At 43.4% G+C, this 109735-nt stretch overlaps 31 non-coding genes and 4 pseudogenes across 31 annotated transcripts; 31 read left to right on the top strand and 4 right to left on the bottom strand.

Moving 5' to 3' along the window:
• Positions 1–15348: 15348 nt before the first annotated feature.
• LOC135021558 (U1 spliceosomal RNA) lies at positions 15349–15511 on the top strand. Its single transcript, XR_010218789.1, has one exon. It is a non-coding gene; the product is annotated as a U1 spliceosomal RNA (small nuclear RNA).
• A 152-nt stretch (positions 15512–15663) lies between these two features.
• Positions 15664–15815, top strand: LOC135021519 (U1 spliceosomal RNA; annotated as a pseudogene).
• A 683-nt stretch (positions 15816–16498) lies between these two features.
• LOC135021403 (U1 spliceosomal RNA) lies at positions 16499–16662 on the top strand. Its single transcript, XR_010218655.1, has one exon. It is a non-coding gene; the product is annotated as a U1 spliceosomal RNA (small nuclear RNA).
• Positions 16663–16813: 151 nt separating this feature from the next.
• LOC135021543 (U1 spliceosomal RNA) lies at positions 16814–16976 on the top strand. Its single transcript, XR_010218776.1, has one exon. It is a non-coding gene; the product is annotated as a U1 spliceosomal RNA (small nuclear RNA).
• A 674-nt stretch (positions 16977–17650) lies between these two features.
• Positions 17651–17814, top strand: LOC135021399 (U1 spliceosomal RNA). The gene has a single exon (XR_010218651.1). It is a non-coding gene; the product is annotated as a U1 spliceosomal RNA (small nuclear RNA).
• Positions 17815–17967: 153 nt separating this feature from the next.
• On the top strand, positions 17968–18109 carry LOC135021532 (U1 spliceosomal RNA; annotated as a pseudogene).
• Positions 18110–18785: 676 nt separating this feature from the next.
• Positions 18786–18948, top strand: LOC135021437 (U1 spliceosomal RNA). Its single transcript, XR_010218688.1, has one exon. It is a non-coding gene; the product is annotated as a U1 spliceosomal RNA (small nuclear RNA).
• A 6078-nt stretch (positions 18949–25026) lies between these two features.
• Positions 25027–25142, bottom strand: LOC135021618 (U5 spliceosomal RNA). The gene has a single exon (XR_010218842.1). It is a non-coding gene; the product is annotated as a U5 spliceosomal RNA (small nuclear RNA).
• A 274-nt stretch (positions 25143–25416) lies between these two features.
• LOC135021607 (U5 spliceosomal RNA) lies at positions 25417–25532 on the bottom strand. Its single transcript, XR_010218831.1, has one exon. It is a non-coding gene; the product is annotated as a U5 spliceosomal RNA (small nuclear RNA).
• A 286-nt stretch (positions 25533–25818) lies between these two features.
• On the bottom strand, positions 25819–25934 carry LOC135021601 (U5 spliceosomal RNA). Its single transcript, XR_010218825.1, has one exon. It is a non-coding gene; the product is annotated as a U5 spliceosomal RNA (small nuclear RNA).
• A 270-nt stretch (positions 25935–26204) lies between these two features.
• Positions 26205–26320, bottom strand: LOC135021606 (U5 spliceosomal RNA). Its single transcript, XR_010218830.1, has one exon. It is a non-coding gene; the product is annotated as a U5 spliceosomal RNA (small nuclear RNA).
• A 144-nt stretch (positions 26321–26464) lies between these two features.
• Positions 26465–26627, top strand: LOC135021563 (U1 spliceosomal RNA). Its single transcript, XR_010218794.1, has one exon. It is a non-coding gene; the product is annotated as a U1 spliceosomal RNA (small nuclear RNA).
• A 671-nt stretch (positions 26628–27298) lies between these two features.
• LOC135021392 (U1 spliceosomal RNA) lies at positions 27299–27462 on the top strand. The gene has a single exon (XR_010218644.1). It is a non-coding gene; the product is annotated as a U1 spliceosomal RNA (small nuclear RNA).
• A 152-nt stretch (positions 27463–27614) lies between these two features.
• Positions 27615–27777, top strand: LOC135021562 (U1 spliceosomal RNA). The gene has a single exon (XR_010218793.1). It is a non-coding gene; the product is annotated as a U1 spliceosomal RNA (small nuclear RNA).
• Positions 27778–28448: 671 nt separating this feature from the next.
• LOC135021659 (U1 spliceosomal RNA) lies at positions 28449–28612 on the top strand. The gene has a single exon (XR_010218881.1). It is a non-coding gene; the product is annotated as a U1 spliceosomal RNA (small nuclear RNA).
• Positions 28613–28764: 152 nt separating this feature from the next.
• LOC135021551 (U1 spliceosomal RNA) lies at positions 28765–28927 on the top strand. The gene has a single exon (XR_010218784.1). It is a non-coding gene; the product is annotated as a U1 spliceosomal RNA (small nuclear RNA).
• An 8566-nt stretch (positions 28928–37493) lies between these two features.
• On the top strand, positions 37494–37657 carry LOC135021468 (U1 spliceosomal RNA). The gene has a single exon (XR_010218718.1). It is a non-coding gene; the product is annotated as a U1 spliceosomal RNA (small nuclear RNA).
• Positions 37658–37809: 152 nt separating this feature from the next.
• On the top strand, positions 37810–37951 carry LOC135021465 (U1 spliceosomal RNA; annotated as a pseudogene).
• Positions 37952–38643: 692 nt separating this feature from the next.
• On the top strand, positions 38644–38807 carry LOC135021391 (U1 spliceosomal RNA). Its single transcript, XR_010218643.1, has one exon. It is a non-coding gene; the product is annotated as a U1 spliceosomal RNA (small nuclear RNA).
• Positions 38808–38959: 152 nt separating this feature from the next.
• Positions 38960–39122, top strand: LOC135021573 (U1 spliceosomal RNA). The gene has a single exon (XR_010218802.1). It is a non-coding gene; the product is annotated as a U1 spliceosomal RNA (small nuclear RNA).
• Positions 39123–39796: 674 nt separating this feature from the next.
• LOC135021666 (U1 spliceosomal RNA) lies at positions 39797–39960 on the top strand. The gene has a single exon (XR_010218888.1). It is a non-coding gene; the product is annotated as a U1 spliceosomal RNA (small nuclear RNA).
• Positions 39961–40932: 972 nt separating this feature from the next.
• On the top strand, positions 40933–41098 carry LOC135021473 (U1 spliceosomal RNA). Its single transcript, XR_010218723.1, has one exon. It is a non-coding gene; the product is annotated as a U1 spliceosomal RNA (small nuclear RNA).
• Positions 41099–41250: 152 nt separating this feature from the next.
• On the top strand, positions 41251–41392 carry LOC135021500 (U1 spliceosomal RNA; annotated as a pseudogene).
• Positions 41393–42084: 692 nt separating this feature from the next.
• Positions 42085–42248, top strand: LOC135021408 (U1 spliceosomal RNA). Its single transcript, XR_010218660.1, has one exon. It is a non-coding gene; the product is annotated as a U1 spliceosomal RNA (small nuclear RNA).
• A 152-nt stretch (positions 42249–42400) lies between these two features.
• Positions 42401–42563, top strand: LOC135021529 (U1 spliceosomal RNA). Its single transcript, XR_010218766.1, has one exon. It is a non-coding gene; the product is annotated as a U1 spliceosomal RNA (small nuclear RNA).
• Positions 42564–43234: 671 nt separating this feature from the next.
• Positions 43235–43399, top strand: LOC135021490 (U1 spliceosomal RNA). The gene has a single exon (XR_010218739.1). It is a non-coding gene; the product is annotated as a U1 spliceosomal RNA (small nuclear RNA).
• A 152-nt stretch (positions 43400–43551) lies between these two features.
• On the top strand, positions 43552–43714 carry LOC135021482 (U1 spliceosomal RNA). The gene has a single exon (XR_010218732.1). It is a non-coding gene; the product is annotated as a U1 spliceosomal RNA (small nuclear RNA).
• A 674-nt stretch (positions 43715–44388) lies between these two features.
• On the top strand, positions 44389–44552 carry LOC135021424 (U1 spliceosomal RNA). Its single transcript, XR_010218675.1, has one exon. It is a non-coding gene; the product is annotated as a U1 spliceosomal RNA (small nuclear RNA).
• A 152-nt stretch (positions 44553–44704) lies between these two features.
• LOC135021478 (U1 spliceosomal RNA) lies at positions 44705–44867 on the top strand. Its single transcript, XR_010218728.1, has one exon. It is a non-coding gene; the product is annotated as a U1 spliceosomal RNA (small nuclear RNA).
• Positions 44868–45540: 673 nt separating this feature from the next.
• LOC135021443 (U1 spliceosomal RNA) lies at positions 45541–45704 on the top strand. Its single transcript, XR_010218694.1, has one exon. It is a non-coding gene; the product is annotated as a U1 spliceosomal RNA (small nuclear RNA).
• A 152-nt stretch (positions 45705–45856) lies between these two features.
• LOC135021512 (U1 spliceosomal RNA) lies at positions 45857–46019 on the top strand. Its single transcript, XR_010218751.1, has one exon. It is a non-coding gene; the product is annotated as a U1 spliceosomal RNA (small nuclear RNA).
• Positions 46020–46693: 674 nt separating this feature from the next.
• On the top strand, positions 46694–46857 carry LOC135021442 (U1 spliceosomal RNA). Its single transcript, XR_010218693.1, has one exon. It is a non-coding gene; the product is annotated as a U1 spliceosomal RNA (small nuclear RNA).
• A 152-nt stretch (positions 46858–47009) lies between these two features.
• On the top strand, positions 47010–47172 carry LOC135021497 (U1 spliceosomal RNA). Its single transcript, XR_010218746.1, has one exon. It is a non-coding gene; the product is annotated as a U1 spliceosomal RNA (small nuclear RNA).
• Positions 47173–47846: 674 nt separating this feature from the next.
• On the top strand, positions 47847–48010 carry LOC135021441 (U1 spliceosomal RNA). The gene has a single exon (XR_010218692.1). It is a non-coding gene; the product is annotated as a U1 spliceosomal RNA (small nuclear RNA).
• A 152-nt stretch (positions 48011–48162) lies between these two features.
• LOC135021511 (U1 spliceosomal RNA) lies at positions 48163–48325 on the top strand. The gene has a single exon (XR_010218750.1). It is a non-coding gene; the product is annotated as a U1 spliceosomal RNA (small nuclear RNA).
• The last annotated feature ends 61410 nt before the right edge of the window (positions 48326–109735 follow it).

Raw genomic sequence — 109735 nt, 5'->3', positions numbered from 1 at the left:
CGTGTAGATGAAGCACTAACAGGAGGCTTAAAAATTTTCATTCTAGTGTCCTTCGTTTGGGAGAAAAATGCAAAGGTACAATACAGCTTTTCCTTGCCAATATCTCTCTTTTGCAAAGAGATAGGCATTGGAAAATTCAGGGCTATAACGTGTAGATGAAGCACTAACAGGAGGCTTTAAAATTTTCATTCTAGTGTCTTTCGTTTGGGAGAAAAATGCAAAGGTACAATACAGCTTTTCCTTGCCGATATCTCTCTTTTGCAAAGAGATAGGCATTGGAAAATTCAGGGCTATAACGTGTAGATGAAGCACTAACAGGAGGCTTAAAAAATTTCATTCTAGTGTCCTTCGTTTGGGAGAAAAATGCAAAGGTACAATACAGCTTTTCCTTGCCGATATCTCTCTTTTGCAAAGAGATAGGCATTGGAAAATTCAGGGCTATAACGTGTAGATGAAGCACTAACAGGAGGCTTTAAAATTTTCATTCTAGTGTCCTTCGTTTGGGAGAAAACTGCAAAGGTACAATACAGCTTTTCCTTGCCGATATCTCTCTTTTGCAAAGAGATAGGCATTGGTAAATTCAGGGCTATAACGTGTAGATGAAGCACTAATAGGAGGCTTTAAAATTTTCATTCTAGTGTCCTTCGTTTGGGAGAAAAATGCAAAGGTACAATACAGCTTTTCCTTGCCGATATCTCTCTTTTGCAAAGAGATAGGCATTGGAAAATTCAGGGCTATAACGTGTAGATGAAGCACTAACAGGAGGCTTTAAAATTTTCATTCTAGTGTATTTCGTTTGGGAGAAAAATGCAAAGGTACAATACCGCTTTTCCTTGCCGATATCTCTCTTTTGCAAAGAGCTAGGCATTGGAAAATTCAGGGCTATAACGTGTAGATGAAGCACTAATAGGAGGCTTTAAAATGTTCAATCTAGTGTCCTTCGTTTGGGAGAAAAATGCAAAGGTACAATACAGCTTTTCCTTGCCAATATCTCTCTTTTGCAAAGAGCTAGGCATTGGAAAATTCAGGGCTATAACGTGTAGATGAAGCACTAACAGGAGGCTTTAAAATTTTCATTCTAGTGTCTTTCGTTTGGGAGAAAAATGCAAAAGTACAATGCTGCTTTTCCTTGCCAATATCTCTCTTTTGCAAAGAGATAAGCATTGGAAAATTCAGGGCTATAACGTGTAGATGAAGCACTAACAGGAGGCTTTAAAATTTTCATTCTAGTGTCCTTCGTTTGGGAGAAAAATGCAAAGGTACAATACAGCTTTTCCTTGCCAATATCTCTCTTTTGCAAAGAGATAGGCATTGGAAAATTCAGGGCTATAACGTGTAGATGAAGCACTAACAGGAGGCTTTAAAATTTTCATTCTAGTGTCTTTCGTTTGGGAGAAAAATGCAAAGGTACAATACAGCTTTTCCTTGCCGATATCTCTCTTTTGCAAAGAGATAGGCATTGGAAAATTCAGGGCTATAACGTGTAGATGAAGCACTAACAGGAGGCTTAAAAATTTTCATTCTAGTGTCCTTCGTTTGGGAGAAAAATGCAAAGGTACAATACAGCTTTTCCTTGCCGATATCTCTCTTTTGCAAAGAGATAGGCATTGGAAAATTCAGGGCTATAACGTGTAGATGAAGCACTAACAGGAGGCTTTAAAATTTTCATTCTAGTGTCCTTCGTTTGGGAGAAAACTGCAAAGGTACAATACAGCTTTTCCTTGCCGATATCTCTCTTTTGCAAAGAGATAGGCATTGGTAAATTCAGGGCTATAACGTGTAGATGAAGCACTAATAGGAGGCTTTAAAATTTTCATTCTAGTGTCCTTCGTTTGGGAGAAAAATGCAAAGGTACAATACAGCTTTTCCTTGCCGATATCTCTCTTTTGCAAAGAGATAGGCATTGGAAAATTCAGGGCTATAACGTGTAGATGAAGCACTAACAGGAGGCTTTAAAATTTTCATTCTAGTGTCCTTCGTTTGGGAGAAAACTGCAAAGGTACAATACAGCTTTTCCTTGCCGATATCTCTCTTTTGCAAAGAGATAGGCATTGGTAAATTCAGGGCTATAACGTGTAGATGAAGCACTAATAGGAGGCTTTAAAATTTTCATTCTAGTGTCCTTCGTTTGGGAGAAAAATGCAAAGGTACAATACAGCTTTTCCTTGCCGATATCTCTCTTTTGCAAAGAGATAGGCATTGGAAAATTCAGGGCTATAACGTGTAGATGAAGCACTAACAGGAGGCTTTAAAATTTTCATTCTAGTGTATTTCGTTTGGGAGAAAAATGCAAAGGTACAATACCGCTTTTCCTTGCCGATATCTCTCTTTTGCAAAGAGCTAGGCATTGGAAAATTCAGGGCTATAACGTGTAGATGAAGCACTAATAGGAGGCTTTAAAATGTTCAATCTAGTGTCCTTCGTTTGGGAGAAAAATGCAAAGGTACAATACAGCTTTTCCTTGCCAATATCTCTCTTTTGCAAAGAGCTAGGCATTGGAAAATTCAGGGCTATAACGTGTAGATGAAGCACTAACAGGAGGCTTAAAAATTTTCATTCTAGTGTCCTTCGTTTGGGAGAAAAATGCAAAGGTACAATACAGCTTTTCCTTGCCGATATCTCTCTTTTGCAAAGAGATAGGCATTGGAAAATTCAGGGCTATAACGTGTAGATGAAGCACTAACAGGAGGCTTTAAAATTTTCATTCTAGTGTCCTTCGTTTGGGAGAAAACTGCAAAGGTACAATACAGCTTTTCCTTGCCGATATCTCTCTTTTGCAAAGAGATAGGCATTGGTAAATTCAGGGCTATAACGTGTAGATGAAGCACTAATAGGAGGCTTTAAAATTTTCATTCTAGTGTCCTTCGTTTGGGAGAAAAATGCAAAGGTACAATACAGCTTTTCCTTGCCGATATCTCTCTTTTGCAAAGAGCTAGGCATTGGAAAATTCAGGGCTATAACGTGTAGATGAAGCACTAACAGGAGGCTTTAAAATTTTCATTCTAGTGTCTTTCGTTTGGGAGAAAAATGCAAAAGTACAATGCTGCTTTTCCTTGCCAATATCTCTCTTTTGCAAAGAGATAAGCATTGGAAAATTCAGGGCTATAACGTGTAGATGAAGCACTAACAGGAGGCTTTAAAATTTTCATTCTAGTGTCTTTCGTTTGGGAGAAAAATGCAAAGGTACAATACAGCTTTTCCTTGCCAATATCTCTCTTTTGCAAAGAGCTAGGCATTGGAAAATGCAGGGCTATAACGTGTAGATGAAGCACTAATAGGAGGCTTTAAAATTTTCATTCTAGTGTCTTTCGTTTGGGAGAAAAATGCAAAGGTACAATACAGCTTTTCCTTGCCGATATCTCTCTTTTGCAAAGAGATAGGCATTGGAAAATTCAGGGCTATAACGTGTAGATGAAGCACTAACAGGAGGCTTTAAAATTTTCATTCTAGTGTCTTTCGTTTGGGAGAAAAATGCAAAGGTACAATACAGCTTTTCCTTGCCGATATCTCTCTTTTGCAAAGAGATAGGCATTGGAAAATTCAGGGCTATAACGTGTAGATGAAGCACTAACAGGGGGCTTTAAAATTTTCATTCTAGTGTCCTTCGTTTGGGAGAAAACTGCAAAGGTACAATACAGCTTTTCCTTGCCGATAGCTCTCTTTTGCAAAGAGATAGGCATTGGAAAATTCAGGGCTATAACGTGTAGATGAAGCACTAATAGGAGGCTTTAAAATTTTCATTCTAGTGTCCTTCGTTTGGGAGAAAAATGCAAAGGTACAATACAGCTTTTCCTTGCCGATATCTCTCTTTTGCAAAGAGATAGGCATTGGAAAATTCAGGGCTATAACGTGTAGATGAAGCACTAACAGGAGGCTTTAAAATTTTCATTCTATTGTATTTCGTTTGGGAGAAAAATGCAAAGGTACAATACCGCTTTTCCGTGCCGATATCTCTCTTTTGCAAAGAGCTAGGCATTGGAAAATTCAGGGCTATAACGTGTAGATGAAGCACTAATAGGAGGCTTAAAAATTTTCAATCTAGTGTCCTTCGTTTGGGAGAAAAATGCAAAGGTACAATACAGCTTTTCCTTGCCAATATCTCTCTTTTGCAAAGAGCTAGGCATTGGAAAATTCAGGGCTATAACGTGTAGATGAAGCACTAACAGGAGGCTTTAAAATTTTCATTCTAGTGTCCTTCGTTTGGGAGAAAAATGCAAAAGTACAATACAGCTTTTCCTTGCCAATATCTCTCTTTTGCAAAGAGCTAGGCATTGGAAAATTCAGGGCTATACCGTGTAGATGAAGCACTAACAGGAGGCTTTTAAATTTTCATTCTAGTGTCCTTCGTTTGGTAGAAAAATGAAAAGGTACAATACAGCTTTTCCTTGCCGATATCTCTCTTTTGCAAAGAGATAGGCATTGGAAAATTCAGGGCTATAACGTGTAGATGAAGCACTAACAGGAGGCTTTAAAATTTTCATTCTAGTGTCTTTCGTTTGGGAGAAAAATGCAAAGGTACAATACAGCTTTTCCTTGCCGATATCTCTCTTTTGCAAAGAGATAGGCATTGGAAAATTCTGGGCTATAACGTGTAGATGAAGCACTAACAGGAGGCTTTAAAATTTTCATTCTAGTGTCCTTCGTTTGGGAGAAAAATGCAAAGGTACAATACAGCTTTTCCTTGCCGATATCTCTCTTTTGCAAAGAAATAGGCATTGGAAAATTCAGGGCTATAACGTGTAGATGAAGCACTAATAGGAGGCTTTAAAATTTTCATTCTAGTGTCCTTCGTTTGGGAGAAAAATGCAAAGGTACAATAAAGCTTTTCCTTGCCGATATCTCTCTTTTGCAAAGAAATAGGCATTGGAAAATTCAGGGCTATAACGTGTAGATGAAGCACTAACAGGAGGCTTTAAAATTTTCATTCTAGTGTCTTTCGTTTGGGAGAAAAATGCAAAGGTACAATACAGCTTTTCCTTGCCGATATCTCTCTTTTGCAAAGAGCTAGGCATTGGAAAATTCAGGGCTATAACGTGTAGATGAAGCACTAACAGTAGGCTTTAAAATTTTCATTCTAGTGTCTTTAGTTTGGGAGAAAAATGCAAAGGTACAATACAGCTTTTCCTTGCCAATATCTCTCTTTTGCAAAGAGCTAGGCATTGGAAAATTCAGGGCTATAACGTGTAGATGAAGCACTAACAGGAGGCTTTAAAATTTTCATTCTAGTGTCTTTCGTTTGGGAGAAAAATGCAAAGGTACAATACAGTTTTTCCTTGCCGATATCTCTCTTTTGCAAAGAGATAGGCATTGGAAAATTCAGGGCTATAACGTGTAGATGAAGCACTAACAGGAGGCTTTAAAATTTTCATTCTAGTGTCCTTCGTTTGGGAGAAAAATGCAAAGGTACAATACAGCTTTTCCTTGCCAATATCTCTCTTTTGCAAAGAGCTAGGCATTGGAAAATTCAGGGCTATACCGTGTAGATGAAGCACTAAACAGGAGGCTTTTAAATTTTCATTCTAGTGTCCTTCGTTTGGGAGAAAAATGCAAAGGTACAATACAGCTTTTCCTTGCCGATATCTCTCTTTTGCAAAGAGATAGGCATTGGAAAATTCAGGGCTATAACGTGTAGATGAAGCACTAACAGGAGGCTTTAAAATTTTCATTCTAGTGTCTTTTGTTTGGGAGAAAAATGCAAAGGTACAATACAGTTTTTCCTTGCCGATATCTCTCTTTTGCAAAGAGATAGGCATTGGAAAATTCAGGGCTATAACGTGTAGATGAAGCACTAACAGGAGGCTTTAAAATTTTCATTCTAGTGTCTTTCGTTTGGGAGAAAACTGCAAAGGTACAATACAGCTTTTCCTTGCCGATATCTCTCTTTTGCAAAGAGCTAGGCATTGGAAAATTCAGGGCTATAACGTGTAGATGAAGCACTAATAGGAGGCTTTAAAATTTTCAATCTAGTGTCCTTCGTTTGGGAGAAAAATGCAAAGGTACAATACAGCTTTTCCTTGCCAATATCTTTCTTTTGCAAAGAGCTAGGCATTGGAAAATTCAGGGCTATAACGTGTAGATGAAGCACTAACAGGAGGCTTTAAAATTTTCATTCTAGTGTCTTTCGTTTGGGAGAAAAATGCAAAAGTACAATGCTGCTTTTCCTTGCCGATATCTCTCTTTTGCAAAGAGATAAGCATTGGAAAATTCAGGGCTATAACGTGTAGATGAAGCACTAACAGGAGGCTTTAAAATGTTCATTCTAGTGTCTTTCGTTTGGGAGAAAAATGCAAAGGTACAATACAGTTTTTCCTTGCCGATATCTCTCTTTTGCAAAGAGATAGGCATTGGAAAATTCAGGGCTATAACGTGTAGATGAAGCACTAACAGGAGGCTTTAAAATTTTCATTCTAGTGTCTTTCGTTTGGGAGAAAACTGCAAAGGTACAATACAGCTTTTCCTTGCCGATATCTCTCTTTTGCAAAGAGATAGGCATTGGAAAATTCAGGGCTATAACGTGTAGATGAAGCACTAATAGGAGGCTTTAAAATTTTCATTCTAGTGTCCTTCGTTTGGGAGAAAAATGCAAAGGTACAATACAGCTTTTCCTTGCCGATATCTCTCTTTTGCAAAGAAATAGGCATTGGAAAATTCAGGGCTATAACGTGTAGATGAAGCACTAATAGGAGGCTTTAAAATTTTTATTCTAGTGTCCTTCGTTTGGGAGAAAAATGCAAAGGTACAATACAGCTTTTCCTTGCCAATATCTCTCTTTTGCAAAGAGCTAGGCATTGGAAAATTCAGGGCTATAACGTGTAGATGAAGCACTAACAGGAGGCTTTAAAATTTTCATTCTAGTGTCTTTCGTTTGGGAAAAAAATGCAAAAGTACAATGCTGCTTTTCCTTGCCGATATCTCTCTTTTGCAAAGAGATAAGCATTGGAAAATTCAGGGCTATAACGTGTAGATGAAGCACTAACAGGAGGCTTTAAAATTTTCATTCTAGTGTCTTTCGTTTGGGAGAAAAATGCAAAGGTACAATACCGCTTTTCCTTGCCGATATCTCTCTTTTGCAAAGAGCTAGGCATTGGAAAATTCAGGGCTATAACGTGTAGATGAAGCACTAATAGGAGGCTTAAAAATTTTCAATCTAGTGTCCTTCGTTTGGGAGAAAAATGCAAAGGTACAATACAGCTTTTCCTTGCCAATATCTCTCTTTTGCAAAGAGCTAGGCATTGGAAAATTCAGGGCTATAACGTGTAGATGAAGCACTAACAGGAGGCTTTAAAATTTTCATTCTAGTGTCTTTCGTTTGGGAAAAAAATGCAAAAGTACAATGCTGCTTTTCCTTGCCGATATCTCTCTTTTGCAAAGAGATAAGCATTGGAAAATTCAGGGCTATAACGTGTAGATGAAGCACTAACAGGAGGCTTTAAAATTTTCATTCTAGTGTCTTTCGTTTGGGAGAAAAATGCAAAGGTACAATACAGCTTTTCCTTGCCAATATCTCTCTTTTGCAAAGAGCTAGGTATTGGAAAATGCAGGGCTATAACGTGTAGATGAAGCACTAACAGGAGGCTTTACAATTTTCATTCTAGTGTCTTTCGTTTGGGAGAAAAATGCAAAGGTACAATGCTGCTTTTCCTTGCCGATATCTCTCTTTTGCAAAGAGATAGGCATTGGAAAATGCAGGGCTATAACGCGTAGATGAAGCACTAACAGGAGGCTTTAAAATTTTCATTCTAGTGTCCTTCGTTTGGGAGAAAAATGCAAAAGTACAATACAGCTTTTCCTTGCCAATATCTCTCTTTTGCAAAGAGCTAGGCATTGGAAAATTCAGGGCTATACCGTGTAGATGAAGCACTAACAGGAGGCTTTTAAATTTTCATTCTAGTGTCCTTCGTTTGGTAGAAAAATGCAAAGGTACAATACAGCTTTTCCTTGCCGATATCTCTCTTTTGCAAAGAGATAGGCATTGGAAAATTCAGGGCTATAACGTGTAGATGAAGCACTAACAGGAGGCTTTAAAATTTTCATTCTAGTGTCCTTCGTTTGGGAGAAAAATGCAAAGGTACAATAAAGCTTTTCCTTGCCGATATCTCTCTTTTGCAAAGAAATAGGCATTGGAAAATTCAGGGCTATAACGTGTAGATGAAGCACTAACAGGAGGCTTTAAAATTTTCATTCTAGTGTCTTTCGTTTGGGAGAAAAATGCAAAGGTACAATACAGCTTTTCCTTGCCGATATCTCTCTTTTGCAAAGAGCTAGGCATTGGAAAATTCAGGGCTATAACGTGTAGATGAAGCACTAACAGTAGGCTTTAAAATTTTCATTCTAGTGTCTTTAGTTTGGGAGAAAAATGCAAAGGTACAATACAGCTTTTCCTTGCCAATATCTCTCTTTTGCAAAGAGCTAGGCATTGGAAAATTCAGGGCTATAACGTGTAGATGAAGCACTAACAGGAGGCTTTAAAATTTTCATTCTAGTGTCTTTCGTTTGGGAGAAAAATGCAAAGGTACAATACAGTTTTTCCTTGCCGATATCTCTCTTTTGCAAAGAGATAGGCATTGGAAAATTCAGGGCTATAACGTGTAGATGAAGCACTAACAGGAGGCTTTAAAATTTTCATTCTAGTGTCCTTCGTTTGGGAGAAAAATGCAAAGGTACAATACAGCTTTTCCTTGCCAATATCTCTCTTTTGCAAAGAGCTAGGCATTGGAAAATTCAGGGCTATACCGTGTAGATGAAGCACTAAACAGGAGGCTTTTAAATTTTCATTCTAGTGTCCTTCGTTTGGGAGAAAAATGCAAAGGTACAATACAGCTTTTCCTTGCCGATATCTCTCTTTTGCAAAGAGATAGGCATTGGAAAATTCAGGGCTATAACGTGTAGATGAAGCACTAACAGGAGGCTTTAAAATTTTCATTCTAGTGTCTTTTGTTTGGGAGAAAAATGCAAAGGTACAATACAGTTTTTCCTTGCCGATATCTCTCTTTTGCAAAGAGATAGGCATTGGAAAATTCAGGGCTATAACGTGTAGATGAAGCACTAACAGGAGGCTTTAAAATTTTCATTCTAGTGTCTTTCGTTTGGGAGAAAACTGCAAAGGTACAATACAGCTTTTCCTTGCCGATATCTCTCTTTTGCAAAGAGCTAGGCATTGGAAAATTCAGGGCTATAACGTGTAGATGAAGCACTAATAGGAGGCTTTAAAATTTTCAATCTAGTGTCCTTCGTTTGGGAGAAAAATGCAAAGGTACAATACAGCTTTTCCTTGCCAATATCTTTCTTTTGCAAAGAGCTAGGCATTGGAAAATTCAGGGCTATAACGTGTAGATGAAGCACTAACAGGAGGCTTTAAAATTTTCATTCTAGTGTCTTTCGTTTGGGAGAAAAATGCAAAAGTACAATGCTGCTTTTCCTTGCCGATATCTCTCTTTTGCAAAGAGATAAGCATTGGAAAATTCAGGGCTATAACGTGTAGATGAAGCACTAACAGGAGGCTTTAAAATTTTCATTCTAGTGTCTTTCGTTTGGGAGAAAAATGCAAAGGTACAATACAGTTTTTCCTTGCCGATATCTCTCTTTTGCAAAGAGATAGGCATTGGAAAATTCAGGGCTATAACGTGTAGATGAAGCACTAACAGGAGGCTTTAAAATTTTCATTCTAGTGTCTTTCGTTTGGGAGAAAACTGCAAAGGTACAATACAGCTTTTCCTTGCCGATATCTCTCTTTTGCAAAGAGATAGGCATTGGAAAATTCAGGGCTATAACGTGTAGATGAAGCACTAATAGGAGGCTTTAAAATTTTCATTCTAGTGTCCTTCGTTTGGGAGAAAAATGCAAAGGTACAATACAGCTTTTCCTTGCCGATATCTCTCTTTTGCAAAGAAATAGGCATTGGAAAATTCAGGGCTATAACGTGTAGATGAAGCACTAATAGGAGGCTTTAAAATTTTCATTCTAGTGTCCTTCGTTTGGGAGAAAAATGCAAAGGTACAATACAGCTTTTCCTTGCCAATATCTCTCTTTTGCAAAGAGATAGGCATTGGAAAATTCAGGGCTATAACGTGTAGATGAAGCACTAACAGGAGGCTTTAAAATTTTCATTCTAGTGTCTTTCGTTTGGGAAAAAAATGCAAAAGTACAATGCTGCTTTTCCTTGCCGATATCTCTCTTTTGCAAAGAGATAAGCATTGGAAAATTCAGGGCTATAACGTGTAGATGAAGCACTAACAGGAGGCTTTAAAATTTTTATTCTAGTGTCTTTCGTTTGGGAGAAAAATGCAAAGGTACAATACAGCTTTTCCTTGCCAATATCTCTCTTTTGCAAAGAGCTAGGCATTGGAAAATGCAGGGCTATAACGTGTAGATGAAGCACTAACAGGAGGCTTACAATTTTCATTCTAGTGTCTTTCGTTTGGGAGAAAAATGCAAAGGTACTATGCTGCTTTTCCTTGCCGATATCTCTCTTTTGCAAAGAGATAGGCATTGGAAAATGCAGGGCTATAACGTGTAGATGAAGCACTAACAGGAGGCTTTAAAATTTTCATTCTAGTGTCCTTCGTTTGGGAGAAAAATGCAAAAGTACAATACAGCTTTTCCTTGCCAATATCTCTCTTTTGCAAAGAGCTAGGCATTGGAAAATTCAGGGCTATACCGTGTAGATGAAGCACTAACAGGAGGCTTTTAAATTTTCATTCTAGTGTCCTTCGTTTGGTAGAAAAATGCAAAGGTACAATACAGCTTTTCCTTGCCGATATCTCTCTTTTGCAAAGAGATAGGCATTGGAAAATTCAGGGCTATAACGTGTAGATGAAGCACTAACAGGAGGCTTTAAAATTTTCATTCTAGTGTCTTTCGTTTGGGAGAAAAATGCAAAGGTACAATACAGCTTTTCCTTGCCGATATCTCTCTTTTGCAAAGAGATAGGCATTGGAAAATTCTGGGCTATAACGTGTAGATGAAGCACTAACAGGAGGCTTTAAAATTTTCATTCTAGTGTCCTTCGTTTGGGAGAAAAATGCAAAGGTACAATACAGCTTTTCCTTGCCGATATCTCTCTTTTGCAAAGAAATAGGCATTGGAAAATTCAGGGCTATAACGTGTAGATGAAGCACTAATAGGAGGCTTTAAAATTTTCATTCTAGTGTCCTTCGTTTGGGAGAAAAATGCAAAGGTACAATAAAGCTTTTCCTTGCCGATATCTCTCTTTTGCAAAGAAATAGGCATTGGAAAATTCAGGGCTATAACGTGTAGATGAAGCACTAACAGGAGGCTTTAAAATTTTCATTCTAGTGTCTTTCGTTTGGGAGAAAAATGCAAAGGTACAATACAGCTTTTCCTTGCCGATATCTCTCTTTTGCAAAGAGCTAGGCATTGGAAAATTCAGGGCTATAACGTGTAGATGAAGCACTAACAGTAGGCTTTAAAATTTTCATTCTAGTGTCTTTAGTTTGGGAGAAAAATGCAAAGGTACAATACAGCTTTTCCTTGCCAATATCTCTCTTTTGCAAAGAGCTAGGCATTGGAAAATTCAGGGCTATAACGTGTAGATGAAGCACTAACAGGAGGCTTTAAAATTTTCATTCTAGTGTCTTTCGTTTGGGAGAAAAATGCAAAGGTACAATACAGTTTTTCCTTGCCGATATCTCTCTTTTGCAAAGAGATAGGCATTGGAAAATTCAGGGCTATAACGTGTAGATGAAGCACTAACAGGAGGCTTTAAAATTTTCATTCTAGTGTCCTTCGTTTGGGAGAAAAATGCAAAGGTACAATACAGCTTTTCCTTGCCGATATCTCTCTTTTGCAAAGAGCTAGGCATTGGAAAATTCAGGGCTATACCGTGTAGATGAAGCACTAAACAGGAGGCTTTTAAATTTTCATTCTAGTGTCCTTCGTTTGGGAGAAAAATGCAAAGGTACAATACAGCTTTTCCTTGCCGATATCTCTCTTATGCAAAGAGATAGGCATTGGAAAATTCAGGGCTATAACGTGTAGATGAAGCACTAACAGGAGGCTTTAAAATTTTCATTCTAGTGTCTTTTGTTTGGGAGAAAAATGCAAAGGTACAATACAGTTTTTCCTTGCCGATATCTCTCTTTTGCAAAGAGATAGGCATTGGAAAATTCAGGGCTATAACGTGTAGATGAAGCACTAACAGGAGGCTTTAAAATTTTCATTCTAGTGTCTTTCGTTTGGGAGAAAACTGCAAAGGTACAATACAGCTTTTCCTTGCCGATATCTCTCTTTTGCAAAGAGCTAGGCATTGGAAAATTCAGGGCTATAACGTGTAGATGAAGCACTAATAGGAGGCTTTGAAATTTTCAATCTAGTGTCCTTCGTTTGGGAGAAAAATGCAAAGGTACAATACAGCTTTTCCTTGCCAATATCTTTCTTTTGCAAAGAGCTAGGCATTGGAAAATTCAGGGCTATAACGTGTAGATGAAGCACTAACAGGAGGCTTTAAAATTTTCATTCTAGTGTCTTTCGTTTGGGAGAAAAATGCAAAAGTACAATGCTGCTTTTCCTTGCCGATATCTCTCTTTTGCAAAGAGATAAGCATTGGAAAATTCAGGGCTATAACGTGTAGATGAAGCACTAACAGGAGGCTTTAAAATTTTCATTCTAGTGTCTTTCGTTTGGGAGAAAAATGCAAAGGTACAATACAGTTTTTCCTTGCCGATATCTCTCTTTTGCAAAGAGATAGGCATTGGAAAATTCAGGGCTATAACGTGTAGATGAAGCACTAACAGGAGGCTTTAAAATTTTCATTCTAGTGTCTTTCGTTTGGGAGAAAACTGCAAAGGTACAATACAGCTTTTCCTTGCCGATATCTCTCTTTTGCAAAGAGATAGGCATTGGAAAATTCAGGGCTATAACGTGTAGATGAAGCACTAATAGGAGGCTTTAAAATTTTCATTCTAGTGTCCTTCGTTTGGGAGAAAAATGCAAAGGTACAATACAGCTTTTCCTTGCCAATATCTCTCTTTTGCAAAGAGCTAGGCATTGGAAAATTCAGGGCTATAACGTGTAGATGAAGCACTAACAGGAGGCTTTAAAATTTTCATTCTAGTGTCTTTGGTTTGGGAGAAAAATGCAAAAGTACAATGCTGCTTTTCCTTGCCGATATCTCTCTTTTGCAAAGAGATAAGCATTGGAAAATTCAGGGCTATAACGTGTAGATGAAGCACTAACAGGAGGCTTTAAAATTTTCATTCTAGTGTCTTTCGTTTGGGAGAAAAATGCAAAGGTACAATACAGCTTTTCCTTGCCAATATCTCTCTTTTGCAAAGAGCTAGGCATTGGAAAATGCAGGGCTATAACGTGTAGATGAAGCACTAACAGGAGGCTTTACAATTTTCATTCTAGTGTCTTTCGTTTGGGAGAAAAATGCAAAGGTACAATGCTGCTTTTCCTTGCCGATATCTCTCTTTTGCAAAGAGATAGGCATTGGAAAATGCAGGGCTATAACGTGTAGATGAAGCACTAACAGGAGGCTTTAAAATTTTCATTCTAGTGTCCTTCGTTTGGGAGAAAAATGCAAAGGTACAATACAGCTTTTCCTTGCCAATATCTCTCTTTTGCAAAGAGCTAGGCATTGGAAAATTCAGGGCTATACCGTGTAGATGAAGCACTAACAGGAGGCTTTTAAATTTTCATTCTAGTGTCCTTCGTTTGGTAGAAAAATGCAAAGGTACAATACAGCTTTTCCTTGCCGATATCTCTCTTTTGCAAAGAGATAGGCATTGGAAAATTCAGGGCTATAACGTGTAGATGAAGCACTAACAGGAGGCTTTAAAATTTTCATTCTAGTGTCTTTCGTTTGGGAGAAAAATGCAAAGGTACAATACAGCTTTTCCTTGCCGATATCTCTCTTTTGCAAAGAGATAGGCATTGGAAAATTCTGGGCTATAACGTGTAGATGAAGCACTAACAGGAGGCTTTAAAATTTTCATTCTAGTGTCCTTCGTTTGGGAGAAAAATGCAAAGGTACAATACAGCTTTTCCTTGCCGATATCTCTCTTTTGCAAAGAAATAGGCATTGGAAAATTCAGGGCTATAACGTGTAGATGAAGCACTAATAGGAGGCTTTAAAATTTTCATTCTAGTGTCCTTCGTTTGGGAGAAAAATGCAAAGGTACAATAAAGCTTTTCCTTGCCGATATCTCTCTTTTGCAAAGAAATAGGCATTGGAAAATTCAGGGCTATAACGTGTAGATGAAGCACTAACAGGAGGCTTTAAAATTTTCATTCTAGTGTCTTTCGTTTGGGAGAAAAATGCAAAGGTACAATACAGCTTTTCCTTGCCGATATCTCTCTTTTGCAAAGAGCTAGGCATTGGAAAATTCAGGGCTATAACGTGTAGATGAAGCACTAACAGTAGGCTTTAAAATTTTCATTCTAGTGTCTTTAGTTTGGGAGAAAAATGCAAAGGTACAATACAGCTTTTCCTTGCCAATATCTCTCTTTTGCAAAGAGCTAGGCATTGGAAAATTCAGGGCTATAACGTGTAGATGAAGCACTAACAGGAGGCTTTAAAATTTTCATTCTAGTGTCTTTCGTTTGGGAGAAAAATGCAAAGGTACAATACAGTTTTTCCTTGCCGATATCTCTCTTTTGCAAAGAGATAGGCATTGGAAAATTCAGGGCTATAACGTGTAGATGAAGCACTAACAGGAGGCTTTAAAATTTTCATTCTAGTGTCCTTCGTTTGGGAGAAAAATGCAAAGGTACAATACAGCTTTTCCTTGCCAATATCTCTCTTTTGCAAAGAGCTAGGCATTGGAAAATTCAGGGCTATACCGTGTAGATGAAGCACTAAACAGGAGGCTTTTAAATTTTCATTCTAGTGTCCTTCGTTTGGGAGAAAAATGCAAAGGTACAATACAGCTTTTCCTTGCCGATATCTCTCTTTTGCAAAGAGATAGGCATTGGAAAATTCAGGGCTATAACGTGTAGATGAAGCACTAACAGGAGGCTTTAAAATTTTCATTCTAGTGTCTTTTGTTTGGGAGAAAAATGCAAAGGTACAATACAGTTTTTCCTTGCCGATATCTCTCTTTTGCAAAGAGATAGGCATTGGAAAATTCAGGGCTATAACGTGTAGATGAAGCACTAACAGGAGGCTTTAAAATTTTGTTGCTTGCACTAGTTGTTACATTTGGTTTGTTGTTTGGGGGTGCTTCAGTATTAGGCAGCCTTCTGCCCTCCCATGTTCATCTGAAAATATGTGTTCTCCCTGCAGTTGTTGTCCCCAGATGAGAGTTCCCTTGTGCTGCCTCAGTTGAATCTCCTTTACTTGACAGAGATGTGCCTGAGCAGCGGCCCTCCCCAGCCCTATCCCAAATCATACTTATTTTGCATAGGAGATACCATGGTCATGAAGATTGTTCTCCCAGGGTGAGGTTCATTCATTGCATTCTGGGTATGCTGACCCCTGTGATTTCCCCAAATTGGGAAACTCGACTGCATTATTTGTGGTAGTGGGGGACTGTGTTTGTGCTTTCCTCTGGTCAGCTCTGGTAAAATACAGATTTCTTTGTCTCAGATCTTCCTCTAGCCTTGTTCTTTTTTCGAGAGTTTCCTTGTGCTGCCTCTGTTGGATCTCCTTCACTTGACAGGGGGGTGCCCGAGCAGCGACCCTCCCCAGCTCTAGCCCAACTCCTACTTACCTGCCAGGTGAGATACTATGATCAGGAAGGTGCTTCTCCCAGGGCAAGGCTCACCCATTGCACTCTGGGTGTGCTGCTCCTACGATTTCCCCAAATGTGGGACACTTGACTGCATAATTTGTGTTTCCTCTAGTTGGCTACTCGTATAATTCAGATCTCTTTGTCTCAGGTCTCTCTCCAGCCTAGTTTGCTGTCTGTTTCCACTTCTCTTTTCTTGAGCCCCTGCCTTCTATGCCCTTGTGCACTCTCCTGACTTCTCCTGTCTGCTTACTTTGTGCCTTCCAACGCACAATGCGAACTACAGGTAGTGCTGCAGGGCCCACACCCTTTTACTTGCCTTACAGAGCAGCTCTGGAGCTGTTACAGTGCCCAGCTGCTGCAAGAAATCAGCTTGAATACTTCAGGGGCTGGGGCATAGCCAACATGAGCCCCACACCGAAGGAGAATGGAGGTGTTTAATGCGAACTAGGGGTCATCCAAGCACCGCAAAAGGCCGCCATGCCCTGCATAACCCTTTTCTCTTTTCATATGCAGATGAGGGTTCCAGCCAACTTTGGCCCACTGCTTGGATGACATCACCGTATGCAAATCCGTCTTCTGCAGACCTTCTCCCAGGAATGCTTTTACTAGTTGTTGCATTTGGTTTGTTGTTTGGGGGTGCTTCAGTATTAGGCAGCCTTCTGCCCTCCCATGTTCATCTGAAAATATGTGTTCTCCCTGCAGTTGTTGTCCCCAGATGAGAGTTCCCTTGTGCTGCCTCAGTTGAATCTCCTTTACTTGACAGAGATGTGCCTGAGCAGCGGCCCTCCCCAGCCCTATCCCAAATCATACTTATTTTGCATAGGAGATACCATGGTCATGAAGATTGTTCTCCCAGGGTGAGGTTCATTCATTGCATTCTGGGTATGCTGACCCCTGTGATTTCCCCAAATGTGGGAAACTCGACTGCATTATTTGTTGTAGTGGGGGACTGTGTTTGTGTTTTCCTCTGGTCAGCTCTGGTAAAAGTCAGATTTCTTTGTCTCAGATCTTCCTCTAGCCTTGTTCTTCTTTCGAGAGTTCCCTTGTGCTGCCTCAGTTGGATCTCCTTCACTTGACAGGGGGTGCCCGAGCAGCGACCCTCCCCAGCTCTAGCCCAACTCCTACTTACCTGCCAGGTGAGATACTATGATCATGAAGGTGCTTCTCCCAGGGCAAGGCTCACCCATTGTACTCTGGGTGTGCTGCCCCTGCGATTTCCCCAAATGTGGGAAACTTGACTGCAGAATTTGTGTTTCCCCTGGTCAGCTCTCGTATAATTCAGATCTCTTTGTCTCAGGTCTCTCTCCAGCCTAGTTTGCTGTCTGTTTCCACTTCTTTTTTCTTGAGCCCCTCCCTTTTATACCCTTGTGCACTATCCTGACTTCTCCTCCTGTCTGCTTACTTTGTGCCTTCCAATGCACAATGCAAACTACAGGTAGTGCTGCAGGGCCCACACCCTTTTACTTGCCTTACAGAGCAGCTCTGGAGCTGTTTCAGTGCCAAGCTGCTGTAAGAAATAAGCTTGAATGCTTCAGAGGCTGGGGCATTGTCAACATGAGCCCCACACCAAAGGAGGGTGGAGGTGTTTAATGCGAACTAGGGGTCATCCAAGCGCCGCAAAAGGCCGCCATGCCCTGCACGCCCCTTTTCTCTTTTCATATGCAGATGAGGATTGAAGCCAACTTTGACCCACTGCTTGGATGACATCACCATATGCAAATCCATCTGCTGCAGGCCTTCCCCCCGGAATGCTTGCACTAGTTGTTGCATTTGGTTTGTTGTTTGGGGGTGCTTCAGTATTAGGCAGCCTTCTGCCCTCCCATGTTCATCTGAAAATATGTGTTCTCCCTGCAGTTGTTGTCCCCAGATGAGAGTTCCCTTGTGCTGCCTCAGTTGAATCTCCTTTACTTGACAGAGATGTGCCTGAGCAGCGGCCCTCCCCAGCCCTATCCCAAATCATACTTATTTTGCATAGGAGATACCATGGTCATGAAGATTGTTCTCCCAGGGTGAGGTTCATTCATTGCATTTTGGGTATGCTGACCCCTGTGATTTCCCCAAATGTGGGTAACTCGACTGCATTATTTGTGGTAGTGGGGGACTGTGTTTGTGTTTTCCTCTGGTCAGCTCTGGTAAAAGTCAGATTTCTTTTTGTTTCAGATCTTCCTCTAGCCTTGTTCTTCTTTCGAGAGTTCCCTTGTGCTGTTCAGTTGGATCTCCTTCAGTTGACAGGGCGGTGCCCGAGCAGCGACCCTCCCCAGCTCAAGCCCAACTCCTACTTACCTGCCAGGTGAGATACTATGATCATGAAGGTGCTTCTTCCAGGGCAAGGCTCACCCATTGCACTCTGGGTGTGCTGCCCCTGCGATTTCCCCAAATGTGGGAAACTTGACTGCATAATTTGTGTTTCCCCTGGTCGGCTCTCATATAATTCACATCTCTTTGTCTCAGGTCTCTCTCCAGCCTAGTTTGCTGTCTGTTTCCACTTCTTTTTTCTTGAGCCCCTCCCTTTTATACCCTTGTGCACTATCCTGACTTCTCCTCCTGTCTGCTTACTTTGTGCCTTCCAATGCACAATGCAAACTACACACCCTTTTACTTGCCTTACAGAGCAGCTCTGGAGCTGTTACAGTGCCAAGCTGCTGTAAGAAATCAGCTTGAATGCTTCAGGGGCTGGGGCATTGTCAACATGAGCCCCACACCGAAGGAGGGTGGGGGTGTTTAATGCGAACTAAGGGTCATCCAAGCGCCGCAAAAGGCCGCCATGCCCTGCATGCCCCTTTTCTCTTTTCATATGCAGATGAGGGTTCCAGCCAACTTTGGCCCACTGCTTGGATGACATCACCGTATGCAAATCCGTCTTCTGCAGAACTTCCCCCAGGAATGCTTGTACTAGTTGTTGCATTTGGTTTGTTGTTTGGGGGTGCTTCAGTATTAGGCAGCCTTCTGCCCTCCCATGTTCATCTGAAAATATGTGTTCTCCCTGCAGTTGTTGTCCCCAGATGAGAGTTCCCTTGTGCTGCCTCAGTTGAATCTCCTATACTTGACAGAGATGTGCTTGAGCAGCGGCCCTCCCCAGCCCTATCCCAAATCATACTTATTTTGCATAGGCGATACCATGGTCATGAAGATTGTTCTCCCAGGGTGAGGTTCATTCATTGCATTCTGGGTATGCTGACCCCTGTGATTTCCAAAATGTGGGAAACTCGACTGCATTATTTGTGGTAGTGGGGGACTGTGTTTGTGCTTTCCTCTGGTCAGCTCTGGTAAAAGTCAGATTTCTTTGTCTCAGATCTTCCTCTAGCCTTGTTCTTCTTTCGAGAGTTCCCTTGTGCTGCCTCAGTTGGATCTCCTTCACTTCACAGGGGGTGCCCGAGCAGCAATCCTCCACAGCTCTGGCCCAACTCCTACTTACCTGCCAGGTTAGATACTATGATCTTCACTGTTAGGGCAATCAGGATGTGGAATTCCCTGCCAGGGAAGGTGGTAATGGCGGACTCTGTAATTGGATTTAAAAAAGGAATGGATACATTTCTGAATGAAAAAGCTATCCAAGTTTATAATACTTAAAATATCAACATGGTTAATCCGGGGGTAACATGAGTTGTAGTAGCTAACTAGTCATAATACATTATTAAGCAAGTATGTAGAATCATCACAACTTAAAACAGGTTGAACACGATGGGCAATTTGCCTCTATTCAACCTCAAAAACTATGTTACTATATGTTACTATATTACTATGTTACTGTAGTATACAGAACACCACAATGCAATGAGCAGTGATAGTGAGCACTGATGAGGATACTAGAACTGACACTGAGCAGCAAGATGCAGCACTGGACTATTAGTAATGTACTGTAGTATGCTGAGCACAACAATGCAGCACAAGACAATGAGCAGTGATACTGAGCACTGATGAGGATACTACTGAGAACTGACACTGAGCAGGAGAGACACACTACTAGTATTACTGAGCAGCAATAAGTATCCACTGATACTGAGCACTGATATTGAGATTTCCACTGAGAGAACATAGCCACGTCCTCTCCGCTCTCTCTTCAATGCACGAGTAAAAATGGCGGCAACGCGCAGCTCTTTATATGGAATCCGAATCTCGCGAGAATCCGACAGCGGGATGATGACATTTTCCCTTGTTCATAGAATTTGGGAGTCATTTTGATCCCAAAGTATTATTAACCTCAATAACCATAATTTCCACTCATTTTCAGTCTATTCTTAACACCTTACACCTCACAATATTATTTTTAGTCCTAAAATTTGCACCGAGGTCGCTGGATGACTAAGCTCAGCGACCCAAGTGGCCGACACAAACACCTGGCCCATCTAGGAGTGGCACTGCAGTGTCACGCAGGATAGCACTTCCAAAAAACACTCCCCAAACAGCACATGACGCAAAGAAAAAAAGAGGCGCAATGAGGTAGCTGTGTGACTAAGCTCAGCGACCCAAGTGGCCGACACAAACACCTGGCCCATCTAGGAGTGGCACTGCAGTGTCACGCAGGATGGCCCTTCCAAAAAACACTCCCCAAACAGCACATGACGCAAAGAAAAAAAGAGGCGCAATGAGGTAGCTGTGTGACTAAGCTCAGCGACCCAAGTGGCCGACACAAACACCTGGCCCATCTAGGAGTGGCACTGCAGTGTCACGCAGGATGGCCCTTCCAAAAACACTCCCCAAAGAGCACATGACGCAAAGAAAAAAAGAGGCGCAATGAGGTAGCTGTGTGACTAAGCTCAGCGACCCAAGTGGCCGACACAAACACCTGGCCCATCTAGGAGTGACACTGCAGTGTCACGCAGGATGGCCCTTCCAAAAAACACTCCCCAAACAGCACATGACGCAAAGAAAAAAAGAGGCGCAATGAGGTAGCTGTGTGACTAAGCTCAGCGACCCAAGTGGCCGACACAAACACCTGGCCCATCTAGGAGTGTCACTGCAGTGTCACGCAGGATGGCCCTTCCAAAAAACACTCCCCAAACAGCACATGACGCAAAGAAAAAAAGAGGCGCAATTAGGTAGCTGTGTGACTAAGCTCAGCGACCCAAGTGGCCGACACAAACACCTGGCCCATCTAGGAGTGGCACTGCAGTGTCACGCAGGATGGCCCTTCCAAAAAACACTCCCCAAACAGCACATGACGCAAAGAAAAATGAAAGAAAAAAGAGGTGCAAGATGGAATTGTCCTTGGGCACTCCCACCCACCCTTATGTTGTATAAACAGGACATGCACACTTTAACCAACCCATAATTTCAGTGACAGGGTCTGCCACACAACTGTGACTGAAATGACGGGTTGGTTTGGACCCCCACCAAAAAAGAAGCAATTAATCTCTCCTTGCACAAACTGGCTCTACAGAGGCAAGATGTCCACCTCATCATCATCCTCCGATTCATCACCGTGTACATCCCCCTCCTCACAGATTATCAATTCGTCCCCACTGGAATCTACCATCTCAGCTCCCTGTGTACTTTGTGGAGGCAATTGCTGCTGGTCATTGTCTCCACGGAGCAATTGATTATAATTCATTTTAATGAACATCATCTTCTCCACATTTTCTGGAAGTAACCTCGTACGCCGATTGCTGACAAGGTGAGCGGCGGCACTAAACACTCTTTCGGAGTACTACTTGTGGGAGGGCAACTTAGGTAGAATAAAGCCAGTTTGTGCAAGGGCCTCCAAATTGCCTCTTTTTCCTGCCAGTATACGTACGGACTGTCTGACGTGCCTACTTGGATGCGGTCACTCATATAATCCTCCACCATTCTTTCAATGGTGAGAGAATCATATGCAGTGACAGTAGACGTCATGTCGTAATCGTTGGCAGGTCCTTCAGTCCGGACCAGATGTCAGCATCAGCAGTCGCTCCAGACTGCCCTGCATCACCGCCAGCGGGTGGGCTCGGAATTCTGAGCCTTTTCCTCGCACCCCCAATTGCGGGAGAATGTGAAGGAGGAGCTGTTGACCGATCAAGTTCCACTTGACTTGATAATTTTCTCACCAGCAGGTCTTTGAACCCCTGCAGACGTGTGTCTGCCGGAAAGAGAGATACAACGTAGGTTTTAAATCTAGGATCGAGCACGGTGGCCAAAATGTAGTGCTCTGATTTCAACAGATTGACCACCCGTGAATCCTGGTTAAGCGAATGAAGGGCTCCATCCACAAGTCCCACATGCCTAGCGGAATCGCTCTGTCTTAGCTCCTCCTTCAATGTCTCCAGCTTCTTCTGCAAAAGCCTGATGACGGGAATGACCTGACTCAGGCTGGCAGTGTCTGAACTGACTTCACGTGTGGCAAGTGGATCTTGATCTTTCCCTAATTTTGGAACCTCAACATTTTTGTTCTCCATATTTTAATAGGCACAACTAAAAGGCACCTCAGGTAAACAATGGAGATGGATGGATTGGATACTAGTATACAATTATGGACGGGCTGCCGAGTGCCGACACAGAGGTAGCCACAGCCGTGAACTACCGCACTGTACTGTGTCTGCTGCTAATATATAGACTGGTTGATAAAGAGATAGTATACTCGTAACTAGTATGTATGTATAAAGAAAGAAAAAAAAACCACGGTTAGGTGGTATATACAATTATGGACGGGCTGCCGAGTGCCGACACAGAGGTAGCCACAGCCGTGAACTACCGCACTGTACTGTGTCTGCTGCTAATATATAGACTGGTTGATAAAGAGATAGTATACTCGTAACTAGTATGTATGTATAAAGAAAGAAAAAAAAACCACGGTTAGGTGGTATATACAATTATGGACGGGCTGCCGAGTGCCGACACAGAGGTAGCCACAGCCGTGAACTACCGCACTGTACTGTGTCTGCTGCTAATATAGACTGGTTGATAAAGAGATAGTATACTCGTAACTAGTATGTATGTATAAAGAAAGAAAAAAAAACCACGGTTAGGTGGTATATACAATTATGGACGGGCTGCCGAGTGCCGACACAGAGGTAGCCACAGCCGTGAACTACCGCACTGTACTGTGTCTGCTGCTAATATATAGACTGGTTGATAAAGAGATAGTATACTCGTAACTAGTATGTATGTATAAAGAAAGAAAAAAAAACCACGGTTAGGTGGTATATACAATTATGGACGGGCTGCCGAGTGCCGACACAGAGGTAGCCACAGCCGTGAACTACCGCACTGTACTGTGTCTGCTGCTAATATATAGACTGGTTGATAAAGATATAGTATACTTGTAACTAGTATGTATGTATAAAGAAAGAAAAAAAAACCACGGTTAGGTGGTATATACAATTATGGACGGGCTGCCGAGTGCCGACACAGAGGTAGCCACAGCCGTGAACTACCGCACTGTACTGTGTCTGCTGCTAATATAGACTGGTTGATAAAGAGATAGTATACTCGTAACTAGTATGTATGTATAAAGAAAGAAAAAAAAACCACGGTTAGGTGGTATATACAATTATGGACGGGCTGCCGAGTGCCGACACAGAGGTAGCCACAGCCGTGAACTGCCGCACTGTACTGTGTCTGCTGCTAATATAGACTGGTTGATAAAGAGATAGTATACTCGTAACTAGTATGACTATAAAGAAAGAAAAAAAAACCACGGTTAGGTGGTATATACAATTATGGACGGGCTGCCGAGTGCCGACACAGAGGTAGCCACAGCCGTGAACTGCCGCACTGTACTGTGTCTGCTGCTAATATAGACTGGTTGATAAAGAGATAGTATACTCGTAACTAGTATGACTATAAAGAAAGAAAAAAAAACCACGGTTAGGTGGTATATACAATTATGGACGGGCTGCCGAGTGCCGACACAGAGGTAGCCACAGCCGTGAACTACCGCACTGTACTGTGTCTGCTGCTAATATAGATTGGTTGATAAAGAGATAGTATACTACTAATATTATATATACTGGTGGTCAGGTCACTGGTCACTAGTCACACTGGCAGTGGCACTCCTGCAGCAAAAGTGTGCACTGTTTAATTTTAATATAATATTATGTACTCCTGGCTCCTGCTATAACCTATAACTGGCACTGCAGTGCTCCCCAGTCTCCCCCACAATTATAAGCTGTGTGAGCTGAGCACAGTCAGATATATATATATATACATTGATGCAGCACACTGGGCTGAGCAGTGCACACAGATATGGTATGTGACTGAGTCACTGTGTGTATCGTTTTTTTCAGGCAGAGAACGGATATATTAAATAAAACAAACAACTGCACTGTCTGGTGGTCACTGTGGTCGTCAGTCACTAAACTCTGCACTCTCTTCTACAGTATCACAGCCTCGGGTCAATCTCTCTCTCTCTCTCTCAACCCTAATCTAAATGGAGAGGACGCCAGCCACGTCCTCTCCCTATCAATCTCAATGCACGTGTGAAAATGGCGGCGACGCGCGGCTCCTTATATAGAATCCGAGTCTCGCGAGAATCCGACAGCGTCATGATGACGTTCGGGCGCGCTCGGGTTAACCGAGCAAGGCGGGAGGATCCGAGTCTGCTCGGACCCGTGAAAAAAACATGAAGTTCGTGCGGGTTCGGATTCAGAGAAACCGAACCCGCTCATCTCTAGTCCTTTCTACACTTTACCACTCTCCACCGGTATTATTATTTCTCCGCTCTCAAGTTCTACATTTCAGTTCATATTTCATCGCTCCCAAGTTCATTTATTATTTAACTGGTTCCAGCCAGTATCCACTACGTGCTAACAACAGTCAGGTTCCAGCCAGTATCCACAGCAGCTGTTTTATCTTCAGCAACCCAGCTTTTCCTGGAACACCAGCTGGCACAATCCTGGGTTATCTCCATTGCTACAGTCGGGCCTGGTAAGGACTTTCCATCTAGAAGATCATAAGAACTATCTCACACTACCAGTGCCCTGTGGCTCCTGCCATCCTGTAGTACCCAGGAACTGTATTTATTCTTTGCTGACTTTTACGTTTTCTTTTACTGCTGCTGTGTTGCGGAGTTGTCATAATAAACATCATTGACTTTTATCCAAGTTGTCGTGGTCACGCCTTCGGGCATTTATTATTTATGTTACTTACATGTCCAGGGGTCTGACACAACCTCCCAGGTTCCGGTACATCTCAGCCCCTACAACTGAGGCTGCCTCCCGTCAGCTCAGGCCCTCAGTTGTGACAGCTTCCCCTTGCTATAAACATGGTTTGTACTCTTTTCCATGTGTTCCCAGATCTTTCAAACAATTAGTGTGGTCAAGAAAGTTCTGTTTGAAAAGAAACAAACATTTACTGTCATTTCTATGCAAATGAGCTTACATTAAAGCACACTCGTTCTATCTTTAAACCGATAAAATAAAACCCCAATAAGATGGGGCATGCAAAAATTGAGATAAAACTCAGTTTTGCTCCTCTCCACGGAAATCTTTAGTAAAAGGCGAAAGATTTGTTCGTTCTGAAGAGAAACCACAGCATGACCAAGATTCTACCTGTCGCCTGAGTGCCATGCCAGCAGTCCTCATTCAGCTCAAAGTGAGCACCAACTTTGAAAGAAAGAAAGCAGATTTCTCACCAGGCTTCCCCTTGCTATAAACATGGTTTGTACTCTTTTCCATGTGCTCCCAGATCTTTCAAGCAATTAGTATAGTCAAGAAAGTTCTGTTTGAAAAGAAACAAACATTTACTGTCATTTCTATGCAAATGAGCTTACATTAAAGCACACTCGTTCTATCTTTAAACTGATAAAAGAAACCCCAATAAGACGGGGCATGCAAAAATTGAGATAAAACTCAGTTTTGCTCCTCTCCACGGAAATCTTTAGTAAAAGGCGAAAGATTTGTTCGTTCTGAAGAGAAACCAGAGCATGACCAAGATTCCACCTGTCGCCTGAGTGCCATGCCAGCAGTCCTCATTCAGCTCAAAGTGAGCACCCAATTTGAAAGAAAGAAAGCAGATTTCTCACCAGGCTTCCCCTTGCTATAAGCATGGTTTGTACTCTTTTCCATGTGCTCCCAGATCTTTCAAGCAATTAGTATGGTCAAGAAAGTTCTGCTTGAAAAGAAACAGGCATTTATTGTCATTGTTATGCAAATAAACTTACATTAAAGCTAACAAGAAAGCACACTCGTTCTGTCTTTAATCCGATAAAAGAAACCCCAATAATATGGGGCATGCAAAAATTGAGATAAAACTCAGTTTTGCTCCTCTCCACGGAAATCTTTAGTAAAAGGCGAAAGATTTGTTCGTTCTGAAGAGAAACCAGAGCATGACCAAGATTCCACCTGTCGCCTGAGTGCCGTGCCAGCAGTCCTCATTCAGATCAAAGTGAGCGCCCAATTTGAAAGAAAGCAGATTTCTCACCTGTCTTCTCCTTGCTATAAGCATGGTTTGTACTGTATTCCATGTGCTCCCAGATCTTTCAAGCAAGTAGCATGGTCAAGAAAGTTCTGTTTGAAAAGAAACAAACATTTACTGTCATTTCTATGCAAATGAGCTTACATTAAAGCACACTCATTCTATCTTTAAACCGATAAAAGAAACCCCAAAAAGATGGGGCATGCAAAAATTGAGATAAAACTCGGTTTTGCTCCTCTCCACGGAAATCTTTAGTAAAAGGCGAAAGATTTGTTCGTTCTGAAGAGAAACCAGAGCATGACCAAGATTTTTATCTGAAAATATGTGTTCTCCCTGCAGTTGTTGTCCCCAGATGAGAGTTCCCTTGTGCTGCCTCAGTTGAATCTCCTTTACTTGACAGGGGGATGCTCGAGCAGCGACCCTCCCCAGCTCTAGCCCAACTCCTACTTACCTGCCAGGTGAGATACTATGATCATGAAGGTGCTTCTCCCAGGGCAAGGCTCACCCATTGCACTCTGGGTGTGCTGCTTCTGCGTTTTCCCCAAATGTGGGAAACTTGACTGCATAATTTGTGTTTCCCCTGGTCGGCTCTCGTATAATTCAGATCTCTTTGTCTCAGGTCTCTCTCCAGCCTAGTTTGCTGTCTGTTTCCACTTCTCTTTTCTTGAGCCGCTCCCTTCTATGCCCTTGCGCACTATCCTGACTTCTCCCGTCTGCTTACTTCGTGCCTTCCAACGCACAATGCAAACTACAGGTAGTGCTGCAGGGCCCACACCCTTTTACTTGCCTTACAGAGCGTCTCTGGAGCAGTTACAGTGCCCAGCTGCTGCAAGAAATCAGCTTGAATGCTTCAGGGGCTGGGGCATAGCCAACATGAGCCCCACACCGAAGGAGGGTGGAGGTGTGTAATGCGAACTAGGGGTCATCCAAGCGCCGCAAAAGGCCGCCATGCCCTGCACGCCCCTTGTCTCTTTTCATATGCAGACGAGGGTTGAAGCCAACTTTGACCCACTGTTTGGATGACATCACCATATGCAAATCCATCTGCTGCAGGCCTTCCCCCAGGAATGCTTGCACTAGTTGTTGCATTTGGTTTGTTGTTTGGGGGTGCTTCAGTATTAGGCAGCCTTCTGCCCTCCCATGTTCATCTGAAAATATGTGTTCTCCCTGCAGTTGTTGTCCCCAGATGAGAGTTCCCTTGTGCTGCCTCAGTTGAATCTCCTTTACTTGACAGAGATGTGCCTGAGCAGCGGCCCTCCCCAGCCCTATCCCAAATCATACTTATTTTGCATAGGCGATACCATGGTCATGAAGATTGTTCTCCCAGGGTGAGGTTCATTCATTGCATTCTGGGTATGCTGACCCCTGTGATTTCCCCAAATGTGGGAAACTCGACTGCATTATTTGTGGTAGTGGGGGACTGTGTTTGTGCTTTCCTCTGGTCAGCTCTGGTAAAAATCAGATTTCTTTATATCAGATCTTCCTCTAGCCTTGTTCTTCTTTCGAGAGTTCCCTTGTGCTGCCTCAGTTGGATCTCTTTCACTTGAGAGGGGGGTGCCCGAGCAGCGACCCTCCCCAGCTCTAGCCCAACTCCTACTTACCTGCCAGGTGAGATACTATGATCATGAAGGTGCTTCTCCCAGGGCAAGGCTCACCCATTGCATTCTGGTTGTGCTGCCCCTGCGATTTCCCCAAATGTGGGAAACTTGACTGCATAATTTGTGTTTCCCTTGGTCATCTCTCGTATAATTCAGATCTCTTTGTCTCAGGTCTCTCTCCAGCCTAGTTTGCTGTCTGTTTCCACTTCTCTTTTCTTGAGCCGCTCCCTTCTATGCCCTTGCGCACTATCCTGACTTCTCCCGTCTGCTTACTTCGTGCCTTCCAATGCACAATGCAAACTACAGGTAGTGCTGCAGGGCCCACACCCTTTTACTTGCCTTACAGAGCAGCTCTGGAGCAGTTACAGTGCCCAGCTGCTGCAAGAAATCAGCTTGAATGCTTCAGGGGCTGGGGCATAGCCAACATGAGCCCCACACCGAAGGAGGGTGGAGGTGTGTAATGCGAACTAGGGGTCATCCAAGCGCCGCAATAGGGCGCCATGCCCTGCACGCCCCTTTTCTCTTTTCATATGCAGACGAGGGTTGAAGCCAACTTTGACCCACTGCTTGGATGGCATCACCATATGCAAATCCATCTGCTGCAGGCCTTCCCCCAGGAATGCTTGCACTAGTTGTTGCATTTGGTTTGTTGTTTGGGGGTGCTTCAGTATTAGGCAGCCTTCTCCCCTCCCATGTTCATCTGAAAATATGTGTTCTCCCTGCAGTTGTTGTCCCCAGATGAGAGTTCCCTTGTGCTGCCTCAGTTGAATCTCCTTTACTTGAAAGAGATGTGCCTGAGCAGCGGCCCTCCCCAGCCCTATCCCAAATCATACTTATTTTGCATAGGAGAGACCATGGTCTTGAAGATTGTTCTCCCAGGGTGAGGTTCATTCATTGCATTCTGGGTATGCTGACCCCTGTGATTTCCCCAAATGTGGGAAACTCAACTGCATTATTTGTGGTAGTGGGGGACTGTGTTTGTGCTTTCCTCTGGTCAGCTCTGGTAAAAGTCAGATTTCTTTGTTTCAGATCTTCCTCTAGCCTTGTTCTTCTTTCGAGAGTTCCCTTGTGCTGCCTCAGTTGGATCTCCTTCACTTGACAGGGGGGTGCCCGTGCAGCGACTCTCCCCAGCTCTAGCCCAACTTCTACTTACCTGCCAGGTGAGATACTATAATCATGAAGGTGCTTCTCCCAGGGCAAGGCTCACCCATTGCACTCTGGATGTGCTGCCCCTGCGATTTCCCCAAATGTGGGAAACTTGACTGCATAATTTGTGTTTCCCCTGGTCGGCTCTCGTATAATTCAGATCTCTTTGTCTCAGGTCTCTCTCCAGCCTAGTTTGCTGTCTGTTTCCACTTCTCTTTTCTTAAGTGCCTTCCAATGCACAATGCAAACTACAGGTAGTGCTGCAGGGCCCACACCCTTTTACTTGCCGTACAGAGCAGCTCTGGAGCTGTTACAGTGCCCAGCTGCTGCAAGAAATCAGCTTGAATGCTTCAGGGGCTGGGGCATAGCAAACATGAGCCCCACACCGAAGGAGGGTGGGGGTGTTTAATGCGAACTAAGGGTCATCCAAGCGCCGCAAAAGGCCGCCATGCCCTGCATACCCCTTTTCTTTTTTCATATGCAGATGAGGGTTCCAGCCAACTTTGGCCCACTGCTTGGATGACATCACCGTATGCAAATCCGTCTTCTGCAGAACTTCCCCCAGGAATGCTTGTACTAGTTGTTGCATTTGGTTTGTTGTTTGGGGGTGCTTCAGTATTAGGCAGCCTTCTGCCCTCCCATGTTCATCTGAAAATAGAGATATCGGCAAGGAAAAGCTGTATTGTACCTTTGCATTTTTCTCCCAAACGAAGGACACTAGAATGAAAATTTTAAAGCCTCCTATTAGTGCTTCATCTACACGTTATAGCCCTTAATTTTCCAATGCCTATCTCTTTGCAAAAGAGAGATATCGGCAAGGAAAAGCTGTATTGTACCTTTGCAGTTTTCTCCCAAACGAAGGACACTAGAATGAAAATTTTAAAGCCTCCTGTTAGTGCTTCATCTACACGTTATAGCCCTGAATTTTCCAATGCCTATCTCTTTGCAAAAGAGAGATATCGGCAAGGAAAAGCTGTATTGTACCTTTGCATTTTTCTCCCAAACGAAAGACACTAGAATGAAAATTTTAAAGCCTCCTGTTAGTGCTTCATCTACACGTTATAGCCCTGAATTTTCCAATGCCTATCTCTTTGCAAAAGAGAGATATCGGCATGGAAAAGCTGTATTGTACCTTTGCATTTTTCTCCCAAACGAAGGACACTAGAATGAAAATTTAAAAGCCTCCTGTTAGTGCTTCATCTACACGGTATAGCCCTGAATTTTCCAATGCCTAGCTCTTTGCAAAAGAGAGATATTGGCAAGGAAAAGCTGTATTGTACCTTTGCTTTTTTCTCCCAAACGAAGGACACTAGAATGAAAATTGTAAAGCCTCCTCTTAGTGCTTCATCTACACGTTATAGCCCTGAATTTTCCAATGCCTATCTCTTTGCAAAAGAGAGATATCGGCAAGGAAAAGCTGTATTGTACCTTTGCATTTTTCTCCCAAACGAAGGACACTAGAATGAAAATTTTAAAGCCTCCTGTTAGTGCTTCATCTACACGTTATAGCCCTGAATTTTCCAATGCCTATCTCTTTGCAAAAGAGAGATATCGGCAAGGAAAAGCTGTATTGTACCTTTGCATTTTTCTCCCAAACGAAAGACACTAGAATGAAAATTTTAAAGCCTCCTGTTAGTGCTTCATCTACACGTTATAGCCCTGAATTTTCCAATGCCTATCTCTTTGCAAAAGAGAGATATCGGCAAGGAAATGCTGTATTGTACCTTTGCATTTTTCTCCCAAACGAAAGACACTAGAATGAAAATTTTAAAGCCTCCTGTTAGTGCTTCATCTACACGTTATAGCCCTGCATTTTCCAATGCCTATCTCTTTGCAAAAGAGAGATATCGGCAAGGAAAAGCTGCATTGTACTTTTGCATTTTTCTCCCAAACGAAGGACACTAGAATGAAAATTTTAAAGCCTCCTTTTAGTGCTTCATCTACACGTAATAGCCCTGAATTTTCCAATGCCTATCTCTTTGCAAAAGAGAGATATCGGCAAGGAAATGCTGTATTGTACCTTTGCATTTTTCTCCCAAACGAAAGACACTAGAATGAAAATTTTAAAGCCTCCTGTTAGTGCTTCATCTACACGTTATAGCCCTGCAATAGAAACACCTTGGCTGGCGAAAATACATCACATATAGCCCCCAGGGCTATATGGATGAATTTTAACCCCTGGCAGATTCCACAGAAAAACGGGAGAAAAGGCCGCCGAGAAGGGGGCGGAGCCTATCTCCTCAGCACACTGGCGCCATTTTCTCTCACAGCTCCGTTGGAGGGAAACTCCCTGGCTCTCCCCTGCAGTTACTACACTACAGAAAGGGGTTAAAAAAGAGAGGGGGGCACTAATTAGGTGTAGTATAACAATACAGCAGCTATAAGGGGAAAAACACTTATATAAGGTTATCCCTGTATATATATATATATATATAGCGCTCTGGTGTGTGCTGGCATACTCTCCCTCTGTCTCCCCAAAGGGCTAGTGGGGTCCTGTCCTCTATCAGAGCATTCCCTGTGTGTGTGTGTGTGTCGGTACGATTGTGTCGACATGTATGAGGAGGAAAATGGTGTGGAGGCGGAGCAATTGCCTGTAATGGAGTTGTCACCCCCTAGGGAGTCGACACCTGAGTGGCTGAGCTTATGGAAGGAATTACGTGACAGTGTCAGCTCTTTACAAAAGATTGATGACATGAGACAGCCGGCTACTCAGCCTGTGCCTGTCCAGGTGTCTCAAAAGCCATCAGGGGCTCTAAAACGCCCGTTACCGCAGATGGCAGATACAGACGCCGACACGGATACTGATTCCAGTGTCGACGATTAAGAGACGAATGTGACTTCCAGTAGGGCCACACGTTACATGATTGAGGCTATGGAAAATGTTTTTACACATTTCTGATAATACCAGTACCACTAAAAAGGGTATTATGTTGGGTGAGAAAAAACTGCCTGTAGTTTTTCCTGCATCTGAGGAATTAAATGAAGTGTGTGATGATGCGTGGGTTTCCCCCGATAAAAACTGTTAATTCCTAAAAAGTTATTAGCATCATACCCCTTCCCGCCAGAGGATAGGGCACATTGGGAAACACCCCCTAGGGTGAATAAAGCCCTCACACGCTTGTCTAAACAGGTGGCACTACCGTCCCCGGATACGGCCGCCCTTAAGGAACCTGCTGACAGAAAGCAGTAAAATATCCTAAAATGTATATACACTCACACGGGTGTGATACTGCGACCAGCAATCGCCTCAGCCTGGATGTGCAGTGCTGGGGTGGCTTGGTCGGATTCCCTGACTGACAATATTGATACCCTAGATAGGGACAGTATATTACTGACTATAGAGCATTTAAAAGATGCTTTCTATATATGCGTGATGCACAGAGGGATATTTGCCGACTGGCATCAAGAGTAAGTGCGCTGTCCATTTCTGCCAGAAGAGGGTTATGGACAAGACAGTGGTCATGTGATGCTGATTCCAAAAGGCATATGGAAGTATCGCCTTATAAAAGGGAGGAGTTATTTGGGGTAGGTCTAACAGACCTGGTGGCCACGGCAACGGCTGGGAAATCCACATTTTTACCCCAGGTAGCCTCTCAACATAAGAAGACGCCGTATTATCAGGCGCAGTCCTTTGGGCCCCATAAGGGCAAGCGGGCAAAAGGCTCCTCATTTCTGCCCCGTGGCAGAGGGAGAGGAAAAAGGCTGCAGCAAACAGCCAGTTCCCAGGAACAGAAACGGTGGGGGCCCGTCTCATAAATTTCAGCGTGCAGTGGGCTCACTCACAGGTGGACCCCTGGATCCTTCAGGTGGTATCTCAGGGGTACAAATTGGAATTCGAGACGTCTCCCCTTCGCCGTTTTCCTAAAGTCTGCTTTACCGACGTCTCCCTCCGACAGGGAGGCGGTATGGGAAGCCATTCACAAGCTGTATTCCCAGCAGGTGATAATCAAGGTACCCCTCCTACAACAGGGAAAGGGGTATTATTCCACGCTGTTTGTGGTACCGAAGCCGGACGGCTCGGTGAGACCTAATTTAAATCTGAAATCCTTGAACACTTACATACAAAGGTTCAAATTCAAGATGGAGTCACTCAGAGCGGTGATGGCAAACCGGGAAGAAGGGGATTATATGGTGTCTCTGGACATCAAGGATGCTTATCTCCATGTCCCAAATTACCCTTCTCACCAAGGGTACCTCAGGTTTGTGGTACAGAACTGTCACTATCAGTTTCAGACGCTGCCGTTTGGTTTGTCCACGGCACCCCGGGTCTTTACCAAAGTAATGGCCGAAATGATGATACTCCTTCGAAGGAAGGGAGTTTTAATTATCCCTTACTTGGACGATCTCCGGATAAGGGCAAGATCCAGGGAACAGTTGGTAGTCGGGGTAGCACTATCTCAAGTAGTGTTGCGGCAGCACGGTTGGATTCTTAATATTCCAAAATCGCAGCTGATTCCGACGACACGTCTTCTATTCCTAAGGATGATCCTGGACACAGTCCAGAAAATAAGAATTTACTTACCGATAATTCTATTTCTCATAGTCCGTAGTGGATGCTGGGGACTCCGAAAGGACCATGGGGAATAGCGGCTCCGCAGGAGACTGGGCACAAAGTAAAAGCTTTAGGACTAGCTGGTGTGCACTGGCTCCTCCCCCTATGACCCTCCTCCAAGCCTCAGTTAGGATACTGTGCCCGGACGAGCGTACACAATAAGGAAGGATTTTGAATCCCGGGTAAGACTCATACCAGCCACACCAATCACACCGTACAACTTGTGATCTGAACCCAGTTAACAGCATGATAACAGAAGGAGCCTCTGAAAAGATGGCTCACAACAACAATAACCCGATTTTTGTAACAATAACTATGTACAAGTAATGCAGACAATCCGCACTTGGGATGGGCGCCCAGCATCCACTATGGACTATGAGAAATAGAATTATCGGTAAGTAAATTCTTATTTTCTCTAACGTCCTAGTGGATGCTGGGGACTCCGAAAGGACCATGGGGATTATACCAAAGCTCCCAACCGGGTGGGAGAGTGCGGATGACTCTGCAGCACCGAATGAGAGAACTCCAGGTCCTCCTCAGCCAGGGTATCAAATTTGTAGAATTTAGCAAACATGTTTTCCCCTGACCAAGTAGCTGCTCGGCAAAGTTGTAAAGCCGAGACCCCTCGGGCAGCCGCCCAAGATGAGCCCACTTTCCGTGTGGAATGGGCTTTTACAGATTTTGGCTGTGGCAGGCCTGCCACAGAATGTGCAAGCTGAATTGTACTACAAATCCAACGAGCAATCGTCTGCTTAGAAGCAGGAGCACCCAGCTTGCTGGGTGCATACAGGATAAACAGCGAATCAGATTTTCTGACTCCAGCCGTCCTGGAAACATATATTTTCAGGGCCCTGACTACGTCCAGCAACTTGGAATCCTCCAAGTCCCTAGTAGCCGCAGGCACCACATATGAAAAATTAGGTAAGGGCTTTTATAGGATAAAGCCGCCAATTCTGAGACACGATGTACAGAGAGCCAACGTAAAAAATAACAATGTTTATTAATAAAACATATAAAAAGATTAATTGTCAAATAACCGGTGAAAAATATATATAAATATATATAAGAACATTCTACCTTTGAGAAAGTCACGTGAACGTGACGAAACGCGTCAGGACCCGCCCCTATCCACACTCAGCTCAGGTGAAATCTTCCAGGTGTTCCTTGGTCCCCGCTGCACCCTCCTTCTACAGCATCCGACATCAGCGGCTTCAGCGCACACGCCGCCACGACCGGGTTGTGAGAGAGACGGTCCATTCCTTTCCGCTGCACAGCGTATATGGGCATTGCAGGACATTGAAGCCGAGGACGCTCGGCTCTTACCAGCCCATTTTGGAAAGGTATTGAATATCAATTTCAACTGAGGGACTTTTTTATTCATTAGGATCCTACCAACACACCTGGTATTTATCAACTATCTAACAAGTGAATCACTGAACTTTTCACCCCAATAAGCTGAGTCATTACAATATACCACTAGTTCACGTCTAGTGACTGTTCTTATATATATTTGTATATATTTTTCACCGGTTATTTGACAATTAATCTTTTTATATGTTTTATTAATAAACATTGTTATTTTTTACGTTGGCTCTCTGTACATCATGTTTCGTTCCTGATATTCAGCGCAGCCGTTTGTTCTTTTTCTATGCTATCACCACAATACTACACATAGTATTCCGGCAAGCGCAGACTATCAGGAACATAAAATTGTGATTATTTAATTCTATGAAACACGTATTGGTTTTCACTTTTTATTTTGATGATTAGGCGCTCGTTTGTTGCAGTTTTTTGTTTTGGTCAATTCTGAGACACGCCTGGCTGAAGCCAGGGCTAACAGCATTACCACTTTCCATGTGAGATATTTTAAGTCCACAGTGGTGAGTGGTTCAAACCAATGTGATTTTAGGAATCCCAAAACTACATTGAGATCCCAAGGTGCCACTGGAGGCACAAAAGGAGGCTGTATATGCAGTACTCCCTTGACAAACGTCTGAACTTCAGGAACAGAAGCCAGTTCTTTTTGGAAGAATATTGACAGGGCCGAAATTTGAACCTTAATGGACCCTAATTTGAGGCCCATAGACAGTCCTGTTTGCAGGAAATGCAGGAAACGACCCAGTTGAAATTCCTCTGTAGGGGCCTTCCTGGCCTCGCACCACGCAACATATTTACGCCAAATACGGTGATAATGTTGTATGGTTACATCCTTCCTGGCTTTGATCAGGGTAGGGATGACTTCATCCGGAATGCCTTTTTCCTTCAGGATCCGGCGTTCAACCGCCATGCCGTCAAACGCAGCCGCGGTAAGTCTTGGAACAGACATGGTCCCTGCTGGAGCAGGTCCTTTCTTAGAGGTAGAGGCCACGGGTCTTCCGTGAGCATCTCTTGAATTTCCGGGTACCAAGTCCTTCTTGGCCAATCCGGAGCCACGAGTATAGTCTTTACTCCTCTCCTTCTTATGATTCTCAGTACTTTTGGTATGAGAGGAAGAGGAGGGAACACATACACTGACTGGTACACCCACGGTGTTACCAGAGAGTCCACAGCTATTGCCTGAGGGTCCCTTGACCTGGCGCAATATCTGTCCAGCTTTTTGTTGAGGCGGGACGCCATCATGTCCACCCTTTGGTTTTTCCCAACGGTTCACAATCATGTGGAAGACTTCTGGGTGAAGTCCCCACTCCCCCGGGTGAAGATCGTGTCTGCTGAGGAAGTCTGCTTCCCAGTTGTCCACTCCCGGAATGAACACTGCTGACAGTGCTATCACATGATTCTCCGCCCAGCGAAGAATCCTTGCCACTTCCATCATTGCCCTCCTGCTTCTTGTGCCGCCCTGTCTGTTTACGTGGGCGACTGCCGTGATGTTGTCCGACTGGATCAACACCGGCTGACCCTGAAGCAGAGGTCTTGCCTGACTTAGGGCATTGTAAATGGCCCTTAGTTCCAGGATATTTATGTGAAGTGACGTTTCCATGCTTGACCACAAGCCCAGGAAATTTCTTCCCTGTGTGACTGCTCCCCAGCCTCTCAGGCTGGCATCCGTGGTCACCAGGACCCAATCCTGAATGCCGAATCTGCGGCCCTCTAGGAGATGAGCACTCTGTAACCACCACAGGAGAGACATCCTTGTCCTTGGAGACAGGGTTATCCGCTGATGCATTTGAAGATGCGATCCGGACCATTTGTCCAGCAGATCCCACTGAAAAGTTCTTGCATGGAATCTGCCGAATGGAATCGCTTCGTAAGAAGCCACCATCTTTCCCAGGACCATTGTGCATTGTACTGACACTTGGCCTGGTCTTAGGAGGTTCCTGACTATGTCGGATAACTCCTTGGCTTTCTCCTCCGGGAGAAACACCTTTTTCTGTACTGTGTCCAGAATCATCCCTAGGAACAGCAGACGTGTCGTCGGAATCAGCTGCGATTTTGGAATATTTAGAATCCATCCGTGCTGTCGTAGTACTACTTGAGATAGTGCTACTCCGACCTCTAACTGTTCTCTGGACCTTGCCTGCTTACTTTGTGCCTTCCAATGCACAATGCAAACTACAGGTAGTGCTGCAGGGCCCACACCCTTTTACTTGCCGTACAGAGTAGCTCTGGAGCTGTTACAGTGCCCAGCTGCTGCAAGAAATCAGCTTGAATGCTTCAGGGGCTGGGGCATAGCCAACATGAGCCCCACACCGAAGGAGGGTGGAGGTGTTTAATGCGAACTAGGGGTCATCCAAGCGCCGCAAAAGGCCGCCATGCCCTGCACGCCCCTTTTCTCTTTTCATATGCAGACGAGGGTTGAAGCCAACTTTGACCCACTGCTTGGATGACATCACCGTATGCAAATCCATCTGCTGCAGGCCTTCCCCCAGGAATGCTTGCACTAGTTGTTGCATTTGGTTTGTTGTTTGACCCACTGCTTGGATGACATCACCGTATGCAAATCCATCTGCTGCAGGCCTTCCCCCAGGAATGCTTGCACTAGTTGTTGCATTTGGTTTGTTGTTTGGGGGTGCTTCATTATTAGGCAGCCTTCTGCCCTCCCATGTTCATCTGAAAATTTGTGTTCTCCCTGCAGTTGTTGTCCCCAGATGAGAGTTCCCTTGTGCTGCCTCAGTTGAATCTCCTTTACTTGACAGAGATGTGCCTGAGCAGCGGCCCTCCCCAGCCCTATCCCAAATCATACTTATTTTGCATAGGAGATACCATGGTCATGAAGATTGTTCTCCCAGGGTGAGGTTCATTCATTGCATTCTGGGTATGCTGACCCCTGTGATTTCCCCAAATGTGGGAAACTCGACTGCATTATTTGTGGTAGTGGGGGACTGTGTTTGTGCTTTCCTCTGGTCAGCTCTGGTAAAAGTCAGATTTATTTGTCTCAGATCTTCCTCTAGCCTTGTTCTTCTTTCGAGAGTTCCCTTGTGCTGCCTCAGTTGGATCTCCTTCACTTGACAGGGGGGTACCCGAGCAGCGACCCTCCCCAGCTCTAGCCCAACTTCTACTTACCTGGCAGGTGAGATACTATGATCATGTAGGTGCTTCTCCCAGGGCAAGGCTCACCCATTGCACTCTGGGTGTGCTGCTCCTGCGATTTCCCCAAATGTGGGAAACTTGACTGCATAATTTGTGTTTCCCCTGGTCGGCTCTCATATAATTCAGATCTCTTTGTCTCAGGTCTCTCTCCAGCCTAGTTTGCTGTCTGTTTCAACTTCTCTTTTCTTGAGCCGCTCCCTTCTATGCCCTTGCGCACTATCCTGACTTCTCCCGTCTGCTTACTTTGTGCCTTCCAATGCACAATGCAAACTACAGGTAGTGCTGCAGGGCCCACACCCTTTTACTTGCCGTTCAGAGCAGCTCTGGAGCTGTTACAGTGCCCAGCTGCTGCAAGAAATCAGCTTGAATGCTTCAGGGGCTGGGGCATAGCCAACATGAGCCCCACACCGAAGGAGGGTGGAGGTGTTTAATGCGAACTAGGGGTCATCCAAGCGCCGCAAAAGGCCGCCATGCCCTGCACGCCCCTTTTCTCTTTTCATATGCAGACGAGGGTTGAAGCTAACTTTGACCCACTGCTTGGATGACATCACCGTATGCAAATCCATCTGCTGCAGGCCTTCCCCCAGGAATGCTTGTACTAGTTGTTGCATTTGGTTTGTTGTTTGGGGGTGCTTCAGTATTAGGCAGCCTTCTGCCCTCCCATGTTTATCTGGAAATATGTGTTCTCCCTGCAGTTGTTGTCCCCAGATGAGAGTTCCCTTGTGCTGCCTCAGTTGAATCTCCTTTACTTGACAGAGATGTGCCTGAGCAGCGGCCCTCCCCAGCCCTATCCAAAATCATACTTATTTTGCATAGGCGATACCATGGTCATGAAGATTGTTCTCCCAGGGTGAGGTTCATTCATTGCATTCTGGGTATGCTGACCCCTGTGATTTCCCCAAATGTGGGAAACTCGACTGCATTATTTGTGGTAGTGGGGGACTGTGTTTGTGCTTTCCTCTGGACAGCTCTGGTAAAAGTCAGATTTATTTGTCTCAGATCTTCCTCTAGCCTTGTTCTTCTTTCGAGAGTTCCCTTGTGCTGCCTCAGTTGGATCTCTTTCACTTGACAGGGGGGTGCCAGAGCAGCGACCCTCCTCAGCTCTAGCCCAACTCCTACTTACCTGCCAGGTGAGATACTTTGATCATGAAGGTGCTTCTCCCAGGGCAAGGCTCACCCATTGCACTCTGGGTGTGGTGCCCCTGCGATTTCCCCAAATGTGGGAAGCTTGACTGCATAATTTGTGTTTCCCCTGGTCAGCTCTCGTATAATTCAGATCTCTTTGTCTCAGGTCTCTCTCCAGCCTAGTTTGCTGTCTGTTTCCACTTCTTTTTTCATGAGCCCCTCCCTTTTATACCCTTGTGCACTATCCTGACTTCTCCTCCTGTCTGCTTACTTTGTGCCTTCCAATGCACAATGCAAACTACAGGTAGTGCTGCAGGGCCCACACCCTTTTACTTGCCGTACAGAGCAGCTCTGGAGCTGTTACAGTGCCCAGCTGCTGCAAGAAATCAGCTTGAATGCTTCAGGGGCTGGGGCATAGCCAACATGAGCCCCACACCGAAGGAGGGTGGAGGTGTTTAATGTGAACTAGGGGTCATCCAAGCGCCGCAAAAGGCCGCCATGCCCTGCACGCCCCTTTTCTCTTTTCATATGCAGACGAGGGTTGAAGCCAACTTTGACCCACTGCTTGGATGACATCACCGTATGCAAATCCATCTGCTGCAGGCCTTCCCCCAGGAATGCTTGCACTAGTTGTTGCATTTGGTTTGTTGTTTGGGGGTGCTTCAGTATTAAGCAGCCTTCTGCCCTCCCATGTTCATCTGAAAATATGTGTTCTCCCTGCAGTTGTTGTCCCCAGATGAGAGTTCCCTTGTGCTGCCTCAGTTGAATCTCCTTTACTTGACAGAGATGTGCCTGAGCAGCGGCCCTCCCCAGCCCTATCCCAAATCATACTTATTTTGCATAGGAGATACCATGGTCATGAAGATTGTTCTCCCAGGGTGAGGTTCATTCATTGTATTCTGGGTATGCTGACCCCTGTGATTTCCCCAAATGTGGGAAACTCGACTGCATTATTTGTGGTAGTGGGGGACTGTGTTTGTGCTTTCCTCTGGTCAGCTCTGGTAAAAGTCAGATTTATTTGTCTCAGATCTTCCTCTAGCCTTGTTCTTCTTTCGAGAGTTCCCTTGTGCTGCCTCAGTTGGATCTCTTTCACTTGACAGGGGGGTGCCCGAGCAGCGACCCTCCCCAGCTCTAGCCCAACTCCTACTTACCTGCCAGGTGAGATACTATGATCATGAAGGTGCTTCTCCCAGGGCAAGGCTCACCCATTGCACTCTGATTTCCCCAAATGTGGGAAGCTTGACTGCATAATTTGTGTTTCCCCTGGTCGGCTCTCGTATAATTCAGATCTCTTTGTCTCAGGTCTCTCTCCAGCCTAATTTGCTGTCTGTTTCCACTTCTTTTTTCATGAGCCCCTCCCTTTTATACCCTTGTGCAATATCCTGACTTCTCCTCCTGTCTGCTTTCTTTGTGCCTTCCAATGCACAATGCAAACTACAGGTAGTGCTGCAGGGCCCACACCCTTTTACTTGCCTTACAGAGCAGCTCTGGAGCTGTTACAGTGCCCAGCTGCTGCAAGAAATCAGCTTGAATGCTTCAGGGGCTGGGGCATAGCCAACATGAGCCCCACACCGAAGGAGGGTGGAGGTGTTTAATGCGAACTAGGGGTCATCCAAGCGTCGCAAAAGGCCGCCATGCCCTGCACGCCCCTTTTCTCTTTTCATATGCAGACGAGGGTTGAAGCCAACTTTGACCCACTGCTTGGATGACATCACCGTATGCAAATCCATCTGCTGCAGGCCTTCCCCCAGGAATGCTTGCACTAGTTGTTGCATTTGGTTTGTTGTTTGGGGGTGCTTCAGTATTAGGCAGCCTTCTGCCCTCCCATGTTCATCTGAAAATATGTGTTCTCCCTGCAGTTGTTGTCCCCAGATGAGAGTTCCCTTGTGCTGCCTCAGTTGAATCTCCTTTACTTGACAGAGATGTGCATGAGCAGCGGCCCTCCCCAGCCCTATCCCAAATCATACTTATTTTGCATAGGAGATACCATGGTCATGAAGATTACTCTCCCAGGGTGAGGTTCATTCATTGCATTCTGGGTATGCTGACCCCTGTGATTTCCCCAAATGTGGGAAACGCGACTGCTTTATTTGTTGGTAGTGGGGGGACTGTGTTTGTGCTTTCTTCTGGTCAGCTCTGGTAAAAGTCAGATTTCTTTGTCTCAGATCTTCCTCTAGCCTTGTTCTTCTTTCGAGAGTTCCCTTGTGCTGCCTCAGTTGGATCTCCTTCACTTAACAGGGGGGTGCCCGAGCAGCGACCCTCCCCAGCTCTAGCCCAACTCCTACTTACCTGCCAGGTGAGATACTATGATCATGAAGGTGCTTCTCCCAGGGCAAGGCTCACCCATTGCACTCTGGGTGTGCTGCCCCTGCGATTTCCCCAAATGTGGGAAACTTGACTGCATAATTTGTGTTTCCCCTGGTCGGCTCTCGTATAATTCACATCTCTTTGTCTCAGGTCTCTCTCCAGCCTAGTTTGCTGTCTGTTTCCACTTCTCTTTTCTTGAGCCGCTCCCTTCTATGCCCTTGCGCACTATCCTGACTTCTCCCGTCTGCTTACTTTGTGCCTTCCTACGCACAATGCGAACTACAGGTAGTGCTGCAGGGCCCACACCCTTTTAGTTGCCTTACAGAGCAGCTCTGGAGCTGTTACAGTGCCCAGCTGCTGCAAGAAATTAGCTTGAATGCTTCAGGGGCTGGGGCATAGCCAACATGAGCCCCACACCGAAGGAGGGTGGAGGTGTTTAATGCGAACTAGGGGTCATCCAAGCGCCGCAAAAGGCCGCCATGCCCTGCATAACCCTTTTCTCTTTTCATATGCAGATGAGGGTTCCAGCCAACTTTGGCCCACTGCTTGGATGACATCACCGTATGCAAATCCGTCTTCTGCAGACCTTCACCCAGGAATGCTTTTACTAGTTGTTGCATTTGGTTTGTTGTTTGGGGGTGCTTCAGTATTAGGCAGCCTTCTGTCCTCCCATGTTCATCTGAAAATATGTGTTCTCCCTGCAGTTGTTGTCCCCAGATGAGAGTTCCCTTGTGCTGCCTCAGTTGAATCTCCTTTACTTGACAGAGATGTGCCTGAGCAGCGGCCCTCCCCAGCCCTATCCCAAATCATACTTATTTTGCATAGGAGATACCATGGTCATGAAGATTGTTCTCCCAGGGTGAGGTTCATTCATTGCATTCTGGGTATGCTGACCCCTGTGAATTTCCCAAATTTGGGAAACTCGACTGCATTATTTGTGGTAGTGGGGGACTGTGTTTGTGCTTTCCTCTGGTCAGCTCTGGTAAAAGTCAGATTTCTTTGTCTCAGATCTTCCTCTAGCCTTGTTCTTCTTTCGAGAGTTTCCTTGTGCTGCCTCAGTTGGATCTCCTTCACTTGACAGGGGGGTGCCCGAGCAGCGACCCTCCCAAGCTCTAGCCCAACTCCTACTTACCTGCCAGGTGAGATACTATAATCAGGAAGGTGCTTCTCCCAGGGCAAGGCTCACCCATTGCACTCTGGGTGTGCTGCTCCTGCGATTTCCCCAAATGTGGGAAACTTGACTGCATAATTTGTGTTTCCCCTGGTCGGCTCTCGTATAATTCAGATCTCTTTGTCTCAGGTCTCTCTCCAGCCTAGTTTGCTGTCTGTTTCAACTTCTCTTTTCTTGAGCTGCTCCCTTCTATGCCCTTGCGCACTATCCTGACTTCTCCCGTCTGCTTACTTTGTGCCTTCCAATGCACAATGCAAACTACAGGTAGTGCTGCAGGGCCCACACCCTTTTACTTGCCGTTCAGAGCAGCTCTGGAGCTGTTACAGTGCCCAGCTGCTGCAATAAATCAGCTTGAATGCTTCAGGGGATGGGGCATGGCCAACATGAGCCCCACACCAAAGGAGGGTGGGGGTGTTTAATGCGAACTAGGGGTCATCCAAGCACCGCAAAAGGCCGCCATGCCCTGCACGCCCCTTTTCTCTTTTCATATGCAGATGAGGGTTGAAGCCAACTTTGACCCACTGCTTGGATGACATCACCGTATGCAAATCCGTCTTCTGCAGAACTTACCCCAGGAATGCTTGCACTAGTTGTTGCATTTGGTTTGTTGTTTGGGGGTGCTTCAGTATTAGGCAGCCTTCTGCCCTCCCATGTTCATCTGAAAATATGTGTTCTCCCTGCAGTTGTTGTCCCCAGATGAGAGTTCCCTTGTGCTGCCTCAGTTGAATCTCCTTTACTTGACAGAGATGTGCATGAGCAGCGGCCCTCCCCAGCCCTATCCCAAATCATACTTATTTTGCATAGGAGATACCATGGTCATGAAGATTACTCTCCCAGGGTGAGGTTCATTCATTGCATTCTGGGTATGCTGACCCCTGTGATTTCCCCAAATGTGGGAAACGCGACTGCTTTATTTGTTGGTAGTGGGGGACTGTGTTTGTGTTTTCCTCTGGTCAGCTCTGGTAAAAGTCAAATTTCTTTGTCTCAGATCTTCCTCTAGCCTTGTTCTTCTTTCGAGAGTTTCCTTGTGCTGCCTCAGTTGGATCTCCTTCACTTGACAGGGGGGTGCCCGAGCAGCGACCCTCCCCAGCTCTAGCCCAACTCCTACTTACCTGCCAGGTGAGATACTATGATCATGAAGGTGCTTCTCCCAGGGCAAGGCTCACCCATTGCACTCTGGGTGTGCTGCCCCTGCGATTTCCCCAAATGTGGGAAACTTGACTGCATAATTTGTGTTTCCCCTGGTCAGGTCTCGTATAATTCAGATCTCTTTGTCTCAGGTCTCTCTCCAGCCTAGTTTGCTGTCTTTTTCAACTTCTCTTTTCTTGAGCTGCTCCCTTTTATACCCTTGTGCACTATCCTGACTTCTCCTCCTGTCTGCTTACTTTGTGCCTTCCAATGCGCAATGCAAACTACAGGTAGTGCTGCAGGGCCCACACCCTTTTACTTGCCTAACAGAACAGCTCTGGAGCTGTTACAGTGCCAAGCTGCTGCAAGAAATCAGCTTGAATGCTTCAGGGGATGGGGCATGGCCAACATGAGCCCCACACCGAAGGAGGGTGGGGGTGTTTAATGCGAACTAAGGGTCATCCAAGCGCCGCAAAAGGCCGCCATGCCCTGCATACCCCTTTTCTCTTTTCATATGCAGATGAGGGTTCCAGCCAACTTTGGCCCACTGCTTGGATGACATCACCGTATGCAATTCCGTCTTCTGCAGAACTTCCCCCAGGAATGCTTGTACTAGTTGTTGCATTTGGTTTGTTGTTTGGGGGTGCTTCAGTATTAGGCAGCCTTCTGCCCTCCCATGTTCATCTGAAAATATGTGTTCTCCCTGCAGTTGTTGTCCCCAGATGAGAGTTTCCTTGTGCTGCCTCAGTTGAATCTCCTTTACTTGACAGAGATGTGCATGAGCAGCGGCCCTCCCCAGCCCTATCCCAAATCATACTTATTTTGCATAGGAGATACCATGGTCATGAAGATTGTTCTCCCAGGGTGAGGTTCATTCATTGCATTTTGGGTATGCTGACCCCTGTGATTTCCCCAAATGTGGGAAACTCGACTGCATTATTTGTGGTAGTGGGGGACTGTGTTTGTGCTTTCCTCTGGTCAGCTCTGGAAAAAGTCAGATTTCTTTGTCTCAGATCTTCCTCTAGCCTTGTTCTTCTTTCGAGAGTTCCCTTGTGCTGCCTCAGTTGGATCTCTTTCACTTGACAGGGGGGTGCCCGAACAGCGACTTTCCCCAGCTCTAGCCCAACTCCTACTTACCTGCCAGGTGAGATACTATGATCATGAAGGTGCTTCTCCCAGGGCAAGGCTCACCCATTGCACTCTGGGTGTGCTGCCCCTGCGATTTCCCCAAATGTGGGAAACTTGACTGCATAATTTGTGTTTCCCCTGGTCGGCTCTCGTATAATTCAGATCTCTTTGTCTCAGGTCTCTCTCCAGCCTAGTTTGCTGTCTGTTTCCACTTCTCTTTTCTTCAGCCGCTCCCTTCTATACCCTTGTGCACTATCCTGACTTCTCCTCCCATCTGCTTACTTTGTGCCTTCCAATGCACAATGCAAACTACAGGTAGTGCTGCAGGGCCCACACCCTTTTACTTGCCTTACAGAGCAGCTCTGGAGCTGTTACAGTGCCCAGCTGCTGCAAGAAATCAGCTTGAATGCTTCAGGGGATGGGCATGGCCAACATGAGCCCCACACCAAAGGAGGGTGGAGGTGTTTAATGCGAACTAGGGGTCATCCAAGCACCGCAAAAGGCCGCCATGCCCTGCACGCCCCTTTTCTCTTTTCATATGCAGATGAGGGTTGAAGCCAACTTTGACCCACTGCTTGGATGACATCACCGTATGCAAATCCGTCTTCTGCAGAACTTCCCCCAGGAATGCTTGGACTAGTTGTTGCATTTGGTTTGTTGTTTGGGGGTGCTTCAGTATTAGGCAGCCTTCTGCCCTCCCATGTTCATCTGAAAATATGTGTTCTCCCTGCAGTTGTTGTCCCCAGATGAAAGTTCCCTTGTGCTGCCTCAGTTGAATCTCCTTTACTTGACAGAGATGTGCATGAGCAGCGGCCCTCCCCAGCCCTATTCCAAATCATACTTATTTTGCATAGGAGATACCATGGTCATGAAGATTTTTCTCCCAGGGTGAGGTTCATTCATTGCATTTTGGGTATGCTGACCCCTGTGATTTCCCCAAATGTGGGAAACTTGACTGCATTATTTGTGGTAGTGGGAGACTGTGTTTGTGCTTTCCTCTGGTCAGCTCTGGTAAAAGTCAGATTTCTTTGTCTCAGATTTTCCTTTAGCCTTGTTCTTCTTTCGAGAGTTCCCTTGTGCTGCCTCAGTTGGATCTCCTTCACTTTACAGGGGGGTACCCGAGCAGCGACCCTCCCCAGCTCTAGCCCAACTCCTACTTACCTGCCAGGTGAGATACTATGATCATGAAGGTGCTTCTCCCAGGGCAAGGCTCACCCATTGTACTCTGGGTGTGCTGCTCCTGCGATTTCCCCAAATGTGGGAAACTTGACTGCATAATTTGTGTTTCCCCTGGTCGGCTCTCGTATAATTCAGATCTCTTTGTCACAGGTCTCTCTCCAGCCTAGTTTGCTGTCTGTTTCCACTTCTCTTTTCTTCAGCCGCTCCCTTCTATACCCTTGTGCACTATCCTGACTTCTCCTCCCGTCTGCTTACTTTGTGCCTTCCAATGCACAATGCAAACTACAGGTAGTGCTGCAGGGCCCACACCCTTTTACTTGCCTTACAGAGCAGCTCTGGAGCTGTTACAGTGCCCAGCTGCTGCAAGAAATCAGCTTGAATGCTTCAGGGGATGGGGCATGGCCAACATGAGCCCCACACCAAAGGAGGGTGGAGGTGTTTAATGCGAACTAGGGGTCATCCAAGCACCGCAAAAGGCCGCCATGCCCTGCACGCCCCTTTTCTCTTTTCATATGCAGATGAGGGTTGAAGCCAACTTTGACCCACTACTTGGATGACATCACCGTATGCAAATCCGTCTTCTGCAGAACTTCCCCCAGGAATGCTTGCACTAGTTGTTGCATTTGGTTTGTTGTTTGGGGGTGCTTCAGTATTAGGCAGCCTTCTGCCCTCCCATGTTCATCTGAAAATATGTGTTCTCCCTGCAGTTGTTGTCCCAAGATGAGAGTTCCCTTGTGCTGCCTCAGTTGAATCTCCTTTACTTGACAGAGATGTGCATGAGCAGCGGCCCTCCCCAGCCCTATTCCAAATCATACTTATTTTGCATAGGAGATACCATGGTCATGAAGATTTTTCTCCCAGGGTGAGGTTCATTCATTGCATTTTGGGTATGCTGACCCCTGTGATTTCCCCAAATGTGGGAAACTTGACTGCATTATTTGTGGTAGTGGGAGACTGTGTTTGTGCTTTCCTCTGGTCAGCTCTGGTAAAAGTCAGATTTCTTTGTCTCAGATTTTCCTTTAGCCTTGTTCTTCTTTCGAGAGTTCCCTTGTGCTGCCTCAGTTGGATCTCCTTCACTTTACAGGGGGGTACCCGAGCAGCGACCCTCCCCAGCTCTAGCCCAACTCCTACTTACCTGCCAGGTGAGATACTATGATCATGAAGGTGCTTCTCCCAGGGCAAGGCTCACCCATTGTACTCTGGGTGTGCTGCTCCTGCAATTTCCCCAAATGTGGGAAACTTGACTGCATAATTTGTGTTTCCCCTGGTCGGCTCTCGTATAATTCAGATCTCTTTGTCTCAGGTCTCTCTCCAGCCTAGTTTGCTGTCTGTTTCAACTTCTCTTTTCTTGAGCCGCTCCCTTCTATGCCCTTGCGCACTATCCTGACTTCTCCTCCCGTCTGCTTACTTTGTGCCTTCCAATGCACAATGCAAACTACAGGTAGTGCTGCAGGGCCCACACCCTTTTACTTGCCTTACAGAGCAGCTCTGGAGCTGTTACAGTGCCCAGCTGCTGCAAGAAATCAGCTTGAATGCTTCAGGGGCTGGGGCATAGCCAACATGAGCCCCACACCGAAGGAGGGTGGAGGTGTTTAATGCAAACTAGGGGTCAGACAAGCGCCGCAAAAGGCCACCATGCCCTGCACGCCCCTTTTCTGTTTTCATATGCAGACGAGGGTTGAAGCCAACTTTAACCCACTGCTTGGATGACATCACCATATGCAAATCCATCTGCGGCAGGCCTTCCCCCAGGAATGCTTGCACTAGTTGTTGCATTTGGTTTGTTGTTTGGGGGTGCTTCAGTATTAGGCAGCCTTCTGCCCTCCCATGTTCATCTGAAAATATGTGTTCTCCCTGCAGTTGTTGTCCCAAGATGAGAGTTCCCTTTTGCTGCCTCAGTTGAATCTCCTTTACTTGACAGAGATGTGCATGAGCAGCGGCCCTCCCCAGCCCTATTCCAAATCATACTTATTTTGCATAGGAGATACCATGGTCATGAAGATTTTTCTCCCAGGGTGAGGTTCATTCATTGCATTTTGGGTATGCTGACCCCTGTGATTTCCCCAAATGTGGGAAACTTGACTGCATTATTTGTGGTAGTGGGAGACTGTGTTTGTGCTTTCCTCTGGTCAGCTCTGGTAAAAGTCAGATTTCTTTGTCTCAGATTTTCCTTTAGCCTTGTTCTTCTTTCGAGAGTTCCCTTGTGCTGCCTCAGTTGGATCTCCTTCACTTTACAGGGGGGTACCCGAGCAGCGACCCTCCCCAGCTCTAGCCCAACTCCTACTTACCTGCCAGGTGAGATACTATGATCATGAAGGTGCTTCTCCCAGGGCAAGGCTCACCCATTGTACTCTGGGTGTGCTGCTCCTGCGATTTCCCCAAATGTGGGAAACTTGACTGCATAATTTGTGTTTCCCCTGGTCGGCTCTCGTATAATTCAGATCTCTCTGTCTCAGGTCTCTCTCCAGCCTAGTTTGCTGTCTGTTTCCACTTCTCTTTTCTTCAGCCGCTCCCTTCTATACCCTTGTGCACTATCCTTGCAATGGTACAAGACAGCTTTTCCTTGCCAATATCTCTCTTTTGCAAAGAGCTGCGCATTGGAAAATTCAGGGCTATGTCGTGTAGATTATGGCCTAACAGGAGGCTTTAAAATTTTCTTTCTAGTGACCTTCGTTTGGGAGAAAAATGCAAAGGTACAAGACAGCTTTTCCTTGCCAATATCTCTCTTTTGCAAAGAGCTGCGCATTGGAAAATTCAGGGCTATGTCGTGGATTTTTGAAAGAAAACAATACTGTCAATATACTATTAAAACAAATTAAAATGGTAAAAGTTATTGTACTTTAAGTAAAAATAAAAGCTAAAATATCAATCCCAGTTTTGGATTACTTTAATGAACAAAAAAAAATGCATATAGCAAAGGATAGTTTCAATCTGCCTACCTCTGGGTTATGGGCCCAGCATGCTTCCATTGCAGTACTCTGCTGCACATGTAAGTGCAAGAGATCCTGAAGCACTCACTCATCATGCGAAAGTACCAATGTGTTTCTTCATTGGTTGCTGGAAGAAACATCTTACAAACACTCTCCAGATTATTGACTTTTTAAAGTTTTTCTAGGAAACGTTCTAGATGAATGCTTATTAGTCTTTGTCAGTATATACTTTTTGCAAAGTGTCTCTGTGGCGCAATCGGTTAGTGTGTTCAGCTATTAATCAAAAGGTTGGTGGTTCAATCCCACCCAGGGACGTAATTGACCTTGTGATCAGATTTTGGTGATATTTAAGTAGACAAGTCAAAATTGCAAACCCCCTCTTATGGTGTAGGGTACCTGGCCTTCTCTGATGTAATCAGAGTTAGATTTGATTCAGTGATTTTATAAAAACAGCTAGGAAGCACAATTTAGCAGTGGGTTGCAGAGAAAAAGAAATATGCTGGCAGAAAAATCCAATTGAGTGATTAAACAGCTCTTCATTTTCTGGCTTTATTTTTATGCTAACTAATTTGTTCTCTGAAAAGTGTCCACAAAGCCAAGTATCTGATTAACATATTTGTAGTGATGGTTTTTCACCTATTACTAAATTAAACTTGCTTCATTGGAAAGGCAGCAAGATGCATCCTCATTTCAATATCTACTGAAATAATACAGGTTGACACCAGGAAACATTAACGCCACTGCATCCTTGCTGCTTTCTCATGTGGAAGTCTGTTTAATGTGAAAACAAGGTGATATCTAATTAGCACACAGGTAAGGAATTAAGAAAATCTTTATTTAAGGGTGAAGATGTTTCTCACAAAATCGTTGCCCCAATGCATCATTGAAATTCAAGCTGGAAAGATGATTTTAATATATCACTTGTACATTTTGTATTGCTCTTCTGGTGACAATGTAGTTTGCTTTTGTCAATTACCATTTTAATAATCGGGTAAAGAAAATTAATTGGATTTTTGAAAGAAAACAATACTGTCAATATACTATTAAAACAAATTAAAATGGTAAAAGTTATTGTACTTTAAGTAAAAATAAAAGAGCAAAAATATCAATCCCAGTTTTGGAAAATTCAGGGCTATGTCGTGTAGATGATGGCCTAACAGGAGGCTTTAAAATTTTCTTTCTAGTGCCCTTCGTTTGGGAGAAAAATGCAAAGGTACAAGACAGCTTTTCCTTGCAAATATCTCTCTTTTGCAAAGAGCTGCGCATTAAAAAATTCAGGGCTATGTCGTGTAGATGATGGCCTAACAGGAGGCTTTAAAATTTTCTTTCTAGTGCCCTTCGTTTGGGAGAAAAATGCAATGGTACAAGACAGCTTTTCCTTGCCAATATCTCTCTTTTGCAAAGAGCTGCGCATTGGAAAATTCAGGGCTATGTCGTGTAGATGATGGCCTAACAGGAGGCTTTAAAAAAAATTTTCTAGTGTCCTTCGTTTGGGAGAAAAATGCAATGGTACAAGACAGCTTTTCCTTGCCAATATCTCTCTTTTGCAAAGAGCTGCGCATTGGAAAATTCAGGGCTATGTCGTGTAGATGATGGCCTAACAGGAGGCTTTAAAATTTTCTTTCTAGTGTCCTTCGTTTGGGAGAAAAATGCAAAGGTACAAGACAGCTTTTCCTTGCCAATATCTCTCTTTTGCAAAGAGCTGCGCATTGGAAAATTCAGGGCTATGTCGTGTAGATGATGGCCTAACAGGAGGCTTTAAAATGTTCTTTCTAGTGTCCTTCGTTTGGGAGAAAAATGCAATGGTACAAGACAGCTTTTCCTTGCCAATATCTCTCTTTTGCAAAGAGCTGCGCATTGGAAAATTTAGGGCTATGTCGTGTAGATGATGGCCTAACAGGAGGCTTTAAAATTTTCTTTCTAGTGTCCTTCGTTTGGGAGAAAAATGCAAAGGTACAAGACAGCTTTTCCTTGCCAATATCTCTCTTTTGCAAAGAGCTGCGCATTGGAAAATTCAGGGCTATGTCGTGTAGATGATGGCCTAACAGGAGGCTTTAAAATTTTCTTTCTAGTGTCCTTCGTTTGGGAGAAAAATGCAAAGGTACAAGACAGCTTTTCCTTGCCAATATCTCTCTTTTGCAAAGAGCTACGCATTGGAAAATTCAGGGCTATGTCGTGTAGATGATGGCCTAACAGGAGGCTTTAAAATTTTCTTTCTAGTGTCCTTCGTTTGGGAGAAAAATGCAAAGGTACAAGACAGCTTTTCCTTGCCAATATCTCTCTTTTGCAAAGAGCTACTCATTGGAAAATTCAGGGCTATGTCGTGTAGATGATGGCCTAACAGGAGGCTTTAAAATTTTCTTTCTAGTGCCCTTCGTTTGGGAGAAAAATGCAAAGGTACAAGACAGCTTTTCCTTGCCAATATCTCTCTTTTGCAAAGAGCTGCGCATTAAAAAATTCAGGGCTATGTCGTGTAGATGATGGCCTAACAGGAGGCTTTAAAATTTTCTTTCTAGTGCCCTTCGTTTGGGAGAAAAATGCAATGGTACAAGACAGCTTTTCCTTGCCAATATCTCTCTTTTGCAAAGAGCTGCGCATTGGAAAATTCAGGGCTATGTCGTGTAGATGATGGCCTAACAGGAGGCTTTAAAATTTTCTTTCTAGTGTCCTTCGTTTGGGAGAAAAATGCAATGGTACAAGACAGCTTTTCCTTGCCAATATCTCTCTTTTGCAAAGAGCTGCGCATTGGAAAATTCAGGGCTATGTCGTGTAGATGATGGCCTAACAGGAGGCTTTAAAATTTTCTTTCTAGTGTCCTTCGTTTGGGAGAAAAATGCAAAGGTACAAGACAGCTTTTCCTTGCCAATATCTCTCTTTTGCAAAGATCTGCGCATTGGAAAATTCAGGGCTATGTCGTGTAGATGATGGCCTAACAGGAGGCTTTAAAATGTTCTTTCTAATGTCCTTCGTTTGGGAGAAAAATGCAATGGTACAAGACAGCTTTTCCTTGCCAATATCTCTCTTTTGCAAAGAGCTGCGCATTGGAAAATTTAGGGCTATGTCGTGTAGATGATGGCCTAACAGGAGGCTTTAAAATGTTCTTTCTAGTGTCCTTCGTTTGGGAGAAAAATGCAATGGTACAAGACAGCTTTTCCTTGCCAATATCTCTCTTTTGCAAAGAGCTGCGCATTGGAAAATTCAGGGCTATGTCGTGTAGATGATGGCCTAACAGGAGGCTTTAAAATGTTCTTTCTAGTGTCCTTCGTTTGGGAGAAAAATGCAAAGGTACAAGACAGCTTTTCCTTGCCAATATCTCTCTTTTGCAAAGATCTGCGCATTGGAAAATTCAGGGCTATGTCGTGTAGATGATGGCCTAACAGGAGGCTTTAAAATGTTCTTTCTAGTGTCCTTCGTTTGGGAGAAAAATGCAATGGTACAAGACAGCTTTTCCTTGCCAATATCTCTCTTTTGCAAAGAGCTGCGCATTGGAAAATTTAGGGCTATGTCGTGTAGATGATGGCCTAACAGGAGGCTTTAAAATGTTCTTTCTAGTGTCCTTCGTTTGGGAGAAAAATGCAATGGTACAAGACAGCTTTTCCTTGCCAATATCTCTCTTTTGCAAAGAGCTGCGCATTGGAAAATTCAGGGCTATGTCGTGTAGATGATGGCCTAACAGGAGGCTTTAAAATGTTCTTTCTAGTGTCCTTCGTTTGGGAGAAAAATGCAATGGTACAAGACAGCTTTTCCTTGCCAATATCTCTCTTTTGCAAAGAGCTGCGCATTGGAAAATTCAGGGCTATGTCGTGTAGATGATGGCCTAACAGGAGGCTTTAAAATTTTCTTTCTAGTGTCCTTCATTTGGGAGAAAAATGCAAAGGTACAAGACAGCTTTTCCTTGCCAATATCTCTCTTTTGCAAAGAGCTACGCATTGGAAAATTCAGGGCTATGTCGTGTAGATGATGGCCTAACAGGAGGCTTTAAAATTTTCTTTCTAGTGACCTTCGTTTGGGAGAAAAATGCAATGGTACAAGACAGCTTTTCCTTGCCAATATCTCTCTTTTGCAAAGAGCTGCGCATTGGAAAATTCAGGGCTATGTCGTGTAGATGATGGCCTAACAGGAGGCTTTAAAATTTTCTTTCTAGTGCCCTTCGTTTGGGAGAAAAATGCAATGGTACAAGACAGCTTTTCCTTGCCAATATCTCTCTTTTGCAAAGAGCTGCGCATTGGAAAATTCAGGGCTATGTCGTGTAGATGATGGCCTAACAGGAGGCTTTAAAATTTTCTTTCTAGTGTCCTTCGTTTGGGAGAAAAATGCAAAGGTACAAGACAGCTTTTCCTTGCCAATATCTCTCTTTTGCAAAGAGCTACGCATTGGAAAATTCAGGGCTATGTCGTGTAGATGATGGCCTAACAGGAGGCTTTAAAATTTTCTTTCTAGTGACCTTCGTTTGGGAGAAAAATGTAAAGGTACAAGACAGCTTTTCCTTGCCAATATCTCTCTTTTGCAAAGAGCTGCGCATTGGAAAATTCAGGGCTATGTCGTGTAGATGATGGCCTAACAGGAGGCTTTAAAATTTTCTTTCTAGTGACCTTCGTTTGGGAGAAAAATGCAAAGGTACAAGATAGCTTTTCCTTGCCAATATCTCTCTTTTGCAAAGAGATGCGCATTGGAAAATTCAGGGCTATGTCGTGTAGATGATGGCCTAACAGGAGGCTTTAAAATTTTCTTTCTAGTGACCTTCGTTTGGGAGAAAAATGCAAAGGTACAAGACAGCTTTTCCTTGCCAATATCTCTCTTTTGCAAAGAGCTGCGCATTGGAAAATTCAGGGCTATGTCGTGTAGATGATGGCCTAACAGGAGGCTTTAAAATTTTCTTTCTAGTGCCCTTCGTTTGGGAGAAAAATGCAATGGTACAAGACAGCTTTTCCTTGCCAATATCTCTCTTTTGCAAAGAGCTGCGCATTGGAAAATTCAGGGCTATGTCGTGTAGATGATGGCCTAAAAGGAGGCTTTAAAATTTTCTTTCTAGTGTCCTTCGTTTGGGAGAAAAATGCAAAGGTACAAGACAGCTTTTCCTTGCCAATATCTCTCTTTTGCAAAGAGCTACGCATTGGAAAATTCAGGGCTATGTCGTGTAGATGATGGCCTAACAGGAGGCTTTAAAATTTTCTTTCTAGTGTCCTTCGTTTGGGAGAAAAATGCAAAGGTACAAGACAGCTTTTCCTTGCCAATATCTCTCTTTTGCAAAGAGCTACGCATTGGAAAATTCAGGGCTATGTCGTGTAGATGATGGCCTAACAGGAGGCTTTAAAATTTTCTTTCTAGTGACCTTCGTTTGGGAGAAAAATGCAAAGGTACAAGACAGCTTTTCCTTGCCAATATCTCTCTTTTGCAAAGAGCTGCGCATTGGAAAATTCAGGGCTATGTCGTGTAGATGATGGCCTAACAGGAGGCTTTAAAATGTTCTTTCTAGTGTCCTTCGTTTGGGAGAAAAATGCAATGGTACAAGACAGCTTTTCCTTGCCAATATCTCTCTTTTGCAAAGAGCTGCGCATTGGAAAATTCAGGGCTATGTCGTGTAGATGATGGCCTAACAGGAGGCTTTAAAATTTTCTTTCTAGTGTCCTTCGTTTGGGAGAAAAATGCAAAGGTACAAGACAGCTTTTCCTTGCCAATATCTCTCTTTTGCAAAGAGCTACTCATTGGAAAATTCAGGGCTATGTCGTGTAGATGATGGCCTAACAGGAGGCTTTAAAATTTTCTTTCTAGTGCCCTTCGTTTGGGAGAAAAATGCAAAGGTACAAGACAGCTTTTCCTTGCAAATATCTCTCTTTTGCAAAGAGCTGCGCATTAAAAAATTCAGGGCTATGTCGTGTAGATGATGGCCTAACAGGAGGCTTTAAAATTTTCTTTCTAGTGCCCTTCGTTTGGGAGAAAAATGCAATGGTACAAGACAGCTTTTCCTTGCCAATATCTCTCTTTTGCAAAGAGCTGCGCATTGGAAAATTCAGGGCTATGTCGTGTAGATGATGGCCTAACAGGAGGCTTTAAAAAAATTTTTCTAGTGTCCTTCGTTTGGGAGAAAAATGCAATGGTACAAGACAGCTTTTCCTTGCCAATATCTCTCTTTTGCAAAGAGCTGCGCATTGGAAAATTCAGGGCTATGTCGTGTAGATGATGGCCTAACAGGAGGCTTTAAAATTTTCTTTCTAGTGTCCTTCGTTTGGGAGAAAAATGCAAAGGTACAAGACAGCTTTTCCTTGCCAATATCTCTCTTTTGCAAAGAGCTGCGCATTGGAAAATTCAGGGCTATGTCGTGTAGATGATGGCCTAACAGGAGGCTTTAAAATGTTCTTTCTAGTGTCCTTCGTTTGGGAGAAAAATGCAATGGTACAAGACAGCTTTTCCTTGCCAATATCTCTCTTTTGCAAAGAGCTGCGCATTGGAAAATTTAGGGCTATGTCGTGTAGATGATGGCCTAACAGGAGGCTTTAAAATTTTCTTTCTAGTGTCCTTCGTTTGGGAGAAAAATGCAATGGTACAAGACAGCTTTTCCTTGCCAATATCTCTCTTTTGCAAAGAGCTGCGCATTGGAAAATTCAGGGCTATGTCGTGTAGATGATGGCCTAACAGGAGGCTTTAAAATTTTCTTTCTAGTGTCCTTCGTTTGGGAGAAAAATGCAAAGGTACAAGACAGCTTTTCCTTGCCAATATCTCTCTTTTGCAAAGAGCTACGCATTGGAAAATTCAGGGCTATGTCGTGTAGATGATGGCCTAACAGGAGGCTTTAAAATTTTCTTTCTAGTGTCCTTCGTTTGGGAGAAAAATGCAAAGGTACAAGACAGCTTTTCCTTGCCAATATCTCTCTTTTGCAAAGAGCTTCTCATTGGAAAATTCAGGGCTATGTCGTGTAGATGATGGCCTAACAGGAGGCTTTAAAATTTTCTTTCTAGTGCCCTTCGTTTGGGAGAAAAATGCAAAGGTACAAGACAGCTTTTCCTTGCCAATATCTCTCTTTTGCAAAGAGCTGCGCATTAAAAAATTCAGGGCTATGTCGTGTAGATGATGGCCTAACAGGAGGCTTTAAAATTTTCTTTCTAGTGCCCTTCGTTTGGGAGAAAAATGCAATGGTACAAGACAGCTTTTCCTTGCCAATATCTCTCTTTTGCAAAGAGCTGCGCATTGGAAAATTCAGGGCTATGTCGTGTAGATGATGGCCTAACAGGAGGCTTTAAAATTTTCTTTCTAGTGTCCTTCGTTTGGGAGAAAAATGCAATGGTACAAGACAGCTTTTCCTTGCCAATATCTCTCTTTTGCAAAGAGCTGCGCATTGGAAAATTCAGGGCTATGTCGTGTAGATGATGGCCTAACAGGAGGCTTTAAAATTTTCTTTCTAGTGTCCTTCGTTTGGGAGAAAAATGCAAAGGTACAAGACAGCTTTTCCTTGCCAATATCTCTCTTTTGCAAAGAGCTGCGCATTGGAAAATTCAGGGCTATGTCGTGTAGATGATGGCCTAACAGGAGGCTTTAAAATTTTCTTTCTAGTGTCCTTCGTTTGGGAGAAAAATGCAAAGGTACAAGACAGCTTTTCCTTGCCAATATCTCTCTTTTGCAAAGAGCTGCGCATTGGAAAATTCAGGGCTATGTCGTGTAGATGATGGCCTAACAGGAGGCTTTAAAATGTTCTTTCTAGTGTCCTTCGTTTGGGAGAAAAATGCAATGGTACAAGACAGCTTTTCCTTGCCAATATCTCTCTTTTGCAAAGAGCTGCGCATTGGAAAATTTAGGGCTATGTCGTGTAGATGATGGCCTAACAGGAGGCTTTAAAATTTTCTTTCTAGTGTCCTTCGTTTGGGAGAAAAATGCAATGGTACAAGACAGCTTTTCCTTGCCAATATCTCTCTTTTGCAAAGAGCTGCGCATTGGAAAATTCAGGGCTATGTCGTGTAGATGATGGCCTAACAGGAGGCTTTAAAATTTTCTTTCTAGTGTCCTTCGTTTGGGAGAAAAATGCAAAGGTACAAGACAGCTTTTCCTTGCCAATATCTCTCTTTTGCAAAGAGCTACGCATTGGAAAATTCAGGGCTATGTCGTGTAGATGATGGCCTAACAGGAGGCTTTAAAATTTTCTTTCTAGTGTCCTTCGTTTGGGAGAAAAATGCAAAGGTACAAGACAGCTTTTCCTTGCCAATATCTCTCTTTTGCAAAGAGCTTCTCATTGGAAAATTCAGGGCTATGTCGTGTAGATGATGGCCTAACAGGAGGCTTTAAAATTTTCTTTCTAGTGCCCTTCGTTTGGGAGAAAAATGCAAAGGTACAAGACAGCTTTTCCTTGCCAATATCTCTCTTTTGCAAAGAGCTGCGCATTAAAAAATTCAGGGCTATGTCGTGTAGATGATGGCCTAACAGGAGGCTTTAAAATTTTCTTTCTAGTGCCCTTCGTTTGGGAGAAAAATGCAATGGTACAAGACAGCTTTTCCTTGCCAATATCTCTCTTTTGCAAAGAGCTGCGCATTGGAAAATTCAGGGCTATGTCGTGTAGATGATGGCCTAACAGGAGGCTTTAAAATTTTCTTTCTAGTGTCCTTCGTTTGGGAGAAAAATGCAATGGTACAAGACAGCTTTTCCTTGCCAATATCTCTCTTTTGCAAAGAGCTGCGCATTGGAAAATTCAGGGCTATGTCGTGTAGATGATGGCCTAACAGGAGGCTTTAAAATTTTCTTTCTAGTGTCCTTCGTTTGGGAGAAAAATGCAAAGGTACAAGACAGCTTTTCCTTGCCAATATCTCTCTTTTGCAAAGATCTGCGCATTGGAAAATTCAGGGCTATGTCGTGTAGATGATGGCCTAACAGGAGGCTTTAAAATGTTCTTTCTAGTGTCCTTCGTTTGGGAGAAAAATGCAATGGTACAAGACAGCTTTTCCTTGCCAATATCTCTCTTTTGCAAAGAGCTGCGCATTGGAAAATTTAGGGCTATGTCGTGTAGATGATGGCCTAACAGGAGGCTTTAAAATGTTCTTTCTAGTGTCCTTCGTTTGGGAGAAAAATGCAATGGTACAAGACAGCTTTTCCTTGCCAATATCTCTCTTTTGCAAAGAGCTGCGCATTGGAAAATTCAGGGCTATGTCGTGTAGATGATGGCCTAACAGGAGGCTTTAAAATTTTCTTTCTAGTGTCCTTCATTTGGGAGAAAAATGCAAAGGTACAAGACAGCTTTTCCTTGCCAATATCTCTCTTTTGCAAAGAGCTACGCATTGGAAAATTCAGGGCTATGTCGTGTAGATGATGGCCTAACAGGAGGCTTTAAAATTTTCTTTCTAGTGACCTTCGTTTGGGAGAAAAATGCAATGGTACAAGACAGCTTTTCCTTGCCAATATCTCTCTTTTGCAAAGAGCTGCGCATTGGAAAATCCAGGGCTATGTCGTGTAGATGATGGCCTAACAGGAGGCTTTAAAATTTTCTTTCTAGTGTCCTTCGTTTGGGAGAAAAATGCAAAGGTACAAGACAGCTTTTCCTTGCCAATATCTCTCTTTTGCAAAGAGCTACGCATTGGAAAATTCAGGGCTATGTCGTGTAGATGATGGCCTAACAGGAGGCTTTAAAATTTTCTTTCTAGTGACCTTCGTTTGGGAGAAAAATGCAAAGGTACAAGACAGCTTTTCCTTGCCAATATCTCTCTTTTGCAAAGAGCTGCGCATTGGAAAATTCAGGGCTATGTCGTGTAGATGATGGCCTAACAGGAGGCTTTAAAATGTTCTTTCTAGTGTCCTTCGTTTGGGAGAAAAATGCAATGGTACAAGACAGCTTTTCCTTGCCAATATCTCTCTTTTGCAAAGAGCTGCGCATTGGAAATGACATTGCTAAATTCCCTTGTCGTATAAACAACCCTTATGAAGCTAAGAACACTGTACGCTGTTTACTTAAGAAATACCGTAATGATACGCTATTTGCGTAACGATCGCTCAGCCGTAGGCGAGACGCTCAAGCGTCACGTTCGCTCACGGCCCAGTGATCACAGGACACGTTATTGGTTATGTCTAGGGGAAAGATTCGCTATGGCGTAGCATACGCTCGAGACCACGAGGAGGTCACCAGCGATGCAGACGCTCACAACACTATACCTTGATATTAAACCTTATACCGATGAAACACACAGAATACCTTAATGTGAGTACAGGGTGTAAATGCAACCTTGTGTAGCCTGACTACCTACAAAGCTGTTTGAGCGTCACCGACGCTCAAGTGAACACTTAACACTATAGTAAATACACTGATACTGGTTTAGGGTTCCAAAGCCTATTATCTGTATTATATCTAGTATACTTGTAAAAGAGTAACACAGTACAAATGATACACTACAATATAACAAAGACTTCCTAACCAAACACCTAACTAAGGGATAAACTACAATGCTATCCTGGTCTAACACAATACAATACCATACTATAATACTACGAAGTATTTAAGAGAAAAGAGGAGAGAGAGAGATAGAGAGAGAGAGAGAAAGAGAGATATTGGCTCGCAGAAAGACAATGATTACGGAGAGAACTTACGCACAAAGGGTATGATCGCCTGCGCCTCGATATCCAGCTCCCGATTATCAGCAGATAACCGTTGATGAGAGAGTGAGAGCTGGATGTGGTCGGCCTGCCTATTTATGCCCCACACACAATGCAATCTCCTGGTCCTACAATCCTACAGTTTATTGGACACAGGAATTCGGCCCTGTACTGTAACCAAAGGTCATAGGGTGATTCATACAGGTGGGCTGTGACGATTTCCAACAGCTCAGGTGGGTGGGGAACTGGGTTTCCCGCCGCATACCTGAGTATGTGCAAATCATAGAAATGGACATAAACTTCTTATGTCCATAACTATTCGCACGAGCGATTAATACGCTCCAAACCAACACCGGAATATTGCTAATTAAATACTCTTCCGATGGATACCAAACACTGCTGTATGACTCCTGTTAGACCCTTCGTGCAATACAAAGAGGGATTCCTCCGCTCAGGGACATTCTATCTAAACCAAACTTACAGAAACTATTGAGGGGAACATGATCTATAAACTACATTAATTGTGAACTTTTGTAACGAATGAGTCGCACGCTACGATCACATAAACTCTACCGTAAATGCGCATACTGCGCGTGCGAGTGCACGCTATTGCGGGTATGCGCTTCCACGGGAGAGCGTACGCATGCGCAGCACGGACCAGTGTGCGGTGCAAATATGGCAGTGTGCATTAAGACATTTTTCTGACTTCGACAGTCCACCCTTTGGCAGTCAATAATAACTGCCACAAAATATTTAAGGAGAAAAATGTAAGTCAGGGGTTAATTGATTTCCATGGTGGGGTAAGGAAGAAGAGAGGAGTAGGTGTGAAAAGGGTATGACCTAGTGAGAGAGTAGGAGCATGTGTGTATGAGTCCATGTTTGGAGGGTCATGTATCATCGTGCCGTACGTGTGGTAAATCAAGCTTCGAGGTATTGCGAAGTATACATTTGAATTCCTTCTTATCCTGTGGTACAGGTCTGTGGATGGGCTGTCAAACTCTACCGAGCTCATTTCGGCTGTGGTTGTAACACAATGGGGATGCACATTTTAGTTGATGATACATGAATTGGGGGGGGTATGTGGTTGCTGCTATCTGTGCCTGTATTCCCTATCGACTATGTGTGTTATTACCTGAGGGTTACAGAGATGAAGATAAAGAACACTTACGAAAAATGCAATGATATTCTATGTCAGGTTAATGTACGTCCGTCGATTGAGGTCTTGATTGGTGTCGGTTGATTGGAGTCTTCTTCTTTGTGCTTTTGCTCATAAATCGTGAGTAAAGCAAACAACGTCCATGGATTTACAAAAAATGTTGGGCTAGCGTGATTTTAAAGTTCCTAGGGAAACTGGGGTACCCATGGCATTGTCCATCAAAATCTTGTATATCAGGTCGTCTGCTCTTCTTCTTTCCATCTTTCCGTTGTCGGCCCCTTGGCTCATCAAATCCTTCGTCTACGTGGGTCTTTGTACCTCGGAGGAAAACATAGAAATGGGTGAAAGACGGACCGTATACTCATTATATCATTACGTCATGGTTTCTAGCATTGGGTCATAAATCAAATCCAGGTTAATTACAGTTTCCTCACTCCTTAAGCTCATCACTTTCGTACTTTGCTTGCACCTCATCAAAGCCTGCCCGCATCTAAATATCAATCCAATAGATATAACGACACCCAAAATACATAGGAGAAACTTTCCAACATCCATTATGACTCCTTGAGCCCAGTCTCCTAAACCGGAGAACCAATTTCGCGGGTTCAACCATGACACCCAACTAGTCAGCTCATTACCTACAGCAGCAAGGGTGAGATTGTGTTTTCGACGAAATTCCCACTTTAATTGCAGAATATCGTCCATCTTTTGGTCTATGACCTCTACCGGATCCTCGGTACTATTTGTGATATACGTGCAACACTTTATGCCGTACTGTGTTGCCAATGTAACACAATATCCGCCTGTTACTGCTGTAAGGTAATTAAGAATCATCCTATGCTGAACTAGTTCTGTTTTGTAAGCTTGAAGTTCTCTTCCAGTGTATCTAAACGTGTCATCATACATTTCAGTGATATTATCTAACAAATTGGCGAGTGCGGAAATGTATCTATAATTCATCACACCTCGAGCGGTGCGAGTGAAATCTAACGCTACCAGAACCTGAATCCCGGTGGATTCATGGATAAGATCAGAGGCCGGATGCTCTAACCTTTCTGACAGTTGTCTTTTAACTCGGTGTTCGTAGTGAGTGTGAGTATAAGGAGCTTGGGCACCACGGTGTATGTCCTTCATTTTGTCATGTGTAACAGTCATCACTTCAGGCAATACTTTTCCAATATAACACAATCCTTCAGAGTTTGGGGCAAGCCACTTGTACGCCTTTCTCCCGCATATGAAATATGCATCATCGGGGAGAACATAAGGGACGGAGAAGGACATGACCATGTTACAAACCTTCCAGGTGAAATCTCCTGACCCTAATTCTTCCATCTGTCTAATGCACGTATCGGTTTGTACGATATGTGCACAGTATCCTGGTGATACCTCTCCAACTTTAGTAATCCTATTTCCTAAGGTATATCGATACCGGAAAGATTTTCCTCTACTGGCTATGTGGCGTACGAGCTCTGTATCTGTAGGCATTCTATCTGCTCTGTGTGAAAAGGTCATGGTAAGGTTGCTCCATGACACTTCCCAATTTCCCGGTTTTCTGGGATTGGAGATGTTAAAACATAAGAGGGACCTATCCACATGGTATTGGTGGAGCTTCAAACTAGGAGGGCTGGAGATGTTAAACCTCCGGTCCACCGGTCTCCCACCACTTAGCTCAAGTACCTCCCCTAACGTTAAAGGAAATGGTACTAGCCCTGATTTGCTGTGACCCTGAGGTACTTGAGAGCATACCCAACAATCTGTTTGGTTTAACACGTTACCCACTAGAGAGTGATAGTCACTCAATGGATGCCGGTCCATATGGATATTAAAACTAGATTGGCATTTCTTTATGCATCCATCTTCAACCAGATTATCACAGAGCCTACAGATACAATTTTCTTCAGCTAACAATCCATCACAATTTCTTCTATCGGATCGTTTTCTGATACTCGCCTTTGCTTGTTGGCTTGGTTGATCTTGGAAAACTACGCCTCCATCATCATAATCGGAACCCATTCCAGAACCTCTTTCGACCTCTATGGTACTCTCGCCGGAACAGACTGCTCTGGTCAACATCATGGTTAACATCAAAATCCGGATCACAGTCTCTTGGGGCAAGTCCATCTTTGAGGAGGAAATAGAGAAGAATGAGAAGGGGGAAACAGAAATTTTAAGGGAGAGGGGATGGGAAGTGGAGAAAAACAATAAAAGGGAGAGGGGAGTCGACAACTGCTTCCGGTCTTCAAGGCTCAGGTGCCGCCTCAGTCCTCCTGGAACAGACACTCCAGTGATACAACCTCTACCGTCTGTTCCTTATCACGGGACTTCTCTGGATCAGCAACCTTCTTGCAGTGGGATGAATGGACCCAAGTCTCTCTCTCAGCAACCTTCAATGCTGTGGTGCTAGTCAATAAGACCTGGTATGGTCCTTCCCATCTATCAATAAGACAACCTGAGCGTAGAAAATTTCGTATCATTACATAATCCCCAGGTTCAATGTCATGACAATTACTATCTGGTAAATCAGGAATCACCAACTTCAGATTATCATTTTGATTCCTCAACTGCTTACTCATGTTAATCAAGTATTTGACAGTTACTTCATTGTTACATTTCAAATCATCCTGAGGGTTAATCATGACATGCGGTTGTCGACCAAACAGAATTTCAAAAGGAGACAGATTAAGAGGGGACCTGGGAGTGGTTCTGATGCTATACAAAACAATGGGTAAAGCTTCTGGCCACGTCAATCCTGTCTCTGCCATTACTTTACTCAATTTATTTTTAATAGTGCTGTTCACTCTTTCGACCTTCGCACTCGCCTGTGGACGGTACGGAGTGTGCAGCTTGCTATCAATTCCCATCAACTTACACATTCCTTGAAAGACATCACCTGTAAAATGGGTACCCCTATCACTTTCAATGATTCTAGGGATACCATATCTACATACAAATTCCTGCACAATTTTCTTAGCTGTAAACATAGCGGTATTTGTAGCTGCTGGAAAAGCCTCGACCCAATTCGAGAAAACATCTATGCAAACAAGTACATATTTCAAATTTCTACATGGGGGTAATTGAATGAAGTCAATTTGTATTACTTGGAAAGGGCCGCCGGCAGGTGGGATATGGGATGGTTCTGTTGGTATTGCTTTTCCAATATTCTTTCTCAGACAGGTAAGGCATGACATTGCTCTTTTACTCGCATGAGAGGAGAATCCTGGGGCGCACCAGTATGCTCTTACCAATTTGCACATCCCCTCCTTGCCTAGATGAGTCAGCCCGTGAGCTGCCTCAGCCAGACACGGAAGGTATGCCCTGGGGGCCACTGGTTTACCATGTCCATCCGTCCAGAGCCCTGAGGACTCCTGGCCATATCCCTTTGCCTTCCAGACTGCCTTCTCCTGAGTGGAACACAAATTCTGCATTTCACACAACTTTTGTGTGTTGATGGTATTAAATACCATCAGTTGTGTGGTGTCTGTCCGTATGGGGGTAGCAGCTGCAAGCTTTGCAGCTTCGTCTGCTCGGCTGTTACCAAGGGATACTGGGTCTTGACTATATGTATGTGCTTTACATTTGATAACAGCCACTCTGTCGGGTTCCTGTATCGCTGTTAGAAGCCTTTTTATATGAGTTGCATGCGCTATCGGTGTGCCAGCTGCCGTCATGAAGTTTCTGAGCCGCCATAGGGCTCCGAAATCATGGACTACCCCGAACGCGTATCTAGAATCGGTGTAGATATTGGCAGACTTACCCTTAGCCAATTCACATGCTCTGGTTAGGGCGACCAGTTCAGCAACCTGGGCTGAGTGAGGTGGGCCTAGCGGTTCCGCTTCTATGGTGTCTTGGTCATCTACGACTGCGTATCCAGTACACAAGTCTCCCGAGTCTGACTGTCTGTGACAACTACCGTCCGTGTAGAACGTGAGTTCTGCATCTTCTAGTGGATTGTCACTGATGTCAGGCCTTGCGGTAAAATTTTGGGTCAAATATTCCATACAATCATGTGTATCCTCCTTTGTATTAAATCCTCCTTCCCCATCACTCTCACCTCCCACCCTTTGTGCCTGTCCAGGCACACCTGGGAGAAATGTTGCAGGGTTTAATGCGCTGCATCTCCTTATGGTGATGTTTACTGGGGCCATTAATGCCAATTCCCATCTCGTAAACCTTGCTGATGAGACATGTCTGGTTTGGGCAGAATTTAATAAGGCCGATACCGCATGTGGTGTATGGATTGTGAGGTTGTGGCCTAGCACGACATCTTCGCTTTTCGTCACTAGCAATGCTATCGCCGCAATGCTACGCAAGCATTTGGGGAGGGATCGCGCTACCGTGTCTAGCTGAGCGCTGTAGTATGCAATTGGCCTGCTGGCATCACCGTGTTTTTGTGTTAGTACACCTGCTGCGCACCCAGCACTTTCTGTTCCATATAGTTCAAAGGGTTTCCCATAGTCTGGCATACCTAATGCTGGTGCCTGTGTTAGGCATTGCTTGAGTCTCTCAAATGCTGCTTCAGATTCGTCTGTATGCGAAATCCGATCAGGTTTGTTTGAGGAGACCATTTCCTGCAAAGGTAGCGCCAATATGGAAAACCCTGGGATCCAATTACGGCAATACCCACACATACCTAAAAACGTCCTGATCTGTTGCTGGGTTTGTGGCAGTGTCATGTCTCTAATGGCTTGGATTCTATCAGCGGTCAGGTGTCTCAGTCCTTGTGTTAGACAGTGTCCCAAGTATTTTACCTTAGCTTGGCATAATTGCAACTTGTCTTTGGAGACCTTGTGACCTGTGTCTGAAAGATGAAACAGGAGCTGTTTCGTATCCTTCAGGGATGCCTCCAATGAATCAGAACACAGTAGTAGATCATCCACGTACTGTATCAACACTGATCCACTTTCCGGTTGGAAAGACTGTAAACAATCATGCAAAGCCTGAGAAAATATACTTGGACTATCTATGAAACCTTGGGGTAACCGAGTCCACGTGTATTGGACTCCTCTGTATGTGAATGCAAACAAATATTGGCTGTCAGGGTGCAGAGGTACCGAAAAGAAAGCGGAGCAGAGGTCAATAACAGTGAAAAATTTGGCAGTGGGAGGAATTTGCATTAGGATGACAGCTGGATTAGGCACTACGGGGAACTGACTCTCGACTATTTTGTTAATCCCCCTTAGATCCTGCACTAGCCTGTAACCCCTCCCCCCACTCTTTTTAACAGGGAAGATGGGACTATTTGCTGTGCTGGACGTTCTTACTAGAATGCCCTGTTGTAGCAAGCGCTCTATTACCGGGAAAACTCCTAACTCCACCTCTGGCTTCAGAGGATACTGTGGGATTTTTGGAGTTATCCTACCATCTTTTACTTGTACTACTACTGGAGCTACATTTGCCATTAATCCAGTGTCCTGTCCATCTTTTGTCCAAAGCGACTCTGGTATCTGAGATGTCATCTCTTCTACTTGGGATGGATTCCTATTTGTCATAATGGAATGTGACATTAATTTTGATGGGGAGTCTAACATGTCTCGTACTTCCTGAGCGTGATTCTCAGGGATGTCCAAGAATACACCTTCAGGAGTACAATAAATGACGCAACCCATTTTACATAGTAAGTCTCTTCCCAGGAGATTGGTCGGTGCCGATGCAGCCAGCAAAAAGGAATGCTTGGTATGCAAAGGCCCTATTGTAATCTCGGCTGGTTTGCTAACAGGGTAGTGCTGGACTACTCCTGTTACTCCTATGGCTGGAACTGTCCTACCAGTGGTTCTCATGCCCACTGTCGAATTGATCACTGACTTGGCCGCCCCTGTGTCTACAAGAAAGTTTAAAGTTTTACCGGCTACATTGATTGCAATCTCTGGTTCGCTTCCAAGACTGGCAATCAATTTAACTGGTTGCTGATTACAGGTATGGCCACACCCCTATTGGGTATGCTGACCTCCCTGAATCCCATTGGCAGCAACTATTTGTGAGGGAGTTAGCTGGGAACTACCAGAGGCATGCCAATCTCTGTTTGGGGGATATCTTTTTGTTTCCCCTGTATGTGGCTCAAAACTCCGCCTCTGTGGACCCTGCTCCCAATGTCGTGTGTGGTGTTGTTGTCTAGGGGGTTGGAAAGATCTTTGTACATTTCTTACTCTACAGTCTCGTGCAAAATGTCCTGGTTTGTTACAAGAAAAACATGTTATCATACTTGCCTTACCCACAGGATTCGGTGGTACATACGCAGGCTGCCTTGTGGTCAGCGCTTGTATACTTACGGACATCAACTTATCACTTTGCGACTCCCTGTGTCTAGTGATGTTTTTGTCGTGATCAACCGCAGCCTCTCTCAAAGTGGACACTGACAGACCTCGCCAACATGGTTGTGTGGTCTGTACCCTAGCCTTTAATGTTTCTTTCAAACCATCCATCAGTACAGATACTGCTACTTCTCGATGGTTTGGGTTGGTCTTTATGTCTTCTATACCAGTGTATTTTGCCATTTCTGATAATGCCCGGTGGAAATATTCTGCTGCCGTTTCAGACTCCTTTTGTTTAATGGAGAATAGTTTATTCCATTTAGCAACGGCTGGGAAATATTCTTTTAGCTGCAAATTTATCCTTTTTACATTATCCTGATCGTACACATCTGTAAGTGGTACATCTTTATCTAATAGACAGTCAGCTAAGAATTTAACTGAGTCGACACTGGGCGGTAAGCAAGCTCTTAGCACTATCTGCCAATCCTTATTATTGGGCTCTAAAGTGTTTCCTAGATCCCTGATATATTTTTGGCTTGCCACTAAATCCTTTCTGGGGTCTGGGAATTCAGACACTATGGTCCTTAATTCCATTCTAGTTAACGGGCAATACATGGCAATGTTCCTGACGGGTGTGACTCCTGATGCATCTGTTTTCCCATTGGGAACTACTATCACCTTTACAGGAGCAATTCTAACAGCCTCTTCCTGTGTAGATTCTACAGCTTGTTGTGGTACAATTGTTTCAGTGTAGTGCATGGTGCCGTACTTACCCGTTGACACGACCTCACCTATCCCTCCGCTAGGGGCCTTCACTAATCTCGTGGGTGGTGCTGTGCCTACTGTGGTTTCTGATATGGTGGCCGCTAGAGAGAGCGCTGAAATTGTTGCCAAATCGTCTTCTTGTTCACACTCCTGGGGAAGGTTCAAAACAGGGTACAACTTGCACGGGTTAATACTTGCATGAGTTATTTGGTTAACATCATTAACATTTACAGTGTTACTAAGAGTTTGTGTTTTACAACCCAGTGCGTTTCTCTCCGCAATCAACTTCTCTCCTGCAATGTATGGTGGGGGAGGAGCTGTGGCAATCAACTTCCTGACTGCCCCAGATCCCGCCGCCAGAGCCAAACCTCTCTGTATCTCACCTTCCTGGTGCCATAACTGTAAATAATCATGATGCTGAATTCGTCTCTTTGCTGATTTTACGAGACATATCCTCCTCCTTAAATTTTGTAACACCTCTGGACTGAAGCTACCTATTCTTGGGAACTTGTCCCTGTCTTGTACAGTCATTCTCTCCCATTCATCACATAAAGATTCGGTGTGAATTCCATATTTTTCACACATTACATATCGTGCCGACCCAACTGGTCGGTTCACAGAATCAACCTGAACCAGGGTTGATCGCCCCCTACCTGAGCAACTGGCCCCCATAGTCTGTAGGTGTTGCTTAGTCCTCCTTGGATTTTCTGTATCAAGGTTTTCAGCAAGCCTTTACAGACAACCAAATTACTCCACAGTAGGCCGGCGGTGGCGGTTTACCGAGTACCCCACTCACTCGCCCACCTCGACCAATACGACCTGATCACACCGATATGGTGCTGGCGTACTCGATACAGGGCCCCTATGGAACCTTCAGTTTACTGGAACATATGAGGGATACCCGCAGGACACTTACTCTTTCCAGTAAAGGTGGGGTTGTTAGATAGTTCCTGAGTGACCAGCGAACTTCCCTTCCAAAAATAAAAAATTACACAAATCACGTCAGAATGTACAGATAGCGTTTGTGACCACTTTACTCTAATGGTATTTAGGTCAGATTACTAACTACTGCACACAATTACGTGCGGTCCAATCGTTCAGTATACGAGCACTACTTGTCATGTACTGAAAGATCAATGGAATCGATGTTTCCGGCTGCGATTCCTTCAACCAGAGCTTGTATGGCCTATATGGGTTCTGCACCAACACCCCAGGCGTTGTGCCACTGGACTTTTATAGCGGACCTTTTTACCTTATGACCTCCTGGTCTGTTCCTTATGACCTCCTGGTCTGTTCCTTATGACCTCCTGGTCTGTTACCTTTACCTTATGGTCCGCTATACTCTAATGCTCAAATATTATTTAACCAGAGATGCCTCCCTGGCCACCGTATATGTCACTTACACGTATGTTCCTTAACGAGTACCCGACTTTCCTTTTGGTTCCACCTTAAAGTTATATAAACTTTTGTATACAAAACACACTCACTCAACACATGTACACTTTGTTTCTATATCTATTTCTGCGCAGAAATTGTCTTCAGGCCAAGAGTGTTACCAATTAGGAGCAGGATCTGTTAAACTAAATTTCAGATTTTCCAAAAATAGATTTGCGTTATTTACCGCGTCGCGTTATCTACCGCTGTGCGTTAATTATCGCCTTTGCGTTACTTCACTTTATCACAACTTGAGCTACGTGGGCGTAACCAGACGCTACGTTGCGTCATGAACGCTGCGTGCGTCTGCCTTTTGGATTGCGTACGCTAGTCTTTGTTAGCGACACGTGTACGCAATGCAAAGGATCCACCGTAACACAATATATTTTTATCAATGTAAATGATCCCTGATCATCTACCGCAATCCACACTGACTGCCTTGTATCTCAGACAAACCGTGTGTTTGTTCTATACTTTAACTATTACCTCTACTTTTAAATAACAGCAAAATCTCTTTTTAGCACTTTCTATCAACTATAAAATTTGGCAAACAGGAATAGTGATATACGAAAAATGAAATAGAAATGCAGATATATGCGTACGTACGCAAGACAAAAGAAAAATAAACAGTTTTAAAAGACACAAGCGTTTTGTTCTTACTTCCGGTTACCGGATTCCTTCAGCACTCTTTACCTAAGCGAAGCAGACGCTTATCCCGCCAGCACTATGAGACAACCTCCCACCCTTTGCTGGAGGGATAATGTCTGCTGATCTACCTAGTGCAGATGTGAAAAGGACCGGACGAGCCCGCAATTGACAATGCTAAATTCCCTTGTCGTATAAACAACCCTTATGAAGCTAAGAACACTGTACGCTGTTTACTTAAGAAATACCGTAATGATACGCTATTTGCGTAACGATCGCTCAGCCGTAGGCGAGACGCTCAAGCGTCACGTTCGCTCACGGCCCAGTGATCACAGGACACGTTATTGGTTATGTCTAGGGGAAAGATTCGCTATGGCGTAGCATACGCTCGAGACCACGAGGAGGTCACCAGCGATGCAGACGCTCACAACACTATACCTTGATATTAAACCTTATACCGATGAAACACACAGAATACCTTAATGTGAGTACAGGGTGTAAATGCAACCTTGTGTAGCCTGACTACCTACAAAGCTGTTTGAGCGTCACCGACGCTCAAGTGAACACTTAACACTATAGTAAATACACTGATACTGGTTTAGGGTTCCAAAGCCTATTATCTGTATTATATCTAGTATACTTGTAAAAGAGTAACACAGTACAAATGATACACTACAATATAACAAAGACTTCCTAACCAAACACCTAACTAAGGGATAAACTACAATGCTATCCTGGTCTAACACAATACAATACCATACTATAATACTACGAAGTATTTAAGAGAAAAGAGGAGAGAGAGAGATAGAGAGAGAGAGAGAAAGAGAGATATTGGCTCGCAGAAAGACAATGATTACGGAGAGAACTTACGCACAAAGGGTATGATCGCCTGCGCCTCGATATCCAGCTCCCGATTATCAGCAGATAACCGTTGATGAGAGAGTGAGAGCTGGATGTGGTCGGCCTGCCTATTTATGCCCCACACACAATGCAATCTCCTGGTCCTACAATCCTACAGTTTATTGGACACAGGAATTCGGCCCTGTACTGTAACCAAAGGTCATAGGGTGATTCATACAGGTGGGCTGTGACGATTTCCAACAGCTCAGGTGGGTGGGGAACTGGGTTTCCCGCCGCATACCTGAGTATGTGCAAATCATAGAAATGGACATAAACTTCTTATGTCCATAACTATTCGCACGAGCGATTAATACGCTCCAAACCAACACCGGAATATTGCTAATTAAATACTCTTCCGATGGATACCAAACACTGCTGTATGACTCCTGTTAGACCCTTCGTGCAATACAAAGAGGGATTCCTCCGCTCAGGGACATTCTATCTAAACCAAACTTACAGAAACTATTGAGGGGAACATGATCTATAAACTACATTAATTGTGAACTTTTGTAACGAATGAGTCGCACGCTACGATCACATAAACTCTACCGTAAATGCGCATACTGCGCGTGCGAGTGCACGCTATTGCGGGTATGCGCTTCCACGGGAGAGCGTACGCATGCGCAGCACGGACCAGTGTGCGGTGCAAATATGGCAGTGTGCATTAAGACATTTTTCTGACTTCGACAGTCCACCCTTTGGCAGTCAATAATAACTGCCACAAAATATTTAAGGAGAAAAATGTAAGTCAGGGGTTAATTGATTTCCATGGTGGGGTAAGGAAGAAGAGAGGAGTAGGTGTGAAAAGGGTATGACCTAGTGAGAGAGTAGGAGCATGTGTGTATGAGTCCATGTTTGGAGGGTCATGTATCATCGTGCCGTACGTGTGGTAAATCAAGCTTCGAGGTATTGCGAAGTATACATTTGAATTCCTTCTTATCCTGTGGTACAGGTCTGTGGATGGGCTGTCAAACTCTACCGAGCTCATTTCGGCTGTGGTTGTAACACAATGGGGATGCACATTTTAGTTGATGATACATGAATTGGGGGGGGTATGTGGTTGCTGCTATCTGTGCCTGTATTCCCTATCGACTATGTGTGTTATTACCTGAGGGTTACAGAGATGAAGATAAAGAACACTTACGAAAAATGCAATGATATTCTATGTCAGGTTAATGTACGTCCGTCGATTGAGGTCTTGATTGGTGTCGGTTGATTGGAGTCTTCTTCTTTGTGCTTTTGCTCATAAATCGTGAGTAAAGCAAACAACGTCCATGGATTTACAAAAAATGTTGGGCTAGCGTGATTTTAAAGTTCCTAGGGAAACTGGGGTACCCATGGCATTGTCCATCAAAATCTTGTATATCAGGTCGTCTGCTCTTCTTCTTTCCATCTTTCCGTTGTCGGCCCCTTGGCTCATCAAATCCTTCGTCTACGTGGGTCTTTGTACCTCGGAGGAAAACATAGAAATGGGTGAAAGACGGACCGTATACTCATTATATCATTACGTCATGGTTTCTAGCATTGGGTCATAAATCAAATCCAGGTTAATTACAGTTTCCTCACTCCTTAAGCTCATCACTTTCGTACTTTGCTTGCACCTCATCAAAGCCTGCCCGCATCTAAATATCAATCCAATAGATATAACGACACCCAAAATACATAGGAGAAACTTTCCAACATCCATTATGACTCCTTGAGCCCAGTCTCCTAAACCGGAGAACCAATTTCGCGGGTTCAACCATGACACCCAACTAGTCAGCTCATTACCTACAGCAGCAAGGGTGAGATTGTGTTTTCGACGAAATTCCCACTTTAATTGCAGAATATCGTCCATCTTTTGGTCTATGACCTCTACCGGATCCTCGGTACTATTTGTGATATACGTGCAACACTTTATGCCGTACTGTGTTGCCAATGTAACACAATATCCGCCTGTTACTGCTGTAAGGTAATTAAGAATCATCCTATGCTGAACTAGTTCTGTTTTGTAAGCTTGAAGTTCTCTTCCAGTGTATCTAAACGTGTCATCATACATTTCAGTGATATTATCTAACAAATTGGCGAGTGCGGAAATGTATCTATAATTCATCACACCTCGAGCGGTGCGAGTGAAATCTAACGCTACCAGAACCTGAATCCCGGTGGATTCATGGATAAGATCAGAGGCCGGATGCTCTAACCTTTCTGACAGTTGTCTTTTAACTCGGTGTTCGTAGTGAGTGTGAGTATAAGGAGCTTGGGCACCACGGTGTATGTCCTTCATTTTGTCATGTGTAACAGTCATCACTTCAGGCAATACTTTTCCAATATAACACAATCCTTCAGAGTTTGGGGCAAGCCACTTGTACGCCTTTCTCCCGCATATGAAATATGCATCATCGGGGAGAACATAAGGGACGGAGAAGGACATGACCATGTTACAAACCTTCCAGGTGAAATCTCCTGACCCTAATTCTTCCATCTGTCTAATGCACGTATCGGTTTGTACGATATGTGCACAGTATCCTGGTGATACCTCTCCAACTTTAGTAATCCTATTTCCTAAGGTATATCGATACCGGAAAGATTTTCCTCTACTGGCTATGTGGCGTACGAGCTCTGTATCTGTAGGCATTCTATCTGCTCTGTGTGAAAAGGTCATGGTAAGGTTGCTCCATGACACTTCCCAATTTCCCGGTTTTCTGGGATTGGAGATGTTAAAACATAAGAGGGACCTATCCACATGGTATTGGTGGAGCTTCAAACTAGGAGGGCTGGAGATGTTAAACCTCCGGTCCACCGGTCTCCCACCACTTAGCTCAAGTACCTCCCCTAACGTTAAAGGAAATGGTACTAGCCCTGATTTGCTGTGACCCTGAGGTACTTGAGAGCATACCCAACAATCTGTTTGGTTTAACACGTTACCCACTAGAGAGTGATAGTCACTCAATGGATGCCGGTCCATATGGATATTAAAACTAGATTGGCATTTCTTTATGCATCCATCTTCAACCAGATTATCACAGAGCCTACAGATACAATTTTCTTCAGCTAACAATCCATCACAATTTCTTCTATCGGATCGTTTTCTGATACTCGCCTTTGCTTGTTGGCTTGGTTGATCTTGGAAAACTACGCCTCCATCATCATAATCGGAACCCATTCCAGAACCTCTTTCGACCTCTATGGTACTCTCGCCGGAACAGACTGCTCTGGTCAACATCATGGTTAACATCAAAATCCGGATCACAGTCTCTTGGGGCAAGTCCATCTTTGAGGAGGAAATAGAGAAGAATGAGAAGGGGGAAACAGAAATTTTAAGGGAGAGGGGATGGGAAGTGGAGAAAAACAATAAAAGGGAGAGGGGAGTCGACAACTGCTTCCGGTCTTCAAGGCTCAGGTGCCGCCTCAGTCCTCCTGGAACAGACACTCCAGTGATACAACCTCTACCGTCTGTTCCTTATCACGGGACTTCTCTGGATCAGCAACCTTCTTGCAGTGGGATGAATGGACCCAAGTCTCTCTCTCAGCAACCTTCAATGCTGTGGTGCTAGTCAATAAGACCTGGTATGGTCCTTCCCATCTATCAATAAGACAACCTGAGCGTAGAAAATTTCGTATCATTACATAATCCCCAGGTTCAATGTCATGACAATTACTATCTGGTAAATCAGGAATCACCAACTTCAGATTATCATTTTGATTCCTCAACTGCTTACTCATGTTAATCAAGTATTTGACAGTTACTTCATTGTTACATTTCAAATCATCCTGAGGGTTAATCATGACATGCGGTTGTCGACCAAACAGAATTTCAAAAGGAGACAGATTAAGAGGGGACCTGGGAGTGGTTCTGATGCTATACAAAACAATGGGTAAAGCTTCTGGCCACGTCAATCCTGTCTCTGCCATTACTTTACTCAATTTATTTTTAATAGTGCTGTTCACTCTTTCGACCTTCGCACTCGCCTGTGGACGGTACGGAGTGTGCAGCTTGCTATCAATTCCCATCAACTTACACATTCCTTGAAAGACATCACCTGTAAAATGGGTACCCCTATCACTTTCAATGATTCTAGGGATACCATATCTACATACAAATTCCTGCACAATTTTCTTAGCTGTAAACATAGCGGTATTTGTAGCTGCTGGAAAAGCCTCGACCCAATTCGAGAAAACATCTATGCAAACAAGTACATATTTCAAATTTCTACATGGGGGTAATTGAATGAAGTCAATTTGTATTACTTGGAAAGGGCCGCCGGCAGGTGGGATATGGGATGGTTCTGTTGGTATTGCTTTTCCAATATTCTTTCTCAGACAGGTAAGGCATGACATTGCTCTTTTACTCGCATGAGAGGAGAATCCTGGGGCGCACCAGTATGCTCTTACCAATTTGCACATCCCCTCCTTGCCTAGATGAGTCAGCCCGTGAGCTGCCTCAGCCAGACACGGAAGGTATGCCCTGGGGGCCACTGGTTTACCATGTCCATCCGTCCAGAGCCCTGAGGACTCCTGGCCATATCCCTTTGCCTTCCAGACTGCCTTCTCCTGAGTGGAACACAAATTCTGCATTTCACACAACTTTTGTGTGTTGATGGTATTAAATACCATCAGTTGTGTGGTGTCTGTCCGTATGGGGGTAGCAGCTGCAAGCTTTGCAGCTTCGTCTGCTCGGCTGTTACCAAGGGATACTGGGTCTTGACTATATGTATGTGCTTTACATTTGATAACAGCCACTCTGTCGGGTTCCTGTATCGCTGTTAGAAGCCTTTTTATATGAGTTGCATGCGCTATCGGTGTGCCAGCTGCCGTCATGAAGTTTCTGAGCCGCCATAGGGCTCCGAAATCATGGACTACCCCGAACGCGTATCTAGAATCGGTGTAGATATTGGCAGACTTACCCTTAGCCAATTCACATGCTCTGGTTAGGGCGACCAGTTCAGCAACCTGGGCTGAGTGAGGTGGGCCTAGCGGTTCCGCTTCTATGGTGTCTTGGTCATCTACGACTGCGTATCCAGTACACAAGTCTCCCGAGTCTGACTGTCTGTGACAACTACCGTCCGTGTAGAACGTGAGTTCTGCATCTTCTAGTGGATTGTCACTGATGTCAGGCCTTGCGGTAAAATTTTGGGTCAAATATTCCATACAATCATGTGTATCCTCCTTTGTATTAAATCCTCCTTCCCCATCACTCTCACCTCCCACCCTTTGTGCCTGTCCAGGCACACCTGGGAGAAATGTTGCAGGGTTTAATGCGCTGCATCTCCTTATGGTGATGTTTACTGGGGCCATTAATGCCAATTCCCATCTCGTAAACCTTGCTGATGAGACATGTCTGGTTTGGGCAGAATTTAATAAGGCCGATACCGCATGTGGTGTATGGATTGTGAGGTTGTGGCCTAGCACGACATCTTCGCTTTTCGTCACTAGCAATGCTATCGCCGCAATGCTACGCAAGCATTTGGGGAGGGATCGCGCTACCGTGTCTAGCTGAGCGCTGTAGTATGCAATTGGCCTGCTGGCATCACCGTGTTTTTGTGTTAGTACACCTGCTGCGCACCCAGCACTTTCTGTTCCATATAGTTCAAAGGGTTTCCCATAGTCTGGCATACCTAATGCTGGTGCCTGTGTTAGGCATTGCTTGAGTCTCTCAAATGCTGCTTCAGATTCGTCTGTATGCGAAATCCGATCAGGTTTGTTTGAGGAGACCATTTCCTGCAAAGGTAGCGCCAATATGGAAAACCCTGGGATCCAATTACGGCAATACCCACACATACCTAAAAACGTCCTGATCTGTTGCTGGGTTTGTGGCAGTGTCATGTCTCTAATGGCTTGGATTCTATCAGCGGTCAGGTGTCTCAGTCCTTGTGTTAGACAGTGTCCCAAGTATTTTACCTTAGCTTGGCATAATTGCAACTTGTCTTTGGAGACCTTGTGACCTGTGTCTGAAAGATGAAACAGGAGCTGTTTCGTATCCTTCAGGGATGCCTCCAATGAATCAGAACACAGTAGTAGATCATCCACGTACTGTATCAACACTGATCCACTTTCCGGTTGGAAAGACTGTAAACAATCATGCAAAGCCTGAGAAAATATACTTGGACTATCTATGAAACCTTGGGGTAACCGAGTCCACGTGTATTGGACTCCTCTGTATGTGAATGCAAACAAATATTGGCTGTCAGGGTGCAGAGGTACCGAAAAGAAAGCGGAGCAGAGGTCAATAACAGTGAAAAATTTGGCAGTGGGAGGAATTTGCATTAGGATGACAGCTGGATTAGGCACTACGGGGAACTGACTCTCGACTATTTTGTTAATCCCCCTTAGATCCTGCACTAGCCTGTAACCCCTCCCCCCACTCTTTTTAACAGGGAAGATGGGACTATTTGCTGTGCTGGACGTTCTTACTAGAATGCCCTGTTGTAGCAAGCGCTCTATTACCGGGAAAACTCCTAACTCCACCTCTGGCTTCAGAGGATACTGTGGGATTTTTGGAGTTATCCTACCATCTTTTACTTGTACTACTACTGGAGCTACATTTGCCATTAATCCAGTGTCCTGTCCATCTTTTGTCCAAAGCGACTCTGGTATCTGAGATGTCATCTCTTCTACTTGGGATGGATTCCTATTTGTCATAATGGAATGTGACATTAATTTTGATGGGGAGTCTAACATGTCTCGTACTTCCTGAGCGTGATTCTCAGGGATGTCCAAGAATACACCTTCAGGAGTACAATAAATGACGCAACCCATTTTACATAGTAAGTCTCTTCCCAGGAGATTGGTCGGTGCCGATGCAGCCAGCAAAAAGGAATGCTTGGTATGCAAAGGCCCTATTGTAATCTCGGCTGGTTTGCTAACAGGGTAGTGCTGGACTACTCCTGTTACTCCTATGGCTGGAACTGTCCTACCAGTGGTTCTCATGCCCACTGTCGAATTGATCACTGACTTGGCCGCCCCTGTGTCTACAAGAAAGTTTAAAGTTTTACCGGCTACATTGATTGCAATCTCTGGTTCGCTTCCAAGACTGGCAATCAATTTAACTGGTTGCTGATTACAGGTATGGCCACACCCCTATTGGGTATGCTGACCTCCCTGAATCCCATTGGCAGCAACTATTTGTGAGGGAGTTAGCTGGGAACTACCAGAGGCATGCCAATCTCTGTTTGGGGGATATCTTTTTGTTTCCCCTGTATGTGGCTCAAAACTCCGCCTCTGTGGACCCTGCTCCCAATGTCGTGTGTGGTGTTGTTGTCTAGGGGGTTGGAAAGATCTTTGTACATTTCTTACTCTACAGTCTCGTGCAAAATGTCCTGGTTTGTTACAAGAAAAACATGTTATCATACTTGCCTTACCCACAGGATTCGGTGGTACATACGCAGGCTGCCTTGTGGTCAGCGCTTGTATACTTACGGACATCAACTTATCACTTTGCGACTCCCTGTGTCTAGTGATGTTTTTGTCGTGATCAACCGCAGCCTCTCTCAAAGTGGACACTGACAGACCTCGCCAACATGGTTGTGTGGTCTGTACCCTAGCCTTTAATGTTTCTTTCAAACCATCCATCAGTACAGATACTGCTACTTCTCGATGGTTTGGGTTGGTCTTTATGTCTTCTATACCAGTGTATTTTGCCATTTCTGATAATGCCCGGTGGAAATATTCTGCTGCCGTTTCAGACTCCTTTTGTTTAATGGAGAATAGTTTATTCCATTTAGCAACGGCTGGGAAATATTCTTTTAGCTGCAAATTTATCCTTTTTACATTATCCTGATCGTACACATCTGTAAGTGGTACATCTTTATCTAATAGACAGTCAGCTAAGAATTTAACTGAGTCGACACTGGGCGGTAAGCAAGCTCTTAGCACTATCTGCCAATCCTTATTATTGGGCTCTAAAGTGTTTCCTAGATCCCTGATATATTTTTGGCTTGCCACTAAATCCTTTCTGGGGTCTGGGAATTCAGACACTATGGTCCTTAATTCCATTCTAGTTAACGGGCAATACATGGCAATGTTCCTGACGGGTGTGACTCCTGATGCATCTGTTTTCCCATTGGGAACTACTATCACCTTTACAGGAGCAATTCTAACAGCCTCTTCCTGTGTAGATTCTACAGCTTGTTGTGGTACAATTGTTTCAGTGTAGTGCATGGTGCCGTACTTACCCGTTGACACGACCTCACCTATCCCTCCGCTAGGGGCCTTCACTAATCTCGTGGGTGGTGCTGTGCCTACTGTGGTTTCTGATATGGTGGCCGCTAGAGAGAGCGCTGAAATTGTTGCCAAATCGTCTTCTTGTTCACACTCCTGGGGAAGGTTCAAAACAGGGTACAACTTGCACGGGTTAATACTTGCATGAGTTATTTGGTTAACATCATTAACATTTACAGTGTTACTAAGAGTTTGTGTTTTACAACCCAGTGCGTTTCTCTCCGCAATCAACTTCTCTCCTGCAATGTATGGTGGGGGAGGAGCTGTGGCAATCAACTTCCTGACTGCCCCAGATCCCGCCGCCAGAGCCAAACCTCTCTGTATCTCACCTTCCTGGTGCCATAACTGTAAATAATCATGATGCTGAATTCGTCTCTTTGCTGATTTTACGAGACATATCCTCCTCCTTAAATTTTGTAACACCTCTGGACTGAAGCTACCTATTCTTGGGAACTTGTCCCTGTCTTGTACAGTCATTCTCTCCCATTCATCACATAAAGATTCGGTGTGAATTCCATATTTTTCACACATTACATATCGTGCCGACCCAACTGGTCGGTTCACAGAATCAACCTGAACCAGGGTTGATCGCCCCCTACCTGAGCAACTGGCCCCCATAGTCTGTAGGTGTTGCTTAGTCCTCCTTGGATTTTCTGTATCAAGGTTTTCAGCAAGCCTTTACAGACAACCAAATTACTCCACAGTAGGCCGGCGGTGGCGGTTTACCGAGTACCCCACTCACTCGCCCACCTCGACCAATACGACCTGATCACACCGATATGGTGCTGGCGTACTCGATACAGGGCCCCTATGGAACCTTCAGTTTACTGGAACATATGAGGGATACCCGCAGGACACTTACTCTTTCCAGTAAAGGTGGGGTTGTTAGATAGTTCCTGAGTGACCAGCGAACTTCCCTTCCAAAAATAAAAAATTACACAAATCACGTCAGAATGTACAGATAGCGTTTGTGACCACTTTACTCTAATGGTATTTAGGTCAGATTACTAACTACTGCACACAATTACGTGCGGTCCAATCGTTCAGTATACGAGCACTACTTGTCATGTACTGAAAGATCAATGGAATCGATGTTTCCGGCTGCGATTCCTTCAACCAGAGCTTGTATGGCCTATATGGGTTCTGCACCAACACCCCAGGCGTTGTGCCACTGGACTTTTATAGCGGACCTTTTTACCTTATGACCTCCTGGTCTGTTCCTTATGACCTCCTGGTCTGTTCCTTATGACCTCCTGGTCTGTTACCTTTACCTTATGGTCCGCTATACTCTAATGCTCAAATATTATTTAACCAGAGATGCCTCCCTGGCCACCGTATATGTCACTTACACGTATGTTCCTTAACGAGTACCCGACTTTCCTTTTGGTTCCACCTTAAAGTTATATAAACTTTTGTATACAAAACACACTCACTCAACACATGTACACTTTGTTTCTATATCTATTTCTGCGCAGAAATTGTCTTCAGGCCAAGAGTGTTACCAATTAGGAGCAGGATCTGTTAAACTAAATTTCAGATTTTCCAAAAATAGATTTGCGTTATTTACCGCGTCGCGTTATCTACCGCTGTGCGTTAATTATCGCCTTTGCGTTACTTCACTTTATCACAACTTGAGCTACGTGGGCGTAACCAGACGCTACGTTGCGTCATGAACGCTGCGTGCGTCTGCCTTTTGGATTGCGTACGCTAGTCTTTGTTAGCGACACGTGTACGCAATGCAAAGGATCCACCGTAACACAATATATTTTTATCAATGTAAATGATCCCTGATCATCTACCGCAATCCACACTGACTGCCTTGTATCTCAGACAAACCGTGTGTTTGTTCTATACTTTAACTATTACCTCTACTTTTAAATAACAGCAAAATCTCTTTTTAGCACTTTCTATCAACTATAAAATTTGGCAAACAGGAATAGTGATATACGAAAAATGAAATAGAAATGCAGATATATGCGTACGTACGCAAGACAAAAGAAAAATAAACAGTTTTAAAAGACACAAGCGTTTTGTTCTTACTTCCGGTTACCGGATTCCTTCAGCACTCTTTACCTAAGCGAAGCAGACGCTTATCCCGCCAGCACTATGAGACAACCTCCCACCCTTTGCTGGAGGGATAATGTCTGCTGATCTACCTAGTGCAGATGTGAAAAGGACCGGACGAGCCCGCAATTGACAATGCTAAATTCCCTTGTCGTATAAACAACCCTTATGAAGCTAAGAACACTGTACGCTGTTTACTTAAGAAATACCGTAATGATACGCTATTTGCGTAACGATCGCTCAGCCGTAGGCGAGACGCTCAAGCGTCACGTTCGCTCACGGCCCAGTGATCACAGGACACGTTATTGGTTATGTCTAGGGGAAAGATTCGCTATGGCGTAGCATACGCTCGAGACCACGAGGAGGTCACCAGCGATGCAGACGCTCACAACACTATACCTTGATATTAAACCTTATACCGATGAAACACACAGAATACCTTAATGTGAGTACAGGGTGTAAATGCAACCTTGTGTAGCCTGACTACCTACAAAGCTGTTTGAGCGTCACCGACGCTCAAGTGAACACTTAACACTATAGTAAATACACTGATACTGGTTTAGGGTTCCAAAGCCTATTATCTGTATTATATCTAGTATACTTGTAAAAGAGTAACACAGTACAAATGATACACTACAATATAACAAAGACTTCCTAACCAAACACCTAACTAAGGGATAAACTACAATGCTATCCTGGTCTAACACAATACAATACCATACTATAATACTACGAAGTATTTAAGAGAAAAGAGGAGAGAGAGAGATAGAGAGAGAGAGAGAAAGAGAGATATTGGCTCGCAGAAAGACAATGATTACGGAGAGAACTTACGCACAAAGGGTATGATCGCCTGCGCCTCGATATCCAGCTCCCGATTATCAGCAGATAACCGTTGATGAGAGAGTGAGAGCTGGATGTGGTCGGCCTGCCTATTTATGCCCCACACACAATGCAATCTCCTGGTCCTACAATCCTACAGTTTATTGGACACAGGAATTCGGCCCTGTACTGTAACCAAAGGTCATAGGGTGATTCATACAGGTGGGCTGTGACGATTTCCAACAGCTCAGGTGGGTGGGGAACTGGGTTTCCCGCCGCATACCTGAGTATGTGCAAATCATAGAAATGGACATAAACTTCTTATGTCCATAACTATTCGCACGAGCGATTAATACGCTCCAAACCAACACCGGAATATTGCTAATTAAATACTCTTCCGATGGATACCAAACACTGCTGTATGACTCCTGTTAGACCCTTCGTGCAATACAAAGAGGGATTCCTCCGCTCAGGGACATTCTATCTAAACCAAACTTACAGAAACTATTGAGGGGAACATGATCTATAAACTACATTAATTGTGAACTTTTGTAACGAATGAGTCGCACGCTACGATCACATAAACTCTACCGTAAATGCGCATACTGCGCGTGCGAGTGCACGCTATTGCGGGTATGCGCTTCCACGGGAGAGCGTACGCATGCGCAGCACGGACCAGTGTGCGGTGCAAATATGGCAGTGTGCATTAAGACATTTTTCTGACTTCGACAGAAAATTCAGGGCTATGTCGTGTAGATGATGGCCTAACAGGAGGCTTTAAAATTTTCTTTCTAGTGACCTTCGTTTGGGAGAAAAATGCAAAGGTACAAGACAGCTTTTCCTTGCCAATATCTCTCTTTTGCAAAGAGCTGCGCATTGGAAAATTCAGGGCTATGTCGTGTAGATGATGGCCTAACAGGAGGCTTTAAAATTTTCTTTCTAGTGTCCTTCGTTTGGGAGAAAAATGCAAAGGTACAAGACAGCTTTTCCTTGCCAATATCTCTCTTTTGCAAAGAGCTGCGCATTGGAAAATTCAGGGCTATGTCGTGTAGATGATGGCCTAACAGGAGGCTTTAAAATTTTCTTTCTAGTGTCCTTCGTTTGGGAGAAAAATGCAATGGTACAAGACAGCTTTTCCTTGCCAATATCTCTCTTTTGCAAAGAGCTGCGCATTGGAAAATTCAGGGCTATGTCGTGTAGATGATGGCCTAACAGGAGGCTTTAAAATTTTCTTTCTAGTGACCTTCGTTTGGGAGAAAAATGCAAAGGTACAAGACAGCTTTTCCTTGCCAATATCTCTCTTTTGCAAAGAGCTGCGCATTGGAAAATTCAGGGCTATGTCGTGTAGATGATGGCCTAACAGGAGGCTTTAAAATTTTCTTTCTAGTGACCTTCGTTTGGGAGAAAAATGCAAAGGTACAAGACAGCTTTTCCTTGCCAATATCTCTCTTTTGCAAAGAGCTGCGCATTGGAAAATTCAGGGCTATGTCGTGTAGATGATGGCCTAACAGGAGGCTTTAAAATTTTCTTTCTAGTGCCCTTCGTTTGGGAGAAAAATGCAATGGTACAAGACAGCTTTTCCTTGCCAATATCTCTCTTTTGCAAAGAGCTGCGCATTGGAAAATTCAGGGCTATGTCGTGTAGAAGATGGCCTAACAGGAGGCTTTAAAATTTTCTTTCTAGTGTCCTTCGTTTGGGAGAAAAATGCAAAGGTACAAGACAGCTTTTCCTTTCCAATATCTCTCTTTTGCAAAGAGCTACGCATTGGAAAATTCAGGGCTATGTCGTGTAGATGATGGCCTAACAGGAGGCTTTAAAATTTTCTTTCTAGTGACCTTCGTTTGGTAGAAAAATGCAAAGGTACAAGACAGCTTTTCCTTGCCAATATCTCTCTTTTGCAAAGAGCTGCGCATTGGAAAATTCAGGGCTATGTCGTGTAGATGATGGCCTAACAGGAGGCTTTAAAATTTTCTTTCTAGTGTCCTTCGTTTGGGAGAAAAATGCAATGGAACAAGACAGCTTTTCCTTGCCAATATCTCTCTTTTGCAAAGAGCTGCGCATTGGAAAATTCAGGGTTATGTCGTGTAGATGATGGCCTAACAGGAGGCTTTAAAATTTTCTTTCTAGTGTCCTTCGTTTGGGAGAAAAATGCAATGGTACAAGACAGCTTTTCCTTGCCAATATCTCTCTTTTGCAAAGAGCTGCGCATTGGAAAATTCAGGGCTATGTCGTGTAGATGATGGCCTAACAGGAGGCTTTAAAATTTTCTTTCTAGTGTCCTTCGTTTGGGAGAAAAATGCAAAGGTACAAGACAGCTTTTCCTTGCCAATATCTCTCTTTTGCAAAGAGCTGCGCATTGGAAAATTCAGGGCTATGTCGTGTAGATGATGGCCTAACAGGAGGCTTTAAAATTTTCTTTCTAGTGTCCTTCGTTTGGGAGAAAAATGCAATGGTACAAGACAGCTTTTCCTTGCCAATATCTCTCTTTTGCAAAGAGCTGCGCATTGGAAAATTCAGGGCTATGTCGTGTAGATGATGGCCTAACAGGAGGCTTTAAAATTTTCTTTCTAGTGACCTTCGTTTGGGAGAAAAATGCAAAGGTACAAGACAGCTTTTCCTTGCCAATATCTCTCTTTTGCAAAGAGCTGCGCATTGGAAAATTCAGGGCTATGTCGTGTAGATGATGGCCTAACAGGAGGCTTTAAAATTTTCTTTCTAGTGACCTTCGTTTGGGAGAAAAATGCAAAGGTACAAGACAGCTTTTCCTTGCCAATATCTCTCTTTTGCAAAGAGCTGCGCATTGGAAAATTCAGGGCTATGTCGTGTAGATGATGGCCTAACAGGAGGCTTTAAAATTTTCTTTCTAGTGCCCTTCGTTTGGGAGAAAAATGCAATGGTACAAGACAGCTTTTCCTTGCCAATATCTCTCTTTTGCAAAGAGCTGCGCATTGGAAAATTCAGGGCTATGTCGTGTAGATGATGGCCTAACAGGAGGCTTTAAAATTTTCTTTCTAGTGTCCTTCGTTTGGGAGAAAAATGCAAAGGTACAAGACAGCTTTTCCTTGCCAATATCTCTCTTTTGCAAAGAGCTACGCATTGGAAAATTCAGGGCTATGTCGTGTAGATGATGGCCTAACAGTAGGCTTTAAAATTTTCTTTCTAGTGTCCTTCGTTTGGGAGAAAAATGCAAAGGTACAAGACAGCTTTTCCTTGCCAATATCTCTCTTTTGCAAAGAGCTGCGCATTGGAAAATTCAGGGCTATGTCGTGTAGATGATGGCCTAACAGGAGGCTTTAAAATTTTCTTTCTAGTGTCCTTCGTTTGGGAGAAAAATGCAAAGGTACAAGACAGCTTTTCCTTGCCAATATCTCTCTTTTGCAAAGAGCTGCGCATTGGAAAATTCAGGGCTATGTCGTGTAGATGATGGCCTAACAAGAGGCATTAAAATGTTCTTTCTAGTGTCCTTCGTTTGGGAGAAAAATGCAATGGTACAAGACAGCTTTTCCTTGCCAATATCTCTCTTTTGCAAAGAGCTGCGCATTGGAAAATTCAGGGCTATGTCGTGTAGATGATGGCCTAACAGGAGGCTTTAAAATTTTCTTTCTAGTGTCCTTCGTTTGGGAGAAAAATGCAATGGTACAAGACAGCTTTTCCTTGCCAATATCTCTCTTTTGCAAAGAGCTGCGCATTGGAAAATTCAGGGCTATGTCGTGTAGATGATGGCCTAACAGTAGGCTTTAAAATTTTCTTTCTAGTGTCCTTCGTTTGGGAGAAAAATGCAAAGGTACAAGACAGCTTTTCCTTGCCAATATCTCTCTTTTGCAAAGAGCTGCGCATTGGAAAATTCAGGGCTATGTCGTGTAGATGATGGCCTAACAGGAGGCATTAAAATGTTCTTTCTAGTGTCCTTCGTTTGGGAGAAAAATGCAATGGTACAAGACAGCTTTTCCTTGCCAATATCTCTCTTTTGCAAAGAGCTGCGCATTGGAAAATTCAGGGCTATGTCGTGTAGATGATGGCCTAACAGGAGGCTTTAAAATTTTCTTTCTAGTGTCCTTCGTTTGGGAGAAAAATGCAATGGTACAAGACAGCTTTTCCTTGCCAATATCTCTCTTTTGCAAAGAGCTGCGCATTGGAAAATTCAGGGCTATGTCGTGTAGATGATGGCCTAACAGGAGGCTTTAAAATTTTCTTTCTAGTGACCTTCGTTTGGGAGAAAAATGCAAAGCTACAAGACAGCTTTTCCTTGCCAATATCTCTCTTTTGCAAAGAGCTGCGCATTGGAAAATTCAGGGCTATGTCGTGTAGATGATGGCCTAACAGGAGGCTTTAAAATGTTCTTTCTAGTGTCCTTCGTTTGGGAGAAAAATGCAATGGTACAAGACAGCTTTTCCTTGCCAATATCTCTCTTTTGCAAAGAGCTGCGCATTGGAAAATTCAGGGCTATGTCGTGTAGATGATGGCCTAACAGGAGGCTTTAAAATTTTCTTTCTAGTGTCCTTCGTTTGGGAGAAAAATGCAATGGTACAAGACAGCTTTTCCTTGCCAATATCTCTCTTTTGCAAAGAGCTGCGCATTGGAAAATTCAGGGCTATGTCGTGTAGATGATGGCCTAACAGGAGGCTTTAAAATTTTCTTTCTAGTGTCCTTCGTTTGGGAGAAAAATGCAATGGTACAAGACAGCTTTTCCTTGCCAATATCTCTCTTTTGCAAAGAGCTGCGCATTGGAAAATTCAGGGCTATGTCGTGTAGATGATGGCCTAAAAGGAGGCTTTAAAATTTTCTTTCTAGTGTCCTTCGTTTGGGAGAAAAATGCAATGGTACAAGACAGCTTTTCCTTGCCAATATCTCTCTTTTGCAAAGAGCTGCGCATTGGAAAATTCAGGGCTATGTCGTGTAGATGATGGCCTAACAGGAGGCTTTAAAATTTTCTTTCTAGTGTCCTTCGTTTGGGAGAAAAATGCAAAGGTACAAGAAAGCTTTTCCTTGCCAATATCTCTCTTTTGCAAAGAGCTGCGCATTGGAAAATTCAGGGCTATGTCGTGTAGATGATGGCCTAACAGGAGGCTTTAAAATTTTCTTTCTAGTGTCCTTCGTTTGGGAGAAAAACGCAATGGTACAAGACAGCTTTTCCTTGCCAATATCTCTCTTTTGCAAAGAGCTGCGCATTGGAAAATTCAGGGCTATGTCGTGTAGATGATGGCCTAACAGGAGGCTTTAAAATTTTCTTTCTAGTGACCTTCGTTTGGGAGAAAAATGCAAAGGTACAAGACAGCTTTTCCTTGCCAATATCTCTCTTTTGCAAAGAGCTGCGCATTGGAAAATTTAGGGCTATGTCGTGTAGATGATGGCCTAACAGGAGGCTTTAAAATTTTCTTTCTAGTGTCCTTCGTTTGGGAGAAAAATGCAATGGTACAAGACAGCTTTTCCTTGCCAATATTTCTCTTTTGCAAAGAGCTGCGCATTGGAAAATTCAGGGCTATGTCGTGTAGATGATGGCCTAACAGGAGGCTTTAAAATTTTCTTTCTAGTGACCTTCGTTTGGGAGAAAAATGCAAAGGTACAAGACAGCTTTTCCTTGCCAATATCTCTCTTTTGCAAAGAGCTGCGCATTGGAAAATTCAGGGCTATGTCGTGTAGATGATGGCCTAACAGGAGGCTTTAAAATTTTCTTTCTAGTGACCTTCGTTTGGGAGAAAAATGCAAAGGTACAAGACAGCTTTTCCTTGCCAATATCTCTCTTTTGCAAAGAGCTGCGCATTGGAAAATTCAGGGCTATGTCGTGTAGATGATGGCCTAACAGGAGGCTTTAAAATTTTCTTTCTAGTTCCCTTCGTTTGGGAGAAAAATGCAATGGTACAAGACAGCTTTTCCTTGCCAATATCTCTCTTTTGCAAAGAGCTGCGCATTGGAAAATTCAGGGCTATGTCGTGTAGATGATGGCCTAACAGAAGGCTTTAAAATTTTCTTTCTAGTGACCTTCGTTTGGGAGAAAAATGCAAAGGTACAAGACAGCTTTTCCTTGCCAATATCTCTCTTTTGCAAAGAGCTGCGCATTGGAAAATTCAGGGCTATGTCGTGTAGATGATGGCCTAACAGTAGGCTTTAAAATTTTCTTTCTAGTGTCCTTCGTTTGGGAGAAAAATGCAAAGGTACAAGACAGCTTTTCCTTGCCAATATCTCTCTTTTGCAAAGAGCTGCGCATTGGAAAATTCAGGGCTATGTCGTGTAGATGATGGCCTAACAAGAGGCATTAAAATGTTCTTTCTAGTGTCCTTCGTTTGGGAGAAAAATGCAATGGTACAAGACAGCTTTTCCTTGCCAATATCTCTCTTTTGCAAAGAGCTGCGCATTGGAAAATTCAGGGCTATGTCGTGTAGATGATGGCCTAACAGGAGGCTTTAAAATTTTCTTTCTAGTGACCTTCGTTTGGGAGAAAAATGCAAAGGTACAAGACAGCTTTTCCTTGCCAATATCTCTCTTTTGCAAAGAGCTGCGCATTGGAAAATTCAGGGCTATGTCGTGTAGATGATGGCCTAACAGAAGGCTTTAAAATTTTCTTTCTAGTGACCTTCGTTTGGGAGAAAAATGCAAAGGTACAAGACAGCTTTTCCTTGCCAATATCTCTCTTTTGCTAAGAGCTGCGCATTGGAAAATTCAGGGCTATGTCGTGTAGATGATGGCCTAACAGTAGGCTTTAAAATTTTCTTTCTAGTGTCCTTCGTTTGGGAGAAAAATGCAAAGGTACAAGACAGCTTTTCCTTGCCAATATCTCTCTTTTGCAAAGAGCTGCGCATTGGAAAATTCAGGGCTATGTCGTGTAGATGATGGCCTAACAAGAGGCATTAAAATGTTCTTTCTAGTGTCCTTCGTTTGGGAGAAAAATGCAATGGTACAAGACAGCTTTTCCTTGCCAATATCTCTCTTTTGCAAAGAGCTGCGCATTGGAAAATTCAGGGCTATGTCGTGTAGATGATGGCCTAACAGGAGGCTTTAAAATTTTCTTTCTAGTGTCCTTCGTTTGGGAGAAAAATGCAATGGTACAAGACAGCTTTTCCTTGCCAATATCTCTCTTTTGCAAAGAGCTGCGCATTGGAAAATTCAGGGCTATGTCGTGTAGATGATGGCCTAACAGTAGGCTTTAAAATTTTCTTTCTAGTGTCCTTCGTTTGGGAGAAAAATGCAAAGGTACAAGACAGCTTTTCCTTGCCAATATCTCTCTTTTGCAAAGAGCTGCGCATTGGAAAATTCAGGGCTATGTCGTGTAGATGATGGCCTAACAGGAGGCATTAAAATGTTCTTTCTAGTGTCCTTCGTTTGGGAGAAAAATGCAATGGTACAAGACAGCTTTTCCTTGCCAATATCTCTCTTTTGCAAAGAGCTGCGCATTGGAAAATTCAGGGCTATGTCGTGTAGATGATGGCCTAACAGGAGGCTTTAAAATTTTCTTTCTAGTGTCCTTCGTTTGGGAGAAAAATGCAATGGTACAAGACAGCTTTTCCTTGCCAATATCTCTCTTTTGCAAAGAGCTGCGCATTGGAAAATTCAGGGCTATGTCGTGTAGATGATGGCCTAACAGGAGGCTTTAAAATTTTCTTTCTAGTGACCTTCGTTTGGGAGAAAAATGCAAAGGTACAAGACAGCTTTTCCTTGCCAATATCTCTCTTTTGCAAAGAGCTGCGCATTGGAAAATTCAGGGCTATGTCGTGTAGATGATGGCCTAACAGGAGGCTTTAAAATGTTCTTTCTAGTGTCCTTCGTTTGGGAGAAAAATGCAATGGTACAAGACAGCTTTTCCTTGCCAATATCTCTCTTTTGCAAAGAGCTGCGCATTGGAAAATTCAGGGCTATGTCGTGTAGATGATGGCCTAACAGGAGGCTTTAAAATTTTCTTTCTAGTGTCCTTCGTTTGGGAGAAAAATGCAATGGTACAAGACAGCTTTTCCTTGCCAATATCTCTCTTTTGCAAAGAGCTGCGCATTGGAAAATTCAGGGCTATGTCGTGTAGATGATGGCCTAACAGGAGGCTTTAAAATTTTCTTTCTAGTGACCTTCGTTTGGGAGAAAAATGCAAAGGTACAAGACAGCTTTTCCTTGCCAATATCTCTCTTTTGCAAAGAGCTGCGCATTGGAAAATTCAGGGCTATGTCGTGTAGATGATGGCCTAACAGGAGGCTTTAAAATTTTCTTTCTAGTGCCCTTCGTTTGGGAGAAAAATGCAATGGTACAAGACAGCTTTTCCTTGCCAATATCTCTCTTTTGCAAAGAGCTGCGCATTGGAAAATTCAGGGCTATGTCGTGTAGATGATGGCCTAACAGGAGGCTTTAAAATTTTCTTTCTAGTGACCTTCGTTTGGGAGAAAAATGCAAAGGTACAAGACAGCTTTTCCTTGCCAATATCTCTCTTTTGCAAAGAGCTGCGCATTGGAAAATTCAGGGCTATGTCGTGTAGATGATGGCCTAACAGTAGGCTTTAAAATTTTCTTTCTAGTGTCCTTCGTTTGGGAGAAAAATGCAAAGGTACAAGACAGCTTTTCCTTGCCAATATCTCTCTTTTGCAAAGAGCTGCGCATTGGAAAATTCAGGGCTATGTCGTGTAGATGATGGCCTAACAGGAGGCTTTAAAATGTTCTTTCTAGTGTCCTTCGTTTGGGAGAAAAATGCAATGGTACAAGACAGCTTTTCCTTGCCAATATCTCTCTTTTGCAAAGAGCTGCGCATTGGAAAATTCAGGGCTATGTCGTGTAGATGATGGCCTAACAGGAGGCTTTAAAATTTTCTTTCTAGTGACCTTCGTTTGGGAGAAAAATGCAAAGGTACAAGACAGCTTTTCCTTGCCAATATCTCTCTTTTGCAAAGAGCTGCGCATTGGAAAATTCAGGGCTATGTCGTGTAGATGATGGCCTAACAGGAGGCTTTAAAATTTTCTTTCTAGTGACCTTCGTTTGGGAGAAAAATGCAAAGGTACAAGACAGCTTTTCCTTGCCAATATCTCTCTTTTGCAAAGAGCTGCGCATTGGAAAATTCAGGGCTATGTCGTGTAGATGATGGCCTAACAGGAGGCTTTAAAATTTTCTTTCTAGTTCCCTTCGTTTGGGAGAAAAATGCAATGGTACAAGACAGCTTTTCCTTGCCAATATCTCTCTTTTGCAAAGAGCTGCGCATTGGAAAATTCAGGGCTATGTCGTGTAGATGATGGCCTAACAGAAGGCTTTAAAATTTTCTTTCTAGTGACCTTCGTTTGGGAGAAAAATGCAAAGGTACAAGACAGCTTTTCCTTGCCAATATCTCTCTTTTGCAAAGAGCTGCGCATTGGAAAATTCAGGGCTATGTCGTGTAGATGATGGCCTAACAAGAGGCATTAAAATGTTCTTTCTAGTGTCCTTCGTTTGGGAGAAAAATGCAATGGTACAAGACAGCTTTTCCTTGCCAATATCTCTCTTTTGCAAAGAGCTGCGCATTGGAAAATTCAGGGCTATGTCGTGTAGATGATGGCCTAACAGGAGGCTTTAAAATTTTCTTTCTAGTGCCCTTCGTTTGGGAGAAAAATGCAATGGTACAAGACAGCTTTTCCTTGCCAATATCTCTCTTTTGCAAAGAGCTGCGCATTGGAAAATTCAGGGCTATGTCGTGTAGATGATGGCCTAACAGGAGGCTTTAAAATTTTCTTTCTAGTGACCTTCGTTTGGGAGAAAAATGCAAAGGTACAAGACAGCTTTTCCTTGCCAATATCTCTCTTTTGCAAAGAGCTGCGCATTGGAAAATTCATGGCTATGTCGTGTAGATGATGGCCTAACAGTAGGCTTTAAAATTTTCTTTCTAGTGTCCTTCGTTTGGGAGAAAAATGCAAAGGTACAAGACAGCTTTTCCTTGCCAATATCTCTCTTTTGCAAAGAGCTGCGCATTGGAAAATTCAGGGCTATGTCGTGTAGATGATGGCCTAACAGGAGGCTTTAAAATGTTCTTTCTAGTGTCCTTCGTTTGGGAGAAAAATGCAATGGTACAAGACAGCTTTTCCTTGCCAATATTTCTCTTTTGCAAAGAGCTGCGCATTGGAAAATTCAGGGCTATGTCGTGTAGATGATGGCCTAACAGGAGGCTTTAAAATTTTCTTTCTAGTGACCTTCGTTTGGGAGAAAAATGCAAAGGTACAAGACAGCTTTTCCTTGCCAATATCTCTCTTTTGCAAAGAGCTGCGCATTGGAAAATTCAGGGCTATGTCGTGTAGATGATGGCCTAACAGGAGGCTTTAAAATTTTCTTTCTAGTGACCTTCGTTTGGGAGAAAAATGCAAAGGTACAAGACAGCTTTTCCTTGCCAATATCTCTCTTTTGCAAAGAGCTGCGCATTGGAAAATTCAGGGCTATGTCGTGTAGATGATGGCCTAACAGGAGGCTTTAAAATTTTCTTTCTAGTTCCCTTCGTTTGGGAGAAAAATGCAATGGTACAAGACAGCTTTTCCTTGCCAATATCTCTCTTTTGCAAAGAGCTGCGCATTGGAAAATTCAGGGCTATGTCGTGTAGATGATGGCCTAACAGAAGGCTTTAAAATTTTCTTTCTAGTGACCTTCGTTTGGGAGAAAAATGCAAAGGTACAAGACAGCTTTTCATTGCCAATATCTCTCTTTTGCAAAGAGCTGCGCATTGGAAAATTCAGGGCTATGTCGTGTAGATGATGGCCTAACAGGAGGCATTAAAATGTTCTTTCTAGTGTCCTTCGTTTGGGAGAAAAATGCAATGGTACAAGACAGCTTTTCCTTGCCAATATCTCTCTTTTGCAAAGAGCTGCGCATTGGAAAATTCAGGGCTATGTCGTGTAGATGATGGCCTAACAGGAGGCTTTAAAATTTTCTTTCTAGTGTCCTTCGTTTGGGAGAAAAATGCAATGGTACAAGACAGCTTTTCCTTGCCAATATCTCTCTTTTGCAAAGAGCTGCGCATTGGAAAATTCAGGGCTATGTCGTGTAGATGATGGCCTAACAGGAGGCTTTAAAATTTTCTTTCTAGTGACCTTCGTTTGGGAGAAAAATGCAAAGGTACAAGACAGCTTTTCCTTGCCAATATCTCTCTTTTGCAAAGAGCTGCGCAATGGAAAATTCAGGGCTATGTCGTGTAGATGATGGCCTAACAGGAGGCTTTAAAATGTTCTTTCTAGTGTCCTTCGTTTGGGAGAAAAATGCAATGGTACAAGACAGCTTTTCCTTGCCAATATCTCTCTTTTGCAAAGAGCTGCGCATTGGAAAATTCAGGGCTATGTCGTGTAGATGATGGCCTAACAGGAGGCTTTAAAATTTTCTTTCTAGTGTCCTTCGTTTGGGAGAAAAATGCAATGGTACAAGACAGCTTTTCCTTGCCAATATCTCTCTTTTGCAAAGAGCTGCGCATTGGAAAATTCAGGGCTATGTCGTGTAGATGATGGCCTAACAGGAGGCTTTAAAATTTTCTTTCTAGTGACCTTCGTTTGGGAGAAAAATGCAAAGGTACAAGACAGCTTTTCCTTGCCAATATCTCTCTTTTGCAAAGAGCTGCGCATTGGAAAATTCAGGGCTATGTCGTGTAGATGATGGCCTAACAGGAGGCTTTAAAATTTTCTTTCTAGTGACCTTCGTTTGGGAGAAAAATGCAAAGGTACAAGACAGCTTTTCCTTGCCAATATCTCTCTTTTGCAAAGAGCTGCGCATTGGAAAATTCAGGGCTATGTCGTGTAGATGATGGCCTAACAGTAGGCTTTAAAATTTTCTTTCTAGTGTCCTTCGTTTGGGAGAAAAATGCAAAGGTACAAGACAGCTTTTCCTTGCCAATATCTCTCTTTTGCAAAGAGCTGCGCATTGGAAAATTCAGGGCTATGTCGTGTAGATGATGGCCTAACAGGAGGCTTTAAAATGTTCTTTCTAGTGTCCTTCGTTTGGGAGAAAAATGCAATGGTACAAGACAGCTTTTCCTTGCCAATATCTCTCTTTTGCAAAGAGCTGCGCATTGGAAAATTCAGGGCTATGTCGTGTAGATGATGGCCTAACAGGAGGCTTTAAAATTTTCTTTCTAGTGTCCTTCGTTTGGGAGAAAAATGCAATGGTACAAGACAGCTTTTCCTTGCCAATATCTCTCTTTTGCAAAGAGCTGCGCATTGGAAAATTCAGGGCTATGTCGTGTAGATGATGGCCTAACAGGAGGCTTTAAAATTTTCTTTCTAGTGACCTTCGTTTGGGAGAAAAATGCAAAGGTACAAGACAGCTTTTCCTTGCCAATATCTCTCTTTTGCAAAGAGCTGCGCATTGGAAAATTCAGGGCTATGTCGTGTAGATGATGGCCTAACAGGAGGCTTTAAAATGTTCTTTCTAGTGTCCTTCGTTTGGGAGAAAAATGCAATGGTACAAGACAGCTTTTCCTTGCCAATATCTCTCTTTTGCAAAGAGCTGCGCATTGGAAAATTCAGGGCTATGTCGTGTAGATGATGGCCTAACAGGAGGCTTTAAAATTTTCTTTCTAGTGTCCTTCGTTTGGGAGAAAAATGCAATGGTACAAGACAGCTTTTCCTTGCCAATATCTCTCTTTTGCAAAGAGCTGCGCATTGGAAAATTCAGGGCTATGTCGTGTAGATGATGGCCTAACAGGAGGCTTTAAAATTTTCTTTCTAGTGACCTTCGTTTGGGAGAAAAATGCAAAGGTACAAGACAGCTTTTCCTTGCCAATATCTCTCTTTTGCAAAGAGCTGCGCATTGGAAAATTCAGGGCTATGTCGTGTAGATGATGGCCTAACAGGAGGCTTTAACATTTTCTTTCTAGTGACCTTCGTTTGGGAGAAAAATGCAAAGGTACAAGACAGCTTTTCCTTGCCAATATCTCTCTTTTGCAAAGAGCTGCGCATTGGAAAATTCAGGGCTATGTCGTGTAGATGATGGCCTAACAGGAGGCTTTAAAATTTTCTTTCTAGTGCCCTTCGTTTGGGAGAAAAATGCAATGGTACAAGACAGCTTTTCCTTGCCAATATCTCTCTTTTGCAAAGAGCTGCGCATTGGAAAATTCAGGGCTATGTCGTGTAGATGATGGCCTAACAGGAGGCTTTAAAATTTTCTTTCTAGTGTCCTTCGTTTGGGAGAAAAATGCAATGGTACAAGACAGCTTTTCCTTGCCAATATCTCTCTTTTGCAAAGAGCTGCGCATTGGAAAATTCAGGGCTATGTCGTGTAGATGATTGGCCTAACAGGAGGCTTTAAAATTTTCTTTCTAGTGTCCTTCGTTTGGGAGAAAAATGCAATGGTACAAGACAGCTTTTCCTTGCCAATATCTCTCTTTTGCAAAGAGCTGCGCATTGGAAAATTCAGGGCTATGTCGTGTAGATGATGGCCTAACAGGAGGCTTTAAAATTTTCTTTCTAGTGACCTTCGTTTGGGAGAAAAATGCAATGGTACAAGACAGCTTTTCCTTGCCAATATCTCTCTTTTGCAAAGAGCTGCGCATTGGAAAATTCAGGGCTATGTCGTGTAGATGATGGCCTAACAGGAGGCTTTAAAATTTTCTTTCTAGTGACCTTCGTTTGGGAGAAAAATGCAAAGGTACAAGACAGCTTTTCCTTGCCAATATCTCTCTTTTGCAAAGAGCTGCGCAATGGAAAATTCAGGGCTATGTCGTGTAGATGATGGCCTAACAGGAGGCTTTAAAATGTTCTTTCTAGTGTCCTTCGTTTGGGAGAAAAATGCAATGGTACAAGACAGCTTTTCCTTGCCAATATCTCTCTTTTGCAAAGAGCTGCGCATTGGAAAATTCAGGGCTATGTCGTGTAGATGATGGCCTAACAGGAGGCTTTAAAATTTTCTTTCTAGTGTCCTTCGTTTGGGAGAAAAATGCAATGGTACAAGACAGCTTTTCCTTGCCAATATCTCTCTTTTGCAAAGAGCTGCGCATTGGAAAATTCAGGGCTATGTCGTGTAGATGATGGCCTAACAGGAGGCTTTAAAATTTTCTTTCTAGTGACCTTCGTTTGGGAGAAAAATGCAAAGGTACAAGACAGCTTTTCCTTGCCAATATCTCTCTTTTGCAAAGAGCTGCGCATTGGAAAATTCAGGGCTATGTCGTGTAGATGATGGCCTAACAGGAGGCTTTAAAATTTTCTTTCTAGTGACCTTCGTTTGGGAGAAAAATGCAAAGGTACAAGACAGCTTTTCCTTGCCAATATCTCTCTTTTGCAAAGAGCTGCGCATTGGAAAATTCAGGGCTATGTCGTGTAGATGATGGCCTAACAGTAGGCTTTAAAATTTTCTTTCTAGTGTCCTTCGTTTGGGAGAAAAATGCAAAGGTACAAGACAGCTTTTCCTTGCCAATATCTCTCTTTTGCAAAGAGCTGCGCATTGGAAAATTCAGGGCTATGTCGTGTAGATGATGGCCTAACAGGAGGCTTTAAAATGTTCTTTCTAGTGTCCTTCGTTTGGGAGAAAAATGCAATGGTACAAGACAGCTTTTCCTTGCCAATATCTCTCTTTTGCAAAGAGCTGCGCATTGGAAAATTCAGGGCTATGTCGTGTAGATGATGGCCTAACAGGAGGCTTTAAAATTTTCTTTCTAGTGTCCTTCGTTTGGGAGAAAAATGCAATGGTACAAGACAGCTTTTCCTTGCCAATATCTCTCTTTTGCAAAGAGCTGCGCATTGGAAAATTCAGGGCTATGTCGTGTAGATGATGGCCTAACAGGAGGCTTTAAAATTTTCTTTCTAGTGACCTTCGTTTGGGAGAAAAATGCAAAGGTACAAGACAGCTTTTCCTTGCCAATATCTCTCTTTTGCAAAGAGCTGCGCATTGGAAAATTCAGGGCTATGTCGTGTAGATGATGGCCTAACAGGAGGCTTTAAAATGTTCTTTCTAGTGTCCTTCGTTTGGGAGAAAAATGCAATGGTACAAGACAGCTTTTCCTTGCCAATATCTCTCTTTTGCAAAGAGCTGCGCATTGGAAAATTCAGGGCTATGTCGTGTAGATGATGGCCTAACAGGAGGCTTTAAAATTTTCTTTCTAGTGTCCTTCGTTTGGGAGAAAAATGCAATGGTACAAGACAGCTTTTCCTTGCCAATATCTCTCTTTTGCAAAGAGCTGCGCATTGGAAAATTCAGGGCTATGTCGTGTAGATGATGGCCTAACAGGAGGCTTTAAAATTTTCTTTCTAGTGACCTTCGTTTGGGAGAAAAATGCAAAGGTACAAGACAGCTTTTCCTTGCCAATATCTCTCTTTTGCAAAGAGCTGCGCATTGGAAAATTCAGGGCTATGTCGTGTAGATGATGGCCTAACAGGAGGCTTTAAAATTTTCTTTCTAGTGACCTTCGTTTGGGAGAAAAATGCAAAGGTACAAGACAGCTTTTCCTTGCCAATATCTCTCTTTTGCAAAGAGCTGCGCATTGGAAAATTCAGGGCTATGTCGTGTAGATGATGGCCTAACAGGAGGCTTTAAAATTTTCTTTCTAGTGCCCTTCGTTTGGGAGAAAAATGCAATGGTACAAGACAGCTTTTCCTTGCCAATATCTCTCTTTTGCAAAGAGCTGCGCATTGGAAAATTCAGGGCTATGTCGTGTAGATGATGGCCTAACAGGAGGCTTTAAAATTTTCTTTCTAGTGTCCTTCGTTTGGGAGAAAAATGCAAAGGTACAAGACAGCTTTTCCTTTCCAATATCTCTCTTTTGCAAAGAGCTACGCATTGGAAAATTCAGGGCTATGTCGTGTAGATGATGGCCTAACAGGAGGCTTTAAAATTTTCTTTCTAGTGACCTTCGTTTGGTAGAAAAATGCAAAGGTACAAGACAGCTTTTCCTTGCCAATATCTCTCTTTTGCAAAGAGCTGCGCATTGGAAAATTCAGGGCTATGTCGTGTAGATGATGGCCTAACAGGAGGCTTTAAAATTTTCTTTCTAGTGTCCTTCGTTTGGGAGAAAAATGCAATGGAACAAGACAGCTTTTCCTTGCCAATATCTCTCTTTTGCAAAGAGCTGCGCATTGGAAAATTCAGGGTTATGTCGTGTAGATGATGGCCTAACAGGAGGCTTTAAAATTTTCTTTCTAGTGTCCTTCGTTTGGGAGAAAAATGCAATGGTACAAGACAGCTTTTCCTTGCCAATATCTCTCTTTTGCAAAGAGCTGCGCATTGGAAAATTCAGGGCTATGTCGTGTAGATGATGGCCTAACAGGAGGCTTTAAAATTTTCTTTCTAGTGACCTTCGTTTGGTAGAAAAATGCAAAGGTACAAGACAGCTTTTCCTTGCCAATATCTCTCTTTTGCAAAGAGCTGCGCATTGGAAAATTCAGGGCTATGTCGTGTAGATGATGGCCTAACAGGAGGCTTTAAAATGTTCTTTCTAGTGTCCTTCGTTTGGGAGAAAAATGCAATGGTACAAGACAGCTTTTCCTTGCCAATATCTCTCTTTTGCAAAGAGCTGCGCATTGGAAAATTCAGGGCTATGTCGTGTAGATGATGGCCTAACAGGAGGCTTTAAAATTTTCTTTCTAGTGTCCTTCGTTTGGGAGAAAAATGCAATGGTACAAGACAGCTTTTCCTTGCCAATATCTCTCTTTTGCAAAGAGCTGCGCATTGGAAAATTCAGGGCTATGTCGTGTAGATGATGGCCTAACAGGAGGCTTTAAAATTTTCTTTCTAGTGACCTTCGTTTGGGAGAAAAATGCAAAGGTACAAGACAGCTTTTCCTTGCCAATATCTCTCTTTTGCAAAGAGCTGCGCATTGGAAAATTCAGGGCTATGTCGTGTAGATGATGGCCTAACAGGAGGCTTTAAAATGTTCTTTCTAGTGTCCTTCGTTTGGGAGAAAAATGCAATGGTACAAGACAGCTTTTCCTTGCCAATATCTCTCTTTTGCAAAGAGCTGCGCATTGGAAAATTCAGGGCTATGTCGTGTAGATGATGGCCTAACAGGAGGCTTTAAAATTTTCTTTCTAGTGTCCTTCGTTTGGGAGAAAAATGCAATGGTACAAGACAGCTTTTCCTTGCCAATATCTCTCTTTTGCAAAGAGCTGCGCATTGGAAAATTCAGGGCTATGTCGTGTAGATGATGGCCTAACAGGAGGCTTTAAAATTTTCTTTCTAGTGACCTTCGTTTGGGAGAAAAATGCAAAGGTACAAGACAGCTTTTCCTTGCCAATATCTCTCTTTTGCAAAGAGCTGCGCATTGGAAAATTCAGGGCTATGTCGTGTAGATGATGGCCTAACAGGAGGCTTTAAAATTTTCTTTCTAGTGCCCTTCGTTTGGGAGAAAAATGCAATGGTACAAGACAGCTTTTCCTTGCCAATATCTCTCTTTTGCAAAGAGCTGCGCATTGGAAAATTCAGGGCTATGTCGTGTAGATGATGGCCTAACAGGAGGCTTTAAAATTTTCTTTCTAGTGACCTTCGTTTGGGAGAAAAATGCAAAGGTACAAGACAGCTTTTCCTTGCCAATATCTCTCTTTTGCAAAGAGCTGCGCATTGGAAAATTCAGGGCTATGTCGTGTAGATGATGGCCTAACAGGAGGCTTTAAAATTTTCTTTCTAGTGACCTTCGTTTGGGAGAAAAATGCAAAGGTACAAGACAGCTTTTCCTTGCCAATATCTCTCTTTTGCAAAGAGCTACGCATTGGAAAATTCAGGGCTATGTCGTGTAGATGATGGCCTAACAGGAGGCTTTAAAATGTTCTTTCTAGTGTCCTTCGTTTGGGAGAAAAATGCAATGGTACAAGACAGCTTTTCCTTGCCAATATCTCTCTTTTGCAAAGAGCTGCGCATTGGAAAATTCAGGGCTATGTCGTGTAGATGATGGCCTAACAGGAGGCTTTAAAATTTTCTTTCTAGTGTCCTTCGTTTGGGAGAAAAATGCAATGGTACAAGACAGCTTTTCCTTGCCAATATCTCTCTTTTGCAAAGAGCTGCGCATTGGAAAATTCAGGGCTATGTCGTGTAGATGATGGCCTAACAGGAGGCTTTAAAATTTTCTTTCTAGTGACCTTCGTTTGGGAGAAAAATGCAAAGGTACAAGACAGCTTTTCCTTGCCAATATCTCTCTTTTGCAAAGAGCTGCGCATTGGAAAATTCAGGGATATGTCGTGTAGATGATGGCCTAACAGGAGGCTTTAAAATTTTCTTTCTAGTGCCCTTCGTTTGGGAGAAAAATGCAATGGTACAAGACAGCTTTTCCTTGCCAATATCTCTCTTTTGCAAAGAGCTGCGCATTGGAAAATTCAGGGCTATGTCGTGTAGATGATGGCCTAACAGGAGGCTTTAAAATTTTCTTTCTAGTGACCTTCGTTTGGGAGAAAAATGCAAAGGTACAAGACAGCTTTTCCTTGCCAATATCTCTCTTTTGCAAAGAGCTGCGCATTGGAAAATTTAGGGCTATGTCGTGTAGATGATGGCCTAACAGGAGGCTTTAAAATTTTCTTTCTAGTGTCCTTCGTTTGGTAGAAAAATGCAATGGTACAAGACAGCTTTTCCTAGCCAATATCTCTCTTTTGCAAAGAGCTGCGCATTGGAAAATTCAGGGCTATGTCGTGTAGATGATGGCCTAACAGGAGGCTTTAAAATTTTCTTTCTAGTGACCTTCGTTTGGGAGAAAAATGCAAAGGTACAAGACAGCTTTTCCTTGCCAATATCTCTCTTTTGCAAAGAGCTGCGCATTGGAAAATTCAGGGCTATGTCGTGTAGATGATGGCCTAACAGGAGGCTTTAAAATTTTCTTTCTAGTGACCTTCGTTTGGGAGAAAAATGCAAAGGTACAAGACAGCTTTTCCTTGCCAATATCTCTCTTTTGCAAAGAGCTGCGCATTGGAAAATTCAGGGCTATGTCGTGTAGATGATGGCCTAACAGGAGGCTTTAAAATTTTCTTTCTAGTGCCCTTCGTTTGGGAGAAAAATGCAATGGTACAAGACAGCTTTTCCTTGCCAATATCTCTCTTTTGCAAAGAGCTGCGCATTGGAAAATTCAGGGCTATGTCGTGTAGATGATGGCCTAACAGGAGGCTTTAAAATGTTCTTTCTAGTGTCCTTCGTTTGGGAGAAAAATGCAATGGTACAAGACAGCTTTTCCTTGCCAATATCTCTCTTTTGCAAAGAGCTGCGCATTGGAAAATTCAGGGCTATGTCGTGTAGATGATGGCCTAACAGGAGGCTTTAAAATTTTCTTTCTAGTGACCTTCGTTTGGGAGAAAAATGCAAAGGTACAAGACAGCTTTTCCTTGCCAATATCTCTCTTTTGCAAAGAGCTGCGCATTGGAAAATTTAGGGCTATGTCGTGTAGATGATGGCCTAACAGGAGGCTTTAAAATTTTCTTTCTAGTGTCCTTCGTTTGGGAGAAAAATGCAATGGTACAAGACAGCTTTTCCTTGCCAATATTTCTCTTTTGCAAAGAGCTGCGCATTGGAAAATTCAGGGCTATGTCGTGTAGATGATGGCCTAACAGGAGGCTTTAAAATTTTCTTTCTAGTGTCCTTCGTTTGGGAGAAAAATGCAATGGTACAAGACAGCTTTTCCTTGCCAATATCTCTCTTTTGCAAAGAGCTGCGCATTGGAAAATTCAGGGCTATGTCGTGTAGATGATGGCCTAACAGGAGGCTTTAAAATTTTCTTTCTAGTGACCTTCGTTTGGGAGAAAAATGCAAAGGTACAAGACAGCTTTTCCTTGCCAATATCTCTCTTTTGCAAAGAGCTGCGCATTGGAAAATTCAGGGCTATGTCGTGTAGATGATGGCCTAACAGGAGGCTTTAAAATTTTCTTTCTAGTGCCCTTCGTTTGGGAGAAAAATGCAATGGTACAAGACAGCTTTTCCTTGCCAATATCTCTCTTTTGCAAAGAGCTGCGCATTGGAAAATTTAGGGCTATGTCGTGTAGATGATGGCCTAACAGGAGGCTTTAAAATTTTCTTTCTAGTGTCCTTCGTTTGGTAGAAAAATGCAATGGTACAAGACAGCTTTTCCTAGCCAATATCTCTCTTTTGCAAAGAGCTGCGCATTGGAAAATTCAGGGCTATGTCGTGTAGATGATGGCCTAACAGGAGGCTTTAAAATTTTCTTTCTAGTGACCTTCGTTTGGGAGAAAAATGCAAAGGTACAAGACAGCTTTTCCTTGCCAATATCTCTCTTTTGCAAAGAGCTGCGCATTGGAAAATTCAGGGCTATGTCGTGTAGATGATGGCCTAACAGGAGGCTTTAAAATTTTCTTTCTAGTGACCTTCGTTTGGGAGAAAAATGCAAAGGTACAAGACAGCTTTTCCTTGCCAATATCTCTCTTTTGCAAAGAGCTGCGCATTGGAAAATTCAGGGCTATGTCGTGTAGATGATGGCCTAACAGGAGGCTTTAAAATTTTCTTTCTAGTGCCCTTCGTTTGGGAGAAAAATGCAATGGTACAAGACAGCTTTTCCTTGCCAATATCTCTCTTTTGCAAAGAGCTGCGCATTGGAAAATTCAGGGCTATGTCGTGTAGATGATGGCCTAACAGGAGGCTTTAAAATGTTCTTTCTAGTGTCCTTCGTTTGGGAGAAAAATGCAATGGTACAAGACAGCTTTTCCTTGCCAATATCTCTCTTTTGCAAAGAGCTGCGCATTGGAAAATTCAGGGCTATGTCGTGTAGATGATGGCCTAACAGGAGGCTTTAAAATTTTCTTTCTAGTGACCTTCGTTTGGGAGAAAAATGCAAAGGTACAAGACAGCTTTTCCTTGCCAATATCTCTCTTTTGCAAAGAGCTGCGCATTGGAAAATTTAGGGCTATGTCGTGTAGATGATGGCCTAACAGGAGGCTTTAAAATTTTCTTTCTAGTGTCCTTCGTTTGGGAGAAAAATGCAATGGTACAAGACAGCTTTTCCTTGCCAATATTTCTCTTTTGCAAAGAGCTGCGCATTGGAAAATTCAGGGCTATGTCGTGTAGATGATGGCCTAACAGGAGGCTTTAAAATTTTCTTTCTAGTGACCTTCGTTTGGGAGAAAAATGCAAAGGTACAAGACAGCTTTTCCTTGCCAATATCTCTCTTTTGCAAAGAGCTGCGCATTGGAAAATTCAGGGCTATGTCGTGTAGATGATGGCCTAACAGGAGGCTTTAAAATTTTCTTTCTAGTGACCTTCGTTTGGGAGAAAAATGCAAAGGTACAAGACAGCTTTTCCTTGCCAATATCTCTCTTTTGCAAAGAGCTGCGCATTGGAAAATTCAGGGCTATGTCGTGTAGATGATGGCCTAACAGGAGGCTTTAAAATTTTCTTTCTAGTGCCCTTCGTTTGGGAGAAAAATGCAATGGTACAAGACAGCTTTTCCTTGCCAATATCTCTCTTTTGCAAAGAGCTGCGCATTGGAAAATTCAGGGCTATGTCGTGTAGATGATGGCCTAACAGGAGGCTTTAAAATTTTCTTTCTAGTGTCCTTCGTTTGGGAGAAAAATGCAAAGGTACAAGACAGCTTTTCCTTGCCAATATCTCTCTTTTGCAAAGAGCTACGCATTGGAAAATTCAGGGCTATGTCGTGTAGATGATGGCCTAACAGGAGGCTTTAAAATTTTCTTTCTAGTGACCTTCGTTTGGTAGAAAAATGCAAAGGTACAAGACAGCTTTTCCTTGCCAATATCTCTCTTTTGCAAAGAGCTGCGCATTGGAAAATTCAGGGCTATGTCGTGTAGATGATGGCCTAACAGGAGGCTTTAAAATATTCTTTCTAGTGTCCTTCGTTTGGGAGAAAAATGCAATGGTACAAGACAGCTTTTCCTTGCCAATATCTCTCTTTTGCAAAGAGCTGCGCATTGGAAAATTCAGGGCTATGTCGTGTAGATGATGGCCTAACAGGAGGCTTTACAATTTTCTTTCTAGTGACCTTCGTTTGGGAGAAAAATGCAAAGGTACAAGACAGCTTTTCCTTGCCAATATCTCTCTTTTGCAAAGAGCTGCGCATTGGAAAATTCAGGGCTATGTCGTGTAGATGATGGCCTAACAGGAGGCTTTAAAATGTTCTTTCTAGTGTCCTTCGTTTGGGAGAAAAATGCAATGGTACAAGACAGCTTTTCCTTGCCAATATCTCTCTTTTGCAAAGAGCTGCGCATTGGAAAATTCAGGGCTATGTCGTGTAGATGATGGCCTAACAGGAGGCTTTAAAATTTTCTTTCTAGTGTCCTTCGTTTGGGAGAAAAATGCAATGGTACAAGACAGCTTTTCCTTGCCAATATCTCTCTTTTGCAAAGAGCTGCGCATTGGAAAATTCAGGGCTATGTCGTGTAGATGATGGCCTAACAGGAGGCTTTAAAATTTTCTTTCTAGTGACCTTCGTTTGGGAGAAAAATGCAAAGGTACAAGACAGCTTTTCCTTGCCAATATCTCTCTTTTGCAAAGAGCTGCGCATTGGAAAATTCAGGGCTATGTCGTGTAGATGATGGCCTAACAGGAGGCTTTAAAATTTTCTTTCTAGTGCCCTTCGTTTGGGAGAAAAATGCAATGGTACAAGACAGCTTTTCCTTGCCAATATCTCTCTTTTGCAAAGAGCTGCGCATTGGAAAATTCAGGGCTATGTCGTGTAGATGATGGCCTAACAGGAGGCTTTAAAATTTTCTTTCTAGTGACCTTCGTTTGGGAGAAAAATGCAAAGGTACAAGACAGCTTTTCCTTGCCAATATCTCTCTTTTGCAAAGAGCTGCGCATTGGAAAATTCAGGGCTATGTCGTGTAGATGATGGCCTAACAGTAGGCTTTAAAATTTTCTTTCTAGTGTCCTTCGTTTGGGAGAAAAATGCAAAGGTACAAGACAGCTTTTCCTTGCCAATATCTCTCTTTTGCAAAGAGCTGCGCATTGGAAAATTCAGGGCTATGTCGTGTAGATGATGGCCTAACAGGAGGCTTTAAAATGTTCTTTCTAGTGTCCTTCGTTTGGGAGAAAAATGCAATGGTACAAGACAGCTTTTCCTTGCCAATATCTCTCTTTTGCAAAGAGCTGCGCATTGGAAAATTCAGGGCTATGTCGTGTAGATGATGGCCTAACAGGAGGCTTTAAAATTTTCTTTCTAGTGACCTTCGTTTGGGAGAAAAATGCAAAGGTACAAGACAGCTTTTCCTTGCCAATATCTCTCTTTTGCAAAGAGCTGCGCATTGGAAAATTCAGGGCTATGTCGTGTAGATGATGGCCTAACAGGAGGCTTTAAAATTTTCTTTCTAGTGACCTTCGTTTGGGAGAAAAATGCAAAGGTACAAGACAGCTTTTCCTTGCCAATATCTCTCTTTTGCAAAGAGCTGCGCATTGGAAAATTCAGGGCTATGTCGTGTAGATGATGGCCTAACAGGAGGCTTTAAAATTTTCTTTCTAGTTCCCTTCGTTTGGGAGAAAAATGCAATGGTACAAGACAGCTTTTCCTTGCCAATATCTCTCTTTTGCAAAGAGCTGCGCATTGGAAAATTCAGGGCTATGTCGTGTAGATGATGGCCTAACAGAAGGCTTTAAAATTTTCTTTCTAGTGACCTTCGTTTGGGAGAAAAATGCAAAGGTACAAGACAGCTTTTCCTTGCCAATATCTCTCTTTTGCAAAGAGCTGCGCATTGGAAAATTCAGGGCTATGTCGTGTAGATGATGGCCTAACAAGAGGCATTAAAATGTTCTTTCTAGTGTCCTTCGTTTGGGAGAAAAATGCAATGGTACAAGACAGCTTTTCCTTGCCAATATCTCTCTTTTGCAAAGAGCTGCGCATTGGAAAATTCAGGGCTATGTCGTGTAGATGATGGCCTAACAGGAGGCTTTAAAATTTTCTTTCTAGTGCCCTTCGTTTGGGAGAAAAATGCAATGGTACAAGACAGCTTTTCCTTGCCAATATCTCTCTTTTGCAAAGAGCTGCGCATTGGAAAATTCAGGGCTATGTCGTGTAGATGATGGCCTAACAGGAGGCTTTAAAATTTTCTTTCTAGTGACCTTCGTTTGGGAGAAAAATGCAAAGGTACAAGACAGCTTTTCCTTGCCAATATCTCTCTTTTGCAAAGAGCTGCGCATTGGAAAATTCATGGCTATGTCGTGTAGATGATGGCCTAACAGTAGGCTTTAAAATTTTCTTTCTAGTGTCCTTCGTTTGGGAGAAAAATGCAAAGGTACAAGACAGCTTTTCCTTGCCAATATCTCTCTTTTGCAAAGAGCTGCGCATTGGAAAATTCAGGGCTATGTCGTGTAGATGATGGCCTAACAGGAGGCTTTAAAATGTTCTTTCTAGTGTCCTTCGTTTGGGAGAAAAATGCAATGGTACAAGACAGCTTTTCCTTGCCAATATCTCTCTTTTGCAAAGAGCTGCGCATTGGAAAATTCAGGGCTATGTCGTGTAGATGATGGCCTAACAGGAGGCTTTAAAATTTTCTTTCTAGTGACCTTCGTTTGGGAGAAAAATGCAAAGGTACAAGACAGCTTTTCCTTGCCAATATCTCTCTTTTGCAAAGAGCTGCGCATTGGAAAATTCAGGGCTATGTCGTGTAGATGATGGCCTAACAGGAGGCTTTAAAATTTTCTTTCTAGTGACCTTCGTTTGGGAGAAAAATGCAAAGGTACAAGACAGCTTTTCCTTGCCAATATCTCTCTTTTGCAAAGAGCTGCGCATTGGAAAATTCAGGGCTATGTCGTGTAGATGATGGCCTAACAGGAGGCTTTAAAATTTTCTTTCTAGTTCCCTTCGTTTGGGAGAAAAATGAATTGGTACAAGACAGCTTTTCCTTGCCAATATCTCTCTTTTGCAAAGAGCTGCGCATTGGAAAATTCAGGGCTATGTCGTGTAGATGATGGCCTAACAGAAGGCTTTAAAATTTTCTTTCTAGTGACCTTCGTTTGGGAGAAAAATGCAAAGGTACAAGACAGCTTTTCATTGCCAATATCTCTCTTTTGCAAAGAGCTGCGCATTGGAAAATTCAGGGCTATGTCGTGTAGATGATGGCCTAACAGGAGGCATTAAAATGTTCTTTCTAGTGTCCTTCGTTTGGGAGAAAAATGCAATGGTACAAGACAGCTTTTCCTTGCCAATATCTCTCTTTTGCAAAGAGCTGCGCATTGGAAAATTCAGGGCTATGTCGTGTAGATGATGGCCTAACAGGAGGCTTTAAAATTTTCTTTCTAGTGCCCTTCGTTTGGGAGAAAAATGCAATGGTACAAGACAGCTTTTCCTTGCCAATATCTCTCTTTTGCAAAGAGCTGCGCATTGGAAAATTCAGGGCTATGTCGTGTAGATGATGGCCTAACAGGAGGCTTTAAAAAAATTTTTCTAGTGTCCTTCGTTTGGGAGAAAAATGCAATGGTACAAGACAGCTTTTCCTTGCCAATATCTCTCTTTTGCAAAGAGCTGCGCATTGGAAAATTCAGGGCTATGTCGTGTAGATGATGGCCTAACAGGAGGCTTTAAAATGTTCTTTCTAGTGTCCTTCGTTTGGGAGAAAAATGCAATGGTACAAGACAGCTTTTCCTTGCCAATATCTCTCTTTTGCAAAGAGCTGCGCATTGGAAAATTCAGGGCTATGTCGTGTAGATGATGGCCTAACAGGAGGCTTTAAAATTTTCTTTCTAGTGACCTTCGTTTGGGAGAAAAATGCAATGGTACAAGACAGCTTTTCCTTGCCAATATCTCTCTTTTGCAAAGAGCTGCGCATTGGAAAATTCAGGGATATGTCGTGTAGATGATGGCCTAACAGGAGGCTTTAAAATTTTCTTTCTAGTGCCCTTCGTTTGGGAGAAAAATGCAATGGTACAAGACAGCTTTTCCTTGCCAATATCTCTCTTTTGCAAAGAGCTGCGCATTGGAAAATTCAGGGCTATGTCGTGTAGATGATGGCCTAACAGGAGGCTTTAAAATTTTCTTTCTAGTGACCTTCGTTTGGGAGAAAAATGCAAAGGTACAAGACAGCTTTTCCTTGCCAATATCTCTCTTTTGCAAAGAGCTGCGCATTGGAAAATTTAGGGCTATGTCGTGTAGATGATGGCCTAACAGGAGGCTTTAAAATTTTCTTTCTAGTGTCCTTCGTTTGGTAGAAAAATGCAATGGTACAAGACAGCTTTTCCTAGCCAATATCTCTCTTTTGCAAAGAGCTGCGCATTGGAAAATTCAGGGCTATGTCGTGTAGATGATGGCCTAACAGGAGGCTTTAAAATTTTCTTTCTAGTGACCTTCGTTTGGGAGAAAAATGCAAAGGTACAAGACAGCTTTTCCTTGCCAATATCTCTCTTTTGCAAAGAGCTGCGCATTGGAAAATTCAGGGCTATGTCGTGTAGATGATGGCCTAACAGGAGGCTTTAAAATTTTCTTTCTAGTGACCTTCGTTTGGGAGAAAAATGCAAAGGTACAAGACAGCTTTTCCTTGCCAATATCTCTCTTTTGCAAAGAGCTGCGCATTGGAAAATTCAGGGCTATGTCGTGTAGATGATGGCCTAACAGGAGGCTTTAAAATTTTCTTTCTAGTGCCCTTCGTTTGGGAGAAAAATGCAATGGTACAAGACAGCTTTTCCTTGCCAATATCTCTCTTTTGCAAAGAGCTGCGCATTGGAAAATTCAGGGCTATGTCGTGTAGATGATGGCCTAACAGGAGGCTTTAAAATGTTCTTTCTAGTGTCCTTCGTTTGGGAGAAAAATGCAATGGTACAAGACAGCTTTTCCTTGCCAATATCTCTCTTTTGCAAAGAGCTGCGCATTGGAAAATTCAGGGCTATGTCGTGTAGATGATGGCCTAACAGGAGGCTTTAAAATTTTCTTTCTAGTGACCTTCGTTTGGGAGAAAAATGCAAAGGTACAAGACAGCTTTTCCTTGCCAATATCTCTCTTTTGCAAAGAGCTGCGCATTGGAAAATTCAGGGCTATGTCGTGTAGATGATGGCCTAACAGGAGGCTTTAAAATTTTCTTTCTAGTGTCCTTCGTTTGGGAGAAAAATGCAATGGTACAAGACAGCTTTTCCTTGCCAATATTTCTCTTTTGCAAAGAGCTGCGCATTGGAAAATTCAGGGCTATGTCGTGTAGATGATGGCCTAACAGGAGGCTTTAAAATTTTCTTTCTAGTGACCTTCGTTTGGGAGAAAAATGCAAAGGTACAAGACAGCTTTTCCTTGCCAATATCTCTCTTTTGCAAAGAGCTGCGCATTGGAAAATTCAGGGCTATGTCGTGTAGATGATGGCCTAACAGGAGGCTTTAAAATTTTCTTTCTAGTGTCCTTCGTTTGGGAGAAAAATGCAATGGTACAAGACAGCTTTTCCTTGCCAATATTTCTCTTTTGCAAAGAGCTGCGCATTGGAAAATTCAGGGCTATGTCGTGTAGATGATGGCCTAACAGGAGGCTTTAAAATTTTCTTTCTAGTGACCTTCGTTTGGGAGAAAAATGCAAAGGTACAAGACAGCTTTTCCTTGCCAATATCTCTCTTTTGCAAAGAGCTGCGCATTGGAAAATTCAGGGCTATGTCGTGTAGATGATGGCCTAACAGGAGGCTTTAAAATTTTCTTTCTAGTGACCTTCGTTTGGGAGAAAAATGCAAAGGTACAAGACAGCTTTTCCTTGCCAATATCTCTCTTTTGCAAAGAGCTGCGCATTGGAAAATTTAGGGCTATGTCGTGTAGATGATGGCCTAACAGGAGGCTTTAAAATTTTCTTTCTAGTGCCCTTCGTTTGGGAGAAAAATGCAATGGTACAAGACAGCTTTTCCTTGCCAATATCTCTCTTTTGCAAAGAGCTGCGCATTGGAAAATTCAGGGCTATGTCGTGTAGATGATGGCCTAACAGGAGGCTTTAAAATTTTCTTTCTAGTGTCCTTCGTTTGGGAGAAAAATGCAAAGGTACAAGACAGCTTTTCCTTGCCAATATCTCTCTTTTGCAAAGAGCTACGCATTGGAAAATTCAGGGCTATGTCGTGTAGATGATGGCCTAACAGGAGGCTTTAAAATTTTCTTTCTAGTGACCTTCGTTTGGTAGAAAAATGCAAAGGTACAAGACAGCTTTTCCTTGCCAATATCTCTCTTTTGCAAAGAGCTGCGCATTGGAAAATTCAGGGCTATGTCGTGTAGATGATGGCCTAACAGGAGGCTTTAAAATATTCTTTCTAGTGTCCTTCGTTTGGGAGAAAAATGCAATGGTACAAGACAGCTTTTCCTTGCCAATATCTCTCTTTTGCAAAGAGCTGCGCATTGGAAAATTCAGGGCTATGT

The sequence above is a fragment of the Pseudophryne corroboree genome, unplaced genomic scaffold (assembly GCF_028390025.1).
Source record: "Pseudophryne corroboree isolate aPseCor3 unplaced genomic scaffold, aPseCor3.hap2 scaffold_370, whole genome shotgun sequence".
In the NCBI taxonomy this organism is placed as follows: Eukaryota; Metazoa; Chordata; class Amphibia; order Anura; family Myobatrachidae; genus Pseudophryne; species Pseudophryne corroboree.
The sequence above is the reverse complement of the archived record's forward strand: the minus strand, read 5'-3'. Positions and strand labels throughout refer to the sequence as shown.